The following is a 116,244-nucleotide window of genomic DNA, read 5'->3' on the forward strand; positions in this document are numbered from 1 at the left end:
TAATAGTCTACTAAGTAGCTCGCCTAACACCCCATTTAGTATGGTAACAATAGCGTGTGCCAAATTGCGTAGGATTCAGTGACTTCACATTTTACGCCAAGCGTTACTCTCATCGCCCTGCCGTTCTTTCCTCTTTTTTGTCGGCTTAGAAAGTGGGACAAAGACGCGCTGTACTTTCTCCAAGTTTGGTCTTCCCCTTTAATGGCAGTGCAGCCCTAGTGGTGGCTACTGGACTGTCGGATTCCTTGGGAACTCTGCGGAGAGAAGAATGAAATAGCCTTCACTCCAAACCAGGATCATGGCGGCTCCGCTCGGGCGGGACACTTTACCTGATCACTGGTCGTATGGAGTATGCAGAGATGGCAGGGTATTCTTTATCAAGTGAGCGTGAATTTCATCTTTAAGAACGACCAATGCCGACATAGCCATATTTTATCATTACACTTTCATTTTTATGCGTTCAGTAACAGGTGTTTCTCTTTCAGTGACAAAACTCGGAGCACTACTTGGCTCCATCCCCGCACTGGTGAACCTGTCAACTCAGGACACATGATACGATCAGGTGAGGAAAATACTTGGTCTTTCACTAAAGTGTTCCAAAATCCCATTAGTCCTCCACGTAGCCCATGCTTGATTCACCTGATGTTTTGTGCTCCAAAATCGCTGCGATTGATGGTGGTGCATCATTACACAGCACAGATGCTGCTGCTGCCGCTGACTGTAAACTTGTGTTGCCCCTGCAGTGTGAGGTCCAGCTCATACTTCTTTTTTGTGCAGATTTACCTCGTGGATGGGAAGAAGGGTTCAGCGATGATGGAGCCAGCTACTTCATTAAGTAAGAAAGTGTCATTCTTCTGACGTTTAAAACTACTTCCGCACAGGCTGCTGCTGCTGCACTCTTACGCTATCCAAGGGGTCTGTAGAATGCGACGTGTGGGGTGGAACACCGATCACGTTACATTGTTATGGTCGAAACATTTTTTTTGGCACAATGATACCTTCTAGGGAATGAATATCTCCTAATGGATTATTTGGTGGGTCACATAAATTGATTGCTTTTTGGCGCGTTAGTGCTGTGCCAAGGTCTGCAAAGGAATTGACTGCTCCTCAACTTGCCTGAAGAAAAGAGGCAGATATTTCATGGCTTGTCTGTATTGTTATGTCTTTGGCCTCATCATTCTATTATGTATTTGTGTAGTTTCTGCCAGGGTCACCCAGCACCATCCATACAGTAAATAGAATAAGACCTGTACACTAAACCACAGCTGAAAAGGCAAATGGGTCCCTTTACTCTCAGTGGGCCGGCCTTGCTCAGGTATTCCGCTTAAGCCACGCTTTTCGTTTAAAAGTCCAAATGATGATATTCATACTTCCAGGACAGCAGCCTTATGAGTTGAATAGTGGCCCCATATCTTGATTGAATCAGAGCTAGAAGGAGGGGTAAAGGGGAGAGTCTGGCACAGCTGTGATAGCATTGGCTGTGTGTCAGGAAACTTCTCTCGCTCTCTTCTCCTGTCAATCACTATTGATCTTCTGATACATTATTTCCTGAAGTCACCCCCTTACTGTTTACACTGAGACTGAGGTCACAGACTTGTAGCACATCACATCTGGTGACAGCGGTCCTATGCACAGCCACCAAATGAAGACTTTGAAAGAGGATGTATAGATTTTTTTTTTTATTAGAATGGTTCATTTAAGGAATACACATTTATAGTAACATTAATGTAAGTTAATGAATTCATTTCCACTGGAAAGGACGAGGGGAACTGTGAATGGAGAGCAGCACTGGACAGCGACCTAGAACAAGGGGACGCTGATGCCAATTATTACCTACTGTATCTCTATGCCCATATAATAAGAAGAAAGGGCACTGCCCAATAGGACTAGAGTAACCAACCTATTAAAATTCCACTCACATACTGCAATGTGTAAGACCTTCATACTCACCCTCCCAGACTCACGTTGTGCCCATTCTCTGTGTCTGTGTGTGTGTGTGTGTGTGTGTGTGTGTGTGTGTGTGTGTGTGTGTGTGTGTGTGTGTGTGTGTGTGTGTGTGTGTGTGTGTGTGCACTTGCCCATGTGTGTGCCTACATGGTGACAGAGATATATTGCATGATCACACACTCAGTTATGGTTGGTGCAGGGTTTCCCAATGTGACTTTCTTCATCCATCTGTGGGTTATATTTGTAATCTACACTTGTACAGCTTTCACTGACCCCCTCACCCCTCCAAATCCCCTTTGTTTGTTTTCTTGTTTGTTTGTTGAGAATCAGGGTAATAATTGATCTACTTTTGCTTGCTATTGCTGCTGCATTTCACAACTCATTGGTTTATACTGCAGGAGTGAGCCTTTGGCTGTGGTGGAACAGATGGGTCCCACTGAGATCCTGTACAGCCAACAGACCCCAGTGCTAACAATCAGCTTAGGCAAATCAAACACCCACAAAAGAACAGGATGGGCTTCAAATGAGAAATCCTGCTCTTCAGCAATGCACTGTACGCTTTGCTGCATACACAGATGAGGATGCAGCACTGCTTGGAAGCTGTGATGTAGGGAAGTCTGGCACAGTCAGAACAAATGTTTCTTGGGGCCATAACATGCACACATATATATATCTTGATGTGCTTAGTTTGTTAGTATCAGCAAAAGTCAAACTTTTTTGTACTCAAAGCATAAAGCCATGTTAGTTTGAAGAGATGACTAGCAACACAGGCAGATGAGCATGGAAATTGAGAAAACCCTGGCACCTGGGGGGTGTAAACAGGTAGCAGAAAGAAGAAGAGGAATGTGCAGCAACACTCACAAATTGGCCTACCTCCCAAGGTATGCACCATGTTTTGACCGTACAGTTCTTTAGCTGGTAAAGGTCATTTTGCATACCCTCTGCATTAAGCCAATTAAAGAAATGCATGTGAGTTTTCTTACTCTTGGTGTGGATATGAAGCTACATTCCCCTCAAGCAGGGCAACTGTGGATGGCCAATGTGATGTTTTATGGTGCAACTAGGCAGCCACTTCTCTACTGTTTGACTGAAGGCTTGTGCTTTGCTTTAACTAATTCTTATGTGGGGTTATGGAGAATCGGAGAAACTCGCCTTCATTTTCCTGTGTGCCTTTTCTAGGGTGCACGGTTGATTTAGTTGGACAGGTCATATGCACCAGGTCAGGGCAGGATACTGCAAAAAGCATTTTTGGGAACACAGTATCTTTCAGTGTGTCGCCTAGTTGTTTACTCTGCTATGCACTGTGATTCTGAGTCCATTAGCGGCTTGTCTCCTGTTTTGCATCTCAATGGACTTGCTTTGTGATGGAGATATTTATTGGTTACAGCAAATTATGGCATTCGGCCTATGAAAGGAATGAAGGCATAGTTGGCACTGGAAATGTTGAGTTTTAAAGGTCAGAGAAAATTATTTTAGAAATGTGTTATTGCTGACAGTTTTATTGTGGCCCATATGAACGGAGTCATTGTTACTTCCCTCTTCTCTCCCTAAGAAAAAAAAGAACTACTGCCCAGAGAAGTACGAGGGCCCAAATGTCAGGGCTGTAAAATAAATCGCTTATTTGTTGACCAAATGACTGTAAGGTTCCTGTTTTGATGTGGTACTGGTACTTGACATTGTTCCCTTTGTCAGATTGTCTGATATAGCGCAACGCTGGGACTGCAGATACCAGTGTCTGCACTTTGTCGTACTAGAATTGTTGATCTGACAAGACACACAGTGTAAATGTAATTACACAGAGAGCTACAGTAGCATGTCATGATAATTCAAATGTATGTTGTTGATCACACTGGGAGGTTGAATAATTGATCATATATTTATCCTTCAGCCCATTACACTTGCCTGTGCTGATGCCTGAGCTTCATGAATAATTACATTGTTCATTGTTTTCAACTGCAGCTCCCAGTCAAGCTGGATATATGGGATGCCATTAGATTACCATTCCCATGTGAAAATTGCTGAGACTGTATCTGGTCTCGTGAACCTGTAAATTAAAATCCGCAATTTATCTTGATGTCACTTCAGTGCTGTGGACATGTTTGTTAGTTGAAGGACATTTATGGCTGTACCTCACAATTCACCTCAAGTGTTGGAAGCTGGAATATCACCTCAGAAGGAGCTTGACTTTTTCCCACCCCTTTCAACACAGCCTACCCACAGTGAAATAAATCACTGCAGGACATAATAAACTGCATAAAGTGGAATGTGTTATGTTGTAAACACTTGCAAGATCACAGGAGGGGTGTCTAAGCTGTCCTTGAGCCGCACGTCAGTGATATTTCCTTTACATTAGCATCCACTCCAGGGGTATGCCGTGTTTTCTGCTGATGTGCAGCTTATTATACTGGTGGTTAATGGGAAGCTGTTGAGAATACTGCACGGTGCATGAACCCTCCCGCATCAGAGTAGTGTTTGATTTACTGCAGCCTTGGCCTCTGCCAGAGTTTTTTAATATGTCCTGCTTGTGCTTCCAAAGGTGACGGCTGCATTACTTTCCCCAAAAAGCCCACCTGTCCGTGCCCCCTGTTGCACTCAGCTAATTAGGAGATATGAATAGAACCGGGATGTTTGCTGAATTTAGCATTGGCAGAAGCCTTGGTGAGTTTTTGTGAATAAGGCGAGTCATAATATCGTGATCCCCTGCTTGGCCATGCATTGTATTGGCCCACATGGGTTATCTGCTCAGTGTTTGGACAGAGCAGCAGAGGGGTTAATCTAGTGGATGGTAAGCAGTGACACTGAGCACATAGAAGCTGTGTGTGTGTGTGTGTGTGTGTGTGTGTGTGTGTGTGTGTGTGTGTGTGTGTGTGTGTGTGTGTGTGTGTGTGTGTGTGTGTGTGTGTGTGTGTGTGTGTGTGTGTGTGTGTGTGTGTGTGTGTGTGTGTGTGTGTGTGTGTGTGTGTGTGTGTGTGTGTGTGTGTGTGTGTGTGTGTGTGTGTGTGTGGGGGTGTAACAAAAGGTCATCTTTGTGTACAGTTCAAACCCCCGGGGCGAGATGTCCGTCGAATGACAGTGTGCCGAGAATCGGCTTCCAACCTCATGAAAGAGTGGGCTCATGAAAGTGGCTTAGCGAGATCGCCACAACTTCAGAGAGTGCCGTGACAGACGGGTCTCAGCAGGGCTGCCCGGCCTGCAGACTCAAAGACAAGCGCGGCTCAGTGATGTCTGAGGGAGAAAAGACAGCCCACGCCTCCTTCAACCGAGCATCCGTTTCGCTAAACGGCCTCACCTGTCCCACAGTGAAGCTGCTGAAGGGTGGCAGGTTCTGCTAATTAAGGCGGCAATCTGCTGCTCCCTCTACAAGGCCTTCAGCTGCAGCATGTCTGACGCAAGTCATATTGCCTGCATGGTTGAGTCAGAGCATCTCTTGAGATGAGGGAATCGCCTGGCTTGTTCAGCCCTTATTCAGTCAATATTTAAAGTGGGACAGAAACGTCTGGAATGTCTGGAGGCCATTCACTGTGGAAGGGGCACTGTAAACTTTGCTTGTTGGAGGAGCCATAGGAGGCTAGCCGCAGTGGAACCCCTTGTGTGGGATCACTGTGTGAAATCCTGTTTGGGGAAAAGAATTGAGAGATAAATCCCAGCATGCCAATGCTCTCCAAGAGTGTTTGGCTTACTGCAGTTTTCACAGATCCTCCAGGCCTCTAAGAAAACCCAGAGGAGGCCTTGGCATTCTTGATTGGCTGTGCTCCGTACTGAGATGAGGAGGTTGGGCCATCTCTCAGTCACTGCTTCAGTGAGAGTGTGGGCATCCAAAAACAGTGCCGATTTCAGTTACCCTCCACATTTGCTTTTCCTCTCTTACTCAGATACTGAATGGTGTCATGTTGCGGGCATAGAGTCGTATATATGATTTGTGTATATCAAGACAATGCAGTTGTGAGCTTGGATAAGAAAAACAACAGGAAACACAGGAAACCTTTGGCCTGTTAGTTGTTTATCTGACCAGGGAGGGAAGAAAGGGTGGGCACAAATGTTTAAAGAACCCCCCTACCTCACCCCACCCACTGCCCCAAACTCCTCCCTCCCTCCCTCCAGCAGTCTGAGCGCAGTCCAAGTCGGCATGTTGCTGCCGTGACAACAGCCTGTTGCTGGTGCAGCAGGTTGCTGGAGTAAAGGGGCGGGAGCACAATGCGGGGATTGTTTGGAGAGAGCGGGCGTAGTAAAATCACCCTCATTTACATCCCACCAATGGAGGCCCGGCGTGGAGTGCACTGTCTCTCACTGAATTACACAGCCTTTTTCTCTGGAGTGATGCCTGTGGATATTAGTGTGTTCTAGTCATGTTATTCGTCACACTATATTTCACATAGTATTTGGGTATGGATCCCCACAGCATGTGGAATTTGTGCTAATACTAAACTAATTTAACGTAGATGTAGATACAAACCAGTTTGAAGCAGGCAGTGTGTGATCTTTTTTCTTCACTGCTGTTCCTCTTCCCCTTTAACAAACTGGCAGGTGGAATGCTAGCACCAGAAGTCAGTGTGCGTTGGGAGAGGTGCAACTCTATAGCTCCCTGAAGGCACCAAAACACAATGGTCTCCTGGCTGTCCGAACAATATCTTTTTTGTCTTTTGGGTATGTGTCTCTCTGGAACGGCCACGGAAGTGTTGGATTTCTGTGAGACCGTAGACCCATGTGGATTGGCTGCCTCCCAAGCCCGTGTGATTCCCTAAGCCACTCCACTGTGTATGTAACCGCAAATAGGATTTTTGGAACTATTTTCTGTTTCAGACAATAATGTGCCCTGTTTGATCCTTCCCTTACTTTCCTTGTTTTTATAATTGGTTTTGTCCCCCATTCGCCTCTGCCATTCCCAGGGCACAACGAGTTAATTAACCATAAGATGATACAGAACTGTGGAGGCAAAGCCACTTTAAATGGAGATTAAAGGAGTAAGAGTTCCCTGGTGGCAGTGGTCGGGATCCGCCAGGCTCTGCTAACGAAGCATTCTCTCTTTTCACAGTGCTTTTCTTAGAATGCGCAGCCTTGCCAGGTCTGACTGCGGGAATTTCGGGAGACCCTTTAGGCTGACCTCTGACTCTCTCCCTTTTTTTAGCTGCATGTATCCAAGAGTCAAGCACCACCCCTTTGTCCCTCAAACAAAGGCTGAAGCTGACCCTGAGGAGAATGTGAGAGGTGAAAAGGCTTTTTTAGAGGCAGCCTCAAAAATGAGTAATGATTATTTAACTTCAGACCAGAGAATCAGTTTAGGTCATTGTAAGATCTTTTACTCTGTGTTTGTCTGGACGTGTATTGTTTTTGTCTGCGAGTACACAATAATATGGAGAGAACAGAGAGAACAGTTATTTTAGGTTAATTAGGTCACTTTAAAACCTCATGTTGTGCTTGTGTGAAAATCTGCTGTGATATATTGAACCATTTCAAAATGACCTGAAATTGCTAAAATAACATTATTTTCAGAATGATGTTTTTACATTGACTTGAGTTGATATATCTGGCTTTCTGCACAGTATTAGACAATCAGCCAGTATTGCACTGAATTTGAATTGGTCTTCATTATTACCTCCACTAAGGAGGTTATGTTTTCCGTTTGTTTATCTGTTTGTTTGTCTGTCAGCAGGATTATGCAAAAACTAACTGGACGATTTTCATGAAACTTGGTGGAGAGGTGAATCATGTGCCAAGGAAGAACCCATTACATTTTGGAGTGGATTCATTTAACTTTCTTTAACGTTGCAAGATATTGGCCCTGGTGGAGGTCTGCACTCTCCGAGTGCCCTTGTAGTTCCTCCTGCGTTCTCCAGAGGATCTTGTTGCTCATGGTTGATGAGCAGGAATGTATTGTCAAACCTCCGCCCCTGTAGGAGGAGATGAAAGTTATGGCCAATTGTCAGTATGGATCAGTCACCTCCGATCTGCTTCACTTCAGTTCCCCTTAATCACAATTGAGCTCCTCCTTCCTCTGTCAGGTGCAGTGCCCTTGCTCACGGATGCTGGAGGGTTGCAGCTGTTTGTGGAATGAGGTGGAGAGGACTGGCTGAGCTGGACTTGAGTTGATACAGGCTATAGCTGGTTTGCTTCCTGCAGTGTTTGGCAGGCAGCGTGAGCCACAAGGGAGGCTGTCTGTCTGCAGCTTTCCTCCGGCTGTTTCCACTACAGTCCCTGTGAAAGGGCAGATGTGAGCTCTTGTCCACACCCTCACAGCAGAGCAGAGCTGCCTGTCATTCAGTGCCTTGACAGTATATAGGCTTGTGTTTTTGTGTTTACATTACTCATAACTGGCACTCTTCTTGTGAAAGGGAATGCTGAACATTGCTATAAATATGTCAAATGAAGGCGATATGAGTGCATGTTGTTAATGCTCTACAGTCAAGGTGCTATGCACTGAGGTGTTTCACCAAGTAAGAGGGTAGGCTACATCATGTACTGTTTTCATTTTTTTTACAAAAAAAATTGTCATTAGCGTTACTCTGACATGGCAAATATGCTTGAGGATTGACTTAATGGGTCAGTGTGTGTGTGTGTGTGTGTGTGTGTGTGTGTGTGTGTGTGTGTGTGTGTGTGTGTGTGTGTGTGTGTGTGTGTGTGTGTGTATATATACCAGAGGATTTTATAATCCCACGTGCTCTTTGATGACGTCTGATGGCAAGTGTAAAGTGGCTTGAGCGTGTGTTTGTGTGCACGCGTGTGGTGAACGTTCGTGTGCTCTTTCTTATCCTGAGTATAAACACTCCCCAGCACCTCGCCTCTCCTTTCACGTTCAGAACCATCAGTATGACCTTCACCTGACTTTCTCCTTAGACCCACACACACACTCTCTCTCAGAAACACATGCACACACACACTCCTCCCCCAACACCATGCTTTTGTTTCCCCCTCTTGTGTGATTGTAAGGCTCTACAAACACACTCACTAATCTGCCTCCTTTCATGGCCGAGAACAGCAATCAGTAAATGTCCTCCTCTGCTTTATGGAGAGCCAATCGCCCGTCACCTCTAAAAGGGGCAGTGGGGACATCAGGAAGAATCTCCTCTTTTAATGCATTGCCAATTTTCTGTGCAGATGGATGCTGAATATACATCTTCATTGCTATTTTGTGCCGAACGGTTATCTGGTGCGGCATTATTGTGTTTTTCCCTGTTGACACTCTCCAGCCCATGTGATCAGGGAGGTAATGTTGCTTGTACTTATCTGCAATGTGTTTGATCCCACTGCCAGTCACAAGCAAGGGGGAGAGGCATTATACTGTGCTGTATGTGTGCTGTGGCCCCTCTCTCTTCATCTCTCTACCGCTCTCTCTTTCTCCCAATCTGTCTCTGCCTCTTTACCTCTCTATCTCTCTCTCTATCTCTCTACCTCTCCCTCTTCTTCTTTTCTCCCTTTCTGTCACTCTCTCTCTCTCTCTCTCCCTCCCATTCTTTCTCTTTTGCTCTATGGGCTAAAGTGATTATGCTGCGTTTTCAGCCCCATGGAGGCTGGCCCTCTCTGTGACGAGACTCCTTAATGATTTCCTTTTGCGGTGGAGGCAGTGCGCAGTGGAGCCGCAGTGGTCTGGGCTGCTCGCTGCAAAGGGCTGTCAGAGAATTCATTACCTGCAGCATGAATCATGCATCCTTGGGAAGCTACCGCTCTTGTGTTTGACCCCCAGAGCCTTGTGTGTGTGTGTGTGTGTGTGTGTGTGTGTGTGTGTGTGTGTGTGTGTGTGTGTCTGTGTGTGTGTCTGTGTCTGTGTCTGTGTCTGGCTATGTGTGAGCCATGTCTGTGTCTGCATTTGTCTGTGTGCTGAGGGTACAGTATGTGTGTGTAGTTAATGTCTCTCTCTCTCTCTCTCTCTCTCTCTCTCTCTCTGTGTGTGTGTCTGTTGCTGGGGCTAGCAGCCATAGTATTAATGAGAGAATAACTGAAGAAGCATAAAAGCAAATTGCGCTGGGCAGGCATGCAGTTTCCCCCTATTATAGAAACTCTGGCTGTGTCAGGCTGTCTTCATCTCATGTGTGAGACCTATACTTTACGGTCCCTCCCCTAAACTTTATAGACGCTCTATCATCACCCTTCGCAGTGGACAGAGCGAAACGGCCGAGCTGTCACAGTAATGCCCGCTCGTCTTTGAGGGATGATGACCGGGCGGCTTTAAGCACACATTGTTTTTGGTGCTGGAGACAAATGGGCCTGGGGAGTTCTAACAGTCCATGGGGATGAAGACTGACGGCCAGGCCAGACAAAGAGGGGGATTGAAGGGCCAACACAGTGGGCTCCTGTGTCTTTAGCTGGGACATGGTGGGCATGCCATCAGACGCTCTTTGACTGGTGATATTTAACCCCCGGAGCCTTCAGTGAACACATTAACTTCGCTGAGGGAGATGAGCTCCCTGTAATGATGTCCCTCGAGCAGAATGGAAGAGCAGCCAGAACCAGAGTCCGAGCCAGAAGGGCGAACTTCACAGGGCAGTGGGGAGCATGCTAGAGCCAGCATGGGGACCTGCTGCAGCTGTTTTCCCATGGGGCGAGCAGCCAAATCGGGGGCTGCGGATGAGGATGAGGACGAAGACCTGGATGATGAGGATGAAGTGCAGCAGATAGAGCTGGTAGACCTGGAACCCGAGCAGGAGCACGTAGGCGTGGAACTGGAAGCCATCAAAGAGGAGAAGGATGAGATCGAAATAGAGGATGATAGGTAAAGGTTGCCGACTACTAACTGAAAATAACCTTCACATCTTTGAAATCTAAATAAGCACAGGGAAATTCATGGACTAACTGGTATTTTGTAGGTACGCTGTATTTTAAAAGATGTAGGAATAAATCCAATCCAGTAAACAAATGCTTCTCAACTGACTAATATAAAACAAATACCTCTGTTTTTCTTGCTTACTTTGGATTGGTCAACAGATGTTTTAGTGCCAAGGGATGAAAGTTCTGTTTCCTCATTTGTACTTTTCCACTTCACACCAAGCTAAAAAGATGTATGTCTACATTGTACTGGAGCCCAGTTAATTTATTCTCAGCGAGGCACCACTGCCAGACTCTGTCAGAAAGGTGCCCTCCAACTGTAACTTCTACATAAAGTTGTTTCTTTATGCCCATGGTCTTATGCAGAAAAAACATTAGCATGAAATGAGCAGTGCTGTGAGAAGGCTCAGGCTAAGAAACTTAATATGGCTTTTCTTTGGGCCGGCAGCCAGATCTGGTGGTAAACAATGTGTGTTGTCCTTTGGCCCAGACCTTCCACTATTTGGTTTGAGAAGTGTGGGATTAGACTATTCAGACCATGACTGGAATCTGTGAGGCTGTGAAAGGAAATCATAATACCGGACCTCAGCCTCCTACTGTATGTGTGCTCAGTGGACTGGGCTGAATCCCTTTCCCCTCAATTGGTTTATCTAAGTGTAATAATAACTCAGCGCTTACATTGTTGTCAGATTTATTATATGCCTGGAGTCCAAAAACTCCCATTTGCCAGTCTCATGTCTTTGAATGTTGTGCTGGACCCCGCACTGAAGCAAATTGGTTGTGGAAAACATAATCTGCTGGTTACATTGCTATATTTTGCTGCCTCTTGCCAGCTTCCATCAGCGATGGTCCTTAGCTAAGCTGAGGCCAGAGGAAAAAATAGCTGTGGAATTTCGCAGGGTGTGTTTCTGCCAGAGAGAAGCCTAACTGTGAGATGGAGCCGGAGATAGTAATGGAAATGAAGTCATATTGAGGTGCCCACCCGGTCGAAGCTGGCACAGTCGAGAGTTCGCCTTTCCAAATGAATCTTCATTTTCTCGACCTTTAAGGCTCGTTCAGCTTTGTAGGCTGTGCAGCCTCACTGGGAGCAATCTCAAGCAGACATTTAAATGCTGCTTCTTCTGCAGCATATTTCAAACACTAGTTAGAACAGAACAGTAGTCGTTACTTAGAGATTTTCGACATTGAGTTCACGGAATGCCAATGCTAATCAGTGACATTTATGTAGGGGGAAGAGGATTAAAGGATATTAGTTATTGTTTTAATCAATACTTATTTTCACTTTTCCACCTGCTACCAGCTAGTTCATCGTTTATTCATGGCCGTTAATTGTTTCTCTGGGAATCAAGGAGCCGTATATACACACCAAACACATGCATTTTAAAATGGGGTATTTGGGTGTTTGGGATGTTATACACCAATAAATGCTCAAGCTGAGTAGGGTAAGGATATTCAGGACACGGGTGAGAGCTGTGACTGGTTAAGGTCCAGTATATCAGCGGAGTCGCTTACCTTGTGGTGGTGGAACAAGCTGTAATGGTATCATTGATTGCTGTAATTTATGGGTGTAATTATGGTCATGAGATGCATGTCTGCAGCTCTCCCAGGTCCGCCGCCGTAGCTCCGCACACATCCTTAATTCACAAAGACAGGGCAGATCACAGGACAAATAGCCCCCGGCCGTGGTCATGGCAGGGCCTCAGCCGATATTAGAGCCTGGTGAAATATCTACGGTGAGTGGATAAAGTAATCTCTGTCTGAATGAATCACTCCCCATCCCCCACCACCACCATGCACAGCTTCCTTACAGTCAGCGTGTGTGTGTCTGTGTGAGACAGGGAGAGAGGCAGGGAGAGAGAGGCAGGGAGGGAGAGAGAAAGAGTGAAAGAGTAAACTTTGGCCCAGCCAGTCAGCTGGAACTTAATAAAGCACTATGCTGTTCTCAGGCCAGCCACTAGGGACTGCTGTTGAATCTTCAGCTCAGCTGTAGCGTTTGACTTATCACACTTCCAACGTTTGATCCTTATCCTCGCTGTCGCATCTGACTGCCTCTTGAGAAGATGCTCGGGATTCTCATTTTAGAAGCAGGGTTTCGGCCGGGCTAACCTCCTTTGTCCCTGGGTTCATTCAGAACCTTCCCGAGCCGTCACAAACCGGCCTCGCCCAAATAAAAGCATGCCGACCTGCCTTTCTCATTTCCACTCCATTACGATGGCGCTCTGGAACTCAGTGATTCATAACACCTTCAGAGTGCATTCATATTCATCCTACTGTGGCTGTAAGCATGCATGTCAATGGGATGTTATTTTGGTCCTCTGCTTACGCCTCTCAAACTTGACTTAATCACAGAAGACAGCATGGGCACCGTGGGATTGTTATTTGGCATGGCCCGTCCCGCGGCATGCAAAGCGGAATTAAACAAACAGGTTATCCCTGTTAAGGCTTACAGTTATTCTGTGGCTGCTCCCTTTGATCAGTATTGTGCTGTAATAATGTGGGCTTACAGGATTGTGTGTGGTTTCCCCCCCCCCCCCTCATCACTGGTCCCTGTCCAGCGAGCTCCCATCTCATTAGCAGACACGATGGGCCTCTCCGTTGATCTGTCCTCAGTCATTTTCTCATTGTCTTGTTTGAGCTCTTTGTTGCTCTGCGGATTGATTGGGCCATGCGTGTCTCACCTCTGGTCTGGATTGAATGGTTAAGTGCAGGAAGGAGGGTTTTAATTGCGTCCGGAAGGCAAGGTCATCAGTTAGTGCTGATCAGACGCGCCGGGAGGAGGTGAAGACGACTGCATCGCAGCTGTAACCTGAGAGACAGGAGGGCTCTCAGACCCTTCATCTTCCTCCTCCTCCTCCTGCTGCTGATCTTGAGCTGAGTTGAGTTGAGCTTCTCTCCCTTCTGCATCATCTATCCCATCCTGGCTAGTGAAAAGCGCTCCCCCCTCATGGGAGCGGGAGAAGGTGCTGACGGGGTTAGTCCAGGTGACTGTGTGTGTGTGTGTGTGTGTGTGTGTGTGTGTTGAAGAGAGAGGGGGTAGAGAGTGAGCACAATGTGGGCTGAAACAGCACTAATTTCCCAGTTGGAAACCACAACTGACACCCTGGCTGCTCGGACAACATGAGCCTGGCTTACGGACTGAAATCGAGCAGGCACACTTCATCAAGCTGGTGATGCTCATACCTCTGCTCAGCCAGTGGACATTTCACACTTTCCTGGATACTTCTGCCACATGCGGCTGAAACGAGAGTACGATTCCTCTGCCCGCCGGCTACATCTGTAGATGTGTGTGTGGGTTTGTGTGTGTGTGTGTGTGTGCGCGTGTGGGTGGGGGTGTGTGGAGAAGAGGAGTCCCACAGGGCTCAGGAGAAGAAGAAGAAGCTCCACTTCGTGAGGCTGACGGAAGGGCACAGGAGGCCACGGTGTGAGGACGCCCGGCTCTCTAGAGGAGCTGTCTAACTGTCCGCACTGCCAAGTTTCCCAGAAGCCTCAGAGGGGGTGCGGATCGAAAAAGACGGAGCGAGGTGGAACGTTCCCTTTGTTTTTCCGCCCCGCTGCTCCCAGAGCCTTCGGCAAAGTTAGACAGTGAGGTAAGAGGTTATCAGCTATAATCATTGATTGAGAGACAGAGAGAGAGAGAGAGAGGGAGGGAAACGGGAAAGCTGTAATCTTTATGAATGATCCTCAAGGTCTCTTTTGCATAGTCATGCATTTCTGTGGAGGCAGAGTTGACTCAGCATGTGTTCTGTTATTCAAGGGTTATTAAGCACTGATCCACTAAGTTGCTCGCTCCCATGTATATATGTTATGTGGCAGTCATTTTATCAGCCTTGTGTAAACCAATGTGACCATGATTTTCTACAGCTTTAGAGAGGGTGGAATGAATTTCTTGTGCTTGTAATGAATTCCTGATACCGTGAATGTTTATCAAGGATGTTATCTGAGAACTGGGGTGGAGGCTCATTCGGTTCACCTCTTTTTGGCCCAATCTGGCCCCGCTCTGTGAAATGCATCTCTTTGGCTGGAGTCCCCCGATGATGGAAAAAGCTCTTTTTTTATGCAATGTGCTTTGGATTTAAGTGCATGTAGCACACTCTGTTTTTAATTGTGATTTGGATAAAAAGTGGGATTCTTAGACGGCTCCAGATTTCAGTTTAACAGCTCTACAAAGCTGGCATCTAGACAAGAGTCTGGTAAGCACTACAGCTTTGTTATACACATTAGTTTCCACACAAGTGCAAGAGAAAGTGACCCCTTTTGCATGGAGGCATTTTGATAATTCAGCAATCACAATGATTAATTATGAACATGTTTTTACGTTGGCCTGCTAGTTTTGTGTTTCGTTTTTTTTCTGTGTAACTTTCTCAGTATTTCTTTTAGTTTGCTGTAGTTTCTGAGTCACCCATTTTCCAAGGAGCAGCTTGTATGAGTCATGGTGAGATATCTACTCTGCAGTGTTGGATTGATTATTTAGGTGATTCCGCAAGGTGTCAGGCTGATATCAGAGCATAATCTGATGTATCTAGAGGTTTAGACTGCATGGAATGAGGAATGCCATCTATATTTCTGAACCAACTTTGACAGTCATGAATTGATTCCATAAATAGTTGAATGAAGTTTCATTCAGCACTTGTGGTTATTAATATATGCTGACTCCCCCAAACCGAATGGCCTCAAATGATTGGAAATAATCTCAGTGATTTTGCTTTGCAGATGCAGAAAACAAAAAAGGCGCTTTCTAAAAGGAAACTAAGGCTCCTTCTCTTTTAAACTAACTTTGTTTCGGAACCAGTTCCAACGGTCACAAAGATAGATGTTTCATGTTATTACTGAGAAATATGTAGGTACTTCCACTCCTCTTTTGATTGGTCTCCTCTTTTCTGTTGTATGGGATGAATGCATAGCTGAGGCTTGAGAAGCATCCACTGGCTTTTTATAGGATTAAAACAGTGTGTATGTGTGCAGAGAGGGAGACAGGTTCTGAGAGTATGGCCCATTATGGTGAAAGACATAACAGAGGAAGCTGTCTCACTTTCCATGCAGGCATTGTTGAATTTGCAGTCACGCATGACACTGAATTAGAAACCTGGTTTACCTAGAGGTGTCACCACCTTCTAGGCTTTAAAGGGATATGGAAATAATGGGGAGGTCGTGCTGAGAGGGGCGGTGAACAGATGATGGAGGGTGTGACTGCGGATGCTGCTGCTGCTGGGGTTCAAAGCCCAGGTGACAGCCATGCACGTGATGGCGGGGCTCTCCAGCCCTGGTGGAAATCAAAGTGTGACCTTTAGCTTGACGCAGTGAGTGAACTAAAACGTGTGTGTGTGTGTGTGTGTGTGTGGTGAATACGGGATGCGGTGTCTCTTGCAGTCTTCAGGGGGGGGTTCACAAGAGACCCACCTGGAAAACCGCCCCAAGGTCTTTCTCCGCAAAAGGCCACGGTTATGGGTCCCATGTGAACCGGGCCTGTAATTACCCAATTAGGATTCTGCCAACTGTTAAATGAACGCATGATTGAGCTTCACTCTCATTTACTCCAGATCATTTTCACCCCGTCCTCCTCCCTCTCCTCCCCTCCCCCTCTCCTCCCCCACTTTCTCAATGTCCTCCTTTCTGTCACTCACTCCCCTGTAAAGATGCTGAGTTGGAGGGGCTGGGCTAATGCCTCGTCCCTAATGGCGTAATTGTTGCCGTGAGACTGGGACCGTGCCAGTTCCATTTCAGCTTTAGTGAGCTGAACAGCCCTGGAGCGCTCTGGTTTTTACATACAAGCTCTGGGCCTGGAGGAGCATGCTAACTACTGGCGGTGTGGGGCATTGCGTGGGAATGGCTGAATGAGGCTGAGGGACTGGAGGGAAGGCCCACGCCGCCAATCCCCATCCCCCTCCCCCCACCCCCCCCCCACACCCATCCACCTGCTGAGGGGCGGCTCACCGTGCTGGAGTCATCCTTCACCTGAAGTCTATGGCTTGATTAGCTGATAGCAGCCATTTGCATCCCTGTAATCAGTCTTCCACCCCACTGGAGCTGTGCCAATTGCTGCTGATGCCGCTGCTACCACTGTTGCTGCTGCTGCAGCTGCTGCTGCTGCTGCCTCTGGTCTCAACCAGGGGAGCCAGAAAGGGTTGTTCCCCTCTGTAGCTCTCTTCATTTCAGTTTCATTCTCTCTCTCTCTCTCTCTCTCTCTCTCTCTCCTCCCTCTCCTTCAGTTTTGCTTTTTTTCCCATTGCTCTCTCTCCTCCCTCTCTCCAGTTTTTCTATTCTCCCTTTCTCTCTCTCTCTCTCTCTCTCTCTCTCTCCTTCCTTGCTCACACCCTCTCTCTCCACTCTCCTTCTCTCTGTGAGCACACACAGAGGACGCAGTTGCAGGTCCATCATTGGAGGAGCCTCATTACGTCATAAAGCTACTGATGGAGCATAACACACCAAAGGAGGTCTAGGTTATGGGAGCCCACCCTCTGTGTTCCCTATGGGTGTGTGTGTCTGTGTGTCTTTGTGTATGCTTTTGTGCCTGCAAATTTGTCCTGAGTGTATGCATGTGAATGTCTGTGCAGACAAACGGTCTACCTAATTGTGCTGTGTGTGCCTGTGAACGTGTATATCCATTCAAACACATTCACACTGCGTCCGACTGCGTCTGACTGCGTCTATATGTGTTTATATGTATTCCTGCATGTGTGTCCGTGCATCCCGGAGCCTATAGCTGTGAGCGTGCTGCTGCGGTGGTTGGCTGCCTCCCCTGTCTGTGTGGGTGCTGGTGCCTTTTGCTCAAGCCCGTCAGGTGTGAGAGCTCGTTCTGGCCCTCCCCCTCCCCTCCCCACGTTTCCGCTCCCCTCCCCTCGGAGTAGAAGAACCCATGAGCGGGAAGCATGTTGAAGTGAAACTCTCAGGCAGCTCCAGAGAGCACGTCTACAGAGCAGCAGAAGGAGCAGGAGCAAGAGCAAGAGCAGGAACCAGAGCAGTGGCAGGCAGGCAGGCAGCACAGCTGAATGGAATAACAGACCTGCAGTGAGACATGTCGAACCGCCCGGGCTACTCCGAGTACATTATGCATCCCGGCCAGTCCTTCTATCACGTGACTTACAGGTGTGTCTGGGGGGGCGTATGCATATTTTTGTTTACCTGTCTGTTTTCTTCTCCCTCTCTCTGTCTTTTCCCTCTCTCCGTCTTTTCCCTCTCTCTGTCTGTGTCTTTCTCGATCCCAACTTCTATCTAGGTGTTTTATATCACTCTATTTCTCTTTCTGTCTGTGTGTTTATGTTTCTCTCTTTCTCTCTCCCTCCTTCGTCCCTCTCTCCCTGTCTGTCTCTACTTCTTGTTCTACAGGGATAGGGTAATATTTGTGCTGTGCTGATGATTTTTGTGTGATGCCTGGTTGTGACGTGTAGGTTATTTAGTTTAGGTAAACTTTCCTGCTGTTGCATGTATTGTCTGGTGTTGGGGGCATGAGGGACTGAACCCCTGAGGTGTTTCATGCTGTCATCGCACTGCAGGTAGGTGTAGCCATTGTGGAGTAATGGGTGCTGCTGTGGAACTAGGCAATTAATGTCCGCTTTTGTTTCTTGGCTCGTCCCCCAGAGCGAGAGAGTCTGGTGTTATTAGTGCTTGTTCTTCAGGATCCAGCATCATCAGTGCTGGTAATTTTAAAACTGTCAGACGATGTGTCTGCTCGTTAATGCACTTGCTAGTGTGTGTGTGTGTGTGTGTGTGAGTCTGTGTGTGTTTCTGGGAATGAATGTGCAAGTGTGCCAGGGAAGTTCTCTAATGGATGTGTGTGTGAGTGAGTGTGCGTGTGTTTTGGGAGAGGTTGACTGAGGACACACCATCAGCGCAGAGATGATCCATGAGACAGTGTGTTTTTGTGGTCAGACACACACCCCTGAAACTCATATTTCCATCCCAGCCGGGTGGAGAAGCTAGAGTCCTAACCCACACAGGTCATCCCACTCTCGCGCATACTCACACACACACACACACACACACACACACACACACACACACACACACACACACACACACACACTCTGACAACAGTCCTCACACTGAGCCTTTGTGTTCGCTCATGAAAATCATGCCATTCTTCACTCCAAATGGCGTTTTTAAATGTATTCATGTCATGTCTCATTGGCCTTTAGGCATGTGCAGATAATGTTTGCTCTCCGCGTGTGTATGGCTCGGGTTTTATTTATGTTGTACTTTGAGAGCCTCTCCCTCTCTCTCTTTCTCCGGCAAGGAGATATGCTTTTCAAACACAGATTTTGGTCATGAATCACACCCACCATTGGGTCCTGCACTGGGCTGAAATACTGCAGAGGGGCAAGCGGATCGCTCTGTCAGCCCCTGCGCTACCACTCCTGAATCCATTAACTGGATGTTTAATGGTCCAGCCATCAGCTGGGTGGGTGACCTTCCCGTGGACACCTGCTATTGGAAAAAAGCGGAAATGGTCTCTTCATTTTTGGTGGCCTTTGGCCCCCGGCCGTGCCCTAGGTGTCCTTTGAAGGGGAAGGGGCCGAGAGCATCTCCACGATGGGCTGTGTGACCTGGGGTCGGGCTGTGTGACCTGGGGTCGAGCTGGGGGTCTCTGGGGGACCGGCGGTCAGGGCGCTTCCCCCTCCCTCCTGACACACACTGACACAACTGCGCGGTGACCAGATTGGTGCTGTGCGGAAAACAATTCCCCCTGGGTGGCAGAGCGGGGGTCATCTATTTGTGTCCAGCTGGATTTATATTTAGCCTATCTGCTTACTATGCTCAGAGGGGACACAAGTAAACAGAAGTAGACGGCGTAGGATGGGAAACAAGCCAAACACTCCTGAAGTGCCTTTATATTATCATGGCCGCTTTCCTGAGGCTGTGCAGATTTGGGCTGTTTGTTAGTAATATTGAGGATTCCTAGAATGGTTGAGACAGCTGTTTTGGACATGACATCAAGATTAATGGTGTGTATGTTAACACGTTGGTTGCTTGAATTCCCCCTGTTTATGCTGAGGTAAAGGGAAAGCTTCACGTCATTCAGAAATGTGTCAGTGCCTTGGGTTAGTTAGTCTCCCATCAATTCAGCCGCTGTTTTTCCCCTCCAATGCCAGACTCCACTTACATAATTCCATTAGTTACAGTGAGACAGGCGTGGAATGTGTTTATGGATTTACACTTAAATGCCTTTACACTCCATGAACACACACCCACACCCCCCCCCCCCACACACACACACACATACACACACACACACCACTGCCCTTCAGTCTACAGATTAATTTGTCTCACTGTCCATTGGTTTGTGACCTTACCACACACACACACACACTACTTTACATGTCTAGATTAGTCTACTCAACAATCAAGCCATGCTCAGCACTACCTCCTATTGTGAATTGAGGAGCGCAGCATGTGATTGGTTGATGCTTGACAAATGCCGCTGACTTGCATAGCTGTGAGTGAGAGGAATGGGAGGGTGAGTGCCTGTTTGGCGGGGAAATGACTGCAATTGCACATCGTTTCGTTAGCTTTCCCTTTTTGAATAATACATCAAAGGGACTCTCTGAAAAACCAAGGAAAATGTATTCCACGTTTGTCTAAGTGCAAAAAGCACTTCCATGATACAGTGGCCGTGTTCACACCTGGCATGAACATGCATCTTGGGTGATCACAAGTGAACAGCTCTAAGCACAGGTGTGAACGCACCCAAGATGCATTGAGATTCGATCACTCACATTCAGATGTGGACTTGGCAGCATATGGCCACATTCTTTTAGCAGTGGGTACGCAAATATGTCCTGGGCCACATTCAAGGACCGGCTACTCAACTGATGTCCTCTGCCTAAGCGGAAGTACATACTCAAAGCTGGATTTGTCCACGATGTCTGAACATTTTGAAAAGCCCATAGAGATATATTGTGAATGCATAAAAGTTGATTTCAATAACGCACCAAATAGGCCCAATGTCTGACAAGTGAACTCGACTCACCCCCTTTCTTCCCTCTAGCCAGCTGGTTTTACTCCTGCCAAACATCAAGATCAAGACCAAACACTATTCAGTTGATAAAGCCTGTTTACTCTATTCAAAGACAATTCAATATTAACAACAATAACAAGATAGAATTAGCTTGCGGTAGCCAACGACGGGAAAAAACCTGCTTACAGCTGTCCACTTGTGATCAGATCACCCAGGACACATGTTAATGCCAGGTGTGAAGAGTCTCAGTGATGCTCACATTATTTGGGACGACTGTGTAGAGGATCGGAAACAGAAATCTGAACATTGCATAATCAGTAATCTCATTGTTCAGCCATTTTCATATTGTTGTAGCACTGGTTTTATAAACTTCCAGTTGAGTTTATTTGTATTTTTTAAATATAGAAAAATGCACTCTCAGTTGGAGTGAGAGACTTTTTTAGCTAGTTGAATTTGAACACATCAAGGCGAGAAATTAAATGTTTAATTTTGTACCTTGGGAACAGGAGAGGAGTGTAGTCCATCTGCTTTCTGCCAGTTATGTTGGCAAGCGTTAATCACAAGATCAGGTCCATGTCTGGTTGTGTATTAATGATTAGTCATGATTGATCGATTAATTAACCTTTCGATCTGTCTGGAATTGTTTTTGCGAAACATGCACTCATCACAGAGGATAAAGGGGGCGCATGGCATAGCACCTCATGCCCCATAGAAGGAAGAGGAACACTCAGAACACGTAAAAAAGACCTTGCTGATTAACTTCGAACAGTCTCTTCTACTATGTTTTTGTAGTGAGTCACCTCTGAGGCACGTCAGATGTTCGACAGAAACTGCACTGCATCTTGACTTATCTTTGACTCACCCAGTTCATTTCAAACTGAAAAACATCCTGTTTCCAATAGTTCCTCTTAGTTCCTAGACAGCTTGTGGCAGGCAAATGATGACTTTGGTTTGTCCTGCAGCTACTATGTTTGTCTGTTTGGTGCTCTGAGCTGCTGGCTAATGAAGCACTAGTTGAGTTCACAGTATGCATTAGCCAGAGCAAGCGGCCGTGGCAAGCCCGAGCCCCAACGTTTGCCTGGGGTAATGAGAAATGCAGCACAGATCTCAGTGATCCGGGTGGGCGCTCCCTACAGATTAGCTGATCCCACAACATCCCGAAGAGCTGACTCAGTCTGCAGGAGAGAGTGTGTCTGTGAGAGAGAGAGAGAGAGAGAGAGAGAGAGTGGAAGAGAGGAAGAGAGGAGAACACATCCAGCACAGAGTTGATCTGCAGTCATAAAATTGGTGTGTATGTCCCCTGAGGGTTTGCAGAGGTTTTCTGAATCAGAGTTGGCCATGAAGGTGAGAACAGCTCAGCGCAGAGCAGGAGATTTTATATTATATAGGTGTTTGTGCAAGATGGATGCAGAGACATAGAGATAGATAGATGGATAGATGGATAGTTATTGAGATGGGTAGATAATGATCAGGACAGATGGATATCAAATTGGATAGATATACAGAGAGATGGCTGGATGAATGTTGATAGAGATAGATATCAAGATGAGGGATAGATATTGAGATAGATAAACATATGTATTGATTGATTGATATTGATTACTGATTGGTTGATAGGCTGATTGATGAATTGATTTTAAGATGGAAAAAATATGGATAAGAGTGAGAGATTCAACCCACACTCCAGCTGTTATTAGTGCACAATAAACCCTTCCACCAAATGGCAGTTAATGTATTCTAGTGAGAAGGCAAGCGTGCATTCAGTGTTAGGGGAGCTGGGTTTGATGGATGGACAGGGCGCGCAGTGCCTGGTGCCAGTGTATGCCGTGGAGAGTCGGGGGCCTCCCAGTCCAGACCGCAGACTGCCCAGAGCATCCCCTCCCGTGCTGACCCTGCCTCACAGCAAGGCTCAGGGCTTTTTCTCCCCCCCCACATGTCTGTCTAATCTGCGGTCGGATTTGTTTTATTTGCCTGGCAGATTGTTCTGTGGCTTTGCAGCGGGGAGAGAGAGGCACTTAACATATGTAACCGGGGGCCCCACTGTAATAGAGTTGTTGAACTATAAATGGATTACTTTATGCGAGCTGTCTGTTTGTGGCTTGGGTGACACGTGTTCGAGCGCTGCTTGGTGTTGGCATAAAGGGGAGAGGCGCCTGTGCTGAGTAAAAGGATTGGGCCGACGTGACGTGTTGCGCAGCGTGAACATCGCCAAGGCGGATTGACACATGATCCGGATTTATCTCTCTCTCCCTCGCTCTTTTTTTTTTTTTTTTTTTTGCTCTGTCCACTACAGATGCAATCAGAGGCCTCTGACATGACGGCTGTGAAGTGCAAAGGTGGGGGGGGGGGGGGCAGACCACTAAAGGGGATTATCCCCCAATGCAAGCTGATACCTCCGGGCCAGGCCATACACAATGCCACCACAATGCATTGTGTCATGTTACTATATCCTCTTATTTGCCTGTAAATCACAGTAACGGGATTCCTCTTCTGTGTCCTGATTGACAAGGAACAGGGAGCAGGGAGTGAGGAGCACACGCTATCGCAGCCAGCCAGTTCTAAGAGGAGCATGTTTGTGTGTGGAGCAAGGTTCTAAATGAGGTGAGGAACTCGGAGTGGCACCTCAGACAGGCGGAGACGCCTCGCTGACATGAGCGATGTGGCACTGGCAGAGCACACTGCTACAATGAGGTGCAGAGTCCTTCATCAACATCTCTCAAAAAAGAGTGTGGGGGGGACAGGCAGGATATAGAGAATATTAGAAAAAAGCAAAGGAAAGGATGAGGGGAGAGGGGAAAAATAGGATGAGAGAAAAATGAGACGACAGGGGTGAAGGTGAAAAAAATGTGAAGGTGAAGGAAAAAAGAGGAAAAGCATAGAGGGTGGACAGAGATGGATGGAGGAATGTGAGTGGATGAAAGAATGGATCGAGAGATGGGAAAGGCGTTAAGAATTCCCAAGAGTGAAGAAAAAAGATGGACAATGGAAGGAGCTGGAGTAAGAGGGAGGGGGGGGGAGGCATTGATGAAAAACCCAAACGGGGCCGTCTCCACAGCATCCGGGGCTCATCCCCCATCCCAGCAGCCTTCATCATTACATTAGAGCATGTTAAACCAGCCCATCCATTCATAATAGACAGCCACCCCACTCTCCCTGCTTCATTGGCTACGCAAGTCAGGACCAAGACCTTTATTGTTTCATCAGAATATAATGAAGTGATTCAGGTGGGATCCAGAGCCTGCCAGTGTAGCGCTGCATGGAGTGTCTGCTGAGATTCAGCTGTGAGGGGTGAGTTGGTATGCCCTTGGGAGCGTCCTGACACCTGTCTGTTGGCAGGATGTGCAGTAGTGTGCATGTGTGCCTCAGCTTGTGAATGGCAAGGTTTCATTTATGGTTTTCTTTTACATTTACATCAATACTTCAGCAGACGTTTCTTTCAGCTGCATTTCATTGGGACTTCACTCTGGAGATGCTAAAACAACCACGAAACAAAACAATAATAAACTGAGTGATGGTTCAACTCTCCCACAAAAATGGGATTCCATTCCCCGTGTGTCGGCTACATTTACACCTGTCCATCTGCAGTTTAATGTTGTAGGTTGGGGATAAACTTGCTGCTGGAATGTGATGCACCAACTAACAGCGGCCTCACTCCCCTCCCCTCCCCACCCCTCCCCTGTTCTTCCTGCCCCCTGCTCTCTCAGGCAGCTGCAGCCACTGCCCTGAGGCTGGCTAGATTGGACTGGGGCATTAGTGTGGAATACATTGATTTTTTTTAATTGACCTGCTCACCACGAGTTCCATTTTGACGCTGCGATTATTTATAGCCTGCCCCAAAACGAACTTTCAACTTGAGCACACGCTCTGTATCTTAATTGTCTCATGGTTTTTATGCTGGAACAGCTCTCTGTTTTATTACGAGATGTTTGCAAACCCTGTCACGGAATTTTCCGGGCGGCGCCTAAAAGTTACGAAAGCCCTCACGTACCCCCCCACCCCCCCACCCCCCATAGCTGGCGGTCGTCCTGAATGACGAGTGACAGGCCCATGTTTGATTTTCTTTCTGCTGCTGTTAGATTGAAGGGATCAGAGTTGAGGCAGATTACCAAGATGTGAACATATGCAATTTGTGTGTGTGTGTGTGTATGTGTGTGTGCATATGTTTCTGTGTGTATCGGGTCAGACGAGAGCCGCGGTCCTCCACAGTGGCTTGTCATTGAGACAGAGATCACATATACAGTCTAGCCACCTGACACCTGACTGCAATCTTTGAAGGAGTCACTCTGACAGACCATTTTGAGGGGCTAAAATGATTGACAGCTGCATGGAAGATGATGGATGCACCTGCATTGGGCTGAATCTGAAGTTATGCAGGTAGGGCAAATATACACTGTGAATGTTCTCTCTTTGCCTACAGCTGACAGATCTCCTGCAACACTGCAGCCAGAGAGAGAGAAAGAGAGAGAGAGAGAGTGAGAGGAGAAGAGAAGAGAAACACAGGGAATTGCACTGGGAGATCCTTTCACCAACACAAGGGTTTCCGTCTAATGGATCGTGACATCAGTAGCAGCTGTAGAACAAAAATGGCTGCTCAGGAGGATGTTTTTTTTTTTTAGACAGTGCACATATTGCCTTATCCCCGTTTGAAAGGTTGCCCTCCTCTTTTCTCTGTGAGGTTGCTCTCTGAACGACGCTGCATGAGATTAAACTGCATGTTTGATCAAAACTAAGCATAAATACTTCAGCACCAAGCGCATAGCCATTTGTCAGCCATTTGTTTCACATGAGGATCTTGGAGGAGACTGTGGTCCTTTCCTAATTCCCCTCTGATACTGATTGGACTTGTGGCTTTTGCTCGCACTGGGAGTAGTTTTGCCCTTGTCTCAATACTGGGAAGGATACAGTCGGACACACTGCAGGAATTGATATTCTGCTGTAGCAGTATATCAGGCTCGCCCACATGCGGTCAAGTTTGAATTTTTTTGGTCTTTTTTTGGGTGCCTATAAATCAGCCTTGGGTGTGAGTTAGCGAATGTCCTACGGATTGTCCGGTGCATTATCAAGACACAGCGCAGACACTTTATGTCCAGTGTCTGCCAAAGCGCACTTTAGTGTGGGCTCTGTGTGTGAATGGAGCCGCTCCCGGTGTAAATCTGTTTTAGTACTGCACAGGCTCTTATGTTGTGACAAGTCTACTTAGGTTTGCAGGGATAGTATCGTTGACAAATGCAGCTAGCTCTTTGTGTGTGTGTGTGTGTGTGTGTGTGTGTGTGTGCGTGTGTGCGTGTGTGCGTGTGTGCGTGTGTGCGTGTGTGCGTGTGTGCGTGTGCGTGCGTGCGTGCGTGCGTGTGTGTGTGTGCGCGTGCGTGTGTGTGTGTGTGTGCGCGTACGTGTGTGCCTGCACGTGTGTGTTTGTGTGTATGCAGAGGAGCCGCCCAGCTCCCTGCCCTTTTTATGTCTTCCCACTGAGATTCATCAGTGAAGGGGAATTAAAACATTCATAATCTGGAGAGATGAGTGGGAACAGCACTAGGAGTTTGTAAGCAATGGACCACATGAGTAATCCCCCATCCTTCTCTGTAAACACGGTTGACCAGAGGGCCTTCACATGTCAAGAAGAAGCGGCCATGTCCAGGATGAGTTGTACTTCCAATGTAATCCAGAGGAAGCAGTTTGATTTCACTGACAGACTTTATTTTTAGTTTGTTTTAGATCTGGGATGTCAAACAGAATATTGAACCATTGATGTATTCTCGTGGTTGTTCCCCCAAAGAGTTCGTTTATTTCCTTTTGATAAATACTGAAAGTGTATGCTGTCTAGTGTTACTTTTTAAGTCTTATTAGTCTTAGTCCTGTGGCAAATGTCCTTGTTAGTTTTTATCATATTTTAGTCAACCGTATCCTGCTTTTTTTAGTCAAGTAGATAAAACACCTTGAAGTCCATGTCTCTCAACATTTCCAATAGGAAAATATCAAGCCATTTATAATGTGATTTTGGCAACACAAAACTGACTTTCTGATTCTAAAATTGAGAGTCTATGAATCCGTAAATCTTAAAAAATGGTGTCCCATGGATGCTCACTTCTGACATCATTTATACCCAAAGTTAATTAGGCACCACATAACATATGACAACAGACACTAAAAAAATAGTGTGTCATCTATGCAGATTGGTGGATGTTGAAAACTAGTCGTGGCCAATTGGGAACGTGCATAGTTGGCTTGCTGCGGCACAAGTTTATATCTGTGTTTTGCAGGGAGAGTAACATTTTCACGCATTCAAAATCAAGCCTTTTATATATTACACAGACCACAACAATAATACTATTAATAGGGGCTAATGTAAGATGTTGTTTAACTAAATGTTAAAATTAACTTCTTCATTCGCCATCATAATCATGCCACCTACCTATATATTACACAACATGACCCCATTTAATGATGTTTTTGTACTGTTTCCCATATAGCCTACAAGGCTAATAGTATGGGCCAAAAGCATTATCCTTGACACAAATCTCAGCAGCCAGTCTCCTTACACTAAACTCATGCTTGAGTCGGGAGCATCAACCAAATCCACATTGACAACACACTATTTCTAGTGCCTATTATCATATAAATGGTAATAAAATGGTGCCGTATAAATGGTGCCGGAAGTGAGCACCCATGGGACAACATTTTTAAATATGGCGGCAGTCAATTTTGGTATTTCCTGGACTGAAGTAGCTAGCATAGCATCGGCCATTGAAATGAATGAGGGTGGTACTTCCTCACCCTCTTCGGATAATACCTCCAGGGTCATTATGACATGCTCAGCACAACAAGGTAAACACAGGGTCAGTCTAAGTCACTCAATGACAAGAGACAGCCCCTTTCATAGCACACGTTTTTGTTAGTTTTCGTTTATAACATTAACACAAATGCAGTGATGCCTGGTCTTGTTTACACTGAGAAGCACAAGTGTTTGTTATTGTGTGCTCTTCTGCTTGGTATAGTCGCCTATAGCATAAGCTGTTGCAGACTCTCATTTTATCAGTGTAATGATGGATCCTGTAGACTTTGCTATTCTTGGGGAAGCCTATGAGAAGAGTAAATCATGAAATTAAACTTCGCAGACTGTGCCTTAGTTATTTATTATCGTTACCCTCCTGTATGAGGCAAGAGTTTGGATAACCGCACAATTTAATTAGAAGGCCAAATTGATTGAGCACGTCTTAATATTTGTAAAGGTCAGCTATCTGGTGGGAAATAAAAAACAGGTTTATTTTGGCAATCCAGTCAGGGACAGCTCCCTCTCTCTTTCTCTCACTCTCTCTTTTGCTCTCTCTCTCTCTCTTCCCTTTTTTCATTAGTCCTTGGACACGGTTTCATTTTGTTACATATTAATCCAACTTACTCCACTCCCTTTACAGTCCTATTTTGCATTGAGGACAGAAACATGTCTACACCAAGTTATAATCAGGGCTTGAAGTTATAATCAGGGCCTGTCATGTTTGTGGACTAGCTTAGCTTCAGAGAGACATTTACCTCACATAAATCCCCCTTGGTGTGCCGTGACGGGGCCTGATGGGTAGGAGGGGCTGAGCTACAGGAAGTCTGTGACCTGTGAGGAATGTCTGGCTTCCTGCATGGCCAGCGGTGGTAGGGTGGGAGGGGGTTATGCTGCATCCTTGTGTCTATGGAGCTTTGATGTAGCACTCTGGTGGATGCCAGGAGTCTCCAGGAGTTGGGAAGGTGGGTGGGTGACGGGAAGGTGGGGGGGGGGGGGGGGGGTTCGGGTGCGGTGCAGTGGACCAGGGGAGGGCTGTATCGGAATGCGGCTGAGCTCGCTGACAAATGGATCAAAGTGCGCATTTAACACTGTCCTCACGCTCAGTCATCCCATCTCTCTCTCTCGCTCTCTCGCTCTCTCTCTCTCATCCCCCCCTCCCCCAACTCACACACACACAAAAATACGCTCACTCCCACTCGCTGCACTCTGTTCTTCTCTGCATGAGTCCAGTAAACAGGAGAGTGTCATTCTCCTCACGTTCTGCAGGGCTGACGGTGACTGCATCTCATCTTCCAGCTCTGTCCTCCCACTCTCTCTTTCTCTGCTCTGCTCTGCTTTCCTGGAAAACGTACTTGCCACAGGGGGAATCTCCACTGTGGTGGGGACATGGGCTGGGCTGGGTTGGGTGGATCCTCTAGAACTATGATCAATTTCAGCCCACACTGTTTCCTTGCTCTGCACAGCTGCATAGTCCCCCCTAACTGTAAATAAGTGAGGTCCTCCTTCTTTGTCATGTCGAGTAATTGCGCCATTGACGGGACCTGTATTTGATGAGAGCACATTTTCTTTGCTCGAATAGTTTACGATGGTTTTATGCCTCCCAGCTAGCCTAATGAATCTATTTCCCAGTTTGTGCTGTGGTGGCGACCTTGGTCCTTACCAGTATTGGCTGAAGAAATAGCCTCTTGAAGACTTTTTGTGAGGGCACACACATACACACACACACACACACACACACACACACACACACACACACACACACACACACACACACACACACACACACACTCTCTCTCTCGCACAAGCACACACACACACACACACACACACACACACACACACACTCTCTCTCGCACAAGCACACACTCACACACACACACACACACACACACACACTCTCTCGCACAAGCACACACACACACACACACACTCACACTCACACACAGTGGTCTTTAGTTACTATCCTTTTCTAACCAGTTAAACAGTCAGATGGTGAGAGTATTAGGGTCAGCATTTTGTATGCACATGTTTAATGTGAACGTGTTTTTATGAGCATTTGCATTATGTAGCAGGTCTCTGTGAATGTAAATGGGGATGTACTTAGTTGGTACATATTTTATGTATACGGTGGTGCTTGAAAGTTTGTGAACCCTTTAGAATTTATAATACTTCTGTGTAAATATGACCTAAAACATCATCAGATTTTCACACAAATCCTAAAAATAGATAAAGAGAACCCAACTGAACACATGAGACATGAGACACCCTGTTTTATTTAAAGAACAGGGATCTCTCAAAGTCTGATCTTCATAACACATGTTTGTGGAAGTGTATAGAGGCACAAAGGCGATTTCTGAGGACCTTAGAAAAAGAGTTGTTGATGCTTATCAGGCTGGAAAAGGTTACGAAACCATTTCTAAAGAGTTTGGAGTCCACCAATCCACAGGCAGACAGTTGTGTAATAATGGAGGAAATTCAAGACCATTGTTACCCTCTCCAGAAGTGTGTCAACCAACAAAGAAACATAGAAAAACCTGAAGGGTTCAAAAACTTTCAAGAACCGCTTTTTGAGTGTGTGTATGTGTGTTACGACGCTGAAGAGTGTTGGAAGCAAGCCCTGCTCCGTCCATTGTTTTAACAAACGACACAAAACCTAGCTACTAAAACCTAACACACTGTCCTCGCGTGCTTTAATAACGTGGATGAGCTTGGATGAGAGTGTGTTTGTGTGTGTCAGCTTGGCAGGATCCTCAGAGAGCGGCCCCATAATTGTCGGCGTGCTCGCACCCCCTTTCCTGGTGGCTCTCTGCTACACAGCCAGCCCAAGCGCTGGATTCTTATTAGATCTGATTATGAAATCCACTCAGATTTGATTTGGTTGGTGCTGGTTCCAAAACAAGACAATGCTCCACAAAATGCCACTGCTGGGACTAGATGCGTTGACTCACAGAGTGACAGTGGGAGGGGGGGCTCCATAGGCCTCTGCTCCCACAGAGGACCTAATCCAATAAGCCATGAATGCCAGGACAGGTGTTCTTTTACCCAATTAGCCACAGGTAGTGACATCCCTGAAGCTCCGGCTGTCAGTCAGTGCTTTCCCTACCATGTGACCTAGACCATCCTAACAGTGTTCACCAGGGTATTGGTGTTTGATCATGTTTGTGTGTTCGTTTTAGCATGCATGTTTTATGTATGAGCAGGGATGGGCTTTAAGAAGTGAGCGTTGCGTGTTTTTTATTATTCATATTTAGAGGTTGGCTTATGTTTATACATTCACTATGCATATGTAGATGTGTGTCCACATACTGTACATGACCATGTTGTTTATTCGATTTTGAGTTGTATAGATTTTTGTATGCATGCAGTTTCAGTTTGTTAGTATGTGTGTTTGTGTGTCTGAATATGTGTGTATGTGTGCATATGTGTTTGTGTGTGTGTGTATGTATTTGTATCCTCACCATGGCCCCTGCACTTACATGTTCATATGCATATGTAGCCGAGTGTTTTTGAGCTTTGGGTAGCGCTCTGTTGCCGCTGTCATAAGCCTGCCTGATTGCTTCATCTGGCCGGGCTGCAGTGAGATCCCAGTGAGGCCGCAGCTCTGGAAGCTCCGGACTCCCCCTGCAGTGCTGGAGCTGGATTAGAGGGGCTATCCGGGGAGCGCTCGCCTCGACCCGCCCAGACTGCTGTCTGCTTGAGGAACTGATCCACTCTGGATCCGAAGCTCATGCAAGATTCACGCTAGCTTGATCCGGGACTTGAATCTGATTTACAGCCACCACCATGTCAGTGTTGGAGAGCTAGAGAACTGTGTGTTCTTCTGGGAAAGACATTAACATTAGTCCTCATTCCCTCTGTCTCACACACCCAAACTTGCCCCAGTCCCCACCTCTGCGTAGGAAAACACCACGCTGAGAGTGACGTCACAAGCCTTGTTTGATTTTCTTGGGTATTGTGTTTCTCTCATTATTCCTTGATGTTTTGCTATAGATAATACAGAGCCTAAGACAGACGCTAGCTCACCACGATTAAACACAGCCAATTTGATTTGGCCGTTCGACACATGAACAGGTCTGTGAATATTTTCTCCCTTTTCCATTCTGTCCTGTCAGCACTCACAGAGGTAAACATTTCCCCCTGACCAATGTAATAAATCCCTATACAGCTTGTTTCCTGCTGACATCACCTTCCTTTCCCAGTGTGTACGCAGGAGATTTCCAGTGAAATTGAGCTTTTAATTTCTCCCCACGTACTCAGTGATGTTTGCTCACCCACCTCTCTATTGATTCTTGATTGCAATTTGCCTCTGTGGTTGAATTTGTGAAATACCTTCCACCAATACTGATTAATATTTGATGTCCTGATAAAATTCCTATATTGACGTGTTGGTGTTAATGTTCCCAGATTTGGCTGCATCAGAAGCACAACTCCCTCAGGTGTAAATTCATTTTAGTTTGATTTTTTACTTCAGCCTTCACTTTGGTTATGGCATTTATAGTTTCATGAAATGAGGGAGAAAGTTGCAGAGGGGAAAGTGTAGCATCTAAGGCTGGTCCCCACCCACCCTCTCGAACAGTCTTCCTAACGATGCAGCAGTACCATCTGAACCAGACACAAGGCTGACAATATTAACCATTGGTAATTTTATTTATTTGCTACTTCAACATGTCTGGACGTTGTTTTGCTCATTGTGTTAGATCAGCATGTCCGGATTAAAACATCTCTGTTTTGTCTGGCATAATCAATATTCATGTTTGTCATATCCCGTGGGATATGACAATCTCATTTGTCCGGCTGTGCTAATAGACATCCTGGTGGTTTGTTTGAGACCCCGCGGCTCTGGGTGCTCCTTATTATCTCAGCCAAATGGACAGCAGGTCGAGAGAGAAAGAGAGAGTGAGCTTCTCGACGGTTAGCTATGCAAGATCACCGCACATTGCTTCTTTCAATTACTCTCAGCAAACCGCCCAGCAATCAAGATTGAGTGTCTCATTCTGGGCCGGAGAATTGGATTCTGGGAGACGGAATGAGCTGCCTTGTCTCTGGCTGGTGGTGCAGAGTGGTGTGTCGGCATGACTACAGCCTGAAGAGCCAAGGATGCCGTGTCTGTCCCCGTTTCACTTTTCACTTTATGTCAGTGTTCTGTTCTTTTATTCATTTTTTTCATCTACTGGCTCAAGGTGGAGAATGGCAGTCTCAGCGAGAGCCATCTTTCCACCTTCAGACTAGGTGAGAGACATTAGAAAAAAAAGAGATGAGATGGTCTATATTTTCTGATGTGGGGGGTACAGGGCGCTTGAGAGGTTGAGGGTGAACTGGAGTGTGATTCCGCTCACCTCTGTGAGAGTGTCATCACCCTCTCTATTTAAAGCCTAATCCTCAGCGACTGGACAATAACTGCTTCCCAGCATGCTCCTTGGCCCGTGCCCCGCTCCTGCTCCCACTCCCCAGCCCAGCCCAGCCCAGCCCAGGGCCCGGACACAGCTCTTTGATGTCTCCTATCTGAAGCACGTGGAGCTCGGTCCGCGGAAAAGTCTTTGGCCGTGCATGAGTCGGGGGGATATCTACCGGTGTTCAAGGGATGTCGGCCCCCATAAGCCGCTGGCTTTCAGGGCAGTGGGCCATAGCTGTGCAGCCTTTAGAAGGTTCTGGAATTATTTAATTTTTTTCTCTCTCTTTTTTTTTATTCGGTTGGATGCTTTGTTGTAAATACACATGGGCCTAGTTTCAGGCTACCACAGATGTTCCCTGTCATAGAGTGCATGAAGTACACGTGGCTGCTGTATGTTGCATATGGGTTACAGTAGGTTCAGTCCTACATAAAGTGTTTAAACAGATTTGTCCTTAATATGTTGATAATCCCATCGTTGCAGGAATGCATTTTTATTCACACCGTTAGTTAGGTCCCGAGCATGCTAAGAGGATTTAGATTTTTGTAGTCTTTGTAGATTTCTGTAGTTTTAATTGGTCCAGAAAATGTGTCGTGATGTCTTGAATGGTGCAGTCTCCAGTCACTAGTCTCTTCTCTCTCTGCAGTTCTGTTGATGTAGCATACGCATTTGTGTGTGTGTGTGTGTGTGTGTGTGTGTGTGTGTGTCTGTGTGTGTGTGTGTGTGTGTGTGTGTGTGTGTGTGTGTGTTTTCCTCCCACCCTCTTGTCAATTTCTGCTCTTCACATCCTCTTATCAAAGCAGCCCATGCCTTAGCCTCGCTCTGACTGATTCATGTCTAGCTTGCACCTTCGTGTGTGTGTGTGTGTGTGTGTATGTTTGCCCTAACATGCTGGATATATGTCGGAAGTTGTTAAGAAATACGTGATGTTTTTGCTAATGTAGTGGCTGGCCTGCTGAATGAGCTGAAGGTGCAAAGCGATGCTGGGACAGGAGGGAAGGGGGTGGGCTGGGGATGTTAACTGCACTGAAAGGAGAACACACAAGTTACATACAATGGAAGGAAACTGAGATTATTTTCAGAGAGTGTCGGCTTTTATTTCCACAGAAGTGCTTTTGTTGTGTAGGGGGTGTGAGGGGGGGGGGAGTCGTAAACTGGGCCTGGAGTCGTGGCTGAGTCTAGTCGTTGAGGAAGGATGTTTGATCTGGCTGCTCTGCTCTGCAGGGTTGAGTTGAGTCCACATGAGGGTGACCCCCCCCCCCCCCCCACCCTGATGGCTGCCGATCACATCGACCGACTGGGGCAGGCTGAGCGTGAGGACACAGCCTGAACTTTCCCTGCATTCATTACTTCCTCCTAATTTTGCAGAATTCTGCATCGATCCTCCCTGCCCTTCCCCAATCCTCCACGCCCCATTGTTTTAGATAACTTTAACTTTCCTCAGTCACAGCAAATTGTTGTCTCTATTGATCCCCAAGATAAGTGCCTTTGAAAGTCACGTCTTCACACTGGTCGCAGGGGCCATAAAGCAGCAGTTTCTGTGAGGAATCGCATCAAATCTCCCTTTATAAATATTTAACAGTCAGCTAATTTTGTGCCAATGAAGTATTAGAAGTGCTGATGCCACCATAGTCCAACGGCCCCTTCATTTCCCTGAGGTCTCTGTGAAGACTTGAGTCCCTGGAACTTTGTCAAGAGGGCTCTCTGCCGTGGATGGGCATTTATGTTCCTTTATGTCCCTCTCAGTAAACAGTAAAAGTTCCCAGGGAACAAGTTAATATTAATATGAGCCAGTAAAGAGGCGGAATGGGCGAGTTTCTTGCCTGCGGAACACACTCAGGCGCAGCTCGTAAAGGGGGGATGTTTGCTTTGAACTGCGGGGCTGACGACTGAGCCTCCTCAAAACTCTGTTTTCAGTTCATTTCCTCCCTGTAGATCAGGTTGTTTTCAGCTTTTGGTTATGCTGGCACCAAAAAAAAACCTAGTCTCTGTGTGTTTCAGTTAAAGCTCAAATGAGCTTTTTTCCCCAGTGGCGCAGAATGAAAGCCTTAAAGGTATGTTCTAAAGCATAGCATTTAATACTGCTGAAAAAGCGATAGAAAATTATGGTGTTTTAGATGACGAAGAAAAACACATGGTTTTGGAATAATAAATGTTAAAATGTTTACATTAAATCATCAATCTGAAGAGGATCTTTACAACTCTGTTTTTGATGGAAGATTCTCAAAGACAACAGTATGACTGCAGATATTCCATGAGGACTTAGTGTATACTCTACTCAAGGTGAACACTTTTCAACAGCACAATAACTTGGCTGCTCAATACAACATTTGTACAAGGTTTGTTCTTTTTTACAATAGCCAAGATATTCTCGGATGAGAATACTTGCTTTCTTCTGTGTTATTTTTCATTGGCTCTTCACTTGCGCAGCTGAATTGGATGCAAATGTTTTGACCATGTCCTCTGTGTTTTTAGTTGATTTTCTCCTCAGTTGCTCTGCTACCAGGTCTTTTTTTGTTGGGCCAGTGCTGTTTTTGTCTGCTTCCTGCCAAGTTTAGTGAACACAGTCTTGAGCCTCTGTTTAGCTAAAGCCTCTCCTACTATCCTGGTAGTCCAGGCCTTTCACTTCAGTCTAATTAGCTTCCAACTCTTGTGCCGGTGAGAGCTGCAGATCGTTTGTGTAAGGAAGGTACTGTATGTGTGTGGTGTTGTGATTGAAAAGTGCTGTGTAATAATATGGGGGTGGAGGGGCGGACGGGGGGTTGATGTATGCTCTTTCACGGCCCTCGATGCCAGGGGCACTGAGGTTCCAATGGGTAGAGTTCTCTGTGTGTGTCTTTGAGAGGCATGTTTGGGCCTGATGGTGCCATTTTGGTGCCAAGTGCCCTCGCATTGGAGAAGCATATGCTGAAGTCTTGGCCAGGCTCAAACCAGAGTGGCCACAAAGTAGTGCTGTTACCCTGGAAGGACCCTGTTCACCCTGTGTGTGTGGGTGTGTGTGCCAGGGAAACACTGTCACTCAGCACCAGATCACACCCCCATGACGAATTCCTCAGTGTTGCCACTAGGGAACGCTCCCCGTGGCTACTACGGAAAAGAGCAGACCCTGCTGGTCAACTTGCAGAGTGAACTTCATGTAGGTCATGATCAAGAGGATTGTCTGTGGCCTGAATTGTTTATTTGTTTATTTATTTATTTATTTATTTGTGTGTGTGTGTGTGTGTTTTTCACATTAGGGTCGTTTGCATTAAATCTGGTTTAGCATCTTATTGTTATATTTAGAGAGTATGAGAGAGAGAGAGAGAGAGAGCATAGAGGGCTGATAAAGTACCATAGACTTGAATAAATCCTCACTTCGAATGCTTATGTACTTAATAGGCTTAACTTGTGCTCTCCCGCTAATAAGCATTGTTGCAGTAATTCATTTTACATGGTAGACGGACTCAGCTGAACTGTTGGTTTGCTGAGCTCTTTGTATTTGCATCGTCTTGCATTCATATTTTCCTTTTCTACATGCATGAGAATGAATGAAGCTTTTCCTTTTCTGCTGCCTTTTGCACTTCACTTGATTGATGACAACACAATTTCATTTTGAAACCCATGTAGCTTAGATTGGGACTTAAGCGATATGGTTGAGGAATAACATCTTTAATACATTTCTCAGAGCAGGCGGGCAAAGGCATTTGGCAGCTGCTGTTTTAAGTTTGTTTTGATCAGGTATGGCATCTGGTGGGCAGACATTTGATTGTGTTGATTGTCAGGTACTAAAAAAGCCCTCTCTCTGCATTCTTTTTTAAAGTTTTGTCCCGAGGCCAAGAGCACACAAGTCCTTCCCTTCATGATGAAATGCTGGTCATGAATCTGAGTCAATATTTGTATTGTGTAAACAGCCCATGCTCTCCTTTTTGGCACACTTACATATTTCCTTTTCGCTCCTCCATGGTTGACTTCATGCTGACGTTGTTCTTAGCAGAAGAAAACAATCATGGCCGTAAAGACAACAATGCCAAGTGGTCCCAAGTGTGTTTGGGGTGCAGCTCAATACTCTGTTTTACAATCGTCTGTTTCCTCTGACCATATTGCTAACCGGCTGGAAACACATTCCACTATCCTCTGCTACAGTGTGTAACACAGGAGCACAGAGGGAGTGTGTGTGGAATGTGATTGGCTGTGGCAGATCCAAACATGAACATTCCGACCAATCAGGACAAGACAGTTATTTTCCTCTGACCAGGACCAGTGTCTAAGTCATTTCACACAGACAGGATATTTGCACAACAATAGCATGGTCACAAATGTGTATGCCAGGAAAATATGACAAGCAGCACAGCAATTGGTCCTCTGGCAAACTGGCATATTGGCACAGTAGAAGAAAGAATGTGTTAGTGCCGGACAGACTACGGAAGAACAGGAAAAGGAGGAGTAGTGCGAGAAAGGGAGAGACAGGTGAAAAGGAATTTATCTGGGGCAGTGGAAAAGGAGGATCTTCCTGTCTTCTCTTTCGGCTATTACTGGCCAACCCTGCCAGAACTGGGCTGTAGTTTGTTTCAAGAGGTGTGTGTGTGAGAGGAGGAAGGGAGGGAGAGAGAGAGTGAGTGAATTTAGGGGAGGGTGGAGGAGGTGGAAGAGGAGGAGGGGGTGGGGATCAGATAAGCTCTGAGGCAGTCCTACGCTGGGCGTCTGAGCGTTGGATCTGTGATCCTCCCGTCTGATACTTTCCGCTGCGAGCGAAAACTTCAGGGCCGTGCGTGCCTCCCGGGAGTGAGCGCTGGAGATCGGAGTGATCGCGCTCCCAACTCATCGCTTTACCGGGATAACAGCTGTCATGGGAGACCTTGCCCGCGCTCCGATCCAATCCGTGCCATTCCCTTGCCAATGGGATGAGTAGAAGCCCAGGAATGGAGGAGGGAGGAAGCACATAATTGAGTGTATTCAGCTCCAGGTGAGACAGCTGTGGTCCACTGTGTCGCCCCAAGGTGAGGAGAGGGGGAAGAGCTCCCCAGGGAGAGGGAGCTCTTCAGTGTGTATGTCTAGCAGAACAGTAATGTGTAGCTAGATGTGGGCTTCTGTGTTTTTGCTTCAGGCTGTTGCCTCTCAGTGAAGGGAAGTTGGACACCCATCCCAGACTGTAGGTGTCCCGGGAAGGGTCCCTGGTGGCTCGAGCCCCCTGTGGCCCCGGTGCCCACATCCTCCCCCACCCCCCCGGGCTCGGCTGCCAACAAGAGGGGGGCTTAGACAAAACATTTGATAAGGGATTAGACTGAGCCTGTTGTTTGCTGTGTAATTTAGTATGGCACGCCGGGCTGAACCTTGGACTCTTGGAAGTTCGAACGTTCCCGGCGCCGCGGGAGGGACTATGTAAATTGGCGGCGGTAACTGTGTTTTGGCCGGCGCGCTCCAGGGGAGGAATTCCACAGCTGACAAAATAGGCCGCGGTTGAAAAACGCGAAAGGAAGCGCTGGCGGCCTCTCTCCAAGGGGTCCATCAGATCAAAGCTCGCCGGAATTCTGCTCCGTTCCTCTTCGTGCTATTTAGGGAGCGCTCTCAGTGTCGATTTGAAGATGGCGATAATAAGCACTCTCCAAAATCAGTTATAGGATCTAGGAATTAATTGAGTTGCTAAGGGAAACCTTTTGATGATATCCTACATGCACTGTGTGTGTTCTGAAATTTGCATTCTAGAGATGGGAGAACCTGCCCCCTCCTAAAGCGCAGTAATTTAGGAGGGGGCACGTAGTTCATCTTGGAGTCGGTGTAAACAGTCACTCACTAAACTCGCATTTTAAAAGTGTTTAAAGAGCTGCTTGTCAGTCTTGTTGATTGTTATCAGATGTGGTGGGAACATAAATAGTGCTTGCTTAGAGCCAGTGTATGACTTAAGGGCAAAAGTTACTGAAGGCTCTGGCACTGCACAGTGTCAGATCCAAAAAGTGGCACTTAAATCTTTAAGCTTGCTGTGCTGGTTAGCTCTGAGATTTTGTTGCAGTTTTATGGCAGCGCTGTGTTCTGAAAAGAGAGAGTTACATATTTATTGGCAATATTGTATAAAAAGTTGTACCTTAAGCTGTTGTTCAATTAAAATTTGTTTGCAGTTGATTTAAGGATTTAATACCAGATAGATTATTGTCAATATGAGATTTGAGCTGACATCCCTTCCTGAAGTTGGAAATAAGCTGGTAACTCAGCACAGAGATAAGAAGTTATTTATTGGCCTGAGCTGAGAGGTGATGTCACACAGGTCGGAACTCAGTATCACTCTCTCTCTGTTTTCCTTTCGTGGAATGACTGACCAAGGAGCCTAACTACTACTAGGAAGGAATGCACCTGTCATGTGACTTGCGCTAGCTGGGATAATGGGTGTAATGTGCCGGTGTGTGTGTGTGTGACCCTTGCCATGGTTCACGTCATGTTTGCGCATTTCCTTTAAGCACGGCCTGTCACTCACACAGAGGTTTCGCACAGGAACACGAGACGGGGGAGCAGGGGCATTGAACCCCCAAAGGCATAGCTCATGAGGTCATCGTGCCCACAGCGTATTTCTGGGCACTGTTAATTAGACAGGCATCGACAGAAGAGTTTGCCCACTTAGGTGTTTTGGAGCGCTGCTCTTACTGTGGTTTTGAAACAAAGCTTTACTTGGCTCTTTTTCAAAAGATGACTTTTATCACTGAGGTTTAGAGCTTCTGTGGGACTCGGCCTCTCTGTCCGCAGGTGCATGAAAAATGTGTTGGAAAGGCAGAGTTTGGCCCGGGATGGAGATTAATTGAAGTGTGTGTTTTAGCCATCATGGCCTGAGACAAAGGGCCCACTGGAGCGGAACAAGAGTTAATTTTTCATGTCAGACTTGTGGACGGAGCGAGGTCTCTTTCTGTGCAAATCCAGCGTTGCCAAAAACAAACACTGCCACTGTGCTGGGGCTGTTTGTGCGTTGCACCCCGGTAATGCAGAGAATTCCTTGACAAGTAGTTCGGAAGTAATCCGTCATGAAACAAAGGGGCCAAAGAATGCAGATTCCCAATTAACAGACAGGGGGAGGGAACCTTTGTATGAGACTGCAGCAGCACCAGCAAATTGCACGCTGGCATTGGGAACAGAGCCTACATCTGAACTGAAGGTGTGTGTGTGAGAGAGAGATTGTTTTTGACTGAATTATTGTGTGTCTTTGAGAGAGTGACTGGCTGTGTGTGTGTGCGTGTGTGTGTACGGTGAACCAGAGCACACAATCCTAGTGCCATAATCCCTCCGTGATTTACCGCAGTGACGGTGAACTTTGGAAAACTAGCACTCGATAAATCTCCGGGATGTGATTTTGTCCACCCTTTGCTGCGCTATGACTATGCAATGTAGCCGGATGTGAGTGAGAGTGAATCATCCCCCTGTGTCTTCTCTGAAAGGTGCTGTGCTTTCAGGTTTCCCTATTACGGAAGGTTTCGCTCAGAAATTGCTTTTGACTCACAATATTTTTTCATATATACCGCTGCTCCGTTGGATTGCTGTTTAGTTCCTCAGTGGCACTCTGAGCTCCACGTCTATTTTTAGCGGTCACCAGATGTCTTGCTCTTAAGTATGTTATTATTTTTGTACACCCTGTTCATGTCACCTAAAAAACATATGATATGCATGAGAATGTAGGCTAAGTATTTAAGGATCTCGGCTGGCCCTAAGAAGACACATGGGTCCTATTCCTGGAGCTCAGCTCAGAACAGCTGGGACAGTGCCAGAGTCCCAACTCCCATTCCCACCCTTCACACACACACACATCCAAATGATATGCGTGTTCACTGTGTTATCGTGTGTCTTTGGACAAAAGCACCATTCGTTTTAGTGTCAACACTGACTATTTATAGTGGGATGCAGAACATCCGAGGTCTTTAAAGTGTTGCACTGTGTTCTCCTCCTCTACAGTGAACTACTGCAGAGCTACAACAAATAGCCTGTTGTGCATCATTTTCACAACAGTATGTAGTATCAATCAACCAGAGAGAGTCAGGCTGTGTCTATTTGCTCACATTCTCCAATGCAGTCTGTGCTCACTCAGAGAGGTCCATATTTGTATCCATCAGAAGCCATTTGTGTCTGTGCAATGTTTCTGCCTGAGTAACAGCCTGTTCTCCATTACTTACACAATGCCAGCGTGCCCCAGACCTGATGCAAGGCACAGATCTGCACTATAGGTACACCCTCAGTAAGGGAAGGAGGGAGGGGGGGCAGGCAAAGGAGAGAGATAGAAGTGTGGAAGAAAATGTGTGTGTGTATGTGTATGTGTGTGTGTGTGTGGGGGGGGGGGGGGGGGGGGGGGGGCGGCATGTGAACAGCACTCTTGCCGCGAGCAGTCTGGTTTTTGTACTCCCCACTCTGGAGACAAATGGCTCCTGTCCGTGCCGTGGCTATGCGTGAATGGAGAGCACGGTGAGGCTCTGCCGGATAGCTGTGCTGAGATAGAGGGAGGCACCACACACTATTTGTCTCCCGGTTGCCTTGATGGAGCCTTTTTCCATTAAGCCTCACACTGAGGGTAAAGATAGGCACCTGTTTGTGTGCTAACCTGCTGTTCAGTTCTGTGTCCTTTGCTTGAGGCATGTATTGTTGCATGAAAATTGTATTTGTGTAGATTGTATGTGATCTAGATGGCAGAAACGTAGGGAGGATGCTTAGGGAGGATATCATTTTCACCCTATTTTGAGCAATGCAGAAATCAGTGCTCAGTTAGCTGAAGTTAGTTAGCACAGTTAGCTAAATCGACTAATATGTAAAGTCCCACACACTGAGAATTCAGTCCTAGTAGACCATTTATTTATTTATTTATTTGATCAAGGTCAGTGATGCACCAAAGATCTAAAGACTTACCCTCTGATTTGTAAAACCACTAGATATAAATGTTCATTCATCTGCACTACATAACACATGTGCCCTTCTCTCAAATTCTACCCATCTGTTTTATGATCCAATCTGCTCAATAGCCAAGAATTGCCCCTGGCAATGGTACATGTTTGATGACCCCTATCACCACAGGGGACACATTGGTCCTGTATTTCCCAGGGCTGTTGAATTTGACTGTACACTGTGCGAACAGAGTCATATCATTCTTCGCAGGTGAATCACATGGAGTAATATTTGTATTGTTTTTATGACAATATATGATTTTAGAGATAGGATTTCACATCTATGGAGGTGTACGGAGTGGAATTAGGTGAATTGGCCCGGTATACTTAATATGGAGTACACCTGATGGAACATTGATATCTTACTGTTGAACATTGGTATCTTACCTGACAGTATAATGCTTCCCTTCTTGTCAGTGGCACACAAGGTCATTTCCAGATCATTCCAGAGATGACTTAGTAGACAGGAATGTCTATGAAACTAGGAATGTAGAAAAAAATGTAATCATTAGGTCTCAAGAATGCAGTTGGTTTAGTCTGTTTTTACATTGGATCCTTTTAATGTTACAGGGGGATGCAAGTCAGCAGAGAGTTACTGTATTCAGACTTGTTAGGACCAGACCGAGTGTGAAAGTGTGAAGGTTAAGTGCAGCAGAAGGAACAGAGCAGTGTGTGTCTGTCACTGGCGTGCCATAGCAGCTGTCTCTCTGTCTGTCTGTCTGTCTGTCTGTCTGTCTGTCTGTCTGTGACTGTCTGCCTGTCTGTCTGTCTCATTGCACAGCAACAATAGCACCCAGCTCAGGCATTCACACATGGGCAATCTCCTCTAACCTGTCCTCCACAGGAGGTATTGGACATAGTGCAGTCAGCACAATAAGGCAGCTAGTGTTTATGTGATGTTGCTGCTCACCTGGACCGTTCCGTGAGGAAGCCTGATGTTCAGACTCGTTCAGCCTCGCAAGCGGAACCAATCCCTCAGACCCTGCCAATGCAGCTGTCTGATTGACAAAGGGCCCTTACAGATCTTTTTTGTCGGGTTCCCTTCACTCCTGACCCCCCGTGAAATAAACGCCGGTACCACGTCACAACATTACGGCTCCTCTTTTCCGCCACAAATTCGCCTCCTGTCCCTCTCTCATTTTAGCCACTGACAGTCCGATGCTTTAATGCTCTAGTTATAGCGATGAATGACCCCATGTAATTGAAATCAATAAACTTGCAGCTCTGGCTGGGCTTTGTGCTGAGACGCACACTTTGTGTGGAAGAATACGAGGAGGGATTGGCTCAGCCTCAGCCCGGCCACACATACCGCACTTGGCCGGGAAAGTCAGCGCAACTTCGCAAACTTGGTGTCCTCCTGTTGAATGCCCAATCTGATTCCATGCACGTGGCAACACATGAATTCTTCAACAAATTTGATTAATGGTGAGCTACTAACGTAATTTTTCTTTCCCTTTTTCCCCATTCTCCTCTTTTTTTCTCTCTTTCTATCTCTTTCTGTCTTTATCCATCTGCTTGGTTTTCCCAGTCACAACCAGAGGACGACTGCCTTCCGGCATCCCGTGACGGGACAGATATCGCCTGAAAATTCCGACTACATCCTGCAGGAACAGTGAGTACTCCCCCTCTTCTCTCTCCTCTGCAGCAGATAAGAGTTCTTACACGTGCGTGTGCCACTGTTCACACCAAGGTCGTGTGCTGGAGAAGGGCAGAGCAGACAGCAATCAAGTCCGATTAGAGCGGTTCTGTAGTAGTCTCCCTGCAGAACACTACAAACGTACTGCTGAACTTCCAGGAACTAACCCGCAGTGAATGCTGCATTTTTTAAAAGTCTGACCCAGAGGAGAATACTGACCATTATAATCGTAATAACCATAGTCAAAGGATGACAGCCTGACTTCTAATGAACACAGATTTATTCATGACTTTTTCACCAATCCACATAGCGTGTGCACATGCCGAACCCCTGATTGCAGTTCCAACGTTTCTGTATTTTTGTTAAAAAGTTATGATTGTAATTGAATTTATGGTAATGAGCCAGCTATCACTCACATATGCCTTTGGCTACGGGCACAGTTGGAGTCGTAAATCTGGCCCTGAACGTCAAAAGATAATGATAATGACGACTATTATTATTGCTGCACACTGCCTCAATAGGTAAAATTGATGATCCTCAGTTTATAGCCAAAGTAGTAAAGCTGATTGAATTGAGCCATTCATGTCTTGGTCGGTCTCAGAGATAAAACAGCGGGAGTTTGGTGGCGTGAGGTGCAGTCATGTTTGCTCCTGTGATCTATGTTTGAGTGCTTCTGTTGCTGCCTGCTGTTATGGATGGCTGTCCTTGGGGCATTGACAGATGCAGTGCTTGCCATGATTCGATCTCAAAGCAGTTCGCTGTGCCATGATGTGACACATAACTGTCCTCAAGGTGTTAGTCTGCATTTGTGTCTGTCTGTGTGTTTCGGGACGTATTCAGAAGCAGTAACTCATACCTGTCCTCTAATGCGAGGTGTGCCATAGCGGTGTCGGCTCGTATTCCGCTCTCACCTCTGTGCGGTGCCTCCTCTCAGCCCAGACCTCGTTCTCTCGCCGGGTCTCTCTCCACTAAGCTGGGATTTGTACATCATCAGGAGAGCTTTTAGATCGAAGGCTTACATTCTCTGCCATGATTGGGCTTGTCCAATGACTTGCTAATACCTCGAGCGAGTTTAGCGGTGTAGCTTTTTGCATGATCGCACAAAAAAAGATTTATCACCAATCCCTGCCCGTGGAAACACACAAACAGGTGACATGAATTACAGTCACCTCTGTCATCTGTTTTCCCTCTTCTCGGATTAAATCTGAATGCTTGGTAGCACATTCTCCAAAAAAAATTCACTTGCAGAGGGTGAGGACATGCAGAGAAGATACACAGACACTCACAGACAAACAACATTGAACGTTTATGTGAATATAGCAAGTGCTTATCAAGAGCATTTTTCACAGGCATGGGACAGGGCAGCCAAATGCTCCTGGCAGGTCCTGATTGATACTGCTCATTAGTGACTGAGTGTGTGCCAGTGGAGCCTCGCCATATGCACTGGTCAGACGGGAAGGCTTGGGCAATGCCGAGCTTTAGCTGCAACCGAGCAGTGACGTCTGTGGCATTCCTTTAACCCACCGCAGTATTCTGACTGGCAGACGTCCCAGCAGGGGGGCTGGCATGGGGTCTGTGCGGGTAAGGACCTTATCTCAAGACCTGCCACTTTGGATAGGAGAGGCTCCTGCGGTGCCGTTTCTATTGGTAAAGCTGTTTGTGTCTTTCGACCCGGAATGTTCAGAGGGACACTTGAGAGGGAAGAGGAGCTGAAGAGACATGACTTATCAGGGCTGCTCCATATCTGGTGGCCTGGCTACTTCAAGGCTGCTATTTTTACTCTAGTCCTGCTTATTTTACTTCATCTCCTACTCCTTCCCTCCTTCCTGCTCTCATCCCTTGCAGGATGAATCTCTCATTCCTACCCTACCACCACCACCACCACCACCTCCATCCCCCTCCCCACTCTAGTTTTAGACTTGAGCCCTGCCTAGCAGCTGTGGCATGTGGTGGTCAGGGGAAAACACGCTGGCTCTGCAGCTATGTCCTCACCCACAAGCTGAATCTCTGTCAGGCCAACCTGAATGCTAATTGTTGCCAGCCTGTGTGTTGTCTCCTGGCACCAAGGAGACAGCCAGGCATTTGAGAAGTATGCTCGCATATTGTTGTCCACCTTTGTAGTCACGAATAACAGCGAGTCAGTGAAGCCTTGATGAAAGTCTGCAGACGCAAGTTCGGCTTTAACTAGTAACCTTGCTGGCTAAAACCATAGAGATTTTATACTGTGCTACAGTTGGTTCTGTACGTGTCTCACGGCTGATGGGTTGAGTATTGATCTCCCGGTTGAGAGGAAGGATTGAGGTGATTATTTGACCTGAATGTGGCCAGCGGTTTTGGCCATGCTGCATTGTCTCCCAAACAAAGGCTGACTACTGCAGATAGCTGCACACTCTCCCCAGAACAGAGGAGGCAACGCGGCTGTCTAAATTATTTACTTGGCAGAAGGGACACATCAGATAACAGTGATTCCCATTACGCCGAAGAGCCATCAGACATATCCTAAAGGAGAATAATAGCCCTGCCGTACACAAAACAGCTTACACCTTTATTCTAGAGTTCTCACAGTGTTGTTTCCCCAAAGACCCTGAAACGGAAACTGTTTGTGAATTTAGAGAGTTGCTCTTCTTGCTGAAAGGGTCCACAGTTACAGAGAGTCACTGAGTCATGGTGATAATTAATTTCCTCTGATGTTGTGCGTTAAGACATGCAATCTTTTGCTAACTATTACTTTTTAAGAGTTTGGTCTGGCACTAGAGGGGCCAAGCCTTAATTGCCTCTATCCCCGTAACACTGGTGGTGGTACATAAATACTTCAGCCTTTTGTGTAGGGGAAGGGAAGTGCAGTAAATTGTTGAGTCACTTCTGAGGCTCATCTTGAACAACAGGAAGATTTTATAAAGAATGTGGAGGAGGTGAGACGTGATCCTGCATCAACTGCATGACCCTGTTCTTAATCTTGAGCAAATAATTGTTCAGCTATAACAGTGTTCGCTAATCATAATATTTGAGCATCGTTCCGTGGGTTATTTACAGTGTGCTCTATCAAGACTTGCGACTGCAAACAGGGACAAGAGAAGTGCAGTAGTCTGAGTTCTATAGGCCCTTGCTCGGGAGTGGCACTATCAAGATGAAGAGGTCAAGCATGCGGCGAGAAGAATGTGGTTGTTTCTCTCAGGTGACGGCCTAGTTGGCCAGAAGCCTGGAATGCATGTACCGTAGCCTTCCACAGCGAAATACTGTCACATAGCTCAGCTAGGTCCAGAGAAACGGTTCAAAAGACGGTGGAGGTAAACAATATGAAAGAGCAAATAAAACCAGACCAGGTCCCTTGACACCCGGGCAAACGTGCTGTAAAAATAGCTGGATGTTGGCCAATGCGTGGGGGCAAAGAGAGTGAAAAGCCGGTGTCAGGAGGTTAGTTTTGTTCCACTGTGGAGGAGAATCTCCATGGGCAGAGCCGCAGTAGTTTCCTGCTGTTTTTGTGTGCTGCCCCGGTTCTGGACACCACCTGACACCTCGGCCAAAGGGAACCGCTCACGTTCCACAGGAAAAAATACTAATTACGACCCCCTTTTTTGTGCGTCCGCAGAACAATAGGGGCTCGGTTTCTGTCATGACAGCAGCGTAGCTCTTCCACTCTCACCTCTCAGCAACGCTTCTTCCTCCTGCAAGCATAAAGACACACTAGCTGCTTGGAAACTGATGTTTGGTAAGTTTTCCCTGCTTGTTGACGACCACCTCGAGACCTTTAAGATACGTCAGAATGTAGCATGGCTTCACAAGTGTGTATATAAAATTAGACACTTGGGATGTCTGTAACCGCTGAAAAGGGGGTTCCATTGAATTTCATTACGTAATTGAGGCTTGGTAGAATTCAGGTTTGTGAGTGATGCTTTGGGGATAGTGTTAATAGGTGCGGTGCCCAGATATGGTGGTGCTTGTGTGGGTGTCGCTGCCATGCTTGTCTGGGTACTACACTTTGTTGGAGCCCTGAGTGAAGGTTCTTGGCACCCACTCTCTTGACATAGCCTATGCCCCCCCCCCCACACACACACACACACAAAAACAGACAGTAAACCAGAGCTAAAACTCTCAATTTCCTACACACATTTCACACTGTCAATAGCAAAATTGGATATGATGCATTTCAGTTCCCAACACAACACTCATGACAAAATGATGTTTAGATCAGTCTGCTGTTGACCTGAAACATTGAACTCTGCTATCAATCTTCATTTTCTGTTTGCCCCTTCACTTTGTCACCATCAGGATCACATTTACTTTGGATGGATTTATGACATGGTTGACGTGATGATTTAGGAGGAGGGCGAAGGCCATTTAGGGATCCCCTCTCTGCTCTCTCAGTTTGTGCTTGTACAACCCCGCCCATGAATCATGGGTAATTTCTGTCTCCTCAAAGTTCAGAGTTCATCGCTAGCCCTGCCTATAGCTATTTGATGTCATCCTGCCCCATGTGCTTTTTGGAAAACTCTTCGGCTGAGTTCTGCAGACAGGCTGGCTTGTCAGTAAAGAAGATTCCATTACAGCTATAAAGATTTTTGTCAGCCGTCTCAGATGGGGAAACATTTAACATGCACAGTGCTGTCCAAATGAGAACATGTCAGTAATGCTGTATTTGGCTCCAAGTGCAGTATTTCTGTCCCAGACTTTTCATTGGACCATATCATAACAAGTAATCTCTTTTGCAGTCAGTTCATTGTGTTGTATTTCAGGGCTGTAGTAATGCTAGACAGACCCTTGGTTTAGTTGTGTTTATTCTTTGCATTTATTCACTTGTTTTGTGTTTGATACTGTAGACCTAAATGTAATGCTGTGACTCTCAAATAACATCAGGGTAGTGCCTCAGACTGCTGGCTCCTTGCCACTGCAGTGGCAGCTGCACAGACACAGAGGTGCCACTGCAGCACCTGAAAATATAGAGATCATTTCATAATCATTGGTAAAGGCAGTTGGCAGTGCGTTTACGTCGGATGCTCATTCATTACAGAAAAAGTAATGCTGAAAAAAACACAATTTTTTCATTTCTTAAGAAATGTCTAATTTCTTATGTTTTTGTCTCTTTCGTTTTTCTTTCTATGGATGCAAAAGGAACACAGGCACGTGCTGTTTGTTTTTGTCTGATCGCACCTGTATTGTGTCATTCTCTGTAGCGTCCAGGTCAAACTGAGGGTGTGTGCAAGGTCACGTCATAAATGTTGTGTCTGCTAGCTTACGAGCCATAAAGGGAATTGCCTTCAGTATTTCTGTTTTGTAAGAGGGGAGCCCCCCCCCCAATCTGTTTTGGATGGCATTAAAAGCGAATTTGTCCTCGCCTGGTACGGCAGTGTCACAGCGGTTCTGGGCATTTAGTCAAACATTCTGCTGTTCATTTATTATTTAAGGTCTTTTGGGGTATTTCTATACCTTCTGGATGGTAGAGAGTCACTTGGCAGTTGGTTGGCTTTGGTTTTTTCATTGACTGTAACCCATAGGGCAGGGGTACTCAATAGGCGGACCGCGGTCCGCATCCGGACCCAGACGCAATCAAATTTGGACCGAAGCCAAAATCAACCTTCTAATTTAATCATGATCCAAGCGAGTTTTCATTGGTGTGTGATTTCGCGCTATATATTTTTTTCCTACTCGATGTGGTTCATATCTTCCGTGTCCAATCCAGAGGTCCAATCAGGAGCTTTAATAACAACATCACTATGACAACTTACTCACTCAATGTTGGCCGCGAGCTCTGTGGAGCACGCAGGTTATGTGCAACAACGCGAGCAAATAGATTTGTGAACGGTATCTTTTTCTCGGCAAACGAAAATCATGGCGTGCTTTAAACGCGACAAAAAACGCAAATTAAAACAGAGTGGACTGACAAGTATGCATTTGTGCTGCCTGTGGGGAGCACAAAACCGATGTGTTTAATCTGCAACGAGACGGTTGCCCTTGTCAAAAGTGGTAACGTGAAACGTCACTATGAAACAAAGCATGCACACTTCGAACAAAAATACCCGCAGAACTCTGAGGTAAGGGGCAGAAAAATAAACCATCTGCAATCATACCAAGCAACATGCAGTGTAATAGTTAGATCAGCCACACAACAACAGTGTGCATACCTCAACATACTGTTGTGAGTCTGCCTTTTCAACCATGAATATGGTGAAAAACAAATACAGGAGCACACTCACTAATGAACACCTACATCAGTGCCTCCACCTGGCCTTCACACCTTTTATGCCCAAGTTTAAACCACAAAAAAAGTGTCACCTTTCACACAAATAAGGCCAGACCACATCACCTTTTGTGCATAGTTCGAAAGTTTTTGTTGGAGTTATGTTTTTGGATTTTGACCGTCACTGTTCCGGACACTGGACTGAATGGAAATTTGGCGAGTGGACCTTTTGGGTTTCTAATTGAGTACCCCTGCCATAGGGGCTCCAGAGGGATGTGTGCCATTTTGAAAAAAAACAAAACAACCTCCCAACTCTAAACATCTGCGCCGGCTTGACCTGAGCGGAGTATTCTGACCTGGAGTGTCCACTCAGTCCTTGGATTCCCTCTTGCAGCTCAGTCATATAGACAGGCTCTGATGGCTTAAGGCAACCTCCAGTGACCCTATGGCCCCAGGAACATGTAAATAACCCTTCTTCCAGTGCTTCGGTGGCCGAGCCGTAGACGTGTGACACGATGTGACTGTGGTGACAGCAGAATGCGAGCCACTGGAGATGGTGTGAAATGGTGTGTGTGTGTGTGTGTGTGTGTGTGTGTGTGTGTGTGTGTGTGTGTGTGTGTGTGTGTGTGTGTGTGTGTGTGTGAGAGAGAGAATGAAAGGGGAGTGGTTCTCTCCTTGGCCTTGCGGGTTGTTTCACACCTTCGTATCTTGCTGCTGCTGCTGCTGCTGCTGCTGCTGCTGCTGCTGCTGTCCAGTGCTGATGAAAAGGAGCAGAGAGACAGGTTCTCACTTTGTGGTAACACCAAGCAAGTCCTTCCCAGCTGTTTATACATGAAAGTTAAAAGCGTTTCATAGTACACCATTGTGTGGTCTCAGTCTGACATTTCTTATTCATAATCAATGATTATATCAATTTGGAGTCAGCTTCTTCTGTCTTGTATTACATAACTTTTATGATCAGTCTGTTATCAGCCCTGTAAAGTATTATTACACTGTCAGCTTTGACATGCTACAAACCACCCCCCAGTTTCCCAGGTAGTCACCAAGGGTTTTGGATAGGACCAGACATTTTTTGTGTCCTGAAAACATGTTCTGCACTCTTCTACATACAATGATCTCCGTGATCTTACCTGAACGTTTCATTTTCCTGTCAAATATGCCCTCAGGATACCATCATGGTAGATGATGCTTAGATTTATGCTTTAGCACAAAACCTTCATCAATTTCAGCCTTTTACAGAACACTACTTCTGAGGATTTTCCACTTCAGCCTATACGTATGCCCCTTCAGACCAAAGACTAGTAATTTGATGTCTTGACAGCGTCTCAAAGGAGAACTTTCAGTTGAATGACATCTTCATTGTTCTCTGCAATATTATGTTCACTCGAAGCTCTCTCTTTCTCCCCGCCTCAGGACAAACTCCCGCATGTCCAAACCACCGCCAGACCACAGGCCACCCAGCATGGTCAGCGAGACCTCCACAGCTGTGACCACATCCACAGTGGACGCCACCTCAGGGTCTAAGGTGAGCTGACCTTTAGGGGCAAAGGTAACATGAGCTCAGAGTTAATGTTGGTATTATGATCCTCTGAATCAGAACCTCCCAGGTGGTATAATTTGACTGCAATTCCCCTGCAATGCCTTATCTGGATTTATACAGCAGGCATCTTTGATTAGACACTCAATCAATTCTATGTAGGTTTTTGTCCAATGGAATGCAGAGAATTTGTTTATTCTTCTCTTGCATTGTACCTCTTATTTTGATTAATGGCCTTAGGCCTTAATAGGTTAGTGATTTTTTTTCTTCTTCTTAGCACCTCCAATACTGATTGAATTTCTGCTGCAGTTTTGCAGGTTGTGGCCACACGCAGCACGCAGCGGCGTTGCATTGGTTGACTGTAAAACTGTTTATGCAGTTTGTGCCGTGCTGCAGAGACTGGAGGAAGTGTACTGCAGAGTGATTACATTCTCACTGATACAAGCAGGCACTGAGGGGAGATATGTGTTTGGCACAAAAGATGTCCAACAAAAACACCCTCAAGCCACTTAATAATAGCTATTCTACTCAGCGAGATGATATCACAAATAATTGTACGGGGTATTTCGCCTCATTAATTTCAGAAACAGTTGTCAGGCTTTTTATAGTTTGTACTGAGTGTGCCTGTTTGTGTGTGTGTGTGTGCGGAGGGGGGGCGGGGGGTGTAGGCATATGCACAGAATGATTAATAATGATGACAAATTGTCTTGAAAATCCTATGTCAGTAATCGACTAATCACTCAATCACGCAATCAGTTTGACGCAAAGTAGTTCTTATGACATTTTAGTTGTTCTGCTCCAGGTCAGCGTTTTTCTACACGCTAAATTCTCATCTGTGGCCCAGGGTGATCCCCCTGCTCCGGCGTTGTGGGGGGTGTATATCTGACACCAACCCCATCTGGAGGGTGATTCAGTGGGCCTGGGAAGCCGCTGGCACTGGGTCCATACCAGCCCAGGCTGGCGCCCTGTACCCTCATGTCGCTGCCCACTGGCATTGGCCACAGCCGGGATGCCATCTCCTACGCACGTTTCCGGTGTTGACACCTGGCTGTGTGAATATGCAGCTTTGGCAGGAGGCGGAGGATGGGTTGTCAGCGTAGGAGGACGTCTGAGGACTGCCGGGGACTGGCGGATCAGTGTCAGTGTAGTATGAGATTTGACAGGCGGATCAATCAATCCTTGAGCTTCAGATAGATCCACCCTATCAACACCCACCTCCATGCCGTGGTCCGTACACACTTCACTGAACATTAAAGCATTGTTCTGTGCTCACTGTTTGTCACATTCCACCAAGTTTCATGAGTCAGTAATTATGTCTCTAGAGATTTGTCTTTTGTCTATACGCTTTGCTGTTTGGTGTAGCGTCTATAAACACCTACACTTGTGTGGTTTGTCACTCACATGATCACTGTAAAGAGCCCTCATTTGCCTTGAACCTGTTTCAGGCCATGTTGAATCAAGTAACGACACTCTATCTGCCTTATGCTGGTCTGTATGAAAGATTATCCGCGCTGTGAAATGGATACCTAATGTATATGTTAACCCGATGTGTATATCTATTTATAAACATACAACATATATTCCATTTGCAGTGGAAGGTTCTGTGAGCCATTTATAGGAGCTGGTTACCATACATTGACGTTATTTTGCAGGTGCTGAGTCAGAGAATGAAATATTATTTCTGATGTCTTCTTTGCTGTAGATGACCACAGAGCATGCAGTTAGCTAATGTTAATGTCATTGTCAGCTCATGTTTATCTCATCTTTAGCTCATCTTTGTTGGCCTTGTGTGTAGGGCAACATTTCAAGTGTTCTCGCCTTGCTTTCACGCTTGGTGTTTTCTGTCCCCAGAGAGCTTTTAAAGTATGGCGTGGTCAGCAGGAGAGTGACACACACACACACACACACACACACTCACTCACACATACACACAGTTTAATGGGCCCGGTTCAGAGGCAAGCAGGCAGTAGCAGATGTAAATGTCTCTGAGCTGATACTCAATTTTGCTCAGCTGAGCGTTCAGCTGAACACTTCTCGGGAATGGGGGTGGGAGAGTGACCGAGTGGGCCCAGGAGAAAGTGTCGCTTTGAGCCTCGTGAAACCCACCTGGAGTGTGCGATTACGTTGCTTATACCTCTCATAGTCTCTAAGGTACCTGACTTGTGGTGGTAGCATTTTATGAGGAATCAAAGTGCTGTTGGGGAGTGGGGGCCAGAAGATGTCAGCATCGTAAGAACATATAACCCTTCTAACTTGATATCTGTGAAACATAAAACCTCTCCCGAAGTACCTTGCCAGTCCTAATGAACTCATTGAAATTCCAGAGGTGCGTTATTGCAGAAACATCCACATGTTGTGGGTGTAGGTGAGAGTTGGGAGGATTGATGAGTGATGGAGTGTGTGAGATGAGATTTATATATTTATTTATTATGCGTTGTTCACCCTTGCGCCGTCTTTGTGTTCTGACGGAGAGCAGATGGTGTGGAGCTGTTTATGAGCAGATGAATGGGCTGCTTTATCTCCTTTCCTGTTTGCCTCAGGTCCCCAAGAACGGTGGGAAGGTGCACAGCTTTGGGAAGAGGGAGCAGGCCATCAAGAGGAACCCCAACATGCCGGTGGTGGTGAGGGGATGGCTTTACAAACAGGTGAGGGGAGCTTGGAATATAGAATGAATTGTGTGTGTGTGTGTGTGTGTGTGTGTGTGTGTGTGTGTGTGTGTGTGTGTGTGTGTGTGTGTGTGTGTGTGTGTGTGTGTGTGTGTGTGTGTGTGTGTGCTGTCTAAATGGATATAGTTTATGAGAGATAGCACACGTTTCTGTATGTCTATACTCTGAATGTATGTGCGTGTGTGTGTGTGTGTTCATGTTCATGTATACACATAGGTAGCTATGTCGTCACGGTCTTAATGAACATTGTGAACATCCACTGTGGTTCAATAACAAGTCTCCCGTGTACACAGCAAGACCCGTAGATTCTGTCAACATGATAAACCATCAATGTGTGACCGTGCTTGTTGTTTGTGTTTGTGTTTGTGTGTGTGTGGGCTACACAAATATGCAAGCTAAACACTCACACTTTCTATTATAGCAAGCTTCAGTTGCTTTCTACAGATAAGACTGATTGTAAGTCAAGCCAAACAAGAACTACGTTAGGATGCCACACAGTGTAATCAGTCCATCAGTCCACTTAAAGTGTGTGTGTGTGTGTGTGTGTGTGTGTGTGTGTGTGTGTGTGTGTGTGTGTGTGTGTGTGTGTGTGTGAGCGAGCGATTGCAAGCTTAAGTGTGTGTTTGATTGAGTCTCATGTCATGGCCCAGGAACACGTAATGAATGTTTGGGTAGTGAATGTAGAAATCATGGCTGAACACTAATGAAACCCTAATGAAGGGACCTCGGTTGGGGGAGTGAGAAACCCCAGCTCCGCCGGCAGGCAAAGGAACACACACACACACACACACACACACACACACACATGTGCGTGCGCACGCCTCTTTGGAGCAGGGCAGAGCCGCTGGCTGAACTCAATTCAATTACAGCGGCTGTAATGATATGCATGGAGCCCCACGCTTTCTATGCGCCTGGCTCCTCTCCTCCTCTCCTCCGCTGTAACACCACCGCTCCCCTGCTAATGTGGCTAATTAAAATGCAGTGCAACCTTTTTTGTGCTCTCACCTTCAGGACGGCTCCGGAATGAGGCTGTGGAAGCGCAAGTGGTTCGTGTTGTCTGATTACTGCCTCTTCTATTACAAAGGTGAGTCACGGCAGCAGCCCACCCGCCTCACTGACAATCAATTTGCAGCGGCCGAGCGAGTCGATCCAAGTGGGCGCATTGTCGAGAGATATGGAATCAGTTTCGGCAGGCCCTTTTTGATGCAATTAAGTCGATCCCAGAGCACAACTTTTAATTACCGTAGGAGGCACTCGGCAACCGCACAGCCACTCCCCAAACTATTAAACTTGACGTTTGATTTAAAGTGTGGGATTACTTCAAAGAAAACTTTGGTATTAAGTACCCTCGTGTGCTTTTTTTTCAGATACTTAACCTGCTCCTTATTTTTGTTTTTTTCTGTGGAAAAAAAAAAACATTCTAATGAGATGCGATGCTGATGCTTAACCTCCCGGGAGCTGTAAAAGTGGTAACCTTGCTGAAATCATCCATCAGCGGAGGGCTCATTTACTAAGGGTGTGTGCCCCCGCGCTGCAGCCCCTCCTCTGACTGCTCGCACTCTCACGCCTGCATGCAGTCAGGAAGCGCCGGCTCCCCTATAGGGAGGCTCACCTTGAAAACCCCTTGAATTATTTCTAACCCAATGCGGCCCATAAATTCTGCCTCGCTGCTATTGCTGATTCTACTGCTGCAGCTGCGTAGAGTCATGCGTCAAGCCTCTCTCTATACGTGGAGATTGTCTGCTGCGCTTTCTGAAGCGTGTGATGGCACCTGAGCTCGGAGGGGTCAGGGGTGTGGGAGCCATGCTGGGGGCTGACTGATGCCCTGTGGCTAGGGGACATAAACGTCTTACTTGTGTCCCCCATCCAACAGACAGCCGGGAGGAGACGGTCCTGGGCAGCATCCCCCTCCCCAGCTACGTCATCTCGCCGGTGGAGCCTGACGACCACATCAGCCGCAAGTACGCCTTTAAGGTAAAATGCCCAGACCCCTTCTGTGTTTGATAAGGCAGTAGGCTTCATTGAGAACCCCATGTGTCGAAACACAAGCAGCATAACATTGTGCCATTACACACTACGTTCCTACCTATTTGACATGACCCAGAACATAGGACATCCTCATCTACCGAAAATTCACTGCCTGCTTGCAATCTCTAGCTGTAGTCTGATGTTAATTGGCCAGACCAGTGGCGCACTTTGTGGCTGGAAGGCTATGGCCCTCATTATCTGTGACTCTGTGAGGGGGGTTGGCAGAGGGCACAGCGGTGTGGCCTCTGATGCCCGCTAAAGGCCTGCCGTCACTAGGATGGCGCAGCGGAGGAAGCTTCTGTTCCTGCAGCCAAGACAGAGCTGCCTCCCTGCTTGACAATTAAGCAGCAGCTGTGGATGCAGTTGTCAAAGCACATGGCAGGAGACTCGGATACTTTCTCAAAGCACAGTTTATGTTTGGTGTTTTGCAACATCGGAGTTATTTGAAGTGAAACATCCCTAACAAATGTAAACAAAACATTCCCAGTCTTATCTCTGTTTAGTGCGTTTTGACAGCTGCAGGGTTTATGCCTTCACTCCTCACTTCCAATTAGGGTATAAAGCAGGAAGCTGAACAATGACACAGTATGTGTGTGTCTGACCACAGCAGTAGTGCAACATCACACACTCTGTTGCGCGCACCATAATAAACATCTTTAATTAGTGGCTCACATAATTGGTCATATTTATCACCTTTGTCAGGATTCTCCTTTAAAAGACTCCTTGAGGTGCTCCTTTGTAATATGCCTTTAATTAAGTGTCGATAGCCTGAAGCCTTAGTTTGACCAACTCCCTTGCTTGTCTGATCAATGTGTGAGTGCTCCTGTGTGGATGAGCTCTAATAATTGTGCTGATAATCTGCTGTGATATCTGCTGTAACGGACAGATTGTGTTCTCATATCCTGAGTGTGCCTGTGCCTCGCTCGTGGCCCAGAATGACCTCCCTTCTGTTCGTCGGGCCGCTGTCTGCCTTCTGCTTCTGTGCTCCAGATGCATGGCATATCGTTATCAGTGTTTAAACCAGCCTGTACGCGGGTGGTCTAGTTGCCCTATCCTGTGGTGTGTCTGTGTCTGTGTCTGTGTCTGTGTGTCTGTGTGTCTGTGTGTCTGTCTTCTAACTGCTGAAATGTGTCTCTGTGTGCCACATGGAAAACCATCAACAATAAACATGTATGGGTGGGTTGTGGCAGTGGTCTGACAAGCACACAGACACTCACTCTCTTCTGCTTGGAGTGCCGCAACATGGCAGCGGAGCCTGGACTTCAGTTTCAGTTTGGATGCAGTTGTTGAAATTCCTGAGCATTGCGGTATTTCTCCTGGTTATCCAAGCTACAAAAGCCAGGAAGTTCCACATCTCACATTTTGAGCATATGATCCATGCCAAACATGAAAGTATTTATTTGTCTCACAGCAGTTCCTGTGTTGTAAATATGTCCCAGTGTAGTATTTATGTTCATCTGGACACCACTGATAGTCAGACATGTTTTACTGCGAGGGTTAGAGTAAGACGGTTCTCTGCTTTCTGGCAGTCTGTGACCCAGTAGGACTGATCCTGCTCCATTCCATGTCTGTCAGCGACACATTGTCATCACCAGCGCTAGCCTGTGCTAGTCAGTCTCCCAGGCTGGATCCCCCCACCATCCAACCCATTGCATGCCTTTTCCACACTCTTCTCCAATTTCCCTGGCCCGGCATGGGAACCGCATTATACCAGGCACTTTGCGTGTGGCTCAGTGGAGCGGAACCATTCACATTTACAGACCTTTCTTGAGTTTATTTGGTCCAGCCGTGAATCGTGATTTTTTTTTTTAAACTCCCTTAACAGGGAATTTGAATCACTGGGAGTGAGAGGTTAAGTCATTTGACGACGCTCTGTGCCCCGCAGGGTAATCAATTTCAACTTAACCTTTTGGAATTAGACAACAACAAACCTTCCTGCGCCTGGCAGCCCTCCTGCTTCAGTCAGGGTGTGCCAGTCAGGGTTCGAGGGAAGGACCCCTTTGCTCCTGATGTATTGATGGACGAGGCACACACACCACCTCTCTCCCTTCCTCAGTGCCAGCCAATGCCCCAATGCCCCTTGAGAGCCACGAGCTGCAGTGCTTGAGGAATGTGGGTGGGGATGCCCGCAGGCTGGTCATATGTGGCTCTGTTTTATTCCCTTTGTACCAGCGTGCCTCCCCCCCTGGGGCACAGTGTGCAGTGAGGACTCGTTCCCTCCCCTGCTGCCCACCCCTCGTCAGCAGCCCCCTCTGCAGCGCACGCTGACTTTATAGCATGGAGTTACTATGACAATAGCGCCTGCAGGTGGATTAATTATACATGGGCTGTAGAGAGCGCAGCGCCTATTCTCTGATGTCTCTCTTTCTGCTCGAGCCCTGGAGTGGTGTGCGTGCCGGTGCCGGTGCCGAGTGAGGGGTGATCCAGCTAAGTACTCCTGTGGTAATTAGCTAACATGTATTACAGAGGCCTCGCATCACCTTTGGTCCTCCACAAGGTATACTCTTTAATGTCGATGGATATTTAATGGGAGCGGTGAGGTAGCTGTGAATGTACAGTTCGCGATGGTGCTGCTTCGTCTGGCTTCTTTTGGGATTACTGCCTTTTTGCCAAGGATCAAACGCACGTTGTTTGTCTTGGACGTTGGAGAGTCTTGTGAACTTTTTTTGTGCGTTAGACATCTGTTTTAGGTTTAAGACTAGGGAAGTGCTGTCAGTGGATACCAGAAACAGATTCCCCTTTTCTGTCTGTTCAAAGAGATGGGTTACTGGGCGGAAAGAGATGACTACGGTCACCATATGTGACCTCTTTTCTGCCTCGTACTGATATAAAAACTCATATTGGACACTTGAACAGTATTCAATAGTGAAATTAATCATTGACTGTAAGTCATTGACTAATACACCATGAATGACCGCACCACTGATTGTGGTTCAGCTCGATAACATTTTAGAACCGTACATTGCATTTCCTAAGTACATATAAATAGAATTTGCTACATGCTAAATTTAAAAGTAGCCAATAAACTTCACATATTTGAAGTTTGTAAATATTACATAATGATTTAAAGACAAAACCATCTCAGAGGATAAGTGGAAACATGTGATGGCTGATTTGTTTGGGATTGGGTAAATAGCTTACTGATAGATTACTGTCAGGACATAAGGACAGTTTTAGCAAATATGACAAAAAGTTATTTTCATCAGGGTTCCCTACTTTAGGTTCAAGTGGTTCTCAATATATTGAAATGCATCAGTGTCGCCCCCTATGGACATGTCTGGGAAATGCAGGACATTGACCCTTGACCAGCCCTTGGCACCCTTACTCTTTCCCCTTGTGCCACCTCGTGTGTAGTGTTGTGTTCTGGTGTGGTGTGGTGTGCTGTTCTGGTCCTGTTTCATCCCTGCTTCCTGCCAGCGTGCTCTTTGTAGTACTAACGGTGTAACAGTCCCTCTTTTTTACACCCCACAGAGTTGGTCACAAACTACCTGCAACCCCAACAGGGGCAAAATAACTGTTTGGTTTACTCTCCTATAAAACATCTTTTGAATTTTTTCGCCAATGACACCTCCTCTTCTTTTGTTCAACTCAACTCACTGTGTTTCTCTCGTTCCCTATTGGTGGATTGCTTCCCCCCCCCCCCTCCCGTTGGGACCCGGTGGGGGCACTTTTGGGAGCGCGCCCGTTCCTCCTGGAGGCCTCTCCTGAGACACTCAGGCGCCCTCTTGCATGAATAGGTATTTGATTTCACTTCATTCTCATCCCGGGACCATCACCATCACCCTCCACCTGCCCCACACCCCACCCACCAGACCGGGGTGGAGGGGATGCACATATTAGATATGTGCATCGTCAGGTTCACCCCATATGCATGCCGTGTTTTACCTGAAGAATGGGCAAATACCAGTGTTGCTTTATTTAAACCACCTAATGAGATGTCCAAGGCTGAGGCCCTCACTGAAGCCAACTAATTGTGCTGAATCGCTGAATTGACATTCCCCTTAAGGTTTTGGCCAAAAAACGTTATGCTAATGTCCTGCTGCACTGGTATTTTCCTGTTCCTTGCCAGTCAGCATCACTGTGTGGTGTCATCGCTGGGGCTAGCATGCTAGCGTCGGCTAGTAGCCTCTCCTGTTGACTCTCCACCCTGCTCTCTGCACCACATTCCCACACACCTCTCCAGTTTCATGGGCCTTCCACAGGGATCATCACTGTCATCATCATGTCACTGACCTGGCTATGAACTTAGCCTGGGGTCCAGGAACTACAGCTTGTTCCTTGTATGTACTGTATATAAAAGTGAGAGATGTGTCTTTCTTGTGGTTGCTGCACATTTTCATTCCCAGCTCCAGCTGTTACCTTTGGTCGGAGTGTATTGTACTGTACTGTGTATTTTCCTGTTGAAGCTTATTTTGGCATTGTATTTTTTACAGCTTTGAAATACTGGACACAAATCACAGATAGCCCGCCAACACCCTGAAAGCCATTGAAAGCCAACTTTAGCTCTATTCCTCTATTCCACTCATGAGGACAATGAAATCATCCAGAACCGTCCAATGAAAGCCCCATACAAGCAAAGCCTAATCTTATCTCCCTCGAAAGTGGACCCTGCAAAGAAAGTCACGGTGAAAAGAGGTCTGAGAAGTAGGGAGTGTTCGGAATGTTGCTATTGTTCGTTCCCGTTAGTTCCACACTTCATTTTTCACCCATGTCACACTATTTGAGATGTTAACTATTTGCGCACAGTCTGTATAATCTGTATATTTTGAGAGAGAGAAAATATCGATAGTTTCTATACATTGCAGCAGTGATGGTGCCTCAGCCTCAAAGCTGACTACAAGGTTCTGCCAGACTGAGAAATAGAAAATGAATGGCAGTTCCTGATTTCATGAATTCAATTGCTGTTATTGCTGTGGTTTCAGAGGCATTACCTGTGGGTGCCACTGGCACAGGCAGTTGCACAAGCATCATTAAATTGTGCATACTTCCGTAATAGGTTTTTAGAGATGGCTTTATGATGCAGTAGATAATTTCGTCTAATTGAATATCCCTAGAAGTTGTTTCAGTTACATTGAAGAGCATTTAGAGAGGTCTCACTGCTCTAGAGTATAATTTGTGGGAGAGACCAGGCATTTGCAGGGTTGTGTGATTAGTTGCTTTTTAATACATGAGTGGCTATAAATTGTTGTATTATATTTCAGAGGGAAGAAAGGATGTGTGTTTGTGTGTTGGTGTGTGTGTGGCGTGTGTTTGTGTGTGTGTGTGCATATGCGTGTATGTGTGTGTATGCGTGTGTGTGTGTGTGTGTGTCTGTCTGTGTGTGTGTGTGTGTGTGTGTGTGTGTGTGTCTGTCTGTGTGTGTGTGTGTGTGTGTGTGTGTGTGTGTGTGTGTATATGCGTGTATGCGTGTGTGCATGTGTGCGTGTGTGTGTGTGTGTGTGCATGCATGAGTGTGTCTCTGTGTGTGTGCAAGCGTGCGTGCGTGCTTGTGTGTGTGTGTGTGTGTGTGTGTGTGTGTGTGCATGCGTGTGTCTGTGTGTGTGCATGCGTGTGTCTCTGTGTGTGCATGCGTGTGTCTCTGTGTGTGTGTGTGTGTGTGTGTGTGTGTGTGTGTGTGTGTGTGTGTGTGTGTGTGTGCGGGTGCGTGCTTGTGTGTGTGTGCGTGTGTCTGTGTGTGTGCATGCGTGTGTCTCTGTGTGTGCATGCGTGTGTCTCTGTGTGTGCATGCGTGTGTCTCTGTGTGTGTGTGTCTCTCTGTGTGTGTGTGTGTGTGTGTGTGTGTGTGTGTGTGTATGTATGCGTGCACACTCAGCCACACTGTTACGTTGCATGTCCCTCTCTGCTCCCCCACATGTCTGCTCAGCACATTGTGTGGAGTGAATCAGTCGGGCTCACGCTGGAGCTCCTGTGTCAGATTAACTGGGACTCTCCCTTGTCCAAACAGGCATTGTCATCCCCACATTGGCCCGTATGATCAGCAGACTGAGCAGACACTACCCTGGTCATTTGATCATGATATTTAATGTGTGGGTCTCCTCTAAAGGCACTATATACTTATGCATGCAGTGCCACTCTGAGGCTGTAACTGCGCACACAATCAAACTTAATGGACTGTAGGATTTGAGGTCACCATTGTTTGATAGAGTAGAGCTGAAGAATGAGTAACAGTATGCCGTAATGGCTGTGGGTGGGTGCGGAGGTGTGGTGGGGTGGGGCTCTTGCCCATAACGGGTCTCAATCCTGTGAGTGTAATCGTGAGGCCAGGGGCGGGAGAGGGGCTGGGCCGGGCCGGGCCGGGGCAGTGGGACAGGCCCAGTAGAGTATAATGGCCTTGGGTGGGACTGTGTAAAGTTGCTGAGCTGGGCTGTGATTAGACCGCCGGTTGTCAGTGGCAGCCGTGCCCCCCGCCAGGAGGGGGGCAAGGTTAGCCCCCGGAGCTGCGGGTTTGGCAGGGCAGCAGATTTAGGGGGAGCAGACAGGGTGGGATGAGTGCCTCGTGGAGGAGCACCGCCGAGCACGCCTGGTCTTAGGGGGCTGAAGGTACTCGGGTAAGGCGCTCAGAGTTAGCGCGTTGGTGTTCTGTGTTTGAGTGTGTGGGGTGGGGTGGGGTGGGCTGTTTGCTGGTTCTGTCGCAATCGTGGGTTTTTAAAAAATGATGTAATTTGTTTCCCAGAGGGATTTTGTATTGGCTAACACCCTTGCAATCATTTTCTTGCAGGATGTGTGTGTGTTTGATTAAAAAAGTTATTTGCCTTTCTGCGTTTATAAATCATCTCAGGGGGTGAGCTCACATCTGAGTCTGATAAGGGATAACCTGTTTTATTATCGCCACAACTGTAATACATATGATATTGATTTTCTGTGTGACATTGAAGATGATACGAGGATGCAGGATCCTCTCCTTGTGAAGGCTACCACTCTAAGCACTCTCTTCAAATGTCTCTCTCGTGGGAATGCACCGGGCTTTGACACCTCCTCCAGCTAGTTTCCATTTAGCATCATTTGCATGGATCCTTTTCAGCGCTGATAAATGGACTTTCCTTTTGGAGGTGCTAATTGCTTTTTTTCGTGCAATTAGTGCGGCGCGTTCGGCAGGCAGTCTTGTTTAACGCATGGCAGCATCTAACTCCTCTCTAAAGGTGCCGGACCGGCTGGGAAGACGCCAACTTCTAGCACCTGAGCTGCTCACTGGCCTCACACACTATGTCCCCTCCGCTCTCTGTCCCTCTCCCTCTCACTCTCTCTCACTCTCTCTCTCTCTCTCTCTCTCATACACACACGCACACACACACACACACACACACACACACATTTACACTCACATAAACACACACACACACACACACACACACACACACACATATTTACACACGCTCACTCTTGACTCACTCTGTCTCCACAGGCCACCCATACTGGGATGCGCTCGTACATTTACAATAAGAACTCTGTGATTGGCTCGCAGGCCGAGCACGGTGGCATGCGCACATACTACTTCAGTGCCGACACGCAGGAGGACATGAACGGCTGGATCCGGGCCATGAACCAGGCGGCCCTCATGCAGAGCCACGGCGTCAAGAGGTGAGCCCTCACACACACACACACACACACACACACACACACACACACACACGTTTACATACTGTATACGCACACTCAGACACATACACATGCAGAATGATATAGATTTACAGTATATGATACTGCACATACGTAAACACACACTACGTGCTCACCCACACACATCACAGGGGGCTATTTAGGGTTAAAGCTTAGCTATGGACTGAAGTGAGAACATGAGAGAAGTAAAGTAAACATGACAATATGAGTTTGAGATCTGAGCCAAGAACTATAGACACAGGAATGCAGAAAAGTCAAACACTAGGATGAAATCAGTGTAATGTAGTGTAGAGTGTGTAGCAGGGGGGCAGGGACTGAGCGCTTCAGGGGGCCCGGTCCAGTACTGGAGGGGACCAGGACCATGCCAGGTAGTACAGTGTTTCTTTTATTCAGACTGTTCAAGTGGGGGTCCACTGTCTCTGTGCACTGTGACACTGTGAAAACACAGGTGTGTGCATATGCACTCTGTTCATATAACTCATATGCACTCTGTTCTATAACTCTCCACTCTAACGGTGGAGTCCTCCGCATCTCTTCACACAAAGTCCCCTCACTGGTTCATCTAAAGCCTCAGTGGCAGCACTCTCCAAATCCAGAGCAGATAGCTCTGTTGCATTTAAACTGGAGGCGAAAAGGGTGTGTGTGTGTGTGTGTGTGTGTGTGTGTGTGTTGATGCGATTCACATTTGTTCTATTTTGCCTCATGAGACTCAGCGTGTCATTAGTTTGCTGTCTTCTGATGTTTTCTCAGTGACTCAGGGGAGGAAGGTGCACAATATATCAGGCATACCATTGTGTTTGTGTCATACAGTACATCAGTTTAACTCATATCTCCCAGTATGGTTTTGACTGGAGTTACAGCTATGTAGTCTGCAAAATGGCAGCTTACTATGACTGTCTATGGTGTGTGGTTTTTACATGTGGGTGTCTTTCTATGACAGAGTATGGGTGTGTCTGAATTTATACTCCTATGTACAGTTTGCTGTGTGTGTGTGTGTGTGTGTGTGAATATATGCGTCTTTTGGATGTAAATATGTACATTGTCCTGTGAGGAAGCTTCGTGCTCCAGGCTCCTTGTGTGAGTGTTAATGTGGCTGGCTGCAGTTGCTCTCTTTGCAGCTCTCTGGGAGTGCGATCACTGCGGCAGCCTTGCCTGCTCCCTGAGCCAGCTGAGTTTGGGCCAAATCCCTCCAACCTCCCCATCCCCCCACCCCTCCGGTGTAGCTCCGGGGCTGAGGCAGAGGCACAGCCAGTGGGCAGAGCCTCCACTAAACTCCTCTCTGATCTCCTCTTCCAGGCCTATCAGCATCACATCACTACACCTCAAAGAGGAGAGCGTTAGCCAGTCCGCAGCTAGATTAGTGCCTGGACGGAGCTAAGAAGCACACATTTGTGACTAATGTTTCTTGTGATGCGAGCTGAAGCGCGGATAAGTGTTATAAATAGGCTGATGCTAGACTCTGTGATTGGTCAGGTGCACTCGTCTTCCAAATTGGTCAGCCACAGTGAGGATGGATGTAAACTGTAGCCTGCAGAACCGTGGTGTACATTATTCTGACCAAGTACAGCTTTTGGGTTCTCTCGTTCAGCTCTGGACTAATGCTTATGCCTTACCGCCATCTTGTGGCCTATTGCATACCTTGCAGTCATCTTAGTAGGAAAGTCTTGTAGGGATTTTCAGCGTTGTAGACCGTGGGTTCCATTCAAATATGTTTTTATATTTTTGTGTTATGTTTGTTTAGTGTTGCCAACAGTGAAAGCAGTCCAACTTCTGAAGCACTTGGTCAGCATCCTGTGTAATATCCACACTAGCAATTCTATTTGGTTTGAGTGCAAATGAGAGGTTCCTATATAAATAAGAGATTCCTATGGAGTGCTGTTCTCAGCTATCTGTTTTCCCTCCTGTTCTGGAAGCCATCAGGAGTGTAACAATATTTGGAAAGGCCCATAAAATCCGCACTGTGAGCAGGCTGGATTTTTATGATGACGCACTTCCACCCTGTCTGCTGAAAATGAGTTTGTTCATATTTTGTGTACAAACCATAACTGCATATTTATTGCAGGATCTTTTTTCCTTCTTTTTTAATCGTGCCTGTGTGACAGTTGATTCATCTGTGCAAACACCTGACGTGTCAGGTTTCGGAGGCGAATACTCCGGTGATTTATGGAAATGGCTGTATTGCTGGACTGAAAAAGTCACACAAAAAATGATGAGTCTGATGAATTGCACAAGGCAAAGTCTGGGGCCCATTAATTAACCCGACTGCGGGGGTAAATGATGTGTCCAACCAGCTGAGCTCACACTCTCACGGATGGAGGGGCTACTTCTGGCTCTTTGTCTTAGAGACAAAATGGCTGTCACAAGAGAAACTTCATTTGCCTTTTTCTCTAATTTTTTTTTTTGGTGTTTTTTTTTTTGGAAGCGTTCCCCTCCATGGCTTCTCCCTTGGAGACGAGAATGAAAATGTATGAGTGTGCATTTGAGTGACCGCTTCCCCTGTGGGCCTTGTGCTTCCAGTAATGGCAAAAGAAAATGCATTTAATGAGCCTGTCCATTTTCTACCCGTCCCTCTCCAGGCCATCACTCAAGTGGGGAAATTGCCCTCCAAAATGCTTCAGGTTTAATGGCATAGTTCCAGCAGCTTCATATCTGGAGCTGGATGGTCCTCATTTCATCGCCTGTTTCAATAGATCAAGCCTGTGCCCTCCCTCTGTATGCTGTTTCACAGGGAAGGTGACAAGGTTTTTTTTTTTCTTTGACTGAGGGGAGATTAGTTAAGACACGGGTGTCTGCCTCCATTTGAGCGCTCCACTGAGGGGTGAGACGGAGCGGCGGGTGAGGATGGGGTGACGGGGGCCAGTAGAGGAGCTGACGGATGAGAGAGGGAGGGTGACTCACCCGCCGTTTAAACAAAGTTTTGACAGATAAGCCACAGGTCCGTGTCCCAGTGGACGAGCCGAGAGTGATTTTTATTGTTCACGGTCATCATTTTTCTTCTTCCTCCTCCTTTTTGTTTTATTTTGCCGTCCCCGCAGAGAGATTGAGAGGCCAGAGAAGCTGGAGCAACAGGCAGTCCCGCAGACCAATCACGTCAACAACTGCAGCAAGAGCTCCTCCCAGCCCGAGAGCCTCTACCAACCGGAGCGGGGCGAGGGGCAGAGCAAGGACATAGATAGAGCGGAGGCGCTGGCCAGGGTGGGGATGGAGGTGGAGGTGGACGGGCTCTCGCCGGAGTCGGTGGCCCCCTCGCGGCCCTCCTCCACCCTGCCATCCACCCATCGCAACGGCCTCCCCTCTGGCCCCGGGGCCCTGCCCCTAGAGCAGAACGGGAACGTGGTGTATAAGAGGGGCCTGGTGCAGCGCGCCGACACCGAAAAGCAGGTTCAGAGGAAGACGGCCCTGGCCCAGGTGGAGCACTGGGTCAAAGTGCAGAAAGGAGACTCGAAGAGGTTAGTGTGACAACCGTCCTAGACTGCTCTGTGTCTGATGGTTTATCTAATCCCAGCAATTTAGTGTCCCACATACCCCACAAACTGCCAGATCCTCCCGAAAAGTGGAGAAAAGTTGTGTTTCCCTAGAGATTAAAAGATAACGTCACCCTTGTAATTACCTTTGTGTGTAATTCTGTTGCAGCCGTCATGCACTTTTTTGTCGTGAGAGAGTTGCACAGACTCTGAGAACATTACAGAGGTAAAAAGAATCTACTGTGTAGTAGTGCCCTCTGTTGGTTTCAAGTGGTAGTGCATCAGATCAGTCTTATTGGCCACAGTAAGACTTGCAGAAATACTGTAGGCTTGGTATGAGATACCAGTGATTTCATATATGCAGTTATAGACATTCCTGTAGTAGTGACTTTTATTCTTAACTAATAACAATAATACATAATTCTAACAGCGTGTGGTTATATAGAGTGTTATTGTGTGGTTTAGCAGCTGCTGGATGAAAGGCTTCTTCTGTCCCTCAGCCATCCCTCCACTGATTACAGCCTCCCCCGCCGGACGCCGCCTCTGCAGCCCAAGGTCAGCGTGGTGGAGGCTTACCAGTCGTTGCCAAAGACCCTCCGCCACCCTTCATCTGGGGGCTCCCCGCCGGCGCCCCGCAACATGCCCAGCGACTACAAGTACGCCCAGGACCGGCTGAGCCACTTCCGCATGACCACGGACGAGCGCGTGGCCAACCGCGATGGCATGGTGTGGCAGCTGTACGAGTGGCAGCAGCGGCAGCAGTACCGTCACGGCAGCCCCACGGCGCCCATCTACGCCGGGCCCGACTACCTGGACGCAGCCGGCACCTCCTTCCGCGTCACGCTGGAGGTGCCCCGCTCCATCTCCGTGCCCCCGTCGCCCTGCGACCTGCCCCCGCCTGCGCCACCGTCCAAGCCGCTGTCGCCGCCGCGGAGGCCCCACACGCCCAGCGACAGGGTGACTGTGCGACCGCTGAACGAGGTGCCCCTCGCCGACCACCCGTTTGTCTGCTCCCCCCGACGCGCATACTCACAGCTCTCGAAGGTACTAAACACTGTTACTCACACACACACGTGAAGACATTGAAAAAAGACATTGGCTGAGAACAGGCCTAGACTGAAGCTTGTCTTTGGGTGTTGTGGAAGTGCAGGGCAGTCCCGTAGAGTCAGGGCCCGTGGGAAGCCAGGCCTGAGAAGTAGCCACCCCGGAGTTTCCCTCCTATCTGCCCTTTGATCCACATAATGAGCTGTGACTGATTCACACAGTCCCCACCCAAAGTCCGTCCCCCCAGGTGCCATGAGAATATGAGAGAGAGAGAGAGAGAGGGAGGGAGAGAGAGAGAGAGGGAGAGAGAGAGAGAGGGAGAGAGGGAGGGAGAGTGTGTGAGCAAGACAGAGAGGGTGTGTGTGAGAGAGAGGCAGAGGCAAAGTGTGTACGTGAGTGACAGAGAGAGGGCGAGAGAGAGAGAGGGGAAAGGTCTTTGTGTGTCATGTCTTCTAGGGCGTGTGTGTGTGTGTGTGTGTGTGTGTGTGTGTGTGGTGGGATAGAGCTGGTGCTTGATGCACCACTTGTCTCCCCGCCACACCCCCCACATGATGCCCACTTCACAGCCCTGCACCACACACACTCCTCACACAGAGCTCACACAGAGCTCACACACACCCAACATCCATTGCACACACAACGCTCGACTCGTGCGAGTAAACAAAGTGCCATGTTTGCTCAGTGTCCGCGTAAGTCATAGGTTGCACAAAGTCACTAATTATGTAGAGAGTGTAATTAAGAGAGTGTATCAGTAAAAATGAATAGGATCATCGTAACCCAGGACAGAAACGAAAAAAGAACATCACATCGTAACGTGCAACATCATAGCGTACAAGACCGAGTTCTGAAACGATGGTGTTTGAAGAGCCTAAATTTAGTCGAGGGATGAACCCTGGGTTGCTTGGCATCCAACAGCTGTGGTTAAGTGGCGATGGATCTGGCGACGGCGCATATTTTACAGTTGTGCTCAGTGGACCTCAATGGATACCTCTTTGAAAAAGCTGTGTTATTAGTGGCTGATAAGGCTCGCCAACGGCGTCTTTGCACCCTCTGCACAGCCCTATCTCAAACATCAGCAGCGGTCGCTTTCTTCTGATCTCACATTTAAATAAAAAACCTATTATGCAGCAAAAAAAATAGAGCCATGGGAATCCTCACGCAAACTCACAGTGCGGGGGGCCCCTCCCCTCCTCGCTCGTAGCAAACAAATGTTATTTTAAGAAAGCAGGTTGGTGTTAATTTATGTGGAGTTAATTAAATCTCTTGTCGTTTGTGTCCTGTTTGAGGCGCGGTGATGGGCCACGGCTGTGAGATTTTGTGCGTTAAGCAAAAATGTCAAGTCTTTTGCAAGGGCCTGTGGCAGTTGAGATGAGGCATACACCTTCTTTTTCAAGAAATAAATAGAAAACCAGTGGTGTGAAAATGTGCAGTGCCAAGCACAAGTTTTAGGAGGACGTAAACTTCCCAACTGACTTCTGGATGACATGGGAATGAACTTAAGAATATGAAAGCTAATATGGCTGACTGTACAGAATTATTGTTTGTTTACAGTAAGGATTGCTTTCTCTGCAGATAAAAGGAATTGATTTTTCTGTTGTTTACTGGTGTGGGTGTGTGTGTGTGTGTGTGTGTGTGTGTGTGTGTGTGTCTGTGTGTGTGTGTGCGTTTGCGTGTGTGTGTACGTTTGCGTGTGTGTGTTTTCCACACCCACACATAGACTTCGCAGATAGAGAGACGATCAGTGCCAACCATGGGCTACATCACCCATACAGTCAGCGCCCCAAGCTTGCATGGGAAAACGGTAAGAGCTTGGCCACTTCACACAATGTTTCTTTTTTTCTCCTTGACTGGACTGAAACAAGTATCCCTGTAGAGATGCAGAAACATATACACTTGGATGGTGTTTCTATGTTTACATGGAAGACAGCAATTTGTGTGCAAGGAGGTGTGAACGTACATGTCTGTGGTATCAGAGGATAAGCTAATGAATGGGATAGTGAGTGGTTCTCGAGGTTCTAGTGGATGACTGTGTGGTGTGAACAAGTGATGAAAATGAAAATGGCTTGTATGCCTGTGATCGGTGTGAATGTAAGCCAAGCTCCTGGTCGGCCGAGAGCGGTCGGGCGTACTCCCCTCATGCCCACCACGGCGCCTCCCGGGGTGGCCTGAAGCACTGAAGCGCTGTCTCTGCCCCCCTCTCTCCCTGCCGCTCAGCAGCCGGAGGAGCTCACCCTGCTTCTCATCCAGCTCAGGAGGCACCAGGCCAAGATGGCCGGCGTGCGCAGCCACACACTTGCGCACCTCCGCCACCACCAGCACAACGGCCTCTTTGGCCACAGCCTGCAGGTCAGGCCTAGCCTTAGCCTACCACCCAACTCCCCAAAGCCTGTGATTGTTCGTTTTTTTTTACTCCACCCCCTTTCCCCTCCCAACCTGCTTTGTGGCCAGGATGCCTCCATTCGTCATCCCCTGATGACGTGTTTTGTTTTTTCATTAGTTCTTCTTTTGGTATTTTTCTTTTTGTGTTTCGTTTTTGTGGTGATGGTTTGGATGCTACTCGTTAGCATGGAGCTTGTCACGTAGAGATGGTTGTATTAGATCTCTAAAATGCAAATGCAGCCTGTAGTACCGCCATTTTGTGCCGTGTCCTAGAACATGCCTTGCACTTCCGTGTTTCTTTCCCCCTTCGTTTGCACCTCTTAAATTCTTTGGAATTGGTTTTGAGTGTTTGCCCCCCACCCCCACCCCCACCCCCTTACCCCAAATTCTTGCCCGACACAAACAACCTGAATATTTCGAGCATGTCGCTTGTTGAGTTCCACCGTGCCTGCAGTCTCAATGACGTGTGAGGAGGGTGTAAGTATTTGAAGAATCCTGTTTCACTTCAAGTCTTGACGATAAAGGCCACGGTTTGTGGACGTCTTTCGCCTTCATGGAGTTCATCTCTAAAACACAGAGTGGAGATTTCTCCCCAGGTGAAGTGCAGGCCAGAAGTGAATGGCTTGCTACTGTAAACACACTGATGCTTTGTGACAAACATAATGCTGGAGCCTGCAAACTGAAGAGGGAAGCAGGCTTGAAAGCTGCGTTGGTTCTTCAGATGCCACACAGAGAGATCATACCAGGGCTGTGTTAATGTATTGTAATGTTTTAAATACCCTGTATTTATGGCCACTCTCTGTGTGGACTTCTGAGAGTTTAACAGTGTCAGTCGGAGTTATATAGCCTCATACCTTTTGCTCCTTTTTCCATGTCTCTCCCTAATTTGGTTTTCATCAGTTTTTGCTTTTAATCCAATCAGTTCTTACAAGATCATTCATGTAATTTTTTTGTTGTTGAATACTTACAGAAATATTACTTTTATTTTCCTCAGTCTGATTTTCCAATCAGTTAGAGATGCAAATTTTCATTCAGCTCATGCAGTCTCTACCAGCATACTTTGCAGCTTCCTGTCATGTGACCTTTCTTTCCGTTCCCCCACCTAAAGGCCGATGATACTTACATGCAGCTGAAGAAGGACCTGGAGTATCTAGACCTGAAGGTGGGCCCGTTGAAGCTAATATTGCTTCCTCCTCCTCTTTTCCCCCCTCTATCCTCCTGCTCTTCTCTACCTTTTTCTCCACCTTCCCCCACACTTCTCCCCAGTGGGCTTCAGCTCCAGCATCCTCTCCCTGCTCTAGCCTATCCTGTAGCCTTAACAAGCCTGGTGTGTGCTAACATCTTCACCCCCTCAGGACTCCTCTGAGACGACAGTATGGATACTCCCGAGTGCTTTGATGGGTTGTGTGTGCACACTTAACTTGAACCTTCGTTCAGCCCCTCCATTACTCCCTTTCCTTCTCCAAAAGCACCAAGTTCAACTTACGTGTGCACACCGGCCAGAACCGATATAGTCGAGATCTAGAATATGCGCTCATGTGTACACCAATGTATTATAATTCTATTCATTTCTACTCTGATGCATGGAGGTAAATGACCTGATTCAGAGGTGCTTGTCAAGCATTTACTGTAGATTACTGTTGGGCTACTGCCTGAAGTCGTCTAACAGTATCTCACAACACTACAGTGCTGCTTGATGGGATTTGAAGTTCAGATGAATTGGAGAGAATTAACTTGCATTTGATTATGGACTACATTTCCCATCAGGAAGTGCCTCACACATATTCTCTTTCTCACCCTCATGTAAAGCCTTTTGCTCAAAACCTGCTCTATGTTTTAACCCAGATCATTGCCTCTAATCCACATTATCTTTTCTCCCAAAAAAATTATTCCTGACATCTGTAAGTGCAAAAGGCCTCTTGTAATTTGTATGAATAGCACCTAATATCCAGTGAGTGACGTGTAATTCATAACACCACTTTCTGTCTTCAAACAGATAAAAAGTATTGAACAACTGATCGTTTTGGTTTGCAATAGCTTTCAAAAGTCCTCTCACGGTTTGGGGTCCAGTCTGAATGTAAGAATGGTGTGCATACAAAGCGTGACCATTCCATGGCTTCACCAGTAGTCTTGTGATGCTGCAAGCCCATGTGCGTTGTTTGTTAGGTGTGCCCATGTCGGCCTCGAGGCATAGCTTGTCATAGGCACTCATTGTGGTGTGGTGCAGTGCAGTGCCTGGTCTGACAGTGTGCTGTTTTAAGCTTATGTGCTTTTCTTTATTTATTTATTTTTTCCCTCAAAGAGGAGCCTGAAGGACTCTCTTATCAATGACTATCAATACTGACAATCTTAATGAATTGAATAAAAGCTACATTGGGTAACATTTGTCTCTATTTGGAGTACAGATACCCAGATGAGGCATATTCTTTGCCCAGGGATTGGTGAAACCATTTGGGAGTGTGCTGATCTGAGTACATAGGAAACATGCCATTAATGTCCTGCTGCTAGCTACTAACCCCTCAAAATTAATTGACCAGCTTGCTGACTTTGAAGTGAACTTGCATAGTTTACCATAGACTCTTCTGACAAGCTGCCATATTTCTTGTGGTTACTGTACTCCCACATGGTTCATCATAAGGACATAATCATGAAAAGTATTGATAACCTGCCAGAGAAAAAGAGTTGCCTTGGCTCTTCCTAAACACACAGATGCTATCCATTCATAAATATGTCATATGGCTCGCAGAGTGGGCTGATTTATTTAGATTTCCCACAATGCATTTTGGTTTTTTGGTTTTCGCTCTTGCCGAATTGTTTATCAGTATGATTTCAGCACGCCTGTCACCAGTGACGCCTTGCTATCTTGTCAACTTGATAGAGGATGCCTGAGTTATGCTTTTACTGTTCCATGTTCAGTTTGTTTTAGTTGGCTGGGTGCGGTTGTGTCTCTTTACTCATTTCTGGCAAACTGTAGCACCATGCAAGTCCTCTCACGTCTTTGGGTCACACAGGTCACTGGGCGTGAAACGCTAAAAGACAGACCAGCACGGCCCGTTAAAATAGCTGAAAGTGACATTGATGTAAGTATGGCAGTCTTGCCCCCACCACTCCCACCCCTCCCCATTTTTTTGTCGATCAAATATCTAGTCTTCACAACATTCCATCCCTCAAACAAGCCCTCCATTTTGTTTTTCTTGAAACTCAAAATGTTATCACCAGAGAAGTGGAAGAAAGAGAGAAATTGTTGGAAAGGGAAGGGATACATAGAGACTGAGAGAAGGGAGAGAAAGCAATGCAGAGTTTCTGTTGTCTGTTTTTTCGCTGGTAAACAGAGGCATTAAAGTAAAATAAACAGACTGGGGTCCTCAGTAGGGAGAGTCTTCCTCTGACGGAGCCGGCGAGAGTATCGACGGGGGCTTTTATTCTGAGCTCTCAATTTAAAGGGAAAAATACATGCAGTGGGATTTTATATTTTGAGCTCTTAAATTTTTCAGTTTGATTTTTGTATTCCAGCCCCCCCCCTCTTTTCATGCAATTGGAGGTAAATAGGATAGAAGCCCTGGCTTTTCATCGTTAACATTGTTCCACTTTAACAATTTATAAGAATTTGCTGATGATTTTTGTCTGGGTGATGAATAATTAATGGCATTAAAACAACAATATACGACAGTAAAATAAAAACAGCTTAATAATTAATTGAACGGAATGATAAATAGTGCAGAGAGAAAACACTTGCTGTGTGAGAAAGCTTGCAAACTAGGCAGTCTGGAAAGAATTCTTATAACTTATTTTCTCTGTGTTTTTCACACTTCCCATCTACAGTAACCTATTTTTTAACATGGTAGATGTTCATTTCTCAGTATGTTACCAGGGCTGGATACTTAGCATAATGTATTATTAGGCATATTATGCATTATTTGTCATTCATGACAGTCATTGCTGTTCCAACCATTCTTCTCCACTCTGTCTTGATCCAGATGCCCAAAGCTCTCTGAGCGTCCGTCAGACAGACTAAACAGGAGGGTTTTTCTTTTCTTTATGCTCTGTAGGTGAAGCTTAGCCGATTATGTGAACAAGACAAGATCCTTCAAGAGCTGGAGATGAGGATTCGCACCCTGAAGGAGGATAAGGTACACCCTTGAGAAATCTGCCATGTTTTTCTTACCCCGACTCCCATGAGGTGGGAAAAACTCTAATCAAAAATCACCATAGGCCAATAGTAGTTTTGCGCACATATTTTAATTGCGTCTCCATATCAGCTTTCTCTAATGCCAATGGTGTTGCATAGAAAGCTGGAACACGACATTTGTCCAAAGCAAAACTAAATGATCCAGTGCACCCATTCATTGACCAGTTGAGCTTTACTCTGTCCTTGAACACGATTAAATGGAGATTAAAGCTGATTACTGAACGCAGCTTGAACAGGCTGCCAAGCCATCGCTGAATGACGCTGGTGGTAAAGCAGTCCAAATGAAATAAAATAAAAACTAAAAGCCCTGAGCCTCATTGGAGAGGGAAGCCTGGAAGAGGACTAAAGGAACTGCAGACCACCCACAGCGCTGACAGAGGAGAATGTCGAATAATGGATTGTCTAAGGTATTGGGTGGAGATGACTCATCAGTACTGTTTAAAGCTTTTCAGGGAGAATTAAACACACATCCTCACACACACACACACACACACACATAGACACAGGGACACACATAGACACAGGGACACAAACACCCACACATACACACACAGTTTTAATGGACCCCTTGCTGGCGTGCGTGTGTGTGTGTGTGTGTGTGTGTGTGTGTGTGTGTGTGTGTGTGTGTGTGTGTGTGTGTGTGTGTGTGTGTGTGTGTGTGTGTGTGTGTGTGTGTGTGTCTCAGGATAAGCTGGAGTCAGTGCTGGATGTGTCCCATCAGCAGATGGAGCAGTACCACGACCAACCCGCTCACGCCGAGAAGATCGCCTACCAGCAGAGGCTGCTGCAGGAGGACGTGGTGCACATCCGCGCAGAGATCTCCCAGCTCTTCACGGTGGGCACACACATATGCATGCACAGACACATACACACACACACACACACACACACACACACTCACGGACACACACACACTCACGGACACACACACACACACACACACACCACACATGCATTCTCACAGTTATGCTGCCTCTGCCTGATAGCTGTCACTCAGAGATGTTAGAGATCGATCAAGCTTAAGACGAAGTTATTTATTTTTGGGAAATGCATTTTAGAGCAGACTAAGTTACTTCAATTATTGAGGGAGAACTGTGTGTGTGCGTGTGTGTGTGTGTGTGCGTGTGTGTGTGCGTGTGTGTGTGCGTGTGTGTGTGCGTGCGTGGTGTGTGCGCGTGTGTGTGTATGTGTTTGGAGCAGGAGATGGAGAACGCCTGGAGTGAGTACAGCAGTCTAGAGGGGGATGTGGACCGGCTCAGGTCAGCGCTGCAGGAGCAGATGAGCCGCTGCTCCATCACCCAGGTCAGCACCACCCAACAGCCCAATACTCACCCCCACATAACCCCATCACCCAGGTCAGCACCACCCAACAGCCCAATACTCACCCCCACATAATAACCCCATCACCCAGGTCAGCACCACCCAACAGCCCAATACTCACGCCCACATAACCCCATAACAGTCAACAGTCCTACCACCCAACAGCCCAATACTCACCCCCACATATCCCCATAACGGTCAACAGTCCTACGTGCCTGGGGTCCCATTATGTAGTCCTGCTGAGTAAGCTCACATCATAATCTTCCACTGAGGCTTTTTAACAGTAACTAAATAAAACCATTATTTTATCAGACTTTATCAGATTTCAATTTATATTGAAATTATTTTACTTACTTTGTGTGGTTTGTGAGAAGCACATGGTGGAAATGGGCAGACAGTGATGACATGGAAACATTAAAGCACTCCCTAAGCTGTGTGTATCCCTGGCTTGTCCCGGAGTTGATGTGGATGTTGTGTGTGCATCTGCGGTTGTGGTTGTGTGTGGTTGTGTGTGGTTGTGTGTGTGTGTGTGTGTGTGTGTGTGTGTGTGTGTGTGTGTGTGTGTGTGTGTGTGTGTGTGTGTGCGCGTGTCCTTTTGCAGCAGGAGAAAGTTCAGTTGAGGAAGGAGCTTTGGCGGATAGAGGACGTAATAGCCGGCTTGAGCTCCAACAAAGCCAACTACGAAATCACTGTTGACTCAATGCAGAACCCAGGTGAGAGAGGGCCTGTGGCTGTGTCTGCATCTGTGTTTGCCAGCTCTTCTGTGCCCTGAAGTACTGACATAAGCACACTACCCCAGCTGGTTTTCAAGTATGTGTGTAGAGTATTCTGTACATCTGTGCAATATGTGCATGAATTTTAGGTAATGTGTGCACTTTTCAGTTACTGTGTGTGTGTTTGTGTGTGTGTGTGTGTGTGTGTGTGTGTGTGTTTGTTCCACAGAGCGTAAACTTGTGCCTTCAGTGTCCTCCTCAGTGCCTTCCCTTTCTGCGAGCCCGTCGGCAGGGCAGCTGAAGTCTCTCCAGCACAGCCCCTCACAGCCTACCCAGCAGCCCCTGCTACAGTCATCAACAGGCCTGCATGCTGCGCACAAACCAAAATGGGTGAGTGATGAACGACATAGCCGCAGTATGTCTGATCACCACAGCCACTGTTTTTTTCCTCACTCAATGGATCAAACAGAGTTGCCAGGTTTCAAGGGGGATCTAAAGGACCCCCTAATTTATTGTGCTAAATTGCGTCACTCTTCCCACTGCTGCTTAATAGCTGGTGCAGTGGGCAGGACGAGTTCATGAGAATACCGGTGCCCAGGACCACAATGTATGCACAACTGAAAGCAGAACAGTTCATGTGGCCAGATTATAATGAAATAAGAGTTTTACAGAGAGCTGTCACTACAGCTAGAAACCTCCCAGGCTGAAATGTCCCATACTGTCAATGATGAGTTCCCCATCTGTTCTTGGACAGGGAGAGGAAGGTGCTCCACCGCGGCCTCCCCTTCCTCAGCTCTACAGCCCTGACCAGAACCCCCCTGAAGTGCCCCCCCTGCCCAAGGAGTCGTCTGTCATCAGGCACACATCCGTCCGAGGCCTCAAGCGCCAATCCGACGAGCGCAAGCGAGACCGGGAGGTCGGCCAGTTCTCCAACGGAGACAAGGTTTGCCACAGTGTCCTGCAGGGAGAGGGTGGATGCACATCCAATCCAGAAATGCTGAGTAGTCTTGGAGCCTCCCATTTTAAGCAGTCTTTTGTTCTGACAAGTTGGTACTGTGAAACAAATTCTCCAATAATAGTAATAGTTAGTCTCTGTGTGTGCAAAAAAAGATGATCACAGGTGGGTTAAGTAGTCTGTTTTTTCTGAAGCTATGTATATGTTGGAGTGTTCACTTTGGGTCAGGCAGTCCCTGTCTAGAAGTATACCCAGTCATGTGAAAAAGGAGTGCTTTCACCTTGAGGGTTTAAGAGCCCCAGAGCAGCACAGACTCAGAACTCTCAGCGAGCTCTCTGTGGGTTTGTGGGCTGGCACTGGTGAGGGTCGTGGGTGGCTGTCTGTCTGACGCCTGGTTTCCCCCGGTGTACAGGTGGAGATCCGGGCGTTCCTCAGTGAGCCGGAGCTGCGGGGAGTCAGCGGGGTGCAGGGGGGCGCCTCAACACTGGTCAGCGGTTACCAGACCCTCCCCAGCAGAGGTACACCACCACTGCCATCATCATCACCAATACTGGCTGAAAAAATGTGCACTCTTATGACAGTTGTCTCATGTGTATTAGCTCGAAGAGCTGTATGCTGACTGGTTACGTGGCGTTGATGTGCTGACATGCCACGTCTATCCAATTATTCTTGAATTTGAGGTGAATTATCTTGTCACCACAGTCTTTATTACTTTCCATCGATTTCTGATTAATAATTGCGTCAATTTAGAACATGCTGGCTGGAATTTGGAATTACATGGATAGCACCAGCACATTCAAACCATGTTACCACCTTCAAATTAGATCCTATTGTTTGTAACAGGTTACGTTTTTTAATCCTTGCTACTCTGAGGATGTTTACATAGGAGCGTGTCTTGACTGAGGAGCTTTGAATGTTGTGTTTTTGATGATGTGAAAACTCTCTGTGTCAGGAGTTACAGGCTCCTCTTCCAGACTGAATCAGTCCACAAACATTTCATCTTATGTCACCCTGAGAAGAGGAGCCTCGGCACCAGGCTTGAAGGTGAGTCGAGGGAGAGCGAGAGAGGGAGGGAGAGAGATAGAGAAAGAGAGAGAGAGTGGCCGCAGAGCACAGTCAAAAGAAAGCTTTAAAGTTTCACAGGAGCTCAGGAGGCAACAAAGCGAGAGGCGAGTGAACTCCCAAATGGCGGGGCTTTTGTAGAGAGACGCGAGCTCGAGCTGATGAGATGCAGCTCTCTCGTAAAAAATGCTGAACGCACAAAGTGCAGCATCTTGTGAAGTGCGTGTGTGTGTGTTTGTGTGTGGGTGTGAGCAACTCGGGTGCAATGCTAATGATTTAGCGCTCGCCACTTTGCCCTGATATGAGATGAGTTGGTCTCTTTCTCTTACTTGTTTTTTTGTACACACATGCCCACAACCACACACTCACCCACATGCACACAAGGACACACACACACACATACACACACTCACCCACATGCACACAAGGACACACATACACACACACACACACACACACACACACACACACACGGCCACTCTTTTCACTCTCACCCCCCTCTGTTGTGTGTATGCTGAAGAAATTAAACAAGCAAATGAAGCAGCAAAGCTTTGATATGCTCTTGTGGCCTCTCTGATCCACCCACCCCATTCCCATCCTCTCTCTCTCTCTCTCTTTCTCTCTCTTTCTCTCTCCAGATCTCAGTGCCTTTTAGAACTCAATGCCTATCTCCAATGCCCTTCTATCTCTCACTTTGTCTCTTTCATTCTCTCTCTCTAAGGGCTCACTGTATCTCTCTTTTCCTCTCTCTGTTTCTCTATCGCTCCAGTCCTCTCTTATCTTATTGTCCCTGTGCTCTCTCCCTCTCTATCTTCCTTCTCTCTCTTTCGCTCTCTCCCCGTCTCAATCTCTCTCTCTCTCTGGTTTGGTTTTGACTGGACTAATAACATGTCCCTCCCCTCCCCTGGTCTCCTGCAGGAGAGACCAAAGAGTGCACTGGAGCGCCTGTACTCGGGGGACCCGGCGCTGCAGCGGGGCCGCATGAGCGCTGAGGAGCAGCTGGAGCGCATGAAGCGCCACCAGAAGGCACTGGTGCGCGAGCGCAAGCGCACCCTCAGCCAGGGCGAGCGCCATGCCTCCGCCTCCTCCTCCTCCGTAGGCTCCTCCCCGGCCGCCAACGCCGCTGGATCCAGGCCCGGCTCGTCCGGAGCGGCCACCCCACGACCCGTCTCAGCTGACCTGGGATCAGTACGTTAGAGCTGCCGCAGCAGCGCGGTGCTGCACTGCAAAACTGGCCACTTCACACTCGTACCCTCATGAAAAAAACATGCATTAGCTCACAGTTTTCCACATATACACACACGCATGGACACACACAAGAGTTATGCATCATAACATATGCATAAACACACACACAGACTGAAACACATCCATACATATGCATGAACAAGCACACATAATCTTATAAACACACACACAAGCATAAAAACATCCCTACACCCTCACAAATACTCAAATTGATAACAGAGCAGGATTTACAGACTAAAAAGCACAGCAGTGACTGAAGTAGTGTGTAGTGTGAAATGTAGTTTGATGGTGTTAAAGTCCAAGTGGAGAAGCAGGTGTAGCAGGTAGTGTGTACGTGAGAAATGTTTGTCAAGAAAGACATGAGATGTGACAATGAGAATGTGAAAGTGCCTCACAGAAGGATTTGTTAGTATAAAGAGAGTACAAATGCCAAGAATACATACCTATGCAAGGAAGGAAAATGGCATGTGTCTCGCTATTTATTTGAAAGCAGCTTTTTTTGTAGAGATATCTATATGCAGCGTACATGAGTCTTACTTACAAAAATCAGAGTCTAACCATGTGAATTCAGTTCTGATTCCCAAGTGCCTTTTTCATATGTGGGAAATTAAGTTTTTGATATTAAATGTTCGGGTGGGTCAATGGCTGGGTGCAGTAAGGGGTCCTTCATGCAGTTTCCCCTCCTCCTCCTCTTCCTCCTCCCTCTATGTCTTAAACTCTGGAGGCGTAGGCGAGTAAATCAGAGCCGCCGCCGCGGCGGTACCTGGAGGCTCATGGGCCCGTCAGGGAGGGAGACATCCCGACTGATGGATGTAGGAGGACCCCGTTACTCTCCCCACCCCCGCCTGCCCCCGCGAACGCTGCGCTAACTCATCCATGCAATCCTCGCTTGTCTACGCCTGACCCACTCCCCCCCCCCCCCCCCCCCCCCCCCCCCCCCCCCCCCCCCCCCGAAACACTCTCCAAATGTCCTCAGCCAAAAAGAAAGGCGTGTCTCTGTCTCTGTCTCTGTTGTCTGGTGTAATAACGCTGGTGGCATGGCTGTGGCTCCTCATGCGGTGAATGGACCCGTGGCGTTTTAGTCCAGTCTGCCCGTTCACCACTCACATCCTGGACATACACACTGTACATGTCGTCCTGACTAAACCATTCTGAAGCCAGAGCTCACAGGCCTTACCGCATTGTTTTATTCATGTCTCTCTCCCCACCTCACTTCTTCTCATTAGGACTCTTTTTCTTTTCTTTCCTTGAGTCCTTTCCCTTTCTGTCTCATCCACACCTTGTAACAGAGTCTTAACTGTCTCTGACCAGGCATCATTGTGTTCCACAGCACAGACATTCAAGTCTATTTATTATGATCTCATAGATTTTTGTTTCTCTAAACTATTTCACATTTTCTAATTACCAAAGTCTTCACATCTGCTAGAAGCACAAATATCACTTGTGTTTTACATGTGTTTTATACCCAATAACACGCAAGCCGTAATAAATAATACAGTGTTGAATAATGACTCGTATTCCAGTGATCTGCCCTCGCTGTGCATATAATCACTGGCTAATCTAATCTAATGCTGGCTTTTTTGCTTGTAAGAAAATCAACAGCATGAAATCACTGCTCATGATTTATAGTCATGCTATCTACCCATGCGGCTGAGCGCATTGTGGTATTCTGCAGCAGCGTGTGTGTTCTTGATATTCAGTTAGAGGATAGCGTTTCAGTGAATGCTGGTTTAACGGCTAGTTTAAGCACAGTGTGTTGGTTTGACACTCACTCAGTACTAAAGTCTCGCATCACAAGTGTGATTCCACACAAGGGAGTATCATAGCAGGTCATAGATTAATTTGCTAACTGATTAGTGATTGCAACGCTCCAATGACTTTTACTTGGAAAACATGAAAGGTTTGCACAGTCGAAATAAACAGTTTGCTAATAAATAAATGATGGCCGTGTTCATTCTTTTTTCTTTTTTAATTGAAAGTGTGTTTGTAATCGATATTTAAGCATGTCCTTCATTTCACCCCGCTATATTACTTTATTTTGCTTTTATTTTGTCAAGTAAGCACAATGATGCCTGTCGGCCTGTATATGTTTTACTTTGACTTTTAATGATTTCCCTTGTCTTCACTGTGGAAAGGTTCTACGCTAAGGTCTGTGAGCTCGGATGACACAAATGTAACAGTGGTCAGCAAGTAAACCACAGTGCTGTACAGTGAGTAAACCTCATTCCCCAACACCTTAAGAGACACGCAATGGGTTAAGAGGCTAGCATAGGTTTTGGCCACCTTGATAAAACATCCGCCTCCCATGTCCAGCGTTGTGAGTTCAAGTCCGGTGCGAGACCGCGATTGTCAACGACGCAGGTTACACAAACACAGTTAAGTTTTCACAAAGTATCGGGTTGAGACATCAGTGTGTGCGTGCGTGTGTCTCACGGATAAAACACGGCTTTTCAACATCTCTGAATCAACACTGTATCTCACCAATGTCACTAAATCTCATGGACTTTCACACTCAATGTTGAATGTATATATATATAATACATTGCACCCTTTGAGTCCTGCCACTTAGAGTTCAATATTACTGCACAGCTTTACAACCAGTTCATGAAATTGAAATCTCTGTACCTTATATGTAAGAAAAGAAGTCTCTGCTACTTCTTTAGTTGTGTTGTTCAAAACCAACATCAATGTCATGTTTTATGTGAGCGGAGGTCTTAAGAAAGTTTAAGAAAGGAACTTGGTGTTTCTCCCTGAAAGAACAGGCAGTGATGTATAGCAGTGTATGTATTTGCTTAACACAAAGGCGACCAGGCCACAGCTGTTTATCTGAGTGCCGACTCGGCTCTGTCTCATTCTCACACACACACATACGCACACGCCAACATTTGATGGGTTTCTATGGTGAGGGACTCTCAGAGCGTAGTGCTCTACTGTTCATCTATGAGCATTTTTGTATGATATTAAAGGCTCTGTCATCTCTTGACCTCATTGGCCATGGGCAGCCATTCACCAGAGTTTCAGCCATGACCCCAGCGCTCCCTTTCACTGCATTCAAACCTGAAGCACTATTCTCTGTTCAAGGTGACAAGGAGAGTACTATTCATCTATTTGTGTTTCAAATATCCAAGTCCAATTACAAATAACTGTAAAGAGATTTAGAAAGTATGTATGAGAGCCATGAAATCTTTAACATTTTTTTCTGATGAAAACAAGTAAAAAGTTTGAGGCCAGGGGAGGTTAATTGTATAGCACTAGAATGGGTTAACAATAGCTTTATTGGTTAGATGGTTTATATAATTTTCAGTGAATAGATAGATACTGTCAAACAGTAGGAATGGCCAAGTTAAGGTTACTTGGAATGAAATTCAAGTATGAGCTCAGTGAATTATGTTATATTGTGTATATCTTTGTACCTATCTACCTGTGGGTGTGGGTGTGTGTGATGGCTGTGTGTGTGTTTATGTGTGTGTGTGTTTGATGGCCGTGTGTGTCTGTGTGTGTGATCTTAGTGGAAGCGGGAGCAAGAGTTCGACTTGCAGCTGCTGGAGCGGGCGGTGCAGGGAGAGGAGAGGCCGGCCGAGCACAGGGAGAGGCCCCGCTCCCAGTCGGACGAGTGGCTCACCCTGCGCTCCATGAAGGAGCTGGACCTGGAGCCCGTGGACTACAATGTGGACCTTAGCCGAGAGGTGGGCCTGAGCATCAGATAAGGCCTGCAGCCAGATAAGCAGCCGGTCTTGACCTGGCAGGGACCTGCACCAGAGCTGATCGGATCTAGATCCTTTCCACTGACAACTTCTCTCTGGGGTTTAAAGACCTCTCCTCCTATAGCTACTTCACATCTTGTCAAGGGCTCACCCCATCTCATGGGATCCCTTTTTCTACCCCGTCCCATTTTCTACCTTTCCTTTCACATTGCTGCTATAGTCTCATGGCTTGAAGCTTTTCTAGCGTACGCTTTCTAGTAGGTACTGTATATAGTGTGTACTGTATTCCCAAGTACTTCAAACCATCAACCACTTCCTGAAGAGCTCTTGTGTACATGACGCTTCCTATGTGTCACAGCCCCTGCATAGCATGCTGCATCTGGCATCATGAGCTCTGAGGCAACATCCACCTTCATGAGAGCTCTCATGATCCACTTGTCTGTTGATCCTTACGTTGTGTCCCGCTTGACTCTGACCTCCTCCTCCGCTGGCTAGTTCTGCTTTTATTGAGACACACACACTGTGACAGGTGGAGAGTTGTATGTGCTCGATAGTTGTGTCAGCGATGTATGCATCCAAATGATAGATTGCGAGCATTTGTGTGTCTGTTGTTCATGATCGCACTAGAATATGGACACGGTTGAGGGTTGGTGTGTGTGTGTGTGTGTGTGTGTGTGTGTGTGTGTGTGTGTGTGTGTGTGTGTGTGTGTGTGTGTGTGTGTGTGTGTGTTGTGGGTGTCCATGCAGCTGTCCAAACCCAAGAAGGTGGAGATCCCAGAGCGCTATGTGGACCTGGAGCCCGAGGAGCCGCTGAGCCCTCAGGAGATGGAGGCCCGCCACCGCAAAGTGGAGCGCATCAAGAGCATCCTGGCCAAGTCCAGGTGCAACACTGTCTACTTCTACGCACTGCATTACTCATGTCATAAGCAGCGACTTGGTTATTCCGTGCACCTGCGTGCCATAATCCGCTGTCATTTAAATAACATGTTCACTTGTGTGTGTGTGTGTGTGTGTGTGTGTGTGTGTGTGACTCACAGTGTCCAGAACATGCAGCCAACTGTAGTGGTGGATAAGTGTGAGCTCCCCGGCCTGGACTCTGCATTGCAGGAACAAGAGAGGATCATCACCATGTCCTACGCTCTAGCCTCCGAAGCGTCCCTCAAGAGCAAGCAGGTGGCAGGTACGCACAGACACTCACAGGCCCTCATTATATCTATTGTATGTTGAAGCTTTTGTGGCATGTCGGCTCTGAACTCTAGACATGCACACACACACACACACACACACACACACACACACACACACACACACACACCCACACACACACTGAGGTAACTGCAAAGCATCAAAAATGATAAGTATCAATACCACCCTGACAGTAGGTTAGACATTTCATTTCACTTCTCATTGAGCCCAAGTGAAAAGATGACAGAGATAGGATTGAAGGAGAGAGACGTGTGTCTACTTTTAAGACACCTGGATGAAGAAGAAGCCAAAGAAGATGAAGAAGGTAAAGAAGAAGAAGAAGAAGAAGAAGAAGAAGAAGAAGAAGAAGAAGCGAAGGAGAGAAAGAAAAAAGCCAAGCCGGAGTTATCAGGATCTCCCATCTCTAATAACGGCACATTATTCCTTATTAGCGGGGGATCTTATGAGTAAAGACAGTGCTAATTGCGAGCCGTGTCAAACCTTTCAGATGGGGAGGAATCTCTTGATGAGGCTATTTTTCGGCGCTGATCAATGCGGCGGAGAGGGAGAGCAGCGCTCAGGCTCAGGCTCCAGCCCCTGCGTCCCGTGGCTGCTCTTTGAACATGCCTCAGAAGCCGCATAAAAGCGCCCCCCAGTTCACGTTTCATCTTTTCAGTCTCTGCAGCCGGGGCTCACTCACTTGTGCTCGCTCGCTCCCCCGCTCACTCACTCACTCACTCGTGCTCACGCTCAACTCTCATGCTCTCTCGCCTCTCACCGCTGCTGCTGCTGCCGCCACAGAAGACTCTGAGTCGCTAAAAAAAAACACCTTGCGGCATCACACACACACACACACACACACACACACACACACACACACAGACACACAGACACACAAGCAAGCTCACTAGAATTGACAGGCCCTGCGTGAAGTATGCCTTTAGTATGCGGGCACCGAGCAAAAAGTCAACCATTATTACGGCGTCTCCTCCGGTGAGGAAGATGTGAGATCAGGGTGAGATCACAGGGGGAGGGGTGCCTGTCTGCCCTGCCAGACGTGATTTTCATTTCCTCTCCCCTCAATGCACCTGGGCAGGCAGCAGCCTGGCGGTCGAGGTCCAGCAGTGGCGCGAGCACCCAGCGAGCAGAAGGAAGAAGGCTGAGTCAAGGCCAGAGGAGGTTTCGTTTAAACTTTTGAGGCAGACACATTAGAGCACCATAAAAGCATCTCAGTTGGGCATCGCTTGGATGACGGGGCTAACTTGAGGGGAAGGGGGGGGGGCTGTTAAGCTCACTGGTGATATTGGAAAGGAGTCTATCCTGTCATCCTCGTCATGTCCTGGGAGCAGAGTGTTCAGGGTTTAACTCATGCCTTTAAAGACTGGGGTGTGATAATGTTCTGTAATGTTCACATTTTTTGGCATGTACTGCTGTGTGTGTGTGTGTGTGTGTGTGTGTGTGTGTGTGTGTGTGTGTGTGTGTGTGTGTGTGTGTGAAAGGGCTGCAGAGTGAGCGGGGAACTGCTACACCCACTAAACAACTCCTTGGCTGGTGCTGGTAATTTTTTAATGATGCTCTCCTTTCTCTTTCTCTCTGTCCTTCTCTCTCTCTATCTCTTTCTCTCTGCTCCACCTTCACCTCCAGCTCCCCAGCAGGCTAACGATGCCTCCGCCTCCCCTCCGCCCTTTTCTCCTCTTCTTCCTCCTCCCCCTCCTCCTCCTCCTCTCCCACCCTCCACCTCCCCCCCTCAGGCACCTCCTCCCCCTCCCCCTCCCCTCAGTAATGGATTTCACTACACCTTTGTCTAATCAGAGCAAACAAAAGTAAGCACTAATGGCTTGTTTCACGTTTCACACGTTTAATGTGCTGGCGGGGCGTTGCTAAATTGTCTTGCCGCGAACGCCGGGCGCTCCGTGTGTGTGTGTGTGTGGGTTGGCACCGCACCAGCTGCATGTTCACACCGTGCTATTGTGATGCTGCCAGCTCACGAAGGCAAGGCACTACTGTACCTGCTGTAGTGTAAGTCTTAGTGTGTGTGTGTGTGTGTGTGTGTTTGTTTTGCATTTGTGTGTGTGTGTCTCAGCATCCAGCATGTGCATCTGTGTGGTGGGAGTTTAATAGTCAGCGTGTGAATTGTGTGCAAATGACTTCGGCGAGCTCGTCAGCAGCTGGTTGGAAGGTGGGGGGTAAACAAGCAGGCTTATTGTGAATTGTGTCTAATTACACAAGTGTTGCTCACCTTTTTCCTTCCCTGCCGACTCGTCGCCATCTGTGACCTGGTAACAGGTTAGCAGGTCGCTCCCATGAAGGCTTTTCCCCCCTCAGTGTTAAGATGCCAGTATTCTCTCCTGTAGGCCTTATGGGAAGACGCAATTGTTTTCTAATTCACCCCTCTATGGTGAACTTCAGAATAAACATTTGAATAATTACAGAGGCCTGCTTAAAATGACGGTCTGAGTCAATCGCATTTACTCAGAAGTAAAGTGACCAATCAGTGTTTAAGTTAAATTGCTATTACATACCTACAGTATATTTGGCCTTAGCATGTTCTGTCTTTACTTGTATTGCATGCTTATATGGTGTTGTTGTTGTGTCAATGTGACTTTGCACGTTCTGTGATTTGACCCATTGATGTTTGAGGGTGTGTATGTGCATGTGCATGAGCCTGGGCAGACAGAATGCCAGCATGCTCTGATTCCTTTGCAAGTGATCTCACTAATTAGAGGAGTTGACTGCAGTGCTGTACCATTAGCATCTTAGCCATCAGGTGTGGTGGCTCCAAAGGGACATACAGCACAGTGGATTACTGGAGCACTGGAACTGTACCAACTGTTCATTTCACGATGACGGCCAATTGAGTTGAAATTTCCCCAGCAAATGAGTGCATTTATTTTCATTAATGCAGGTGTCAGTATCACATGGACATAGACACTGAACCTGCTGGTGTACCCTCAGACAATGTGTCATTTATAATTATGATCCAAGATTCTTCACCATACTTCTGGACGTATTTGATCAAATTTCACTTTTACTGCTGGCAGATCCAGTGTACACACCTGTGTACACACCTGTTGTTTGGCTGTTAATGAATCATGCAGTGTATAGTTGTGTGGGGAGATAGAGAGATGTAGGCACCCAGTGGGCAGTTACTTTTGGTACACTTAAAACACCAATTGCATCTTGGTATCAGCTATTTCTGAAGAGGTACCTGACCACAAGGAACTTAACTTGTAAAGGTCAGGTACCCCTTCTAGTTAATGCCCTGTCACTGTGAGATAAGTAAAGAAATACGTATGTTAGTCATGAGTGACTCCGGTTTAACTGGAATGTTTTTCACAAGCACACACATACACATATGCATTTTTGCCGGTGTCAGCAGATTATGTCGAATTATGCTCTCAGTAAGCATGTCATATGACAGTCTTCTGTGTCTAACGTCCGATGTTTTGTTTCTCCTGCAGCCAAAGCTGTATCTGGACATTGATGTGGTGATGACCGCTCCCCACCAGGACTCTTGCAGACAGACCGACCGACTGACATTGCTTGGCTTTCCCCATCTACATTCAGTCCTCATTAGATGAACAGTAGTGCACACAGGAATGGGCAGACATCGCTAAATGCGTAACACATTTAATGATGCATTATTTTGTCATAGACCATAAGCTATTACTTTGTATAGGAAGCAGAAAACATTGCTGTGGAGACTGCTGTGCATATATTAACTATGGAAATGTCTAACAATGGTAATCATACAATAGGAAAAAGAAAAACAATGTTTTATACATGTTATTGCACTTTTAACACTATACTGTATCATAGTGAGAAACGGATACCGAGCTGATCTATTTTATTTCTCCGAGAGAGAAAAAGGTGTGTTCTGTGTTGCAGTGAGATCTGAGTTTCAGAAAGAAAAATGCAATGGAGGGTAGAACAAATGCAAAAGTATTATGCATCTGGGAGATTTGAAAATGCGGTACAGTAATAATTGTGTCAAATTGTTGATTGTATTTTTTATCAACTCAGATGATATTCTTACACCAAATCACTTGAAATATTATTTTTGTGTATCTAGCACTGCCAGTTTCCTCTTAGCTTGCCAAAAGGATTTTTATTTTTGCCTACAACATCTTGAAGATATAACCTTTAACAATATTTTCTGAAAAAAAAGAGGAAAAAAAAATTGGGAAGGGGCAGACATTTTTTTAAATAAAGAAAATGTAAATATTAAAATACATTAACAAGTTACTTGCCTCAGTGATCTTGTCATTCAAAGAAATGCACTATCCAGCTGAAACAACTCTGAAATGTGGTAAATGATTGTTTGGGCATGCTATCCTTCACACTTAACAGAAACAGACTGGTATGAAAGTGTCATGTGTGCATGTGTGTGTCCGTGCATTTGTGTGTGTGTGCATGAGTGTGTTCGTGCACCTTTGTGTGTGTGTGCATGGGTGTGTTTGTGCACCTTTGTGAGTGTGTGTGTGTGTGTGTGTGTGTGTGTGTGTGAGTGTGTACATGTGTCAAAATGATGACTTTGTGTCACCTTGTCTTTCAAAAGCATATTCTTTTTTGGAAGTGTAGTAGTTCAGAGAATGGTGCAAAATTGCTCTAAGGTACAAAAAAGGCGTCAACAGTGAGTTCAGTACTCAAGGTAATTGCATTAAACCTTATATTTGACAGAGAGACATGGGATATAATGTTGCACAGGTTGTGTGAAGGGAATAATAATAATAAAGTTTGAAATCCCTTTTTTTTATTGCTTTGCCGTACATTAACTTCTTCTAGCACTGCAGTCTTCCCATAGAGGTATTTTTGGGTGCATACACCTGATATATAATCAAGGTATTAAAATTCCATCTTCCAAGTTCTTTTAATATTTTTTTTCTTTTTTATTCTTTTCTTTTTAACAGCAGGGCCCTGCCCCGGCTACTAAAAAAAGAAAAGAAAAATATTAAAAGAATTTTGGTTTGCCGTACTGTAACCTTTGCTCCATGCTAACCAGGTACAAAGGGAAAGTACAAAACACGTTCTCATCACAGTTCCAAGGATTCTCTTTGAACATTTCTATTGATTGCTTTACATTTTATTCTATTATTTGAAAAGAGAGTCGAACTTTAACAGGCTCAGACCAACAGAGGTGAACTTTCAAAACCAAAAAAATGTGTAGTGAAGTGCAAAAAATCTTGAAATATTTCTTCAGTTCAAAGGTGCTCATTTCAAAAGGGCATTTTTAATTCAATACCTCTGTACTTGCCACCGTGAAGAAAGGTGGTGGTGGTCGTATGTTAGCATAGCAGTGTTGCAGAATAGATAACATAACATCATAGATTTGACCTTCTTTGTAATTGTTACGCACCACCTGTGAGGCCAACTACATTTTAAATTTTTAAACTAAAGCAAAGCAACCTGATGTTTTGTCATGAAATGTACACACTTCACTTTGTAGTCTGTTAATGTTTTGTGTTTTGTTATAATTGATGTACCTGAAAAATGCGCTGTGTTTCTCTAACCTCATAAATATTTAAGCCATAGAGACACTTAAAGCAAGTTAAAAACAAAAATAAAAGATTTGTGAATGAGAGGGTTTCTGCTCTGCTGTTGGACGAGCTAACGGCTGCTTTTGTGTGCTCTCTTGTGAGATCTTTATCTTTAATTGGAAGATAATTACTCTCTCCCCTGCAACATGGCCCTCTTTGAAAGCACCTGTGAGAGGCGATGCGCCTCCCGTAGCTCCACAGTAGGAGCTGCCACAGCTTTCCTCATCAGAGTGGGAGTAGTGTAGGGAGGGTTCCTGTGTGTGTGTGTGTGTGTGTATGTGAGTACATGTAGGTGTGTCTGTGTGTGGATTTGGCGTAGAGTGCATTTACTTGGATATGTGTGTACATTTGTTTGTGTGTGTGTGTGTACGGTGTGTGTTTACTTTCTCTCTGTATATTCACGTGCATCAAGTGCCCGAGCCTGGTGGGCATCAGTCAGATCACATCCACTATTCTGCTTATTTTGCAGTAAATGGGGTATTTTTCCTCCTCCTGCAGAAATCCACTCAAGACCATCCATAGAGAATTATGGCATTTCCATTTATTGACGTTTGGCTCCAAGTTGATATACATTTGTTATTCTATTTTCCAGACTTCAAAGAGAATGAAAAAGACCTATTATGCTAATTTCATCCTGCTCTGTTAAATGCAATGAATCCCTCATACATTAATCCTCTACAAACTGTTCTGCACTTTCTCCAAAAACAGTTCTCCACTTAGATTTGTGCTTTTTGTAAACTTAACAGAATCACACTCTTAGAAATATTGATGATTAATTGAAAGCCTGTAGTTCATGATGCATTTAGTTCATGCAAATGTCCCTTTGTTTCATGTCTGTTGATCATTTCAGTAAATAGCACAGGCATCCTATATTCTAGAATTCTAATGATCTAAAAAAAGAAAAACATCTGTGAATATGGTCTTGAGTTCAGAGCAGATGCAAAGATCCTATCAGAATTCTTTAGGTATTTTGTGACCTTCAGGTTATAAAGACATACACTTCTGAAGAATATCGGTCTTGTGTCTTAAATAGAATATAAACGTGTAAAGATATTTCTTTCCTGACATAGTGACTGTGGGAGGGGAATAGGGAGTAAACATCAATATTTGTACAAAGTAGCATTTTCACCACACAACTGAGCCATGGCTCTGGTGGCTTGTTGATGGCTGTTTGCTAAATGCTTAGAAGTGTCTGAATTAATGAAGTGGAAACTCCGAATGTGATCTCTTGTCCCACCCGTGTTCCCTCGAGTGGACTAAAATGACAACCTCGGAATGGCAGAAGCTACCTGCTCAGAGGAAAACCCTACAGGGAGTGCCAGCTCTAAATGCTGGAGTGCTTAGACCCTGGCCTGAGTGAAAATATATGCAGCTGTGTATGGGATCAGAAGCCTGGTATGTGTGTCTGCTCACTGCATCTTTGGTCAGGCCTGACAAAAACAAAAACAGCTGTGGGAGAAAGCAACGTCAAAACAGGAAACAAGTCAGTGCAATGTTGTTTGCAATATTACATTATCACATGAATAAGGCTTATATTCTTTAGGGATTGGTAGATAGGAATTCAGGGACAAATTGCAGTGAATAGACTGTTGACAAAGCGGGACAGTTGCAATAAGTGCAATAACTAGACATCCATGCATGATTCCAATTGCACATCTCAAAAGTCCATGTTTAATAACCAACAGGTGCCTGTAATCACCACAAAGCTTCACACACTTCAAAACATTACAGCTAGGGAGTTATCAAAGTGTCACAAAACAGTCAATTCAATTGTGTTTGGATGCTACGGCAAACAGTTTTGAGATGAAACAGGGAGCACTTGTGAGTATAATGTTATTTCTCATTCATTCCCCAACCCGTGTTTGAAGCAAGCAGGGAGGGCTAGACAGTCTTCAATTCCTATCTCCACCACAGGGATCCTCCTGCATGTTCATGCTCCGGTTGGTCACCTTGGGGAACAACAGAGAGCTAATACAAAAGATTCTTGAAATATGAATGTTATGTTATGCTCTTTTATCCTCATTGATTTAATATCCATACTTTCATAAGGATGAAGGTTAATAATTGAGGAGGTCTGCTCAGTATCATTGAACGTTCTTGCGGGATATTATTTCTGCATAACCACAGAAGAATAGTGAGGATAAAGCCCTCAGCTCCAGAGCAAGATGCTGCTGTTATTTTGTTCTGTATTTAAGAGTTTCTTTTTGTGGATGATTGGCACTTTTTTTATTGTACTAATCTAGTCTTCACTGGTGAAGACTTAGATGTGTTGACAGACGTTGTGGTTTGTGGGTTTAGAAGACAAAGTGAGGTGAAAAGAGAGCATGAGAGCGGTGCACACAATTACATTTTTAACCCTTGAAAATATGCTGTGTTCAAGGAAACAATAAAATACTCCTGTGCTCCTTAAATGCTTTGAATTTGCAATCCCTACAGTAAGGCGGACATTTTGTAAACATAAATGAACAAAATGCCTTGGGGCTCCGCATCTGAACCAACAATTCTTTTAACTTGGGAAGCCTCCAAGCACCACCTTTCGCATCGCATTAAGGTAAACACTGTCTCAAGGCATGATAACAAAATACCAGGCTTGAATTTCTTGCTGTGTTTTGCAAATGTTGCGCAAATGAATCATTAATAGGTGCTTTTAATTAGATGAACCTTGCTGCATTGCTAAAGGACTTGTACGTAGCACGCAGCTTGATAAAATGCTTTACTGTGCAAGTGAGCTCTGTAGCTCATTCAGAGGTGTAGAATGCCTGTGTGAGATAGCAGCTCAGGAGTTTTCAAGGTTTTTGTTTGTTTGTTTGTTTGAACTGCTTTTATGCCATAATTTTATACGTTTCTCCTCTTGTATGAAGCCTGCTCTTGGCAGGACCCATTTTTAATTGCAGGTTTTGTGCCTCGATTCCTGTTATATGAGCAGGTCTGAATTCCTTTGAGCTCACAGTTCTTGTGGGTAAGTATCTGAGGGTGCCACAGCTTTTACAAATGAATGAATATAACATGTAAGCTGAGCCCATTGCCTGACTGACACCATCACATTTAAGAACTAGGGCTGCACCAGGTGTGCTTTCTTTGGCACTGTAATACAAAATATGGCATATCAGTGTACTTTTTTTTAGACTTACAAAAGTGTATTTAATAGTTGTCTATGCCTAGCAAGTTATAATGGAATGGTGTAATTTTGTTCTTCTGGACTCTACCACAGTAAGCATTCATTCTAAACATTTAAAATGAAAAGATATAAAATGGCAGAATCGTGTGACCAGGCCATGAGCATGATGATATGAGCACCCAACCAGTAATAACAAAACAACCAGCTAAAGATAGATAATCAGCTAAGTTCTGAATCTCACATCTACTTTCCTGTTAATCTTGAGGTAAGTCATACATCTTTGCCTATTCATAACACCCTCATTTGTCTGTCTGGTGCACACACATCAAATGCAAAGTCAGCCAAACTTGCATGTAAGCTTGCACAGTCACTAGAGAAGATGTAATCTAGTCTTATCTTAATCATGGAGTCAAGAGATTGTTCTTCTCCAGTCCTCGATCCAGTTCAGTCCCACCTTTCCCCACCCATGGATGGTACTCATAGTCTGTATGAAAGCAAGACAAGTCCAATTATTCTTAAATGAAACAACTAGAACAGTCCTTCTTTCAACACATAGCCCATATTGCTTGATATACCCTAGTAAAAGCTATACTTATTCTAAAGAAAAAAAAAAAAAGCTGAAAGTTGAAAAGTAAGCGTTTTCTTTGTAACTTTTTGTCATTTACTCCCATGGTCTTTTGAAATTATTACTTAAAAGCATCAGAAACAGAGTTGCTATGAGATACAATGACCTCCACCTTAAAGACAATCTGAGTCAACAAATCACTTAAACCCATGTGCTTCTTGATCAAAGACTCTTAATTGATTACCTTACCCCTGACAAGAGCCCTGGGACATTTTGTACTAATGTAGATTGCTTAGGTCTTCATTTATGGGTACAAACTGCATAAAATACCACTGCATTGAATTGTTAAATCATTAAGCATCTCCATCACAACCTAATTAAGACACAGTCCTCATTTAACCATAATTAATTGGATGTTCCTTGTTATGTTAAAAGGAAATGTTAGATCGTGAAAAAAAAAACTTTGATTCACATTGGAGATTTAGGTCAGCTAATGAGAACAGAGAATCCCACTTCACTCAACCAATTGGGATTAGTAGCATTTGCAAGTATGCAAATTATACTAGAGTTAATTACATAACCTCAGGTTCATTAAAAATTAAAGGCAGCGATTTTGTCAATGTTGAGCCAATATCTATGGGGTACCTTTCAAGATTGTAACCCTTCATATAACATGATATTGTGTGGAAGTCATGGCAAATAAAAATGGCTGATGATGCCATAGGTGACTAGAAAATGTATTCAGTTTTTCAAATAGGTACATGTCTATAGACGTTTTAAGATTTTAATGTGTTGCTTTATTATTTTATGTAGTATTTCTGGTAAATTATTTCCAGCTACCCAGCACAATCATAGAGAACATGGTCAGTTGTAATTTCAAAGATTCTTGGCCAGAGTTCATGAATTTTGCACAGTAGCAACTGAAAGCAGAAGCTCTTTGTCCTTTTGTAGGAAAATCTGACTTATATTTGTGCTACATTTCTGAATTAATTTGCTATCTCAAAATCAAGCGAGCCTTTTCTTCATATAAGTTAGGTTACCTTTAGTGTGGGGTACTTTTCTATATCACTGAACCACACACATTTTATTCACGTTAACGTATGCTAAAGTATTCATCTTCAAACGAAATTAAAATAAAACCATCCACAATGATGAAGGACATGTGCTGCTTTTGTCATTATATAAGCATGACAGATCCTTTTGTATATTCTTTGGCAGGTAGTTTCTTTTATCTTCCTTTTTTTTTATCATTCCGTCATTAGCCTTGGCTTCAAATGTGCGAGTACACTCTGTGGATGATGATGTGATGTAAATCAGGTTAGTGTTTGGCTGTATGCATATAGCCCTATAGCATTGATTTAGTGGATCCCTTTGCTTGGTGTACATTCAAGTCTGTATTCCCATGTTACATTCCTTTACCTTTCTTGGCATTGGGTCAGTTTCCACTTTCCTCTTGTCAGCCTGCGCTCAAACTGAAGACAGTCTGGGGATTGTGTATCGCTACATGACAGAGGGGTTTCTAAATGTATTTTGACAAATACAATTTCTGTAGATCCGTCTAATTTGAATCTATGCCATAATGTATAGGAATGCAATACTAACAAAAATGATGCCCAGAGAAACAGAACGGAGATGCTTTCCCAATCATCATCCAACATCACAAGTGGCCAGCAAATGTGCAGTGCTTAATGTTTTGTAAACTAGCAAACTGGTGATAATGTTTTGGATCTTTCCACTTGAAAAACACAGCAGTTGTTGGTGGTCATTTTTATTCATTACAAAGATTGGATATGCTATGCACATGTTCCTCCCTCAAAGCCATTATCTATAATTAAAATGTTTATAAAGTCTTGAAATCAACACAAAATGTCATAATGGATATGGTTTTTCCAACCACTGACATTTAAATGATCCCTCCCTCTGTTTCCTGCCACATAATAAGTGGCAGTTTGTCATTTTCATCCTTGATGAGTCCCTGCAATCTCTGAAAAGCCTGAAAAGGATTCAGATAGCCAAGGTTCCTTTGTTCAGAACAGTCCACTGAAAATACACTAAATTCTGACTCTGTGCCTTTCGGCCATTTTCTTCCTGTTTGTGTCATTTTGTATCAGAATTATCACAGTAGAATCTCTGTCTCTCATTAGGCATCTGGTTTAGTAACTTGAAGAGGGGCTGTGTGACTTAGACACATTAATAATTGAGTAATTGAAATCGCCAACATAGATGTAAGTTACACATTTGCAAGATATGCACAGTTGTAAGACCACACAAAATTCTGAAACTCTAGAAGAACACCTTTCTCAAACACACCAACACAACACACATACACACATACACACACACACACACACACACACACATACACACACACACCTACGTAATGCTACTATGAGTTTGACTATAGAGCATGCAACCTTTGAGCCAGTGTTTAAAATGTGCAACATGATTTTTGTAATGCGGATGATCATGTCAGTCTCAAGGTGTTTTTTTCTTCTTCCTTCCTTCAGTGACACGCTGCACTTCAGGCTCTAGACAGATTTTTGTGAAGTGTTGTTATCTAGTTCTCAAGTAATCACAACAAATCATATAGCAGTTGGCTTAGTTCGTCTGACAGAATAGTGCTCTCTAATTAAACATGCAGAATTGGAGGAGAACACATGTTAATTTAATGTAACAAAAATGTTGATTTTTATGCAGTCCCTTTAAAATATTAATAGAGTAGACTTGCATTTCAAGTTGCATCAAAGCCTCTCATCATATGCTAATGTGATGCACACTGCCTCCTCCCTAACAAGCTGGGCTGCTACAGTTGGTAAGACCAAGGCTTTAACCTGCACATGTGTGGCCTTTCACCACATTACAAGATCCTAATGACCTCATAGAGGGCATGTTTATCTAACAATACAGACAAGCAGATGCATTGAGAGTTGATAAGACCCCTCAAAAGAAAATAACTATAACAGAATGTGTATTCACTGCTGTTTTTTTTTCAGAGACAGTACATCGTATTTTTACTCTATGTTTTATTTTCCAGATAAAATGTAATGCTGAACTAAAATTGTAATTTGGCTTCGGACACTAATTTCAAATTTATGAGTCAACGTGCAGACCTTTTATACATCATCATTTCTGAAACAAGACAATACTGTAATATGAAATTTAAAAAGGTATAAATATAAATTGTGTAAATGTATGTGCTAAACATAATACAGTTAAAAGAAATATATATCTTCACAACTCTGTGTCCACTTATGCTTTTACCTATAGATTCACAACCAATTGTTAGACCTTAAAAATGTGTATATTGTTTGGAAACTGTGGCAATGGATTGTTATCCTAAATTGGATACACAGCTTTACACAGTAGAGCTACCAAAATTGTGCAGCTGATGATTTGTGTAGTTCCCAAATTGAACGAAGGGTGGCGTCTAAGTCACACCAATTCCACTCATCCGCTCCTACTGTAGCCTACCTGACCATGATAGAAAATGACCTAGAACTTTAAAGTCTGGTTATGCGTCGATTTCTGTGATATTGTTCTTGCTCGTCGAATTTCTGTTTTGAGGAACCATTTAAAATAAATTCACTTTTAGACCTACTTAATGACTGATGTTAGATGTCAAATTGTTGATACACTGGATGTAAAAAACGATACTACAGATTTATAGCCATTTTTTTATGTATATTTGAAACGTGTTTTCTTACCTTTTTGTAAAGTTTCGAAACATTTAAAATGTTGACTTTATACGTGCGAAGCGTCTCCGTTCACCCTTTCTTCCTGAGAAAACATCCAGTGCAGATAGTGTTTCCTCAAGACTTGGGGAGAAACTTGTCTTGTATTTGTACAAAAACATAAGGTTAAGTTCTTATTTTTGTGAGGAGTCATACTCTACAAGAGATAATGCCAAAAAGATCATGGCAGATCTAAAATGTTGCTTACTAAAGTGGATCAATCAGGACATGAAAAGCAATATGAAAACCGTCCTGATTACTTTTTTGTACTTTGAAAATCTTGATGTCAACGCAAATATATTACAATACAGTCATGGATGGAGAAAAGTTTTAAGTGCAAAAGGTTTATTGCCGTGAAGCCAAAGCTCTGTTTTAAATAATTTATCTTCAGTTTGGTGCAGATGAAAATCAAGGGATGAGATGTGACGTGTGGATATGGTTTTCCCAGGAACAAAGGGAATGTGAAAATGTGAAAATGAAAGACAGACAAGAGCAGGAACAGATGTGATGAGATGTTGTGAAAGGATATCTATTCTGGCATGCCCCCTATGTCTTCAATTCTCTCTCCTCCTCACTCGCTCCCTCTCTCTATCTTTCTCTCTCACTCGCTCCCTCTCTCTCTCTCTTTCCCTCACTCTCTCCCTCTCTCTCTATTTCTCCCTCCCTCTCAGCCCTATGTGACTCTTCAGTGAACAAACAGCATTTCCTTCTGCATCTGTCCCTGTCATTGTAAGTACAACACTGTATTATCAATGTAAACTATTGTTTTCATATTATTTGCAATATCGCTTGCCATGTGGACTGCTGCGCCGATAAATTATGTGCATGTCTTTCATAGTGTTTCTCCAATACTGAAATAGACTTTTGAGGACTTCTAAGTTTTATTTTACTGACAAAGTAGGTATTTAGTTTCCACTGTTTATTGTAGTAGATTCAGTCGGCATGCTAAAACAGGGAGAACTAAATTCCTCATTCTTTCATTATGGGAATGTTCGAGGACATGATGATTATTTAAAATGTGTCAAAAGACAGTCCACAGAAGAGTGTGTAATGCAGTCTGGAATACATGCTGGAATACATGACCAATCTGAAACTTCTATGTGCCATGTAGAGGAAAAAAATCTATATGTGCAAACGATATAATCAGTTGGACCACCGATCCCTCCAATACAATTCTTAGATGGAAAAGACGTGTTAAGATGTTTTGCTGAAAATGATTGGCTTTAGTGTAAGTCCAGTGGGCTTGGACAAAGTTCTGATGCAAAGTAATTTTCAGTCCATAATGTATATTTATAGAAGAAGGTCAGCATCTCGCCACAAAGTAGGCTTTACGTGGAAGTTAAGTGATGATCGATACCCATTAAAACAGCCGCCTATAAATGTTACTGCACAATTTCCTACGAACTATCAGATTGACATGTCAGGAAACATGTTAGTTTAATTAAAGAAAATTGTTCCCCGGACTCTGCTCCGATTGTTTCTTCCTTGTGATGAAAAGTAGGGGTTTGGGATTTAAAATAAAGTTACAAGTCCTGATATCTATTATAGTAGCAGGTTAAGTAAGTAATGTCTCTTATTTGTAGTCTCTTATATATAGTAACAGAAGGATATAGGTCTATAAATAGTCGTAATCTATGGGCTTATACAGTTTCTCTTTAATCGACTTTATCCTGCCACACTTGGTATTTGTGTTTGAACAAATTCCGTCATTTGACTGGAGAAACATATTGAGAAATTGTGTTGTTACAACGCACTGAAATACCATTCAGTTGGCATTGATCGTGTGTACAGATCACAGACTTTTTCTTTAGTTGTGCAAGGTAGTGCACACACAAAACTATGTTTCCAACTGTATGGATGACTTTTTCGGTCGTTTTATTCTCCGCATTTTACCGATACATAAACCTCAAGGCTTTTTGTGGTGCCGTTTTAACTTATAAATGAAATGTACACTACCACATACATTTGAAGAATTCTCCATATTGTGAGTGAAAGAAAATATTCACGGTAATGTCAGTGACACTTAACCAAAATGTTATGGTCAGTGCGTGTCTCTCTGATAGTCAGAATCACCGACTGTCAAAGCTTGAATGGTGCAATTCGCACAAGCCACCAGCATCGGGTAGTAGACAGTAAAGAGCCTATAGGTCAACTCACTGCAATAAACGCTGTGTTTGATTGAATTGACCCAGTATTGTAAAAGACCTACAATATCACCTTTACCTGACTAAATGTTTGGGTAGCTCACAATTCACCATGAAATCGATCTCTGAATTGCAGTTGTCGCGGATTTCAATCTGCAAAGAGTAGCCTGCTGAATAGTTACTTCACTAAAACCTCTACAAGAGGCTCTGCAGACATAATACATCTAAGGAAGTTATAATCACCTCTCTCTCGAAAAAAAAATAGACATAACCGCAACAAATGGGCATATTGTTTCACAAATGACACTATTTGCATTTGCGACTGGTCATTGTTATTCCCCTTTGCGATTACGTGTTTTAAGGTGCTTTATAATATGAACTACTTGGTTAAAACGGCTCATATAACACTAGGCCTGCAAGGAAATATAATGCATTGAGCTCACCTTCAATTTCTATATAATTTAATAAAAGATATGTGTCCATATGTAAGAGGAGAGAAGTCTCACTCTCTTGCTCTCTCTCTCGCTCGCTCTCTCACTCTTGCATCTCTTGTCTGGGAGGGGGAGCCCTGCCTCTTTGCCTTCCTCAGATCAATGCCCTGGCCACTCACTTTCTGATGTTGCACGACGGGAAATGCTTTGAATAGTTGCGACATGGCCGCTCGCATTGATTGCCAAGATTGACAGCACTAACCATCGTCTTCTCTTGTTTCTGTGAAAGGGAGAGGGGAGACAACTAAGATAGGTAGTAACAACAGCTCCTTGCAGTTTTGACAGTTGAACTTCGCAGTAAGAACGGGATTCCCTTTCTATGGTCAGGGGAACAACAGTAGACTTTAGTTTCTTCTCTTTGCTCAGCAGATTACAATCGTTATTTCTAAAATTCCTATATTGAAACGGGATACGACGAAGACCAGCGTTGTCTTTGGTACTCTGACTATATTCAGGTAAACTTGTTTTTGTTGGAACCTGTTGTTTCGTGATTCCGTGTTAACCTTAATTCTGAGTGCCTTCTAGCTTATTTTTCTTCATCTGTAACTGTATTGCTTACTCATTCTCACATTCCATTCAAAATTAGACTATGTTCTTCTTGGTACTGTTCATTTAGATTGGTGTTATCGATGGACGGCCATCTACGTTTTTATTTTTGTTTGCACGCATAATAAGGCTATCGTATTTTCCTTACGAGACCTAGGCTACTCAGTGTTAACAGCAGACACGGGCTTACAGGCGTAGAAAGGCGCTGCTGGCCACGATTGCCATACGAGTCGGATTTCTCTTATTTCTTATGTTTCCCTTAGGGATGACAGTTTTAAAAGTTAGCCAAACTTTTCATCCGTGCGCCCTCTTCGTCTTTGTATAATGTGTTATGTGTAGCCTGTTTTATTGTGCGCATTCGCAGCGGGCTACGGACGATTGCCTCGGCAGCACCAGCGGACGCTTCAGTTGATGCGCAAATCTACTGGTTAACACACTTGAAATTGCTTCTTGTAATTAGACCATATACAAGTGACAAAACCCTCACTAAAATATCGGCGTATTGGGACGAGGTTAGTATCCGGATGCTTGGTGAACTTCCCTCGGTGGGAAGCAATTTCACGTTTGTCCACAGAGCGGTACTATTCATTGACAATAACGGGTGTGTTTCGAAATTGTGTGCTCCTGTTCTGCAGTTACGAGGTTTAACGCGCTAAAAGTTTCCTTCGAAGTAATTAATACGATGTATCTTGGAAGAGCTTGTATTGTTTACTCTAAACATTTTGTTAGTGGACCGCGCAACATTTAGCTCATATGCAAATTACAAGGGTTAATTGTCCCTGTATGCGCTTAAAAATCTCCCTGACTTAACTTTCGCTTGAGGTCAGGCGAATTGACCTTAGAAGAATGCATAAGCCATAAATTATAATCAACTCTTCATCCACCGCCTGATCCATTCAAAGACAATACTCAACCTGGACAAACAGGCTTCCTTTAGCCTGCGAACTTTCTAAACAGTGCGTTGTAAGTAGCCTTCTCTACTTCTCTACCTCAAGGATTTTAAGTAGCTTCATAGGTTATATGTTGCATATTGTCATATTGTCGTTATTTCACACATATCCAATTTGAGCTATTTTGCTATTAATCTCAATTGCATATTTTGTTTGCTATTTTTGTTAATATCATTTTCATTTCATGAAGAGGATCAGTAAGTGAAGTAAAACGACAGAACTGTCATTTTATCACACACGAATTTTGATCATAGCAGTACCATGTATGTGTTTGTTCAAAGACCAAAGCACAAGGCAATAATTTCGTGTAGATCTATTTCATCATGCTTTAGACATAAACAGATTTTTTTTTAAATTGCCCTGGTATCAATAAGGCAAACCTGAAAATCAATCACACTTTAGCCTTCGTGAAAGACCTAACGCTGTTTCTGTATAGGGTGTTTAAACCCAAATTAGTCGTCTCTGAGCCGTAGTAATCGATACACTTTATTGTCGAGTTCTGTCCAACAGATAATACTTTTGTTAAAACTTTGTGCGATGTAGCATGAATTTATTGACAGTTGCCACTTTTTTATTCGGGAACCGATGTTGCAAGCTGTTTTTCAAGCTGATTGATTATTGCGCAAATGTTGGAAAAATAGAGAAAAATATAAAAATAGAGATCGGTTATAGTGAAAATACAATTCAGTGACCACCGTCATGGAGAAAAAATATATTGCGTATTCCACTTTTTTCCTTTACCGCTGAAACATGCACAAAAGCTTTGTTGTTCTCTTGGATAGGCGGAATCCGACACCTTAATTAAACACAGCTTAACTTTTCTCGTTTTTCCCCCTTGGAAATTGTGTCCAGTCTGTAAGAATAACCCGGTGTCTAATAATACATTCTTGTCTGAAGTGAGAGAGGCTGTTTGAAAAACAATCCCCTGGCTTGTCCCACTGTTGGGGAGAAGTTGATCCCGTAATGGCATTTTGTTTTGAACAGTTGCTGTTAGCTCTGAGTAGAAGTTCCCTCATAAGGTAAGGTGGCACTGGAGCCCAATGGAAGTCTAAATGGCACATTTATTATTAGACTGCCAATTCAGCACATTGTCCTGATTGCTATACAGGGATATGCTGCACTGTCTGGCCTCTCAATAGGAGAGACTCTATTCACCCCAGCCAGTTTGTCTCTGACTGCTCGAATGTATTGAGAAAATGGACCTTTTGATTGACAGTTCGTGATTGTTTCACCTAGCCTTTGAACTTCATTGACCATTAATCCAAACACGCAATAATTTACAGTGTCTTTCACATTCTCCTATCATTTAAACGTTTCATAATTATTAACTCTTTTTTCCCACAAATTGCAAATTCCAAAGATTTTGATTTTTATCCGTAAGCGCCATGGCATTTAAAAAAAAATCAAACAAAGCAAATATGAGCCTGTATTAAATACATAATTGGTCTCTGATAAATTGTCTTTAAGGACAACAACGGTGTTTGTATTTCCATGTTGTGTATATGATGCAGATGAACCGTGATTACAATATTTACTGAATTGCTTTCTTTCTTTATAAAGGAATTATGGTATTTATTTTCATATCCTCTCATTTCTCTTAGTCTTTGTATTGTGTTATTTTTTCCCTGTTATATTTTTTGTATTTGTAGTAAGAATATACAGGATGTTCATCGACTGACAGTCATATTTTCAGGAGCTGAGCCTTTTCCCCCAGAATGAACTCCAGTCTTACATGTACCCCTCCCGTGTCTGTTTCGTAGGGCTATCTGCACGTGGATTTGGGGAGGAACTTGTGGTTTTACGCGAGTGCAGTGCATTTCCTTGCTGGTCCGGAGGAGAGATATCGACGCGCTGACGCATGTGGTGCCAGTAAGTTCAGAGATTGTTAACAGAGCTTACATGCGGAAAACGTGTGCTGCGCACTTTTTTTCTTCTATGATGACTAGCTCGCTTAAATAGAGCCCGTATAAGGAAAGCGCAAGGATGCGCACGTCTGTGTTGATCTTTGATGCTTGATTTGACACAGGTCGGTGCACTTTGACATGACATTAATTAACCAATAGTCACTCAGAACAACGAAGGCTGTAATGCACAAGAAGTTTACCAGTGTGGTGAATTTGGTGTTGTTCAAGTCACAGCTGCATGAGCTATTTTGAAACAAACACATTTGCATTTTAGAGAGCTTATTTACTCTTCTGTTGGCCTTTAGATCGAAGTACGATTGAGATCAACAGTAAATCATGATTATTCCTCACAAAAATACATAACGGGAAATAATCAGCTCCCTTTTTAGTGTGTGGCTATGAGGTGGCTGACGAGGTTGTTAGCAGACTTGTGCTGTGGTGATATGCTAGCGTTTGAGCAAAGCAAAGCAAAGAAAAGTCACATCAGAGGTGTTTTACTCTTCTCAAGGGAATTGTCAAAGTTTAGTAGGAATTTTAAAATATGGATTTCTTCAGCTGGTTCGTATTTTGCATACCATAAATGTCAAGCAGTATCATAAGGTTGAATGGCCGAGCTGATATTAGAGTGATGTGCATGACTCCTAAGTGAATGTAGATGTCCTCCTTTGGGACAAGTGTTTCCTGGTTGGCAGCTGCAAAATGCATTAGCAGTCAAAAATTGAATCAGTAAATTAACATTGAATACTGATTTTTTTTGCATTTCTACATCTGTGGTCTATGGCCTGAGTTGCTGACGAGTTATTTAATTTCTGAACATCAAGCTTCATTTTACATTAATTCGCCCTTTGTTTATAGAGTTCCACATTTCACGTCTTCAAGTTATTTGACAGAAAGTGACAATAATTACTGTCAGTTTTAGGTGGTTAACTAATTAAGTTTTTTTCATTGGTATGCAGACTACTCTGATATAGTTTAAGTGCTGTCTTTTTTGCAAAGAGGCGAGTACAACTAAAACAATTTTTATTAGTAGTCTCAATGTACTTAAGAAATAACATGACATTTCCGTATACATATCCAAGTCTCCCTGAAAGTGCAGGGAAGAAAGAACTTAACGGTTTCACAATATGTTTTATCCTTCTGTCACTGCCTTGCCTGGATCTCTGAGATGAATTGAGCGCAAATTTTTTAGGTTCAGTTTTATAGCTCAACTCTCCTTATAACTGTGTTATCCATGGATAATATCCTTGCCAAACTGAATTCCTTGCATCAGAATTATATTATGACTGGCATAACATGTAGCAGTAATAATGTTGAAAGCATGAAAAAGACTGATCTTTTGGGATCACAGTCTTCTCTAGGCTATCAAAGAGGTGCTGGTCATTTGGTCTCTTTTACAACCTTATTTACAATGTTTTTCTACTAAATGTTTTTTAATGCTACGTTGTATTCTAGTATGAAATAACTAACACTGTGCCATATTTCCAAATCATTACACACACTGACTTGTGTGAAAATGAAGTGAGAGGGTGACACCCATAGCTTTTCACTGGCCAGTCACATCCGATTAGGATATGATATTGGGATTTTATCCACATTGTCTCTGGAACTTGGAGGGGTGTGAGAGATTTCACCACACACGAGTGATCACAGCACCCCAGGGATGTACAGTGTGTCTGCGTGTGTGTGTGTGTGTGTGTGTGTGTGTGTGTGTGTGTGTGTGTGTGTGTGTGTGTGTGTGTGTTAAAAAAGGCCAATTCGAGAGGCGATGGCTAATAGCAGTAGCTACAGACTTTGCCCAGGTACGCCCTAAGTGTGCCTGCCTGTGTGTTTGAGGCTAACTGGGATGGCAGTGAGGCACTAATGATAAACAACATGAGAGGGGTAAACAACAGCAGGTCTGCTAAAGGTAAGGAGCCTGGCAGCCGAGGGGGAGGAATTGAGCGGGCTAATAAATGTGGCAGCACATGTTGTGACATCTGTCTTTATAAGTGTTAGCTAATTTGCGGTGGAATATCTCAACAATGATCAAAACCGATGGCAATATGCTTATTAGAGAGGCTCTCTTTTGTGGTGAAATTTTTCAAGATTCTCCCCTGCATTATTCAGAGACCAAGCCTCAGTCTGATAAAAATCCATTGCTACTGCGCATCAGCCAGTCTCTAATTAAAAGTAGCTTTGTTCCAGCACTGCAACTTCAGAGGAGTACTATAAAGGAATACGCAGTTGTGACATTTGTGTTAGCCATATCTGAGGAAATAGCTTCAGCATAGAAGATATCCACTTGTCATCTGATTTGCAAATGGCCTGCCTGTTGGTACAGATTTTCCAGTGCCATATGTTTTCAGTCAGTTTGTAATCATGTGATTTGAGGGCAGTTGATTTCAGTGTTATTTGCTCAAGCAACATTAGCAACATTAGTAAAAACATTAGCACATAGTTATTGAGTTGCTGTATTGGAATCACACTTAAATTGTGATTGTTTGATAGGACGATGGAGTGTCTTTATTGGAGGTGTGGTCAAAGTTATCACCTGGAAAAACATGACAATAATATAATAGATAAATGAATAAATAGCTTTATGGTCTTGTGTGTGCACCTTTAACATTAGCCATAAGTATTTATTTCCACACCATAAGTACAAATTAGCTAGCCTATACTTATCTGTGGCTCAACAACACGCCCAAATTGCAGTCTTGCCTCAGAGAAAAAAGAGGCTAAATCTACGGCACATGTAAGACTTGTAGCATAGCAATACAGTTTGGCATGTGTTTTAACCACAGTCCTTGCTCAAATGGATTGCTTCTTTTTAAGGGCTTTCATTGTTTTCCCCCCTCTCTCTCTTTCTTTCTCTCTCTCTCTCTCTCGCTCCCTCTCTTTCACCCTTTTGCTAACCTTGGGTACGGATTTCTCCTTGTCCAAGAATAGAAAATTGAGCGCGCGGTCTTTGATTCCTGTAGTCTCTTTATAAATGAAGAGTGCATCTCTGCCTGAGCAGTGGGAGCCATCTGCACCTGTGCTCCACTGGAGCAGAAGGATGTGCTGAAAGAGAGCCTCACGCTCGGCTCGGCGCAGCTCGGTGCGGAGCGGCGTGGCGCACTGCGCTCATCACACCGCTCGCCCTCTCCTCGTGCCAGAGTGGCCTGAGAAACATGGCAGCGACGGAGGACGTTAAAATGAATTTCTGCGATAGCTGCATGCCAGTGTAAAACGACTGGTCACAAATGCTCTCGATAAGATTATGACATGCAAATCTTTGGTTTTTATTTTTAGATAGAGTGCAAATGGATAGGATTCACCGGCTGGTCTATATGAACAATGTCAATCTGATGAACATAGGCAACAGATACCCTGTAAATCTAAACCTGGGTAATTATGTCGTTTTGAGTTCTGCCTAACCTAGAAAGCTAATTATTCACAGGAAAGTGGTGCATGATTATATGTAGCTGCAGATTTCCAGTAGTGTTAGTGGTTTGACAGTAAATAGCCCTCCGCTCCCTCTTCTAAAGCACACATAAATATGTAGAATTAATTGGAGGGGTCTGGGATGTGTGTTTTTGACAGAAGAAAGCTTATTTCTTTCGGGGCATCTGTAATCAGCACAATCAGGTACGATGCTCTAGTGTTGCTCATTGTTTTTTATGAATCAGAGGCAGATTTCTGCAGTGCATATGAAGATCGCAGGCTATTTCCATATCAAAGAGGCCCACTGTGCAGGCTGGCAGTAATTAAAACAGTGGTTTCGAGCCTGTGTGTGTGTGTGTGTGCGCTGAGGCGGAGGTTGTCAGGATCGTGCAGCCGTGTGCGGGCGGTTGACTCCTGCATGCTTCTCCAAATACACTTATAATTTTGTACAAATGTTTATGCCAGTCCATGCTCTTTTGCGGAGCAGCTGTCCTCGAGCCAAAACCATTTCAAGACAAAGTTAGTTTTCCTTTTTTCCCTAACCTCTTGTTGTGGCCCTTCCTCTTTCTTTTGCCTGTTTCAGAAAACATGATTTGGCAGGCAGTCAGGCCTTTTTTCTTTCCTCTCTCTCGTTACATGAATGAGTGATGCTGGTGCTTTTACAGTATTTGTATGCTGGGTATCATTAGCTGTTATGACATTCTTTTCTGTCGCATTCATCGGCAACTCATCCTCACTTCATAATGTAAATTATTCCTCATCTCATTTTAAGCGCTGTATGACCTTGGCCAAAATAATAGCGAGCGGTCGTCCCTTTTGGATTCCTATTGGGCTGTTGGTAATTTTTTTAGTGCCTTATTCTTCCTGAATTCTTGGAACTCTTCAGATCTGTCTTGGGGTGAGAGATTACTGTAGCTTGGGGCTCAATGAGGCTCATGCACAAAGCCATCGTTCCTTGTGATCCTCCCATTGTGTTGGATTTTCCTCCCCCTCTGGGCGGTGTGATGCCAAGGACTTTGCAGCCTCTGAAAATATCACAGCAAAAGTTAACACCATTCATTTCAATCGATGGACTTTAATGGTCAGAGGAGAATAGCAGTCCATGTTTCTTTTAACTGGATTATTGTTGAAAATATGCCTGCAGGTTGAATATACAAATTTCTGCAGGGTAATTCATTAAATAGTCCAATTCTTAGCAAATAACTGTGAACATTTTTATGTGCTGTGTGTGTACACTACTAGACATTTTAAAAATCCAATATAATATGTTTTAAGAGCAACGGTTCGAACTTTCCCATCTGTGCATTGTCTCAAAGTAAGGCTTTGATGCAGCTCCTTGTGTTTTGTGTTATCCATGCGAGAATGACTTAACAGTCTGCCATGGTGAGCATAATATGTTGCACCTCACCGGTGAGGGCTTTGATAATCTAACACCTCGGAGGCAAAACAGGTTGGTGCTCTCCCTAGGTCTGTGTGTGTGTGTGGCGCTGCAGAGTGGTGCTCTTGTAGCCAGGCCCATTTCAGAGGGTCCCAGATCACTGCAAACACACAGAGATTAGATATTAGCCAGTTAGCAGAGGCTGACAGCTTGCCTGGTATCTACTAGCTCAATCTGAAATGAGATGTAAAATATGTTCTGTAGCTGTGACTAAGCAGGACCGTCTGTGAAAGGGCTCTCCACTCCAGCATAAGCAATGCTGGGAGCTATTTGGCTGACACATCTTGTCAGAATTAGTATGTGCGTGTGTGCGTGTGTGTGTGCGTGTGTGTGTGTGTGTGTGTGTGTGTGTGTGTGTGTGTGTGTGTGTGCATACATGTGCACAACATGTATGTGAAGGCAGGAGAGAGTGCGAGAGAAATGCAGTACATTATTTGTGTGTGTGTGTGTGTGTATGTGTGTGTGGACACTGACATATAGCATGTTTATGTGGGTGTCACAAGTGGTCCACCACTCACAGCATTCGCAGTGATCCTCATTCATTGCAAAGCTGTCACCAGAAGACAGATCACAAACTTTATTGTGTCTTGAAGGGACTTAGGGTCACTAATTGATGTAATGTGATCTGGCATCCTGATTTACTGGGCAAGACCCCTGGTTGAACACTGGTCCATGATGCCGTATGATGGCGACTACAGTACTTTATTCACTGTAAATATTTCAGTTTAGGAGTTTTCACTTCAGAACATGGCCTCAGTTTTTATTTACAGCATTGTGCGCCGTATTGAATAAATAACTCATCATCCAGTGGGGTTTACTCTTAATCTCTGTTTTCCTTGTGTGCTTAATGGCAAAAGAAGACAAAAAAATTATTTGAACAAGAAAAGAGAAAGTAAGACCCTAAGATATGAAGTCCTCATTAATCATATATTAGCATACAGACAAATACAAAAAAATATTTTTAAATTCTGCCCTCGATGAAAAATAAGTGGCAAAAAATGAACAGTGCTCACATTACTGCTTTGAATGATGAGATGAGGGAAAGTCATATTTTGTCTACCTGTTCTTAAGCATCTTGAAAAATAATAATATTATAAAAAATATCACACTGTGTTGGTGGAGCCTAGGCATCAGTCAGATAGAGAGGGACTCTTGGCTGTGTGGTGGGGCTTCCTAGAGCACAATTAAACGTGAAGTGACTGGCAGCAGCAGCCACAGTGTTGGTCTCTCCAACTGCTCCCATATGGAAGAAGCAAGAGGATATCTGAAGGAGTCTGGGAAATTATATGGAAAAGTAAGGAAGACATTATGCCAAAATAAGATTACCCACAGTTTTCGTGTGGAAACTCATAATGCATTAGGCCAAAAACAAATTAATGTGACAAAAGACGGGAGGGAGGGAGAGAGAGGGAGGGAGGGAGAGAGGAAGAAAGGGGGGTGGGGAAGAATGCTGTGGCTGTTCTGTAGGTCTGACAGTAGTTAAGCTGAAATATTTCTTCCCTTCCAAAACCTGCTCTTTTGTTTCCTGGTTTCATGATTATTTACACCGACTTGGAGTTTTACAGGGTACTTTGCCTTCAGCATGCGTCATGAGAAAATGGCTTCAGCAGATGCAACCACAAGCTAGCTCTCTATTTTCTTTATTTCTTTCTCTTTCTCTTTCTCCCTCTCCTTCTTCTCTCTCTCTCTCTCCCCAATCTCTTCAGTGGGGAGAATGAAAATGTTATGAAAATACCAACATTCAGAATCTCAACCTGACTGACAATCTAAAACTCACACATTTTGTGTCTGAGTGTGTTTGATTGAGAGGGAGATATATATATATATATATATATATATATAGAGAGAGAGAGAGAGAGAGAGAGAGAGAGAGAGAGAGAGAGAGAGAGGGAGAGAGAGATAGAGGGAGAGAGAGAGCACTTGACTCTGTATGGCGATCTCCATGAACAGGCTTTGATGAGACTTGTGGTGACTGAAAACCACCGTGAGGAGAGAGAAAAAGAGTGAGTGGGTGATGAAGAGAACGTGTGTGTGTGTGTGCCCGTGCACACAGCATTGCCTCTGACTATGTCACGATGGCTAAAAACTCATCGTCTCAACTGAGAATGCTCAAAGGTCTTTGAGGCAATAATGATGTTGGGATCATTTCAAAGCAGTATTTGCTACTTGGTATTTCTTTGTCAATGTGTGAATAGACTATGTACATCTCCACTGGTGCCTGATATACAAGCTGTGTGTGCATGGTTGCATGTGTAGGGACATACACATGTACACACATACACAGACACACACACCGTGACATAAAACACTGCTGATAGGCTGACGACTTCTCCATTCTAGAGAAGCTTTGTCAATATATATATATATATATGTCTCTCTTATATATATATAAATCAGTAAAATGTGTTCCATGTGACAAGGTGGCACCATTTTACCAGTCCACTGGCATTGTACAGACACGAGATGTTTCGCCAGCACATATTAACCGCACTGAAGTATAAACACCATGTCGGAAAAAAAATAACATTTTGCTTTGAATGAATTGGAAAAGAATTGTAAATTAAATTATAACTCATCCGCTTTTTCGTCATCAACTCAGAGCAGACATGTTCTCCTTTTTGGAAACAAAAGGCTTTTTGGAAGATATTTACGTTTCAAATTGTCACAGCTCACAGTAATGAACAGAACTCTATGTAACAGACCCCAAAAATAGAGTCAGCGCTGCACAAAGAAAGTTCTTCAGCTAGTGAACTCAGTGACCACAGCCTCTGTTTGGTTTTGGTGAAAGCACCTCCCTTCTACCTTTGGATTACTGTTTTATTGTTGAAAACCAAGGCTGCTGGAGCTTTTGTTGTGGAACTGTAAAATGAATCCACTTTGATAATCTTTTTTTCTCCTGTCAGTTGGGTAAAGAAAAAAGTGCTGAAACGATGGAGAAATCTTGTGGTTTCGCCTCCCATGCGTTACCCATCATCTTCTCTGACAAACGTAAAGGAGACCCACACTGGCACGCGCTCAACACCCATGCTCAGCTCAAGTACATGTGTCCAACACACACACACACACACACACACACACACACACACACACACACACGCTCAGCCAGTCTCTAAGTGTATAGTAACATATAAACTGGTAGGAGATCAGAGTGAGAGGGAGGACCCTGGCACAGCAACAGGCTCACCAACGCTTTTCCACTGAGCAATGAGCACTCAGAAGAAGTACTCTCTCTCTCTGTCTCTAGCACTCTCTCACTCACCCTCTCTCTCTCTCTCTCTCTCTCTCTCTCTCTCTCTGTCTCTACCTCTCTGTCTCTCTCTTAGTCAGCACACAGTGTAGAAACGGGCACATACTCTAACCAGGCTCGCAGGGAAACTGAAACTATGACACACACTAAAACAGGAGCCCACAGGCAACAGCATGTAAATGACAAGTCTCTCTATGAACAAGCCAAGCTGCAGACCTCTGATTTTCTACCCGTATTTTCTACCCTGCCGCACTGTTCCGCTTGGTTCCCTCATGGGAAACCCGTCATTTGTGCTGGTTGGAAGCCATTTTGCCGATGACATTATTTTGCACGTCGCTCTCAGTGCGGTACGGCTGTAATACAGCACAGGGACAGGTTAGGAGGACCAAACTCCATCTGGTCTTCAGTGGGCACACAAGTGTGAATAGTACATACGACTGAAGGGGTTCTGTTTTCTTTTATTTTTCTGTGTTTGAATATGTTGCATGCACATGGGTGTGTATGTTTGTGTGTGTGTGTGTGTGTGTAAAAAAGACAGAGACAGAGTGTCTCTGCACACATTGGAGAGTGTGTGTGAAATGGGAGGTCCACTGTGGGCCTGCCACCATGGCACACACACACACACACACACACACACACACACACACACACACACACAGCCACACACACAGCCACACACACAGCCACACACACACACACGCCAGGCCCTGGAGCTGCGGCGGGCCGTCACTGCGGAGGAACACTTTGTGTCTTTGGTCAGGGGTGGAGCTGAGGGCTTGCCGAGGCGGGCGGGATGGTCCTCCTCCTGGTTCGCCATCTGCAGGGTGGAGGAGCACGGGCCACCGTCCAGGCCATAGAGAGGCTTCTAATTAAAACGTCATCATTATCAACTTGTGGTCCGCGATCATCCCCAGCACTGGCTCTTCCAAGATGAACATGGAATCAGTGAGGCTTTCCTTGAAGTCGCTGTTGGACGGAATTAGAAAGGGAAAGGCAGAGACAGAGAGAGAGAGACAGAGAGAGAGAGAGTGAGAGAGAGGAGGAGAGGAGGAAAGGAGCGGAGCTGTATGGAGTGCTGGTTTTTTGGCTTGAAGTAAGAAGGCGTGCTGCCATTTCCACTCAGGTTTAAACAATTACCCGACATCAGAGAGAGAGCAGCCCAGGCTCAGTTAAACGCGCGCCTGCCGTAGCCATCGCCTTGGCCTCGGACGGCGGCAGTTTGCAGGAAACATGGTACCACATGTTAGTGCCTGTAATAATTTCAATTAGTGCCAGCGGGCGTGCCAGCAGTATCTGTGTCATTCGAGTGTGTCGGCGGCACTTTTTCCCTTTGAGTCCTGGCAGCTCCCCCAATACGATATTTCATAGCGAGCTTTAGCTGAGTGACACGGGGCTCCCTGAAAGAGTTCAGCGAGACGGGATTGTTAGGATGTAATCACATCCCTGTGATTAAAAGAGGGAAGTGACTCTGATTGAGACAGTTTTGTCGATGAGGAGGAGGAGGAGGAGGAGGAGGGGATGGAAAAAAAAAGAAGTGTGTGTGTGTGTGGGGGGGGGGGGTTAATATTCAGATGTGAGTGAGGCAAGAGGGGAGCTGAAACCCTCGGCAGGATTTCCAGCGGCGGCGGCAGGACGACTCTGCCAGACTGCCGTGTAACCACACGCCATGATATCATCTTCACAGCAGATTTCATCAGGGCCTCTTTTTTTCCTTTTTTGCTCTGGCTATTGGGCAGAAAATGTGTATGTGTGTGTGTGTTTGTGTGTGTGTGTGTGTGTGTGTGTGTGTATGTGTGTGTGTGTGTGTGTGTGTGTGTGCGAGATAGCGGCCTATATTGCCATGGGGGCTCCCCGGTTCGCTTGCTCCAGGTCTGGGTAACACTGCAAATCTCCGTGGCTTTGCTCAGCTGGGCCCTCGGAGGAGCAGATTTAGTACTGTTTAGGTCTTGTATGTCTGCCTTTGATTATAAAAAAACGAGGGATGGACTGAGTGTGACGCTTGTTTTCGTATGCTATCAGCCTGGCATGCAGGAGTAATGTTGTCCACTTGCACAGCAAATTGAACTTGAAACCGTCAGGAATGCACATAGCACTCAGAGCCTCCCTCTGCACAAAGAGACAGAGCGAAAGAGAGAGAGAGAGAGAAGGAGAGAAGGAGAGAGATAAAGAGAGAGAGGGAGCACGGTGAGGATTGCGCGTTTTTGTGAACTTCAAAGTATGCAGCACTTTCCAAGCGGCGCGAGAAAAAGCCTTATTATTAGTAGTTACCTTCAAGTAGGGGATGAGCATTGGTTTTTCACCCTTTTCACCCCAGCTTAATCTAAGTAGGTCCACTTTGAGGCATGTGATACAGGCGTTTTATGAATCATTTCTTGGGGACGCTCTCAAAGTATAAAATAGACGGTGAGGTCTCACAATTTTACAATTTCACAACTGACTTCCTCCTTAAAATGACAGTGGCTAACCTGCCTATTACTCTTTTTGATTTGTCTGGCGTATGGTTTTGCGCTCCGCGAGTTATACATAAAAAAGCTTAGATTCCTTTGCGTTTATGGCTCAAGTCTGCTTATCGCTCAGGCTTTTCACGGCCAAAGAGTGGATATTTCCAATTTCGACAATTTATTGCAACGGTGCAATGGGATTCTAGCCACTTAAGACTTGTTTCCAGTTGCACAAAACATGTTACCTGTGTTTTGTTGCTCTTTCTCAAAAATAAAGAACACAATTGTGCATGCACTGGGCTGGGCACTTTTCCTAACATTGGCATCATTAAGCAATGGAATTCTCTCAGCCTAAACACTGTGCTGTGTGAAACATGAAGGTGTCAGGTAGGGCATGCCAGGGGTGGTTTGCCTTTCATGGTAGTCGTGCCTTGCGTGTTATGCCAGAGTTTTATCTCGACACTGTTATGTTGTTTCAAAAGCAGTTAAAAAGGGCGCAGACAAGATACTAGTGTGAGCAAATCTGACTGATTTTACATGATTTTTTCATGTTTAAAAAAAAAGGAAAGTGGACCAAATGTGTCTGCGTTTCCTCTCCTCTGCCAAAAGACCCGGCCTGCACCCACAGAGTGTTTTGCTTGTATGGTGTAGATCATGTTTCCTTCATGTTAAAACACCTCTCTTTGTGCCCAGATTTTTCACTTTTATTTATTTACATCTCCGCTTCCTTCTGGATTCGCCCGTCAAAACACACGCTGGCTCGAAATTTATATTCGTATGTAATCTAAGATATATTTGAAAATATTGCGGGGCGAACAGTAGTGGCCGTGGACACCTCCTGATATTTTTGTTGGAGCTTTGACAGTTTTTCTGCGCAATAATGAGAACCATGTGTTTCACTGGCTGAAGAAAATTAGCGACCTTTCATGTGACCCACCTGTCGTGCTTTCAACGCCGATAATGCTAACCTCATGTCGCAATCAGCAGGAGCCAGAGTGAACGAGAGTGACAGACAGAGATAAAGTCACAAGAGGGGCTGATCAGATGGACAGCAGAGGTAGCGGGGGGGGGACAGAAGGACTGATAGACGGGAAGAGAGATGCATACCTGGTGGCCATGTTTGACACACTTTCACCACTGTCGGAAGCAAAGAAACGCTGCATTTCGCTAACAGTTTGGAATAAAGAAAACCAACACAAAAACGAAACCCCTTAAGAGGAGTCGCGGGTCCGTCAGTGGCGGTGAGGGCGGGTTTGTCTGTGTGTGTGGTTTTTTCTTCTTCTCTCGTTTCCTCCCCTCTCAGACACTTGGCCCGTGGGCCGTCTCGAGTGTGGTTATTGGCCGCGGTGTGAAGGTGAGGAGCCGCTTCGGTTTTGCACGGCCTGTGCCACGCTGTAACGAGCTCCGCGGGCATGATTGGAATATAATAACTGTTCCACAGTGTTTTTCTTACCCCCTCCTCCCCCCATACACACACACCGGCCCCTGCGAAAATGTAAAACTGCACACTGAAACATGGGATATATAGTAGGGTTCGTGATGTAAGTTGTTATTACTGGAGATGTGGAATAGGAAAATTGGGATTTCTCTCTCCCCCCCCCCCTCTAAAAAAAGAAAAATCCACTGTGTGAGAAGAATTATGTCACAAAGGCGACATTGTAGTCAGTTGGGTGGATTGCGGGTAGTGTTTTCTCTCTCTCTCTTTCTCTCTCTCTCTCTCTCTCTCTCTCTCTCTCTTCACTCCCTCTTGTTCTAGACATTGTCCGGCCACCTTCTGCGTGTTCCAGCCCCAGACTAAGGGCTTGACGTCATGAGCATGTCTTTCTCTTGTGCTGTAATCAATGCACAGCGGGCCTATAGGCTCAACTTCATAATGGAAAAAATGCATCACACACATACACGTTTTTGTGCACTGGTGACTAGTGCCGCCACCACCACTTTAAAATGGATTTTTCTTTTTTGGAAAATAATCGTTGGATCCCTGTAGGGTGGATGGAGGTTCTGAATAAGCCCATTAGGTTTGGTGTGTTATGGCAGTCTGGGCTGGTATGACAGAGCGGTGGGGGTAGGGGACACAGCGACAATGTCTTGGCCCCCACCTCTTAGCCTCC

General features: G+C 45.4%; 2 protein-coding genes across 12 annotated transcripts in view; both read left to right on the forward strand.

Moving 5' to 3' along the window:
- The first annotated feature begins 201 nt into the window (after positions 1-201).
- Positions 202-88,871, forward strand: plekha7b (pleckstrin homology domain containing, family A member 7b). 7 transcript variants are annotated; one of them, XM_031569501.2, is made up of 28 exons: positions 202-381; positions 486-562; positions 778-835; positions 43,226-43,309; positions 50,922-51,033; positions 53,586-53,690; positions 54,723-54,795; positions 55,585-55,685; positions 63,142-63,317; positions 66,392-66,805; positions 67,342-67,864; positions 69,582-69,665; positions 71,352-71,405; positions 73,255-73,323; positions 74,293-74,373; positions 75,118-75,267; positions 75,633-75,734; positions 76,354-76,465; positions 76,695-76,855; positions 77,220-77,408; positions 77,833-77,938; positions 78,373-78,464; positions 79,401-79,670; positions 83,240-83,416; positions 84,182-84,315; positions 84,472-84,614; positions 86,264-86,442; positions 88,081-88,871. In XM_031569501.2, exons 1-27 carry the CDS (start codon positions 299-301, stop codon positions 86,425-86,427), a joined length of 3,894 nt encoding a protein of 1,297 aa, XP_031425361.1. In that variant the 5' UTR covers positions 202-298; the 3' UTR covers positions 86,428-86,442; positions 88,081-88,871. The 7 variants fall into 7 exon arrangements, with proteins under 7 accessions (XP_031425361.1, XP_031425360.1, XP_031425362.1 ...); XM_031569500.2 differs by having other exon boundaries at positions 204-381; positions 67,321-67,864; positions 88,081-88,870; XM_031569502.2 differs by having other exon boundaries at positions 204-381; positions 63,202-63,317; positions 67,321-67,864; positions 88,081-88,870.
- Positions 88,872-98,196: 9,325 nt separating this feature from the next.
- sox6 (SRY-box transcription factor 6) overlaps positions 98,197-116,244 on the forward strand; it is a 163,866-nt gene continuing 145,818 nt past the window's right edge. For 2 of the 5 annotated variants that reach the window (XM_012814927.3, XM_012814924.3), the window contains exons 1-2: positions 100,269-100,660; positions 103,462-103,570. Coding sequence is in view for 3 of the 5 variants with exons in the window: in XM_012814924.3 (XP_012670378.2) it covers positions 103,560-103,570 (11 nt within the window). In the remaining 2 variants the exon portion in view is untranslated. Of the gene's footprint in view, positions 98,300-100,268; positions 100,661-100,693; positions 101,715-103,461; positions 103,571-116,244 lie in introns of those variants that run through there. The other 3 variants (XM_031569509.2, XM_042708090.1, XM_012814925.3) reach the window with 3 other exon arrangements.

Source organism: Clupea harengus, chromosome 6, assembly GCF_900700415.2.
Source record: "Clupea harengus chromosome 6, Ch_v2.0.2, whole genome shotgun sequence".
Lineage (NCBI taxonomy): Eukaryota > Metazoa > Chordata > Actinopteri > Clupeiformes > Clupeidae > Clupea > Clupea harengus.

Excerpts from the sequence above, each read along its gene's own strand:
- plekha7b (XM_031569500.2), top strand. The coding sequence starts at position 299 with ATGGCGGCTCCGCTCGGGCGGGACACTTTACCTGATCACTGGTCGTAT. Across the intron at positions 43,310-50,921 it reads GACTACATCCTGCAGGAACA|GACAAACTCCCGCATGTCCA; the intron begins GTGAGTACTCCC and ends TCCCCGCCTCAG. Across the intron at positions 71,406-73,254 it reads TGGAGTATCTAGACCTGAAG|GTCACTGGGCGTGAAACGCT; the intron begins GTGGGCCCGTTG and ends TGGGTCACACAG.